General features: G+C 49.0%; 5 protein-coding genes, 3 long non-coding RNA genes and 1 pseudogene across 8 annotated transcripts in view; 8 read left to right on the forward strand and 1 right to left on the reverse strand.

The window, feature by feature from the left end:
* Nucleotides 1–10,716, forward strand: part of LOC120373427 — a 19,594-nt pseudogene extending 8,878 nt beyond the window's left edge.
* Nucleotides 10,717–18,656: 7,940 nt separating this feature from the next.
* On the forward strand, nt 18,657–47,918 carry LOC120373429 (maestro heat-like repeat-containing protein family member 2B). The gene is made up of 25 exons (XM_039491830.1): nt 18,657–18,791; nt 19,513–19,655; nt 23,230–23,352; nt 24,231–24,393; nt 24,943–25,041; nt 26,329–26,480; nt 27,021–27,155; nt 30,137–30,229; nt 30,701–30,770; nt 30,888–31,001; nt 32,047–32,120; nt 32,387–32,509; nt 33,782–33,865; nt 34,526–34,670; nt 35,136–35,176; nt 35,500–35,641; nt 36,959–37,011; nt 43,323–43,427; nt 43,780–43,899; nt 44,135–44,257; nt 45,379–45,531; nt 46,239–46,265; nt 46,592–46,714; nt 47,121–47,174; nt 47,868–47,918. The coding sequence occupies exons 1-25, from the start codon at nt 18,752–18,754 to the stop codon at nt 47,916–47,918; spliced, it is 2,550 nt and encodes an 849-aa protein (XP_039347764.1). The 5' UTR covers nt 18,657–18,751.
* Nucleotides 47,919–48,299: 381 nt separating this feature from the next.
* LOC120373430 (maestro heat-like repeat-containing protein family member 2B) lies at nt 48,300–59,768 on the forward strand. The gene is made up of 5 exons (XM_039491831.1): nt 48,300–48,343; nt 49,221–49,325; nt 52,625–52,748; nt 54,511–54,558; nt 59,749–59,768. The coding sequence occupies exons 1-5, from the start codon at nt 48,335–48,337 to the stop codon at nt 59,766–59,768; spliced, it is 306 nt and encodes a 101-aa protein (XP_039347765.1). The 5' UTR covers nt 48,300–48,334.
* Nucleotides 54,600–69,997, forward strand: LOC120373731 (maestro heat-like repeat-containing protein family member 2B; the record flags this gene model as incomplete). The annotated part of the gene is made up of 11 exons (XM_039492542.1): nt 54,600–54,623; nt 55,433–55,585; nt 57,590–57,744; nt 59,135–59,297; nt 59,749–59,942; nt 64,550–64,687; nt 64,896–65,007; nt 66,720–66,866; nt 68,036–68,218; nt 69,287–69,442; nt 69,944–69,997. Coding segments are annotated over exons 5-11 (864 nt in total), but the record flags the coding sequence as incomplete, so codon positions are not given.
* A 23-nt stretch (nt 69,998–70,020) lies between these two features.
* LOC120373733 lies at nt 70,021–72,652 on the forward strand. Its single transcript, XR_005585672.1, has 4 exons — nt 70,021–70,078; nt 70,279–70,381; nt 71,486–71,551; nt 72,377–72,652. It is a non-coding gene; the product is annotated as an uncharacterized LOC120373733 (long non-coding RNA).
* Nucleotides 72,653–73,115: 463 nt separating this feature from the next.
* Nucleotides 73,116–73,756, forward strand: LOC120372922. Its single transcript, XR_005585271.1, has 2 exons — nt 73,116–73,386; nt 73,520–73,756. It is a non-coding gene; the product is annotated as an uncharacterized LOC120372922 (long non-coding RNA).
* A 7,268-nt stretch (nt 73,757–81,024) lies between these two features.
* LOC120372923 lies at nt 81,025–82,827 on the forward strand. Its single transcript, XR_005585272.1, has 2 exons — nt 81,025–81,317; nt 82,718–82,827. It is a non-coding gene; the product is annotated as an uncharacterized LOC120372923 (long non-coding RNA).
* Nucleotides 82,828–99,760: 16,933 nt separating this feature from the next.
* LOC120373432 (adhesion G protein-coupled receptor E3-like) lies at nt 99,761–128,041 on the forward strand. The gene is made up of 19 exons (XM_039491832.1): nt 99,761–99,791; nt 101,371–101,427; nt 102,540–102,677; nt 103,265–103,420; nt 108,204–108,335; nt 109,431–109,498; nt 112,290–112,385; nt 113,091–113,268; nt 113,807–113,926; nt 114,621–114,820; nt 115,464–115,655; nt 115,806–115,997; nt 116,530–116,765; nt 117,941–118,007; nt 118,778–118,869; nt 119,136–119,304; nt 119,421–119,528; nt 126,892–126,974; nt 127,981–128,041. The coding sequence occupies exons 1-19, from the start codon at nt 99,761–99,763 to the stop codon at nt 128,039–128,041; spliced, it is 2,376 nt and encodes a 791-aa protein (XP_039347766.1).
* Nucleotides 128,042–128,545: 504 nt separating this feature from the next.
* The window catches only part of LOC120373693 (adhesion G protein-coupled receptor E5-like), a 15,395-nt gene continuing 2,817 nt past the window's right edge, over nt 128,546–141,123 (reverse strand). The window contains exons 4-10 of the mRNA XM_039492441.1: nt 140,663–140,764; nt 140,121–140,292; nt 139,621–139,737; nt 139,085–139,317; nt 138,644–138,808; nt 134,206–134,403; nt 128,546–128,899 (exon numbers count right to left, since the gene is read on the reverse strand). Coding sequence (XP_039348375.1) covers nt 138,695–138,808; nt 139,085–139,317; nt 139,621–139,737; nt 140,121–140,292; nt 140,663–140,764 — 738 coding nt within the window. The 3' untranslated portion in view covers nt 128,546–128,899; nt 134,206–134,403; nt 138,644–138,694. The remainder of the gene's footprint in view (nt 128,900–134,205; nt 134,404–138,643; nt 138,809–139,084; nt 139,318–139,620; nt 139,738–140,120; nt 140,293–140,662; nt 140,765–141,123) is intronic.

The raw sequence follows: 141,123 nt of genomic DNA on the forward strand, positions 1-141,123 counted from the left end.
ACTCATGGGAACAAAGATTCCTGGCCATAGGCGAGTGGGGGCAGCCCAGTGGGTCTGATAGCATCTAGCCAGCTCAGGGACACACACACACACCCCTGCCCTTCATCAGCTCAGTCCATGGTCCTGAAGGGGGTGCAGCAGGGCTGTGGGGTGAAGGGGACAATCAGGGAGGTGGTGCAGGGGAGGTCTCATAAGGACTAAATGCCCAATGTTCTTGGGGGACAGAGAGTGTGGGGGGTGCATGACCGTGAGACGTCAGGGGAAATCTGGAGAATGGTTCAGAGAGGGGGGTGGAAGAGATGGGAATAGAACCCAGGATTCCTGGCTCTTGCCCTCTTCAGGCCCTCCTGTAGCCACAGGATCACCACCCTGCTCCCAGAGCCGGGGATTACAACTAATAAATAGGGAGCTTTGAAGATGCCAAGCTCTGTACTGTGAAGGCCCCATGTGACTGCCGAGCTCCCGCGGTCTGTGACTGCCCAGGTGGTGTGTCTGTCGCTCTGCAGGCCTGGCCCAGGCTGCAGATGCTGCTTGCGCCCTGTGTCTTGCCTGTCCGGTGACTCGCTCGGAGCAGAGCCTGCTCTGCGTGAGGGGCCTGGTGGCTCAGCGCCTGGTCCCTGTTGTGTGGCTCCTTCACCCTGTTCACTGAGCCTGTCCTGCTGCCCCAGCAGCCGCCCTCCTGGCTGCTAGGGAGGAGCCTGGAGCAGGGTGTCCAGCAGGGCTCTGCCTTCTCTGACGGGGGCTCCTTTCACAGAGGGATGCTCCAACGCTCCTTAGGAAACAGCCAATGGAGCAGGCGGGTGCTGGACAGACCCACGTTCCTGTGGCTGCCCCTTTCCAGACTAATAGGTCCTGCAGCTCCAGCCGGGGCTCCAATACCAGTAGCCCTGCACTCCTTCCCTGTGTCCTGGTCCGTGTATGTGTGTGTGAGCGCTAGCACCGGGGTGCACCCCAATACCGCCCCCCATTCTGTGTGTCTGAGCGGTAACGCCGGGGTGTGCCCCATTACAGCCCCCCATGCCGTGTGTATCTGAGTGCTAGCGCCGGGGTCTGCCCCATTACCGTCCCCCATGCTGTGCTGTGTGTGTCTGAGCGTTAGCGCTGGGGTCTGCCCCATTATCGCTCCCTGTGCTGTGTGTGTCTGAGCGCTAGCGCCGGGGTCTGCCCCATTACCACCCTCCTTGCCGTGTGTGTCTGAGCGCTAGTGCTGGGGTGCACCCCATTACTGCCCCCCGTGCCGTGTGTGTGTCTCAGCACTAACTCCCGGGCCTGCCCCGTCTCTGGTCTCCCCCACAGCTGCCATCGCGCCCAAGGACTACATGTTCTATGGCTTCCTGAAGCCCTAGCTGGGTGAGTGCGCTTTCTTCTGGGCTTGGATCTTGTGCTTGGTGTCATGGGGCCCAGACCCCAGGGGACGGGCTTGTGGGGAAAGGAGGATGTGATGTTCCCCTCTGGTGTTATCTAGACCGGTGATCTGCTAGGTCACGCCAATCCTTGACTCTGGGAGCCAGCCTTAGCCTGCTCTGCTGTGACAACCCCCACTCCTGGGCTGTTCACGCACAGCCTCTGGCATGTAACTGCTCCTTGGACAGTGCAACCGAATGACACTAGCCAATATCTCTGGTCCCAGACACAACCCCAGGAACCTCCATCTTGCAGTGTCCAGTTATGCCTGCTGGTGTCTGCAAGTTTATATAAGTTCATCAGTGTAACAAAGAAATTGATATGTACCAGGCTTGTTATCCCAAGGAGAGTCTCTGCCACCCTTGAAACCAAGTTGTGGGAGGGAGGAATAGCTCAGTGGTTTGAGCATCAGCCTGCTAAACCCAGGGTTGTGAGTTCAATCCTTGAGAGGGCCACCTAGGAATCTGGGGCAAAAATCAGTACTTGGTCCTGCTAGTGAAGGCAGAGGGCTAGACTCAATGACCTTTCAAGGTCCCTTCCAGTTCTAGGAGATAGTTATATCTCCTATTATTATTACCAAACACACTGCTTCACATAGAATAAACAAACAGATTTATTAGCTACAATGATTGGTCCAATGAAATAAAAGCAAAACACATTCTAAGCTGATCTTAGCACTTTCAATGCCCTTACAAACTTAGATGCTCCTCATCACAGGCTGGCTGGTTGCTCTTCAGCCAGGCTCTCCTCTTTGATCAGCGCTTCAGTCACTTGGTGGTGGTATTTGTAGATGGAGGTGGACAAGAGAGGAAGAGCCTGGCAAACGTCTCTCCCTTTTATCATGTTCTTTCTTCCCTCTTGGCTATGCTCCCCCCCACCCCAGGGTCAGGTGAGCATTACCTCATCGTGGTCCCTGACTAACCAAGGGAAGGGGGGTGACTCACCAAAGTTCCCTCACCAAAGGCTCTTGAGCAAAGTCAGCTGTCATGGGATAAGAGGGAAGGTCCTTTCTGGATCAGTAACTGGTTAAAAGACAGGAAACAAAGGGTAGGAATAAATGGTCAGTTTTCAGAATGGAGAGAGGTAAATAGTGGTGCCCCCCAGGGGTCTGTCCTGGGACCAGTGCTATTCAACATATTCATAAATGATCTGGAAAAGGGGGTACACAGGTGACAAAATTTGCAGATGATACAAAACTGCCCAAGATAAACCCAAAGCAGACTGCAAAGAGTTTCCAAAGGATCTCTCCAAACTGGGTGACTGGGCAACAAAATGGCAGATGAAATTCAATGCTGATAAATGCCAAGTAACGCACATTGGGAAACATAATCCCAACTACACATACAAATGGATGGGGCCTAAATTAGCTGTTACCACACAAGAAAGATCTTGGCGTCATTGTGGATAGTTCTCTGAAAACATTCACTCAATGTGCAGCATTTGCCAAAGAAGCGAACAGAATGTTGGGAACCGTTAGAAAAGGGATAAATAATAAGACAGAAAATATCCTATTGTCTCTGTATAAATCCATGGTTCACCCACATCCTGAATCCTGCTGGAAGGTGTGGTCGCCCCATCTCACAAAAGATATATTGGAATTGGGGTTTGGAACAGTTTCCGTATGAGAAAAGATTAAAAAGACTGGGAGTTTTCAGCTTGGAAAAGAGGTGACTAAGGGGGTATGGCCACTGTCAGCAGACAGGACATGGGGCTGGATGGAGCATTGGGCTGACCCAGCCTGTCTGTCCTTATGTTGGTGTGGAGCTGGAGCTACTCATGCCATAGCCGTAAGCACCAGCACATGGGTGTGCACAGGATCACGCACAGACCTTGACATGCGCATATACCTCTCTGCACATACCACCACGCACCTGCACATACACACACATGCACCTGCATGTTCATGCCCACATGTGTCCCCACAAACACACGTATTTCACTCACACCCCTCCCACGCTCCATGCACTCATTGCACACACGTGCACACTCTCGTGCCTGCCCAACATGCACCAGGGAGGTTGGTTCTCGTTGAGCACCCCAGCTGGCTGTGACCCAGGGGCTGGAGGCCTGGGCTACGGGATGTCTGCCATGGCTACCAGGCTCTGAGCTGAGTGCCTGTCATCTCAGGGGACGGTTTGCTGCTGAGCAACGGTGCAAAATGGGTGCGGCACCGGCGCATGCTGACGCCAGCCTTCCACTTCGACATCCTGAAGCCCTACGTGAAGATCTTCAACCAGATCACTGACATCATGCATGTGAGTACCTCCCCTCCCCCCACGGCACCAAATCCATGCCTGTGCCTCTGGCCCCTCCCACGGCACATGCTGCCCTGGCACCCTGCTACCCCCAGCCTGCCCGTGACCCTGCCCTCCTCCCGTGGCATATGCTGCACCATCACTACACTGTGCCCCTGGCCCCGCACCCCCCCCTCACTCCAGGGCATATACTGCACCGATACTCTGCCCACCCGCCCGCCTGCCCACTGCTCTTGCACCTGTCCCAAGCGTATGCCCAGCCCTGTCACTGCACCAGTCCACTAACCTATGCCCCTGTCTGCTTGCCTGTCTCTGACGCTGGCCCACCCGCACTGCATGGGCACCGGGCTCTGCAGTGCTGTCCCTGCGGGCAGCTGCTCGGATACGGCTCTCACGGGCACTGTTCTCCCACAGGCCAAGTGGCGCAGGCTGGTGGCGTCAGGCTCCACCTCCCTGGACATGTTTGAACAGGTCAGCCTCGTGACCCTGGACAGTCTGCAGAAATGCGTCTTCAGCTACAACAGAGACTGCCAGGAGTGAGTGACACGGGGGCAGCTGTCCCAGCAGGGCCCTGCACTGACCCGAGGGTGGGAGCCCCCTCATTGTGGGAGGTCAGAATTGGGAGAATGGGCTGCAGGGTCCCTCCCTTCCTGGCCTGGCCCCAGCGAGCCCATCCGGATTCATGGAATGGGTCCCTGAACTGGTGGGTATTACTGCCGGCCTGGGCAGGAGCAGGGGGCCTTCCGGGGAAGGTGTCTGGAGGTGTTGGGGGGTTTCTGTAGTGGCTGAACCAGGCTTTGGTCAGCACTGGGGGTGGAGCTCCTCAGCTTACTGGGCAGAGGCTGGTGCTTGGTTCTTCCACTCGCTGGTCTGTCTGCGAATGCCTGTGGGGTCGGCCTGGCTGTGCTCAGGGCCGGCTCTACTGTTTTTGCCTCCAAGCAACGCGCCGAATTGCCGCCATGGAAGGCAGGGGCAGTCCGTGTGCCGTTAGGGCAGCACACGTGTTTCTGCGGCGGCGGCAATTCGGCAGCAGCTTCTGTCTTCAGCTGGAAGACAGAAGCTGCGCCGCTGCGGACAGCTGAACATAGAAGCTGCTGCCCAACTGCGGCTGCCGCGGAAACGCGCGTGCCACTCTAATGGCACACGGACTGCCCCCGCCGTCCGTGGCAGCAATTTGGCGTGCTGCTTGGGGGCAAAAACACACGGACTGCTGCCCCTTGCAGATTGCCGCCCCAAGCACCTGCTTGGGATGCTGCTGCCTGGAACCGGCCCTGGCTGTGCTGTGCTTCTCATGGGGGATGATCCTGCTGTCACATCTCGCTGCCAGGAAGCTCCTCACCTCATTCTTGTCACCTCAGAACCCTCCTGCCCCCAGTTTATACATGTACTGCAGGGCCCTCGTCTGCAGCTTGTACCTGTTTTACTGCACCGGTGCATGTTGGCTCCCTGTCATAGGACACTGCCAGCTGGCTGCGGGACCTGCCGGTACAGGGGGACCCCGGGGTGGCTGCGGGACCTGCTGGTGCAGGGGGGCCCCGGGCTGGCGGAGGGATGTGCTGGGAGCCCAGCATTTCTGCCCACAGTGTGCGAGTTCAGAGCGGACCCCATTGCCAGAAACAGGACTGAGGGCTGGGCTGGAGTCACCTGGCAGCGACGGGGGAAGTGGCTGGTTTCCTGGCAGGCAGGGAGTCAGTTCCCACCTCTACCGCAGTGAGGTGACCCATGACCCTGGGGAGCCCGGGCTGGACTTGCTCACACCAGGATGCCCCAACCCATCAGCCTGCTCTGGGGAGGAGTCCGAGATCTGCTCCTGCCAAACCCACGTCCGTTCTGTCCAGCTGTTGGGGAGGGGCACTTCTCCATCCCTGCCAACCACACCCGTCCCCTGCAGGCACCTGCTGACCGACCACTCCCCCATGCCCTGCTGCCATCGCTGCCCTATGGGGATGGGGCCCCCTGACACCCCAGAGTCTGTGGTGCACCCAGGGAACAGGCTGTGTTAGCGTGGGGGCTCCTTGGAGCCTGCCTGGGTCATGCAGCCCCCACACTCACCGTGTCTGGGACTGTTTATGGTCCCTGTGACTGGGGTCCCAGGGAAGCCAACTGAGGTCTCAATTAGGGTGACCTGCAACGAATGGGCAGGCAAACCCCCAGCTGGTGGATATTCCAATACTTAGATTTACCAAGTCAGCACAAAACAGCTTCTGTTATACCTCACTGGTTACTCAGAAGTCAACAACACAGTTCCCTTAAAGCAGCCCAGCCTCAAGCCTCCACCTAGACACCCAAGTCAAATATGATGAGGATCAATGAAAATCTTATTTATCATATAAAACAAAAGGTTCTACCAATCCCAAAGAATCAGACACGTTACCTCCCAGGTTAATGAATATTCCAGATCTTACCCAAATCCACGTTTACAGCTGATTCTTATTAACTAAATTAAAATTTATTAAAATAGAAAAGAGAGAGAGAATGGGTTTAAAGAACAGTATACATACAGACATGAGTATAATTCTTGAGGTTCAGATTTATAGCTTTGTAGATGCAAAGAGTTCTTTCAGAAATAGTCCACAGGTTATAGTCCAATGTTTATATTCAGGGAGGTCCTGTCGGAACTAGGATCTCAGTCCTTGTGACTTAGGTTTCCCCTGAATGAAGCCTCAAGCAGATCTGAGATAAACAGGCTCAGAACCCAAGGGTCTTTTATACAACTCCAGGCCTTCTTGGATAGCTCGGAGTCCCTAGGCCAACAGTAGGCAATCGGGGTGACTTTGAAGTAGTCCATCTCTAGTAATTAGCTACACGAATTAACATAAGGCAGTTGCCTGTTTTTCCACCATTCGCAGGTGATTGGCTGTACATTTCAAAGAGAGAGGAATACAGCGATATCCTGCATTTACAATTCATTTAAATGCTAAGATGTTCGTTTGATCTCTGAATTAACAGGATACAGCCTAGACAGGGACTGTTTGATTACACTGTTGACCTCTACCAACATATCTGTAAATAGAAAAAAACATTTTAAGGGCTGAATTTGAGTCATTTATCCTGCAGGATGCTTAACCCTTTCCGGTCATGTGTCACAGTCCCACACTGGCTGAGCCACAGCAGCAGCCAGAGACACCCGAGAGATCCCGTGGCCAGCCTGGAGATCCCGTGACTGGGAGATCACACAATCACTCTGTTGCAAGGCCCAGCCCCCTGGGATTCCCCAGCTCTGATCAGGGCAGTGGCGCCACCAGGCCCTGAACCACCTGGGCAGGGATGCCTGGCCCAAATCCAAGCAGGGCAAGATGGTGGACTTCATAGACATCCTGCTCCTGGCCAAGGTAACATGGTGGGGGCCTGCCCCATGGTGATGGGGAGGAGGTCACTGATGTCCTGCTATTGGCCAAGGTAGCACAGTGGGAGGCTGTGCCCTAGGGAGCTGGGGGGTTCGTTGACGTCCGGGCAGGGCATTGCCAGGTGGAAGGTGCTGTGTGGTGTCTGTCACACCAGGAATCGCCCCCCAGCCCAGCTATCTGGAGCGGCCCAGCCAGAGCTACCTTCCCAGCATGCTCAGCGTGGAGCAATATAAACTGCACTTGGCAACATGGGACCAGCACCTCTGGGGAGTTCGAACACCAGAGCCAGGCTGGGCATGCGGGGAGGGGAGCCCACCTTGGGGCCTGGGGCTGTGGGGCAGGGCAGAGGCTTCCTCTTTCCTTGGGCTGGGGTGGAGGGGAGATGGCCTAGTTCACTCCATCCCGAGATGTCCCATCCTCCCAGGCTCTGAGATGGGGCAGGTGTGGGCTGGGCCCCATGGGGATCCAGGTTACCCGTCCAGCAGTGTGAGGATGACCAGGACCTGTCAGAGGAGGACATCGCAGCCGAGGCCAACACCTTCATGTTTGAGGGTGAGAAGCCACCCTGGGGAGGGGATGGGGGGCCCTCCTGCTGACCTCACAGCCTCATGTGGGGGGGATGGGTTTCAGAGTGTGGGGGAGTCAGGGCCCTGCACCCCCCACTTCCTGCGATTCACCATTGACTCTCAGCCAGCCAGTAAAACAGAAGGTTTATTAGACCACAGGAACACAGTCTCAAGCAGGGCTTGTGGGTAGAACCAGGGCCTCTCAACCAGGTCCCCCTTTGGGGCAGGGATGTTAGACCCCAGACTTGGGGTTCCCTGCCTGTTCCCAGCCAGCCCAAAACTGAAACCAAAAACCCCTCCAGCAGGCTCTCTCCCTGAGCAAAGGTGTCGACTCCCTACCCACTTCCTGGCTCAGGTTACAGGTTCAGGTACCGTCCCTCACCACCTAAAGTCATCCCCTGCTCTCCCATCCCCCATGCAGACAGCCCCAGTAAAACTAAACGACATTCCCAGGTCAATCCACCCTGCTCCCTACTGCGTCACAATGGGGTCTTGGCAGATGACATGGCTCTGGTGGGGAGGCCAGGAGAGCTGGGTTCAGTCCCTGGCTCTGAGTGACCTGAGTGTGCCTTTCTGTGAAATGGGGCTAAGACAGATCTGCCCCTGGGCACTGCCAGACAGTCCCAGCAATGGAGGCGGGGTGCTAGAGGGGGCAGATGCTCAGAGTCACCCCACTCGCCTCCCATGCACAAGGGGCCTGGAGTTCCCAGCTGGCACTGCCAGAGAGTCACAAGAAGTGAAGCCTCAGTAGAGGTGCTGGCAGAAGCTGAGCCGGGCAGGGTCCCTCCAGCCCCGGACTCTCCATGTTCCCTCTCTGCCCCCTGGCGTGGCGGCTCTCATGCTGCGCTGGCCTCTCTCTGCAGGCCACAACACCACAGCCAGTGGCCTCTCCTGGGTGCTGTATAACCTGGCCTGTCACCCCGAGTACCAGGAGCGCTGCCGCGAGGAGATCAAGGACTTAATGCGGGACAAGGAGTCAGAGGAGATTGAATGGTGAGATGGCTGCTCCGGCTGCAGTGCTGGCTCTGTCCAGTGCAGTGCGGACCCCCAGCACCACCACTTCCAGGGCCTGTGGGGCCTCCCCCACCCTTTAGTCCCAGCACAGCCCCCGCCTCACCTGTGAGGGTTAGCACAGCTGCTGCCCTCCCCTCCCCACTGGGGTCCCTTCACCTCTGCCAACCCCACAAGCTAGAGGGCTTCCCCTGCAAGATGGGCCTAGGCTGCTCCCCAGTGCCCGAGGGCCCTGCCGCTCTGGGTTTTGCCTGCCCCTCCGGATGCCCAAGGGCGCTGCCACTCAGGTGTGCTCGCCCCTCCCCCACCACTAACGATGTCATACGTCCCCTCAGTGCCAGCTCCATGCAGATGTGAATCTGTCCCAACCCTGGTGCCTGGCTCATGGGTTCACACTGGGCCTCTCATGCATCCACCTCTGGGGCCAGCGCTAAGCTCTGCTCTCTGCAGGGAGGACCTGTCCCAGATGCCCTTCTCCACCATATGCATCAAGGAGAGTCTGTGCCTGCACCCACCCGTCATGGCCGTGTCCCGGCGCTGCACCGAGGACATCAAACTGCCCGATGGACGTGTCCTACCCAAAGGTAGCAGCCTCCTTCCCTGCCCCCCAGCGAGGGGCATGGCACCAGAGCTGGGCCCCATAACCCCTGAGGTGCTCAACCCCTCCCCTCCTTCTCCCTTTCCTCTCTAAAGAGGCAGTTTCCTCTCTGGCAGGGAACATCTGTCTGATCAGTATCTACGGGACACATCACAATCCTGCTGTCTGGCCGGAGCCCCAGGTATCGCTGGTCACTCTGTTCTGCCCCTTTGGCTCTACTCCACCCTACGGCCACCTCCAGCATCGCACTAGGGGGCGCTGTGCTGCAGGGGTGGGATTGGGGGGCTCAGTAGGAGGGGAGCCTGGTGTCCATGCTGTACTGGGGGCGGGGGCTGCCTTTGCTCCCTCCTTGGCTCAGGGACCCCAGCCCCCCCCAGCCCCCCTCACCATGCCCTGTGCTTGCTGCTCCAGGCCTATAACCCGCACCGCTTCGACCCAGAGAACCTCAAGAACAAGCCCCCACTGGCCTTCATGTCCTTCTCTGCTGGACCCAGGTAACCTGCCTGCCAGGCTCAGAGCCCCTCGCCGCACGAACTGCCCCCTCCTCCTTTCTCCTCCCCTCCCCCCCCCCGGCTGCCCACCAGCGAGCGGCTCCCTGTTGGTGCCCTGGCTGCAGTGAAGCATGGTGGGATACACAGGAGTTGGCCTCTGATCAGTGCTGGGGTCAGCTGTTATATTGCTGAGGATCAGTTCCTTCTCCCAGAGGAGGTTGGGCTCCCCCCAGCGTCTGTCTGTCCCTGCGGGCAGTGGGTTCTGGGGTGTCTGTCCCTGCTCCTCCATCCCTGCTCTCACATGGCGTGTGGTTTCTGGGTGAAGAGCACCGGCTGACACACCTGGCTCTCTCACAGGAACTGCATCGAGCAGAACTTCGCCATGGCAGAGATGAAGGTGGTGCTGGCGCTGACGCTGCTGCGCTTCGCCATGCGGCTGGATGAGAGCAGGCCTGTGCGGCGCAAGCCCGAGCTGATCCTGCGCACCGAGAACGGGCTGTGGCTGCACCTGGAGCCGCTGGGGCCCAGCCATGAGAGCCGGTCCCCCGCACCGTGCTCCTAGGGCCATCCACTGCCACCCGCTGCGGAGGATCCAGCCTGCTCCACACAGCTCAGGGGCCTGCCGAGTGGCAGACCAGGTGGGGATCATGGTGGGGCCAGAGGTTAGCAGACACCTGGGAGTCAGCTCTCTCCTCTAATCTAGACCAGCCCTCTGTACCAAAGCAGGCGCTGTGGGGTCCAGGCATGGGGCCCCGAAGGTGCTGCAGGCTCCTTTCAGACACCAGCTACTTAGCCCTCTCCCACCTGCCCCTGGGAGCGAGGGTGACAAATGCCTTTCCCCAGCCCCGCTGGATGTCCACGGCCACCTGGTGACTCAATGTCAGAGCTAGAAATGGAGCCCAGCAGCCTGGCTCCCGGCTCAGCCCACTCACAGCCTAGGCGACCCCCGTGGCCTGCGTTCCCTGCCCCCACTGGCCAGAGTCAGGGTGCCCGGCAGTTCGACTGCTAGCCTAGGATGTGGGAGACCCGTGTTCACTTCCCTGCTCGGCCACATAAGGAGCCTGCGGCATTGGGCAAGTCACTCTGCCTCTGGCCCTCAACTCCCATCAGTGCAATGGGGCTAATGGCCCTGCCCACGGGGGCTGAGGGTAAATGCAGTCAGGGGGTGAAGTGCCACATAATTATGTTGGGCATCTAAGACCACGTGGTCAATAACCCTAAATGCTATGGGCTCGTTAGTGGATCAACCCCTGTGTTTCCGCCAGCCCCCCCCCGTGTCCTGATGCTGCCTGGAGCTGAGGGCCTGGTCTCTCTCTCACTCCCTTTCCCTGGAGGGTAGGAATTTTCCCTCCCGCCCACTCCCCCTCTGTCCTGCTCCCCCCACTTCTGCACTCAGCAATCCACCCATCTGGTCTGAGGCAGGAACGCTGAGGGTTCTGTGGACAGGTGGCTCAGTGCTCTGGCCGATCTTCCTGAGCGGCCCCCAGGAGCCTGGGTGAGAGCTTCTGCCTTGGGCTGCTGTGGATGGCTTTGAGGTGGGGCAGCAATCCAGGGGGCAGCTGCCTAGCAATCACAACCTGCTGGCTGCAGTCACCCAGAGGAGTTGGGGCAGGGAACCTGTAAGTGTGTGTGTTTTTTCTCTCTCTCTCTGTAGTGCCCAGGGGGGCTGGCTGCAGACCCAGCAGGGACCTACTCTCTGCCACAGGGAACTCATGGTTTAATGGGACAAACAGTGGTTGAGGGCAGGGAGGAGGGGGCCGGGTGTGGCCCCTGGGGCGGCTAGACCTGGAACTGGGGGACAGTTGGTTTCATGATATTTCTAAGTTCGTTCCCGAGCACGGTGAAGTCCAGGGCCCCTGCTGCAGGGACGAGGCCATGGGGCTTTGGGATCCAGCCTGAGGGTTTCAGGATCTGGCCCTCGAATCTGGTTACTGAGCTTTGGGTTCTGTCCCTCGTCCACATGGTGGCAGGCTCCAGCCCTGGGCTCATCCCCCTCCCTCCCATCTCTCTGGTCCCCGCTGCCTCCTCAGGCCCAAGACTTCAACCGCATGCTCCATTCCTTGGCCGCAGGGCTCCAGGGCCCAGGATCTGGCCAAGAGTCTTCTGGCTCTGGTCCCTAGCTGTGAGGCAGCGGGTGCCGGCCCCAGGCTCACCCACCCTGCATTGTCCCCGCCCACTCTGCCTCCTCCGGCCCTGGGCTTTGTCCACATGCTCAATCCCCAGCCACGGGGCTTCAAGCTCAGGCCACGGGATCCGGCTGCAGGGTGTTCTGCTCTCTGGCTCTGGCTCTTGGCCATGCACTGGCAGGTGCAGGCCCCTATCTCACCCCCCCACCCCCATTAACTTTGGTCCCTGCTGCCACTCCCACTCCCCCCATTGTCCATGGGACCCACTGCCTCCTCCAGCTCCCTGTCTGTTCCCCGCACTGCCCTGGGGCTCCACTGCCTCCATACCCACCTCCCCATCCAGGGCTTAATTTGTCTGTTTGGTAATGTCACTTTTCACAGCAGACCGAGAAGCGAGCTGGGAGGCTGTGAAAAGCGACATTAACATACAAGTGTCACTTTTCACAGCAGCAGATTTACTAGCTCGCAAGGCTAAAAATAACCAATGCAACCAAAAAAGCAAAAGAAACAACAACAAAAAAGACAAGAACGTGCAGAGCCCCTTGTTTGCGTTTCTATTCTGCTTAGGGCCAGTGAAGAATAAAGACAACTGGACTTTATTTTTACTATTCAGTCTGCAAAAAAACCCCAAATCCTCCATAAATAAATGACACTGCTTTGGACATGCGTATGTGCACATTTGTTTGTTTTTCCTAATATTAAGTATTTTAGGAACAAGGGTCAGAGCGGCCACCAGCAAGAGTCGCCGCCGCTGGTGCGGGGCCCCTGCGGAATGGTCGGGGTTAAGAAAATTGGGGGAGATGAAAGAACTGAGTGTTGACCTGTGAGCGACTGGTTCTTGGAACACCAGGGTTGGGCAGAGTCGCAGTGAACACCATTGTGTGGTGCTATCGAGCCGGATTCATTTGCTACGTGGAAAAATGGAGCAGGTTATTACACACCATGAACTGGTTTGCTTCATTACTAATGCGTCGTGTAACCAGTGACTGGAGTCTTTGTATTCGCACATTTGTGTCTGAACAGGGTGGGGGCCCCAATGTTCTTTGTGCCCAGGCCCTCAATACATTTGAACCAGCTCTGCCTGCTGTGACCCAGAGGCTGGCGCCCAGTCACTGGCAGGGAGACTCTGGGCAGCTGAGGGGGGCGAGGGGCAGCAAAGACCCAGGTCTCATTGCCCAGTTGTTTGTGTTATACTCCCCCACCCCCGTCTTCTCTGCCTGCGGGGTGTGACAGCAGCACCCACATGGGTAATGCCACCTGCAGCAGGGAATCTTGGGCCGGGTTCCCCAGCACACCAGGCCCAGCAGCTCCAGGAGTTTGAACCTGGCAGAAAGGCTGATGTTCAAACAACCCAGCGGCTGAAAAATAAAACCAGAATAACAGAAATCCTGTAGGTAGCTGCTTCTATACCACATAGGCAGGAGCCCAGCCCCAGCTGTGCTGCCTGGGCAAAAGGGCCAGGGGTTAACCCCCCCACCCCCGACCCTGTCCTGTGAGACTGCTGGGGTGGGGGACACTCACTTTGACAGTGGGTTACACAGCTGTTTACTAGATGGCAGCAGGACATTGGGGCTCAGGGGTCTTGGGTTTTGCATCTGTCTTGCGGAGGAGAGACAGGAATCACAGCCAGTAGCTGGTGGGCAGGACTCCCGGAGTCTATTTCTGGCTCTAGGAGGGGAGTGGGATTTAATTGATTATAGTGTCAGAGATTTCAAGGCCAGAAGGAACCACTGTGCTCAGCCAGTCTGCCCTCCTGCAGAGAGATCTGTTAGCAAGAGACCTTCAAGCTTTATTTAAGAACTCCGAGTGATGGAGAATCTGCCCTCCCCTTTGAGTCAGCTGTTCCTAGGGCTAAGTCCCCTCCCTGTTAACCATTGTCACCATATTTCCAATCTGACTTTGTCTCACTTCCGCCATTGGCAGCCATAGGTGTTAGCCTGGTAAGGCATAGGCATACGGGAAGGCAGAAATGCAATGAGCCTACGCTTCCCAAGGCCTGGAAGATAGTAGCTTAATTAGGGTGTAAGGCCCAAAAGCCTTAGAGTCAGGGCCGGCTCTAGCTTTTTTGCCATCCCAAGCAAAAAACAAAAGGGCGGCCGGAATGTGCCGCCCCAAGATTGGCTGGAACGTGCCACCCCTTAAAATGTGCCGCCCCAAGCACGTGCTTCCTCTGCTGGTGCCTAGAGCCGGCCCTGTTTGGTACCTCGGTGCGGTGAGAGTCTGGTGTCTCCTCGGGATACACCACCAATGGTAACCCCAGGGAGGCCACACCTCTGTGCTACACAGCACTACAAATTTGTGTCAACCTAAATTACGTTAGCATACAACCATCACAGTTATTACATTGCTTGTGCGTGTGCACACTGCACTCCTTGAGTCAGTGGTGCGTGGTCTCACCAGGAGTGCTTGTATCAATGCAGAGTGCACCATGAGTAGCTATCCCACTGTGCAACTCACTGCCATTCCAGCCCAGAGTGATTAGAGAAGTTTTTGAAATGCCTCACGAGGCTGAAACGTGTCACACTGCGCAAATCCTGCAGGCTCAGGCGCCCTGTGCTCACAATACTCAGGAGAGTAGTGCAGAGCTGTATATGCTCCATGCTTCTGCCAGAGATAGCAGACACTGAGAAGGGACGCACAGGTTTTGGGGGATTTTGAAAAGAGGTGTGAAATATTATGGGATGCAGAACACTGCATTATAGGAAGTTGAACACATGTTCCCAGTCACCCCTGTGCGTCCTCACTATGAGCGCTTGTGTCAATTCAGAGTGCAGTGCATGTCTGAAGTGGCTCACGACCGTGAGTGCCTAACTCAGAGCAAACTGCCAATATCAGGGCAGACCCCCAAGCTGGTGGTGTGTTCTACAATTAGATTTCACCGAGCCAGTAACAACTGTGAACTCCTGGATCACTATATGAGCCTTACCATGGAGTCACACGCAGTCCCTTTAACTCTCCAGTCTATCCTGCCATCGAGACAAACTGGGCTTAGTGATAAATGGTCACTAACACCAAAAATGACACCACATTCAGGTTGCTTCCAGTCCCAAGAGACCAGTCACCTATCCCAGATCACTTGGTACTTTCAATCCTGCATCAAAGTGATGCCTGTAGCCAATCCTGTAAGAAACTAGTGAAAGGTTTATTAATTAGGGGAAAGGACTAAGAGCGTCATTTACAGGTCAAAGCAAGCGAACATGTACAACCAATGAGTTACCATCTGACTCCTGAGAGTGACAGAATTGTCCTGATCTGTCAATTCAAAGCGTCTTTCAGGGCACCCCAGGAGGCAGCCCCTGGGGATCTATGGCTTCAGTTTCAAGTCTCTGGCCCTTCAGAGTTCAAACAGCCAGAAAGGTGCCGTTTCTTCTTGTCAGGGATTTTTATTCCATTTCCCCACCGTTCAAGGTGATGGCAGGAGTCCATGTGCACATCCCTCCTCTGGAGGTAGGGAGAGCAATCAAAAAAGTCTTTTGTCTTCTGATGTTCCACAAGGGTTTGTCTGGTGTCTATGGGCCTTCTTGTGTTGGCCAGACGATGACAGCTCCTGCGGCAAACTAGTATTTCACACCTGGTGATGTTTCTCTCCTCTCTTTGAGGGCTTCCAGTTTCAGAGCAAACACTGAAACTTACCTTATGAATTGGGATACAGATATTACCAGTAAGATTGATGCAGCAGCAACAAACAAGCATTTCACAGAGTCTAAACGCTGAACACATTCTGATAAGACGAATCCTTATTTTGGGCAAAACTAACCTGGTCTGGTCTCCAGCTCTGATGATGCCATTTGTTCTTAGCTAATGCCTGCAGCCTGGACAAGAGCTGGCTCTTGGCTTGTCAGCCTCACACTCAGTGCCTAGGAAATCACTTAGGAGTCCTGCACTTAGGACGGAAGAATCCCATGCACTGCTACAGGCTGGGGACTGACTGGCTAAGCAGCAGTTCTGCAGAAAAGGACCGAGGGGTTACAGTGGATGAGAAGCTGGATATGAGTCAGCAGTGTGCCCTTGTTGCTTGGCTAGCTCCCAGTCCCAAAAGAAAGGGGAAGGGTCGATGGGAAATCAGGACCCTGAGACTGACAGTCCCCAGGGGCAATGGGGAGAGGCCAGTGCTCCAGGTCAGCCTGATTGACAAGGCAGGGCAGGCTAATGTGGGTGTCAGGAGGCCAGGGGGGTCCTTTCCATGTGAGCTGAAATTGCCTGGAACAGAGTGGGGCTGAGCTAAGGAAAGAGCAGGAGCCTGAGCTGAGCTGGGGAGCAGAGCTGCACCAGCCAGAGCCAGAGAGAACCAGAGAAGCAACCCAGAGAGCAGATCCGTGCTGGGAGCAGGGCCACAGAAGCAGTCCAAGGAGCAGACCTGTGCTGGGAGCAGAGCTGCAGCAACCAGAGCCAGAGGGGCCAGAAAAGCAGCCCAGGGAGCTGGAGGCAGAGCAGCATCAGTGCTGGCGCTGGAGCTGGAGCAGTGAGCACTGTGAGGAGCGAGGGGGAACCTGGGCAGCAGGCACAGCGCAGGGAGATGCCCCCAGCCAAGAGGCCTTGCAGGCCAGACTTGGAGGGGGATCATAACCCTGATGGGGGGACTAACCCTGGGAAGAAGGATCCTGCCACCTAGAGCCAGAGGGCATGTGGCCACTGCCAGAGCAAGCGTCCGATCCACAGCATCCCTGCAGCACAGCCAGGGATTGGGCAGGAGACCTGGGAGGGTGAGGCACAGACTGTGAACTGCCCTCACATTCCCTAAATATGTAGCATTCTATTAGTTATATGCTGGTACCTGGTCAAAGGGGGCTTTTTTGCTTGCTTTATTATCCTCTTGTCCGTTTGTTGTGCTGTTAATGTGTGTCAATTAATTACAGTTAAGGACCAACTTGTTCTATGTCTGTACAGGTCCTAGCGCAATGGGATCCTGGTCTGTGACTGGGACTATGAGGCAGTGCTGCAATACAAATAATCACATGCTGATCTACAGAAATACTTTTGTACCATGGCCATCCCCACTGGCTTAAGAGATTAGTCACTGAAAATGGAAGTATGTGAACTTGACATCTGTAGTTTAACTCAGTCCCCTTGTCTCCTGCACTGAGTGTTCTTGCTGCTCAATACACACTCAACGGTAGGCATATCCACATAACAGGGTTATGAAGATGGGTCTATGGGAGGGTTTGACTTCCTCTACCATGGGCTGCTATTGCAGGAAGGAAATTTGCTGGGAAGAGATGGGGTCCCTCTGATCAAGAAGGAGAAGAACATCTTCATGCGTTGACTCACCAACCTTATGAGAAGAGCTTAAAATTAAGTTCAGAGGGGGCAGGTGAAAAGAGCCACCAGGTAAAAAAAAGTGACTTTATTAGAGGACTAGATATTTGGGGAGAAGTAGATGTGGAAAATTGCAGTAGAATTATAGGAGAAACAAGAGGGAAATCCATGGGGGCATCTGCTTAAAATCTTAGATGTCTATAGGTTGGATATTAGGAAAAACTTTTTCACTCAGAGTAGTGAAGCACTGGAATGGGTTACCTAGGCAGGTGGTGGAATCTCCTTCCTTAGAGGTTTTTAAGGTCAGGCTTGACAAAGCCCTGGCTGCGATGATTTAGTTGGGAATTGGTCCTGCTTTGAGCAGGGGGTTGGACTAGATGACCTCCTGAGGTCCCTCCCAACCCTGATATTCTATGATTCTATGAGGAGTAATAATAATGGGGAATAAACAGTAAGAACTGGGAGTTTTAGTACATAAGTCATAACTGAGCTTAACTGGCATCACAGATACTTCATGGGCTAAATCTCATGACAGGAATATTGGTATAGAGGACTATAGCTTGGTCAGGAAGGACAAGCAGGAAAAAAAGAGAGGAAGTATTGCATTGTAGACTTATTCTGAGGTCCAGAAGGAGGTGAGAAGCAGACCAGTTGAAAGTCTCTGAGTAAAGATAAAAGAGGGAAAAACAGCAGTGATGTCCTGGTAGGGGTCTATTACAGACCACCAAATCAGGAAGGGGAGGGAGATGAGGCATTTCTAGAACAAATAACAGAAATATCCAAAACACAAATCCTGATCATAATGGGGGACTTTCCCTACCCAGACATCTGTTGAAAAGGGAATATGGCAAAACACAAAATTATCCAGTAATTTCCTGGAATGTACTGGTGACAATGCTTCCTTTCAGAAAATGGAGGTAGTAATCCGAGGGACAACCATTTTAGACTTGATTCTGACCAACAGGGAGGAGCTGGTTGTGAATGTGAGGGTGAAGGGTGATTTGGGTGAAAGTGATCATGAATGATAGATTTAATGATTCTAAGGAAACAAAGGAGTGAGAATGATAGAAGGACTAGAAAAAGCAGACTTTCACATACTCAGAGAATTGGTAGGTAGCCACCCATAAGGAAAATATTTGTAATACAGTTCAATAAGGTTTCATCAGGCTTTTTGATCAACCAAATTAAAAAGCAAAGGAAACCAACCAACCACACTCAAGGGTCACTGTGCATTCTCCAAGGCAGTTTCTTCTCTTTCTTTGGTGCTTTTATTTTATATAAATTCAACCAGGAGCAGATTTTCAGGTAAAACCAATACTGGAAAGTGTGGTAAACTGAGAGAGGGACCAAACCAAAATTCAAAATGATGTTGAGAGAATGAGAAATTCTACACTGGAGCAAATGTAGCCACCTATTGAACTGCTTACATGTATGGGCCCAGATATTGAAATGTAGGTTCCTAAAAGCTACTGATTTCAGTGCGAGTTAGGAGCCTAAATACCTTTGAGGATCTTGTCCATGTAATTACAGCACATACCAGCAGCAGATTGTGAGGTATGCTACAGTCACATCGATGTCATAATAGTGCTTGCATAATCTGAACTGGCTATCCTGGCCATGACAGACTGAGAGGCCAGCTGCCTATCAGGAGCTCTTTGGAGAAAGGACTGGAGGAAGTGGTGAGAAAAGACTAAAACATGAATAATCTTGTGAGTGAACAGGAGGTAACTGAGAGAGGTAAGGGTCAGCATTGTATTTTCTAGATCCAGTCTATATTCACACACACATTCAGAAAACATAGGCATACAGATAGATTAGTTGTAATGTTCTCCATTTGTATGACCAGAACCTCAGCTGCTGTAAATCAGTGTTGCTCTGTTGTCTTCCTTGTAGCTGTGTTGATTTACACCAGTTGAGGACTTGGCCTACAGCCTCTGGACCTGGAAACTTTCCTGAGAATCTCAGTTTCTATTGAATGTTATCGGGGAGGTCTGACTAAGCAAAACTCTTAAAGCATGTGCTTAACTTTAGGTCTCTTTGTTGGCTTAGAGTTAAGCATGTGATTAGGATGCTGAATCAGGGTGTAGGTGCCTTAATATGGATTTAGGAGCTTAAGTTTATGCACCCAGTTTTGAAAATTTGTGCCATAAATTATTATTATGTATGCTATCAAACCTCATCAATTGATAGTAAAGAGGGAAAGGAAGATTATTTTACATGGGGATCTACTTGAAAGGAGCAAATTTTCTTCATTATGATTTCCCCCCAAACACACTGGGTCCTTCAGTACACAAACCTGGTCATCAGGAGGAAGGAAGAGGATTTACTTGATTCCCAGGTGGTCTTCTCCTCACAGTGTTTAGGCACCTGCAGAATCTTTACTGGATAGTGAATTAAAGAGGCCAGCACCAATTCTACTATCAATGGTAACCAGCCGAATCCTTTTATTTAATTTCAGGTGTTTATAATGAGGTTCTTTCCCTCCTGGCGCATATGGCTGACCAAGATAAGGACAGAATTGCCCTCAGGATTGCCTCTATAGCTAAGACCAAGCTGGCTAGTGTTGTGAGAGTTCTACTGGAGAAACTGCAACAGGATGAGGTAGGGCAATTTCATGAAATTAAATCTGCTTTCCATGTGTCCACACCAAATTCTGTCTGACTTCCTGGGGGAATGCATGGGGGTAATTCAGTATAGAACTTGGCCTGGTGCACCAGCAGCATAATCTGTATTCACCCTTCTATTCTCATCATGCAAAATGCTGTTATTATAGATCAGGCTGATATAATGCTCTATAAAAATTTCATTGTCCGTTTACACACAGTGGTGTACATGGGCTGTATATAGTAAAAGTACACTATAGGACCTGCAGTAATTTCTTCCAATAATACTTTGCCCTTCTTTAGCATCTTCATCCAAAAATCTCAAAGCACTTACCTAATACTAATGAATTAAGAATCACAGCACCCTTGTGAGAACGGTAAGCATGATCCCCATTTACAGATGATTTGTCACAGGGAATTAAGTTACTTGCTCAACACCACTTAGCAAGTTAGTAAAAGAATGTGAATAAAACCCAAGTGAACTGACTCCCTGCTCTTATTCCTAACCAATACTCATGTCATCATAAGAAAGATTATTGAGATTATAGCACTGAAGGGACCTTATCTATATATTTTCTAGTGGGGGGATTCTACAACAAAAAAATAAAAATGATGCACACAGTATTTTAACGTTTCTGCAAATATACAATATAATTGCACCAGTTCAAATTATTTATTTCAAAATCCCTGTCAGCAAGTATGTCTGTATCAATACAGACAACAAAAAGGATTGAGGAAATCTTTTTTGACAAATAGATTCCTTACTATGCATATTAATACAGAAGTCTGAGTAACAATTCATTTCAACTCACTACAGAGCCATATTTCTTGCACCCCTCAGATGCAGTGCAAAGGCTTGGTGGAGTCAGGGGTAATGGAGGAGCTGAGGGAGAGGGAGGTAAATTGCTGGGAAGGAGCCTGGGTGTGAACTTGGAGGGTTGCTGGGTATGGATGGGAAAGGTATGGAACAGTTTTTTTGGGAGGGGTGGGGAGGAATTGTTAGGGAGCTCTCCCCATGCATACCCTGGCTGACTCCTAACCTCTCCTATTCAGTAAGGCATCTGCCCCTGTCTCCATGTGTTCCTGTACCCTCATGGGTCCTTGCACCCCTTGTCCACATGTGTTCCTCCACCCCCACTCAGACACCCACTCCCCCCGTCCCAATGTGGCTCTATGCCCCACCCAACCACCCCCTGTCCCTGTGTAGCTCTGCACCTCCTCCCCCATCACTATGTGGCTCTGAACCTCCCTCCCCCCTGTAACCCTGGGTCTCCACTCCCATTCAGCCCCTGCCCCAGTCTGTCTTCCCCCACTAGCCCTTATGAGCAGAACGGAACTGCTTGTCTTGGCCTCCTAGTACTTTAATTATTTGAATTACTTGCATCCGAAAAAGTGGGTATTCACCCATGAAAGCTCATGCTGCAAAACGTCTGTTAGTCTATAAGGTGCCACAGGATTCTTTGATTAATTATGAATCTTTTGGTTTTAAAGAATAAAATTGTTGCCTAATCCAGAGCTACTTGTATTACGTAGTGCTTATGTATTCATAAATTATCAGTGACAATTTTCAATTAAACAAATCCTCCTTACATTTAAAAATTAATGGAAGGAGCTTCTCCCCAGTGGAGCTGTGTGTTCTGATTGCTGTTTGCAGAAGCCTCCTTTTCAAGCAGCACCACTGGAATGTTTAGCCAATCGAGAGATCTGATTGGCTCTGAACGTTCCAAAGGGCTTTATGACCTTGGCATGCAGGTCACCTAGATTTAGAGACTCCCAGGAGACAGAGATGGAAAAGACCTATTGGATCATCCAGTCCATGTCCCTGCGAATGCAGAACCATTCGAAATGGCCATTTCCCACTGGTCTGGCAAAACTAATTTTAAAAGCCCCTAATGACTGAACTTCCACTATTTTTCTAGGAAGACTATGTCATAACCTCTTTGATCCATCTCACAGGTGAGGCATTTTTCCTGTTGTTAAAGTCTAAATTGTATGTCTTTTTTTTTTTTTTTTTAGTTTAATCCCATTACTCCTACTTTTACCTAAATGTATTATACTAAAAAATTCCTCTCCCTCCTTGATGTTCACACGCTTCACGTAGTTGTATGGTATTATCATGTCTCCCTCATAGTCATCCTTTGGCTGCATCTGCTGTAGATAGTTCTTTCAGTCTGTCTTCAGAAGTAGAGGTCTGCTCAGGCCCAGTTTTGAAGCCCAACCTGAACTGGCCCCAAGCCCACTCACCTCACCTTAAGAGGGTTGAATCATTTTCCATCCTGGTCCCAACCCTTCCCCCCCAAACCGGATATTGCCACTGCATCCTGCTCATGGAGCCAGCGCAGCGGCAACAATGTGCAGCAATGGCTTCATCCTCTGACACTGCCCCCTGTTGGGCCAATCCCATGAGCTAAAGGAGGAGAGCCGACCTGACCTGAGCCCAAGAGTCGGTTGTTTTTTCATCCAACCTGACCCTGATGCCTGTAGTCAGGTCCCATAGGATTTGGGTCAGGTTGCAGGGCTCTATTCAGAAGTCAATTCTGTCACCCCCCTGCATTCTTTTTTGCTCTCCCATGAATTACTTCTAATTTGTTGCTCTCTCTGGGAATGTGGTGCTAGAAAATGCAATAATCCAGATGCAGTCACACCTTAGATGAACAGAGAGGAACTGTCATCTTCCTGCTTTGTGCCATGATCCCTGTGTGGAAAAGACCCAACCCACATGGCTCTTTGTGGGAGCCGTCACCCCTTGCATATACACGTTGACTTGGTTTTTCACTGTCACCCCCACGGCACTTGTTGCTTCCCACTTTTCTCCCTCCCATTATGTCAGTTACTTCTACCTCCTTTCCAGATGTGCTAGTTTGCAGTTTTCTGAAAGGAATCTTGTTCTCTGCTCAGGTTTTTAATTTCTCTGTGTCCCTCTTTATTTTTTTTCTGTCCCAGCTGATACTAAACTCCCCCATATTTAGTATCATCTGTGAATTTCTACCTCATAAAAGACACCTTTAACTGTGCGACTGTCAATGTAGATCTAACTGCTGAGCTAATTTCCCCTAGGAGCTGTTGAGGACTTACTGCGGGAGTTGGGTATTTTGTAATTACACATTTACCAATTCTGTCTGGAGTGGCTAGAGCAAGGCCAAGGGGCTTCTTTTTATTGTTTGTTTTCAATAAATGAAACTCGAGAAGGGGGCAGTGAAGGAGGCTTCTTCTGGCTTTTTTCTCTGCAGGTAGATTAAAATATGTCAATTGTTCGGCTGTTTCTGAAATGCTAATGCGGTGATTGTGGAGGGCATGGCATGTTTGACACCAATTAAGTCAATGGAGTAGTTGTGTGAGCATGCTGGCTGAGGAGTCAGTGTGGCCAAGTGGATAGGACTCTGGATAATGACTCAGGAGACATGGATTCTCTTCCTGGCCACGGACCTGCTCTGTTATGATAAGACTTGGGCTAATCATTTCATGTTTGGATTGGAAGCTCTTTAGGGCAGGGGCTTATTTGTCAAATTACTGTGTGGTCATCAAGAAAAACTTTTCCCAATTGTTCGTTCACTTTTCTGGTTTGTCCCTAGCAAAACAGAGTAGCCATTTACTATATCCTGGAGGAGGTGTTACAGCAGGACACCGGGGACCTAGAGATAAGGCTAGTGAAAAAAATTATAAGCCTAGCCTCAGACCAGATGAGAGACACTCAGGTAAGTTAGTTCTCCTGAGCTACTAATCAAAGGATCCAAAGCTTTAACTAATTAAAACTCTCTTTTGGGGGGTGGGGGGTGGGGTGGGTAAACTATATACTGAAACGAAAATGTATTCTTCTGTTAGAGGCCCACACCTTCCTCCAGACCAAAGCCCAGGTCCTAGACAGCACTTGTGCACATGCATAAGATGGGAAAACTCACATGTGAAAGTTACACATGTGTTTAAGTGCTTTGCAGGATCAGGACCCGAGACACATGATATCAGACACAGAGACAGGCCTATGGTTTCTTAATGAGCACGTCTTTCCCAAAGTCTACTAGGGATTTCATTTTTTATACTGATGTTATGTGGAAGGCGCTCTGATACTATAGGGATAAGTGGCAGTATAAAGCCCTAAGACAGACAGAATCTGAGTTATCTCCAAAAGCAGCAGCACTGGATTTAGAATCTAGTTTGGCAGCAGGAAAACCCATGGAAAAATCTCTCTTGTTCCAAAGGAAGTCAGCCTCCTTTTGGGGGCCAGTTTATTCCAGGAAAGCTCTCTGGATATTTTGAAGCTGCCCAGTCTGTCTCTCACTGCCTCCTTAGGGAAGGGCGGGGCAAAATATCATGTGACTATGGTGACCAGTCATCCACCACAAGATGCTAATAGTGAATAGTCTAACTAAGCAGCTTGCAAGCAACTCAAAGGCTGAAAATTGTTTAGCCAAACGACTCAATGAATATTTATGACTGACTGTATCTGCAGAAAGTTGGGTGAGTTCATTCGGAACTTATGCACAGAAATAAGAACTTGACTCATATAAACAACTCTGGCTAGTGCAACTGGCTTCAGTTACTTCAGTCTTTCTCTTTTTTTTTTTTTTTTTTTTAGGAAGCAACAAATGAAGTAAAAGTGGCAGCTAGCAACACGTTAGTGACTCTGGCAAGCTGTTATTTTGATCATGTCATGTATGAGCTGCACTGTCATCTGAAACCACCGAAGCTGCCTGACGAGTTTATTTTAGTTACGCTGGGCAACCTGTCATCAGCCCATGGTATGGTAACTTCCATCTTTTGTTTCAAAGTTATCATCTTTCATTTAAGGACAGGGGATTACTCTCCCTACCTAAAAATGTTGCAGCTAAACAGAGCTCTGCTTGAGTGTGCGTGTGTGTGTGTGCAGAGACACAGGATTAACTGCTCTTGCTAGTTCTGGCTTCCAGATCATGAGCTATCCAGACGGCGGTGCAAGCTCTAACTTCTGCCCCCAACTGAAGTTCCTTAAGGATGGGAATGAGTGGAAGATCAGGTCTAGTGGAGCTCTTCTCCACCCCACTTCCCATCTGGCCCCAGTGCTCTCTCCCCTTACGCTGGGAGTGAGTTGGGCATCAGGCACAGCTGTGCACTGGTGCAGGATTCCTCTCTTCAGGGTGAATCCCCCACTGGCTTTCAATGGCTCCTTTAAAGCCAGTCTGCTCTGCTTACACAGTGCAAACTGGCCCAGGAGCCCATAGCATCCTGCCCCACAATGTTTCTAAGTGTGTTCTAAGAAGGCGGAGAGCAGCCGATTATCTGTCTTCCTTCTCTTCTGCCTTTCTCTGCAGCACTTAAGTGTATCCCTTTTGTGAGAGTGACCCTGAATGCCATGTTCTCTATGCTGGAGTTAGTCAAGGACGGCAGGCTGAGACAAGCATTTTGCGGTGGTAAGTGCCAGCACTTACTGCAGGTGCCCCAAATGGATATTTAGGGGGTCTCGGTACAGATTGGCGTGACTGACCAAGTTTGCAAACTCGCCCTGCACTGTGCTCCCTGCCCTGGATTGCACCAGGTGCTGCGTTCCTTGGCTCCCGCGGCACTCAGTGAAGTTGAGAGTGCTCCTCACTTTGCAGGAGGCAGTGAGCATTTGTAAGTTCAGGCCCTTTATGACTCATGGATATAATTTAAAATAAACAGACACAAAGGCTGAAGCTGCCCATCTGCCAGCAGTCTCCTGGGGGAGGAGGTGAAGGGAGCAGATTTCAATACTGTACATTTAAAAATCCCATTTCCCACTCCTTCACCCATTCTCTCCTCTTAGTTTCTTTATCATCATTTCCTTTCACCCTCTTTCTCTGTCTTCTCTTCCTCTCCACTTCTCTCTTCCTTTGCTTTTCGGGTGATGCTCAGTAAGGGGTTAATCCTGTGCCTTTGAGGTAAATGGGAATTTTGCCATTGACTTCATAGACAACAGGATTGGACCCTAATTCTTCTTAGCAAGGACACTAGATACACCTACCTTTAGGGCAAAGTGCTCCCCACTACCTTCAAATCCCAGTAAAGCCAATGGCAGTTAGGGGCACTGAACATCTTTCAGACAAACTGTAACTCAAGATAAAATCATCCAGTGTTAGAGTTAAACACTGCAATAACTGCAGAGGACACGAGTCGTTCAGAGGCGAGCTTGCTGAAATATTTTGATTTTTAATTATATTTTCCTTAATTTTTTCCCCAAATTTGATGAAAAACAAACGTGAAAAATGTCAATGACAAGTCTGATCAGGAAGTGTGCATCCAGTGTTTCTGAGTATCTAAAGAGGTGGCTGAACTTATTTATATTTTTCAAAAATCAAAAAGATTTTTAAACTTTGCAATTTTGAAAGAAAAAAACACTATCAGTAAAGATTTGTAATTTAATTTAAACTGCTTTTTCAAGCAGCTCTAATTAAGAGGTAACAAGGAAGGGAGAAAAAATTGTCTTCAGATGCTGGTAATTGAAAAAAGATTGAGAGATCTGCAAATTAAAAAGCCTTTTGAGAAACAAGACACGGAATGGGGGGAAGAGAAATAGCTCAAAATTCATCTGGGATTTCAGCGTCTAGTCCTGAACTGAGCAGTAGCTGCCATGAAATTGTAGTAAACTTTAGGCCTGGGTGTGTTCATGGATAAAAGCAACTTCTCCTCGTTACTAATGTGTCCTTTTCACGTTGCCTGTCTTCTCTCCATCCATGCAGTTCTGGAACAATGGTCAAGGGCAGTACGTCTCTTTTTGGCTAACTGGGAAAAGTGCTCATTCCCCAGAGTGCACAAATTGCGACTCTGCAATCATTTTCTTCCCATCTACTCTCATGTGACCAGCAACTGGCTGACCTGTGAGGAGCTGGAGGTGAGAATTGCTGGTTCTCTAAACCTTTAGCAGAAATTGTAACGTTAAATTCTATGTGTCTGACACTCATTGTGATGATGGCATTTAATGGTAGGTTCTTTTGGATGGAACAGTGTGTCATGTAAAACATCTAAAACCCAAACATTTATAATGTCACCACATCATGGAAATTCTGCCTGTACGCAGTGTACATGGATTCTAGTTTTATGCACCTAACGTGCAGATAAACACGGGATAGTGGCCTAAATTAATTCCTCCATTCAGCCCCAGTGGAGTTCCAGCAGGGATGAGTTGGCCTAGAATGCATACTAATCTGGGGAATATTTTACCTGGTATAGTTGTGAGGTGCATTAGGATATAATCCTGAAACCAACCCTACGAGTCCCAGTTCTTTACCAGGAAATATTGAGATAGGCCCATTCCCACAGTGGAACAAGGGAAGTTGCAGGCATTAGAAGTAGAAAAGGTGTACCCATTGGATGATACTGAATGAATTAGTAGGAACATAAATTCTGTGTCTCATCTATGCAACTCAAGCAGGCTATCATCAAAGCCCTTGGTCCCATGATGAGCCTCCTGCTACACAAAGAGGAGTATCAAGATCATCTATTTGAACAGATCTCATGGCTCCTTGAGCAATATAAGGAGGACACTGATGTTTTTCACGTCACCAAGGTGACGTACCACTCCTTAAGGTAACTGTCTATGTGTCTGCATGTATGAACTGCACGAGGAATTTGCTGCTAGTGGGGTTTCCTGGTTGAGACAGTGACTTGTTAGAAAATAAATATCCACACAAGCTCTGGGTTTGTACACGTGGTGAGCCAGGCAACAAGATTTGTAGGTAAATGCCTCTTATGAAAAGCATCCTCTGTTTCCTGGGGAGGATGATAAGGAGATAAAAAACAAAACACCTGCCCCCTCTCCCCAACAAGATCCTCCCTCCTTGTGATTTCCCAGTACATCCTGTCAACTCTGCGTCTCTCTTTTAGTTCATAAGCTCCTCAGAGCAGGGGCTGCCATATGTTGTCTCTGGTCAGTACCAAGCCAATGGTCAATGGTTGAAAATTAATACTAAGGAGGCTTGAGGGTGATTGCTTTGGATTATGTAACTAGATGGATCTAAAAGCATTGCCTGTCTATTTCATCTCCTGTTCTATGCAGTGCTGTTGTAGCCATGTTGGTCCCAAGATATTAGAGCACCAAGGTGGATAAGATAATCTAATTAAAGATATTGTCTCACCCCCCTTCTCTCTCTATTTCATCTACCCTGAGTACCACATGAGCAAGAATTAAGGGGGCCATATTCTGTCTTCAGTGGAGCTACACAGTTGTAAATGAACTCAGGAGACAGCTATAACTTCTTGGTAGTGATATTTACTCACCATCTCTGTTGGTTGAAGCTTTCTGGTACAGAGTATGTGGTCACTTTTGGGGTTGAAATACCCATGATTTGGAGGGAACCCACGCATCATGGACTTGTTTGATAGCATCAGGGCACTACAGAAGTGCTTCAATATAGTAAAATCTGTAGATGGCATCAGAGACATTCTGGAAGCTTGAAGCAGCAAAGGAGAAAAGTGTTTAGATGCAGGAAGGAATTTGGTTTTCACCTTTTTAATCAATAACCTGGCAGAGGACATAAAAACATCTCTGATAAAGTTGGCAGATGAGATAAAAATTGGGAAGTGGTAAAAAATGGAGAGGATAGATTCAGAGAGATCTAGATCACTTGGTAAACTGGGTGCAAACAAAGATGCATTTAAATATGGCTGAATGTAAATGTGAGCATCTAGGCACAAAGAATTTAGGCCATACATACATGATGGGGGATGCTGTCCTGGGAAGCAGTGACTCTGAAAAAGATTGTGGGGATCATGATGAGTAATCAGCTGAACACAAGCTCATGCTGTGGCCAAAAAAGCTGAAAAGCATAAAAAGGGGAATCTCAAGGAGGAATACAGTGGTGATTTTATCTCTAAATCTGGCACTTGTGTGACTACTGTTGGAATACGGTGTCCAGTTCTAGTGCCCACAACTCAAAAAGACTGTTGATAAATTGGAGAGGAGATTGACAGAAGAGCCACAGTGATTAAAGGATTAGAAAACATGCCTTACAGTGGTAGAATCAAGGAACTCAATCTATTTAGTTTAACAAACAAAGTAAAAGGGTGCGTGATTGGGTTTACCTACCCCACATTGGTTCAACACGGGTTAATCGTACTTTATGGGTCGAGGAGGCCGTGGCCCCTCATCTCTGCTGGGCATGCTTCAGCTGGAACCAGGATATAAAAGAGAGCCACTCAGCTCAGTCTGGGATGGCTGCCGAAGAGAGCAGAGGTGCATTCAGGAGCAGTGCCAGGGTTTTTGGCACCCTAGGCACAGGGCCGGCTCTACCCATTTCGCCGCTGGTCCCGCGGCTCCAGTGGACCTGCCGCAGGCATGCCTGCGGATGCTCCACCAGAGCCGCAGGACCAGCGGACCCTCCGCAGGCACACCTGTGGGAGGTCCACCGGAGCCGCCTCCCGGCAAAATGCCACCACCCCCAAATCCTGGCGCCTTAGGCGACTGCCTAGCTCGCCTAAATGGAAGCACCGGCCCTGGGTGCATTTCAGGGTCCTGCAGAGAGACTGCCAGTGCTCCAGGATTCAGAGGCCAGCCAGACTGTGGCTGCAACCAACCCCCAGCTGCCCAATGCCAGAGATGGAGGAGAGACCACAGAATCCCTGAGTGGGAAGTAGCCTAGGTAGACTAAGCATTGATCCAGTTGAGGCACCGGGCTTTGACTTGGCATGTTTTGGAAGGATTCCCGCTGATTTGGTGGCAGATACCTCTGCGGCAAGACTGGGCCCTGGGCTGGGACCTGTGGAATACGTAGGACCCAATGGAGAAGGGCTGGCCACTAGGCAACACTTCCCTGCTGCAAAAGGCGGTTCTAATGACTCTGGCCACTAGGCCGCATTGCTCTGCTGCCAAGGGTGGTTCCATTGACTTTGGCCACTAGGCCACACTGCCATACCTAGAAGGGGAGCCCTACAGACTCAGGCTGTTGGGCCGTGGACCCTCACTGAAGGGCTGCTGCGCTGATCCTAACCATTAGGCTATGCTGCCCTAGGAGCCAGGACAGCTGCAGTGTCTAGGGAGACTAGGCCAGCTGGGTTGCCCGAGATCTACTTCAGTTCCTCCACAACCTGGTACTACCCTGACGGGGTGGACCTATCCTGTGACAGGGTGACTTCATGACAGTCTATAATATCTTACATGAGGGACTCATGTTTTATAACGGGCTCTTCAGTCTAGCAGAGAAAGGTGTAACTTGATCCAATGGCTAGAAACTGAAGCAAGACACATTCAGACTGGAAATTCGGCGTCCATTTTTAATGGTGAGATAATTAACCATTAGAACCATTTACCAAGGGCCAAGGCAGATTCTCTCTCACTGACAGTTTTTAAATCAAGAATGGGATGTTTTTCTAAAAGCTCTTCTCTGGGAATTATTCTGGGCAAGGTCTGTGGCCTGTGTTATACCAGAGGTCAGACTAGATGATGGCAATAATCCGTTCCGGCCTTGGAATCCACGAATCCCCTGAATCTGCTTCAGTCACTACATATTGCTCCTGTGTGTGCCACCATCTGACTTTCACCCTCTGTTGCAGAGTCTGAGCCAGTTCTTGGAGGTCTCTGGTGAATATAAGATCCCTCTCCCTAACAGGAAGTTTCAAGCCATCTGCAGTGCTCTGCATAACCAGGTGAGGGGTGGTTTTGCTTGGATCCCCTGAGCTTAGGCACAGCAGATCTGAAGCATATTAACAATCAAAATCTATGGAATGATAGTGCAGAGCCTGGGGACCGCCTCATGCCTTACTGATTTCTGCAGGCTCAAGAGTAAGCAGGTAGTGGTCTCATTTTCTTGGCTAATATCCAGCTCAGTTTGTAAAGCAATTTTACCATAAGCCGATGATCAGGGGGAGTCAGAGTTGTACAGTAAACACTGTGGCTGTGTCTTGATTCGATGAGCTCTGCTGTTCAAAACACTTTAGCTTCTCTCATCTAATATATTGGACATTGTGTTTGATTCTTGCTGTGCATTCAGTACCATCCACCTGGGGTTCAGACCTCTAGTTGGACAAGTAGGAAGTGGAAGCTTAGAAATTAATTGAACATTTTCTTTTCAATTGCTTCTGATTAGTTTTTTTTGACCATTTCCCTTCTTCCCACAGATCTGTTCTCAAGCTAAGCCGCTCAGCATGGAAAATCACACAGAGCTGGTCCATTGTATAGTTCAGCTAGGTAAGGGGAAGAGACTCTGAGTTACACATTAGTTTCCTTGTAACTTCCTTACCTTTGTAAGGTATGGTAAGAATAAGAGTTCTGTCGTCAGTGAGGACGTGATTTCTTGCCTTGCAGCCCGTTCTTCTCCTGATGATCTGATAGCCTTTCTGCACTCGCAGCTGGAGCTTGAGAATGAGGCTGTTCGTGTGGCATCTCTGAAGCTGCTCAGAGCTATTGTTGGTGCTGACTGTAAGTAACACAGGAGCAACTGTGCCAGCTGCCCTCTTGGCCGACATGCTGAGGGTTGAGTTGGGGACATCCAGGGCAGGGCCGGCTTTAGGAAGTGCGGGGCCTGATTTGTGGGGCTTGTACTCACCGGGCGGTGCCCTGAGACTTCGGCTGCACTTCGGCGGCAGGTCCTTCACTCGCTCCAAGTCTTCGGTGGAACTTCAGCAGTGGGTCCTTCACGTGCTGCCGAAGACCCAGAACGAGTGAAGGACCTGCCGCTGAAGTGCCGCCGAAGACCCAGAGCGCCGCCGGGTGAGTAAAAATTAAAAAGGCCACTGGGCGCGGGGTCCTGTTATGTGCGCGGCCCTGTCAGGCACGGGGCCTGATTTGGGAGAATCAGGGGAATCGGCCTAAAGCCAGCTCTGATCCAGAGCTAAAAGCATGAGCTACTATAGATTGAGCTAAAGAACCAAGGCTTTGTAGGCCCGGCAGGGCTGTAACAGACTCATGGCCTCTGCAAATGGGGCACAGAATCTCTATAACACAGTCACCAGTGGTCTGGATATCCACTAAGGGGCAAAATGCTGCCCTAAGTTACCCCCCTATGGCCACACTGAAATCAACAGGTTCAACTAAGTGCTGAATGTAGCCCAAGGTATTTTTCAACTTCAGATACAGAAGTTGACTTGGGGCTAATGCACATTAACAATAATCAAAAATATAATAAAACCCCTGACTCGATAATCGTCAGTATTAGACACTATAGGCTAGATTCTGAGTTCTGTTATACTGTGTAAACACAGATTGACCTCAGTCTATCTAATTCTTTTATACTATTTCCATCATGGCAGTATGATGGCACCATTTATAGAAATGGAATTACTTTAGATTTACACTAGTGTAACTGAGACCAGAATCTGGTCCTATGTTTTCCCCATTGATTCTGTGTATGAGAGAAGCTTGGGACTATTCTTAAATAGGGCCTTTTGAAATCCAGGATTCATTCCAATGTGGAAAGTGAGTGTGTGGAACAAAGAAGTACTATACACCTCTCCTTATCTTTCAGTGCCCGAGACAAGACTGAAAAAGTGTCTGATTGTGAAGGCAGTGAAATCCACTTTCAGTGATCAGAATGCTACGGTAAGATTGTGTGTGGAGCAGTGAAATATTTCAATTTTTTTTTCAATGATATGGGATGAATGGACATCTGGGTGGAGCTTTCATTCAGATCCAGAGGAGAGACTGCAGACTAGAAAAGGCATGTCATTCTCCTGCCCTGTGTTAAATGGATCCATGTTTATAAGCCAAGGAGATCAAATCAAAAGCATAAGGACTCTCATATCCTATCTCCTATTTCAGGCAGAAGGGATAACAATAACTCATGTGTGTCATCTCTACCCTTGCAGGTGAGGAAGGCAGTTCTTCATTTCATCCAGAGGCTGCTCAGCTCAGAAAGTGTGGAGAACTGTGCAGCATGGGATATGGTAGCACATGTTTTCAGGGAGTTCAGTGTGTCCACTAGCAAACTGGTAAGGAAGTTCTTAACACTTAGGACTCGGTCCTACCATTCTTGCATGCTGACTGCTTCCCTTGCCTTCAGTGGGAGTTTTGACTCAAGGACAACTGGACTAAATGATTAGAGCCAGAATCTGATCAGTTATATTAGTGTAAAGTCAAGGTAACTCCACTGACTTTAGTGGCGTTACTCTGGATTTATACTGGTGTAACAGATCAGACTCTCACACTGGGTATTTACATCTAACAGAGTCATCTAGGTTACTCAACCCTCTGAGTCATTGAAAATTCGGAAAACACCTTTTTCAGTGAAATGTTCTTGTACAAGGAAGCACATCTCTTTGTTTTCAATAAACTCTCTAGAGACCATAATGACGCCCAATTCTGTGGCTGATGAAGCAAACATAAACTATCAGCAAAACACCAAGGTTATGCAGGCTGCATCACAGACTGTCAGGAGCCTGGAAAAGCTTGCTGCATATTTCCCTCACTACATGCTCTAATCTACATGTACTAGATTAAAAATATCTTCAATCCTTATTTCTGCCCATGGACACAGCCAGGGGCTCCAGACACTTTGTGCTCCATGATTGGATCCATGATCTGTATTAACATAAACAGTTCAACTTTACAGTAAGTTGTTGAAGATCTTAGCTCTGCCTGGCCCCTTTTCTACAAAGTTGGAGCTTGTGGCAATACTCTCCAAGGGCCTTTTTTTCCACACACACCCCCATCTTAAGGAAGGCTGCTTTTTCTCCTTGGGCCAGTTTTGCTCTCCTTTACACTGAAATCAGTAGAGTCAATCAATATTTAGTCCGGTGTAAGTAAGAGCAGAATTAGGCCCGTTGATAGAATCACACTCACTACACCCAGAATGACCAAGCTGGTTGGGGCATCAGAAAAAACAGAGTGGATCCCCCTGGTTCTGCATATTGATTTCCACAGGGCGGAGTCTGAATGTTTTTCCTCTGAGATAAAAAGATGAAACAGTTTTTCAAATGTAAAGAAAATTAACTCTGTTGGGGAAACTCTTCTGTGTTCAGTGAATCATTCCCTTCACTTTAGGGTTTTCCTAAGCCTGGGATCTGACCCACCAGTTAGGAGTTTCCATTATTCTCTTCCCTTCAGATGGCTGTGCACTTCCAGTGCAATATAAAAGCAGGCATAGGTCAATGTTCAAGATGGCTTTGTAGGAGAAGGACACTGATTCTCTAGCCAGTGTCTTGCTACTAGCTAATAAGTTCTATAGAGCTGTCTCACAGCAGGGTACAACACTTCTCACCCAGGCTATTCAGGAAGAAAGCACTATCCAAACCCTGTGCACTGACATCCTGCAATGTCTGGACACCTCAGTCACTGGAATGACCCAAGTAAGTGACCTGTTGCTACTGCTTCTGGAAATAGTGATGTTCTTCCTTACCTTCCTTGTACCTCCCCACAAGTAAGCTTTTTGCACAGTCAGCATAATGGAGGAACAGCATGTCAAATTCATGTCAGGGATGTGACCCCTTCATCATGGAGTAAGTGGCTCACATTAGAGAAAAGATAGAAAGCAACTGAACTGGAAGGAATCATGTTGCAGAGATCGTCTCTTCATTCTTTCCACTCTCTGAGTGCAACTGCCCCTTAGGTCCCCCATGAATACTTCTGACATTTAGATTTGGTGATCCTGGATTTGAACAGATGCTGGGGCTGGGACTGTGCCTTATATAAGTCTGTAAAGTTCTGGGTGAGTTGATGGTGCCATCTAAATAGCTCCATAATGCTCTAATGCAGGAAAAGAGGATTCATCTCTGGGTGAGAGCCAAATTGCTCACCAAAGAAGGCAGTGTATTTAAAAGACAGAGTGAGGGGGCACCGGACAGGTAGAGTGAGATGATGGGGAGAGAGAGATGAGTTGATAGGTAAGGGAAGGGTCAATGATGAATAAAAGGGGAAGCTACATGAGAGGGAGGGATTCCGACAGCAGGATACTGGAGGTGGGGGAATGGAAATAGCTGCGTACTGAACAGTCTTGCTTTTCTCTGCAGGTGTTATGGCCAAGGCTTCTCGAATATGTGGTGCCAGCTCAGTACACTGGTACTTTGAAGCCTCTCTGCAGATGCCTTAGGGAGCTGGCTGAGAAAAAGCAGGAGGAAGGAGAAGAAACTGCTTGCCTCGACTATGGTGGACCAGGTTTATAACAGAAACTCTTTCATTTATTCTCTCCAGGCACACTATGCAATGAACAGGTTCAGTCTGCTCCAGTTCTCTCATCTGCAATGAGAAGGCTAAAATGAGGGATGATCTTGTGATTACAACATGGCCATGGGAGGGAGCTAGGAAATGTGGGTTCTGTTTCCAGATTGCCACCAAAATTCTGATGTGACCTTGGGGAAATCACCTGATCTTTCTCTCTGTTTCCCCACTTGTGAAATGAAGGAGTAATTAATGCCAACCTCATAGAGGTGCTGTGAGACGGAATTCATTCATGGCTGTAAAGCATTTTGAGAAGCTCAGACTGAAAGCACTATGGAAATGCAAATTATGATCAGCTGCATTCAACATTGGTGGGCACGTTGGAAATGGCTAGGTGAATAACATCAGCAGGACCCTCTGCAAAGCCTGGCAGAATTAATGATATTCTGTTTCCTTCCCTAGTGAAACTCCCTACACCCCAGGGGCTGCTGGCACGACTCCTGGTGAGTAAACCATGAGAATAGGTTTTCTGCGGAATGTGAAGTGGGACAGTTAACTATAAAAATGGATTTTCTAGCTAGATGCTTGTGGACAGGCTGATGAATGTGTATGATTGGATCTCTCTATCTCTGCCCTCTCCTGAGACACACTGTCCTGCATCCTCGTACTAGCTAGAATGCTTTCTTCTTCAGGAAGACACTGCAGTAGAATCAACAACTCTATTGTATGGTCTCCACAATGAGAGAGTCTGAACTATTCCCTCCTTCAGGAACACACTGGTATTGTGCTGACCAAACTGAGCCTGTTCTTTCTCTCTCACTGACAGGTAGTAGCCTCATCCCCTTATGCAGGAGAAGGACACGGATGTGCTGCCTTGCAGTTACTACAGGCCCTGCACCAAAATATCCATGCAGCAGTAGGTGAGATGTGGGTAGTAAAGATCCCATCTCTGCTGCAGTACATTGAAGGTAAAGTGCTAGTTAGGAGGAGTGCAGTCCATGGAGCATAGAAGGGAAGCCAGAAAATGCAGCTTCCTATCGACATGTGTTGTGCCATTCCTGTTGCAGTATGTGGGAACAGTGGGGAATTGAAATTGGGCTTCTAGGCACTCACTTTTCCTTCATCTGGATAACTGTGAACCACTGCGGTAAATCTAGAGTTAAATCACTGAAGCCAATTCAATCCGGGCAGAATCAGGCCAGGAAGGTTTCAGCTGAATGGAAATTTTACAGCAGTTCCCCCCACACCTTTGCTAGGTTAATGTTTGGGAAGGTGAATTACGCGTGAAGCTGGAGGTTAGTGAAGTATTTTGGGGTTCCATATATAGTCTGATTTTGCAAACTGAATGTTTCTGAAAATTAAACCCCATGTTTACTTTCAAGGGTGATTCAATTAAAAAACCCAGAGTTTTTCTTTCTGTAAGGAAACCTGAGCCATAAAAGCTAGGTTGGCCAAGTGGGTGCCCTATGTAGACTCTAGGTATTGTGGGCCTAATAATGTCTTTCAGCAATTTTACAGTGGTATGAATCTACTGACCTCCTCAGTCAGTGTAGGCTGCGTCTACGCTATGGGGTTATGCCAGCAGAGCTCCAATGACGTGGCTGTGCCAGTGTAATCTCTGTGGAGTATGACAGACCCTACATGGAGCACAAACCCCATATGTTTCTGATGAAGGTCGGACCCCACAATGTTCAAGTGGGTTTGATAGTCAAAAAAAGATTTAAAAAATGAGCTGTATCTTCCCTAGTGGTTGTTGCTGTACAGAGTCCCCAGTACTGCCTTGTGCCGACATTAAAGAAGGGTAGGTTAGAGCTGGACATTCAGAAACAGGGCCAGATTCTCAGCTGATGTAAATCAGTATAATTCCATTGACTTCAGTGAAGCTACACCAATTTACATCAAGTTAGGATCAAGTCCAGAATCTCTTATTATGCAGGAAAAGTTTGTATTCACATTAAACCCAGTCTTCTGATGTGCTGAACAGTTTTCTGAGATGCTAAGTACCCTCAGCTCCCATTAAAGCCAAAAGGAATTGGGAGTGCTCAGCATCTCACTCCTGGTGGGTTGACTGACCCTGAATAAAAATGCCAGCAGGGTACATAATATGATACTTTCTGTTGGTCTAACAAAGAACGTTGGCGTAGGTCCCATTTAGCCTTGAAAGCCCAGGTATGTTACAGCTTGGCAGAGCGGGGGTTTTCGAAGGACTGATTGCAAAGGAGATTCCTGGGACGACTCTTCTTGCTAACCTAGCTGACATTATTGTTTTGCCTCCTGCTTCATAGGAAACACAGAGAATTCCCTGGACCACGCACGGTGGGAGCACATGCTGCTTCAGGTACAAGATGGCTTTCAGCTGTATTGTCACAGCCCTCCCTCCCCACTCCAAATGTATCAGCTGGGGGAAATATTAATGATAAACTATTCATTATAAGCAGAGCTGGTCAAACCATTTCATTTGCAACTTTTGTTCAGTGAAAACTGGCCTTTTTTATTTTCATGGAACATTTTCAATTTTTTTTTTTTTTTACACAAAACAAAACAACCCAACCCAACCCAAATGGAAAATGTTCAGTTTTTTGAAACTGAAGTTGATTTTTTGGGTTTTTTTTTCATTTGCTTTCCTGTTTGTCTCCTTCCCCCTGCCCCCCGTCCCCCTCCGGCTTTTTCAGTCACAAAGTGGAAGAGGGGAGGAAAGGGGGAAAGCAAAGAATTGAATAATGGTCATTTTTTATTTTGAAAAGCAAAATATTTTTGTTTCTTTCACTTTTCATGTGTGTGTTTGAAAAATCAAGAAAACAAAAAAGTCCCACTTGTTTTGTGAAATGGACTTACCATTGTTCAACCTGATCTAGTTATAAATAACTCTGCATTAGCACTGGGAACAACACAAAACTTAACCAGAAAACCGGCATGCTCATAGTGCTAATGCATCACTGAGGGACATCGAAAGGATTCTTTTTTTTCTCTTTGCCACTCAAAAGAAAATTTGCTGTGAGAAACCCCAAAAGGAAAAGAGACAAGACAGGGTTTGGTGACTGTATCTCAGGGAGAAGCCTTTCTGGTCAGAAAGAGCTCTTTGCAGCCTCGTGTAAATCCAGACAAGGAACATTTTGATGGCGAGTGCTGAAAATGAAAGGAAGGGACCTGTTATATCCTTGGGGGCAGCCAGTTTAGGAAGAAATCACTTGAGGCCAGAGAGCAGACAGCTAACAAAACCACCATTTTATTTACAGACCATAATACTCTAACTCAGTTGCCATAGCAACAGAAACCATGACAACCAAATACACAACATACTCCTCCCCCCCTAATAAGAACATCCCCTAAATAAAAAAAAACAAACACACACTAGACTAGAGAAGGAGGGTAGACTGCCTCCATTCCCGGCTAAACCCTGGGGATTATTTTGCCCCATAACCGTGGGTTCGCCCTAGCTAGAGATCCAGCCGATGAGAAGGCCTTCTGTCTCTAGGTGGATTACGGCGAACTTCTGGTGTTATTGCACCTGAAAGCACTAGGGGCTCAGGGTCCGCAGCACGAACGGGTGAGGAGGTGGTATCAGCTCGTGCTGGGCAAAGGGGTATCTCAGCCGCCGGCAGTAATGGAGGAGAACAGTCAGGAACAGGTGACTCGTGATTCGGTGCCTCACCAGAAGAGGTGAAGTTAGACCCCTCAACTGCAGATGGGTCCTGAGGACTGGCATGACCTGGCAACAGCTGATCTACATGTCGCCTCCAGGTAACATTCTCTGCAGTCCGGACTGTGTAGGAAACAGGTCCTGTTTGAGTGATGACTGTGGCTGGGACCCATTTAGCTCTGGAAGTATAATTCCGAGCCAAAACTGGCTGTCCCGGGCTAAAGGTTCGGTCTTTTGCTCTGGGTGCCCGTCTGATGACTTGATATTGCTGCTGATGTTGCACAGTTTGTCGGGGTTCAGAAGGTTTCAGCAGATCAAAGCAAGTGCGCAGCTGTCGTCCCAACATTAGAAAGGCTGGGGATGCCTGGGTCGTAGCATGAGGGGTGTTTCTGTAGGAAAGTAAGAAGATATCAAGACGCTTTTGAATGGAGTGTTGTCCCTTGCTGATTTCAAAGCGTTTTTCATTGTCTGCACAAATCTTTCAGCTAATCCGTTGGTGGACAGATGATATGGTGCTGACGTGATGTGGTGTATCCCATTTGCCTTCATAAAATTTTGAAACTCCTGAGAAACGAACTGCGGTCCGTTGTCGCTCACAAGTTGTTCTGGCAGACCAAAACGACTAAAGAGTCCTCGTAGTTTTTGGATAGTACTCTCTGCAGAAGTGGACTGCATTATAGAGACTTCTGGCCATTTAGAATGGGCATCTATTGCCACCAAGAACATGCTTCCTTCAAGGGGGCCAGCAAAGTCAACGTGAATATGTTGCCACGGGTTTTCAGGCCAGTCCCATGGGTGTAGGGGTGCCCACTGGGGTGCATTCCTCACACCCTGACATGACATACAAGCTTTTGCCTTCTCTTCAATAGCGCTGTCCAATCCAGGCCACCAAAAATAGCTTCGTGCAATTTCCTTCATGCGCACTATTCCACAGTGACCGGAATGTAGCTGTTCTAACATCTGTGATCTCAGTGGTGGTGGAATAATGACACGTCTCCCCCACAACAAACAACCAGATTGGACCGATAACTCCATCCGTTTGGACATGTAGGGAACAAGGTCGGATGAGACCGGAGAGGTTTGTCGAGATTTTCCATAATAGTTCAGTAGCCCTAGAAACGAGCGCAGCTGGCTTACATTTCGTGGTGGGGGAGCCTCCACAATAGCTTTAACTTTTGCAGGGGCCTTATGAAGACCTGCAGAATCGATGATGTGTCCCAAATATTCAACAGAGGGCTTGAAGAATTCACACTTGTCTTTGCGAACTCGTAGGCCATACTCTTCCAATCTTTGTAGGGTAGCCTCTAAATTCTTTAAGTGATCCTCTTCATTTCTTCCAGTGACCAGGATGTCATCCAGATAGCACTGAACTCCTGACAAGCCACACAAGATCTGGTCCATAGCTCTCTGGAACAGGGCGGGAGCCGATGTTATTCCGAAGGGTAGGCGACAGTATCGATAAAGCCCCTTATGAGTCACAATAGTCAACAGCTCTTGGGACATTTCATCGACGTGCATCTGTAAATATGCTTGACTCAGATCAATCTTACTGAACTTTTGTCCCCCAGCCAGGCCTGCGAAGAGGTCATCGATGCGGGGAAGCGGGTATTGCTCTGCACCCAACACTGGGTTGACAGTGACTTTAAAATCACCGCAAATCCGGAGAGAGCCATCTTTCTTCACTATTGGAACGATAGGAGTGGCCCATGAGCTATGGGTAACTGGTATTAGGACTCCATTGGTGACCAGGCGCTCCAGGTCTGCTTCAACCTTTGGCCTGATGGCATATGGCACAGTTCGGGCTTTCAGATATTTTGGTGGACTGCCAGGTTTAATGTTCAATGTCACAGTGATTCCCTTCATACTTCCCAAATCATCTCCAAAAACAGCAGCATGTTTCCTTAGTATAGGGGTTAGACTGGTTTCTTCTTTAGTCATCCGGTGCACTTCTGCCCAGTTCAGTTGAATCTTCCCAAGCCAAGACCTACCCATTAAGGCTGGGTAGTTACCTCTCACCACAAACAGTGGCAATCTAGCGGCCTGTCCATTGAGCTCCACCTTAACATCAATAGTGCCGACCATGGGCACAGCTTCTCCCGTATACGTCTTCAGAACAGTTTTTGTTGCCTTAAGCGGAAGATGCTGTAGCTTTTCTTTATACACAGTCTCAGAGACCAGCGAGACAGCTGCACCGGTGTCCAGTTCCATGCGTATAGGTTTGCCCTCCAATAAGGGGGTTACCCAGTATTCATGTGAGCCCGCTGCCAAAGACAAAACATGCAGTGGCACTTCCTCTTGTGATGAGGTGTCTCCTTGATCATCCTGGGTCTGCTCTAGAGTATGCAAGGTTCCTCTTTTTGTCGGCCAGACCACAGGCCTCTTTTTCTTTTGTTTACAGGCACACTCAATGTGTCCCTTTTTGCCACAGTGTCGACACACCAGGTCCTTACACCAGCATTCTGATGCCTGGTGTCCTGGCTTACCACAGCGGTAACATTCTTGACTCTGCACAGTTTTGTGGGTCGGTTCTTGTGACACTTTTGGCACCCTAGGGGGTGCACCAATGTATTGTGCCTCCCTTGTAGCCAGTTCCATGGAGACAGCAATATCAACAGCCTTCTGTAAGGTAAGCTGAGCCTCTGTCAGTAGGCGCTTCCGTATAGCTTCACTGTACAGGCCACACACTAACCTGTCACGCAGGGCATCATGTAACATTTCTTTAAATTCACAGTGTTCTGCTAGCTTTTTTAGAATGGCTACAAATTGTACAACTGTTTCATCTTCCTTTTGGTCTCTTTTGTGGAACCTATATCTTTCAGCAATTACCAGTGGTTTTGGGGAAAAATGGGACCCCAGGATTTCCACAATGTCACTGTAAGGTTTAGTTGCTGGCTTAACAGGGTGTAGTAAGCTGTGTAGCAGGGAGTAGGTTCTAGCTCCTACAACACTTAAGAATATTGGCACCTTCTTTGCTTCTGTAATGTCATTTGCAATAAAAAAAAGCTCAAAACGCTCAGTATACACATGCCACTGCTCTGTATTCTCATCAAAAGGCTCCAGAGGCCTGGTCAGAGTAGCCATGATTTTAGTTTCACTTTCACAGTCAGTGCAAAGAAGCAGCTTTTTTGTTTGTTTGTTCTTTACCTTGACTTCTACTTCCTTCTGTTACTGGAGCAGCACTGGAGTCTCACCCTCGTCACCACTTGTTATATCCTTGGGGGCAGCTAGTTTAGGAAGAAATCACTTGAGGCCAGAGAGCAGACAGCTAACAAAACCACCATTTTATTTACAGACCATAATACTCTAACTCAGTTGCCATAGCAACAGAAACCATGACAACCAAATACACAACAGGACCTAGTGACAAATACGCCCCAGAAGGTTTGCAGTTCCATTTGGGGTTGGATTACACTCTAGAGTTCCCCATTCCAGATCCAGCCTCCTTTGAAATTCTTTGGGCTAAAAAATCAAATAAGATTAGGTTTTCTTGTGAGGTTTCTGATATTTCCTGGCTGCTGTTCAAAATTCGGGCCTGAAACAGCAAAGTGCTGAGAGTTACTAACCTCTGGCTGACTTCAGTGGGAGTTGAGGGTGTGACCCTGGGTCCTTTGCGTGCCCACTGGCTGAGGCCACAGGATTCCCTGGATCTGATCTCTATATAATCAAAGGGTGTCATGTAAAGCCTTTACTGGATACCTGTGCCACACGGCTCATCATAATCATTGCACAGTGACTGGATGGATAATATATAAGGTGTTATGGTTCCATTCTGAAATTGATGCTTTTAAGGTCTGTGAGTTGGGGCTGGTCACCACAAAGTGATAAACAAGTTTCTTTCAGGCAGAAGACACTTATCTGCCTGTGAGTAATTATTCACAGTGGATGCTAATCAATAGAGGAAGATTCTTATCAAGTGATTGTGAAGTCTCCAGAGGAGATTTGATACAAGAAAAGCAAGCAAACAATAGGGGGTGCCCTGTTTTCAAATGAAGACAATGGATGCGTGGAACTATATCTGGAGGTCCAGAGGTATCCGGCCCCAGGTATCCTTCGTATTAGACGAACTGCCAGCTGGTTTGTCTTATGAATGGAGGATCACCTTTGGTCTGGGTGTTTCATGCTGGGAGAGAGATTTGGGGGAGCTATCCTTTGTGAGACAGGGGAATGTTTGGTTATCTAAGTTTAAGCTCTAGAAGTGTGTTATGATTTTATTTTTACGTAACCATTTGTTTACATTAATTTTACTTGCTGCTTCTCAACTCTCTGATCTTTGTCAATTGAACTCTGCTTGTTTTCACTATAAATGTATCTAAGTGTGTTAAATGGAGCAGTGACGCTGAGGTGAAACTGGTAAGGTGGTGTGTAGCAAACCTATGAATTCTGTGAGTGTCCAGTGGAACAGGGGCTGGACATTGTGGGGCTGCAGAGAAGGCTCGGCGGTTGGACTGTACCGATTGCTTATCTGTAGAAGGACAGTGGAACCTGAATGGGGTGAGAAGAGGGTGCTTGTATTTCCTGTGGCCGGCAGAGCACGGAGAAGTCTTCCTCATGCTAAGGGCAGGTGGTAGTGAGGTACCTCACAACCCTGGAGACCCTCAGGAGGTGGCATAAAGGGTCCATAGCACTTCGGAGAAGGTGCCTGGTCCTTTGTAGTCCAGGGCCCTTTGTTTAAAGTTTACTAGGCCCATCCTCCATCCACTATAAAATCACTCCTCAATGGTCAGATTTCTTGACTCCATCTCATTCTCCAATTCACTGTCCATCTGGGTTTGGGGACTGAGAGGAATCATCAGGCAAAGATTAAAGAACAACAGCAGAGGAAGTCTGGGTTGTCAATGTTTATAGTTCTCAATAGGGAAATAACCTTCCCATGACACCTGAATATTGGAAAGTTTACAAGAGAGAACAAGGAAGAAAAAAAAACACCAAACAAATAAACAAACAAACCCCATAACAACCCTCAAATTCTTGCAATTAACCATCTGCTTTAACTCTTCTTTTACACTCAGTTCCTAAGAACATTTCTGGTGATGATAGACAGTGCCTGGAACAGCCAGATAAGCCTTGAGTTGAACCAGCAGATGGCCAGCTATACCAGCCCCTCCCATGAGAAGGTTTGTTCTCTGTTAAGGCTTAGTTTCTAGTTAATTTCCCTTGAAATTCTGATTCAGGGGCTGCATAAGGCTTCTCTCAAGGCTTCATTACTTTATATTTTATTCTGCATATAAAATTTGTTTTTACTTGTTCCCTGCTCTCTTGCCCCCCTGCCCTTCCAATATTTGCTTGGACAGGCTGCTTGTCTGTGCTGTATTGTTGGTTCTCTGGCTGGGCTAGATGATGGGATGTTTCTGCAGTATGGGTGCTTGGACTTGGCTATCTTGTTCTTTCCTGAGTGTTGCTGAGCTGGGTCTGTACTGACTGGCACGGTTTGTTACTGGTATCTCAGTGCTGGTCTCTTTCTTTCAGAGTTTCCTGTATAAGGCGCTAGGAACGTCCTTAGCAGTTTGTCAGGACCTGGTCCACGTTAAATCACAGCGTCATAAATTTTTGACAGCAACAGATTATATGGAAGCCCCTGAGAGACAGGTGAGGACTCTGTCCCTCTCCCCACTTTACCCAGTAATCTCTGAATGCTCCCTGTGGGGCTCAGCTCTGAGCTGGCCTGGGACAGATGCCATTTCGCTTCATATCCTCTTCATTGCTGTTTCACTCAGCCCCTGCTGCCCATGTGTCTGACGCCTGACTGGCGCTTTACACCGCTTCAGCTGAAAGGAAGGGACTCGTGGGTTAGATCCTAACCACTATTTTTCTTGGGTGACAGGGAGTCATTTCCATCCTCGCGTTCTCTGCTGAGAGCCATTTGGACCTCACCCTGAACGCACTTCAGGAGTTTGGGGCTGCAATGAGCAAGGTTAAGATTTCTGGGTTCATCAGCCGCCTGAAGGTAAAGGAGCCAGGGGGTTCTCTCCAACTTCCTCTCCCTCTAAAGCAGGGGCAGCAGCCCGGGGTAGTGTCTGCTCTGCTCAGCTAGCATTGTTCCCCGGTGTATGCGTTCTACGTGACGCCTGCAGTTAAGCAGAGAGGAGCAGACTCTGGAGCTGGGGTTCTCGCAAATGATTTTTATCATCTGATGTCTCATGGCTTGAGCACCCCTCCCATGCACAATGTGTGGGAACTACCTCAGTGTCCTTGCATAGAAAAGCATTTAAGGTATTTTTAGCATTGTTTTTTTTTAATCCCAGTTAGTAGCTGGAAATGAGGAGGTGTTGCAAGCAACGTGTGGCCAACCAACCTGCTTTAGGTAGACCACCAGTGGTCTACGGATGACAATTATGGAACCTGTGGTTTAGAGCAGTGGTTCTCAACCTGTCCAGATTAGTGTACTACTTTCAGGAGTCTGATTTGTCTTGTGTACCCCAAATTTCACCTCACTTGCTTACAAAATCAGGCATAAAATTATTAAAAAGTGTCATAGCACATTATTACTGAAATTTGCTTATTTTCTCATTTTTACCATATAATTATAAAAATAAATCAACTGGAATATAAATATTGTACTTGCATTCTTTGTAGTCTGCTGTAAAACTAGGCAAATAGCTAGATGAGTTGATAAACCCCCTGGAAGACCTCTGCAGACCCTCAGAGGTACACAAGTAGCTCTGGTTGAAAACCACTGATCTAAAGGCTAGAGCAGGAGACTAGGCCTCTGAGATTCCACTGCTGGCTCTGCCATTTACTCACTGTGCAGCCTTAGGCAAGACATTTAGCGCCTGATCTTGTACCTACCAGTGTCAATGACTAAGCTCCCATGTACATCACTGCTGTAGGTTCAGCATTTTAGGCTCTCTGTGTCAGAGTTACCTAGTGGGAATGATGGAGATACTAATATCTCCACACCTCACAGTTGTTATATTGCTTAAATACTTTTTGTAAGTGGTTTGAGATCTTTGGCTGAAAAGAGCTTTGCAAGTGCAAGCTGCTGGTGCTGCTGTGAGGAATTCCTCAGTCAGCAGCAGATCAGAATTCCAAAGCAAAAGGAATCAGAAGAACTTTCTGATTGTCTAGGACTACCACCATGGGAGAAGAGGCAAGACTCGCAGCACCCTGATGCTGACCTACAGCAGTGTGGCTATCCATGCTCCAAAAGACCAGCTTCTCTCCCGAGTAGAGGCAGACATCACAGGGAACATCCTTCTCCATTACAGAGCCAGTTGTCAGGTAAGAGCTTTTGCGTGATAAGTGTCACATAACTCAAATTTAAAACTTTAATGGATGGAGTGTGAGCTGTCACATGTTGTATCATTTTTGTTGCTCTTCTTTGTATTTTCTCTAGTTTTTCTATATTCTTCTTCTGAAATTCTGTAGACCCCAGCTACACAGTAATTCAGATGCAGTGACACTCAGGCTATTCAGAATAACACTCTAACTCCCCTCATATGGATGTGTATCTAGCTCTATCTTTTGCTACCCAAGAGAGTCTAGTGCTAGCCTGTATTTAGCTGATTTGCTGTCACGCTGTTTCTTGGACTCACTACTCCCCTTACCTCTTATCTGTCCTCTTGTTTGTCTATGTGCTCATTATTTCTGTTCCCCAGGTGCCTGACTGCTGGTCCTGACTCCCATCTCAGTGCAACTTCTCCACATCACTTTGCCATTCAATTCTGCCTTGTCTAACTGAGACTCTCACTTAGGCATTGCCAAAAACAGTTGAACCAAACTGAGATCTTCCAGTAGTTCACAAATGCAAATATTACGGAGGATGGCCCCTGATACTGACCTCTGCAAAACACCCCCTCTGGATACATTTCCTGCCTTTTGGAAGATTTAACAATAGTGATTTCTCTCTGCTCCATAGACATTTTGAGATTGTGTGTTATGTGGGACTATCTACATTGCTAATGGCTGTTTTGCATTTCGTTTTTCAGGTGCTGGGCATCACTGTTGAGAACAAGGTACATTCTAAATAATCTGCCCTCAGTTTTTGTGTTTTCTATACATAAGTTGCTTGTTTAAATTGCACAGAGCTTGGTTTTCTTGCTACATCAAGCAGGAGTCCTGGCTGCTCTGGTGTAAGTGGACCTGGATTTATTTGATGAACCTGGGTTTTCTCTTCTTCTGAGGTGGGTGCAGAGCCCAGGGTCCTCTACCTTCTGGGGTCTGGGGACACCTCTCTCCTCTCCCGAGGCTAGATTTAATTCCTGATCTTTATCTTCTGGACTCTGGTTCTTCTCTCAGTTTCTCATCCACATCCTCTTGTTTCTCCTTCTGGATTATGTAGGACATGAACCTAAAATTAACCCTCATCCACAATGTCATGGAGATTAGCTGTGCTATCTTGGAGACCAGAGACTCCCAAGAGTTCGAATTCTCTTACAAACTGGAGCTCCTTGGCTACATGTTGGTGAGTGATTAGGAGCTTTGAGGACTGAAGTACAAGAGAGTTTGTTGTAATGTATTGAGACTGGTTTTCCAGGGAGATGATATTTTATCCATTGGCTGTGACTGTACTACTGAAGTCTCATGAGCTACCTGCATGGCACCCAGAATGCTGGGTCCACTCTGATCTTGGCAGGGATGCTGACATATTGTGGGCTGTAACTGGAAGGAATGGCTTGTGAGTTCTCTTTCTGTCCTCTGTATAGCCTGCAGATGGCCCTACAGTCCATTTCTGAGGCAGAGAGCCTGCTGGGCACAGTGTCTGTTTATTCCAGGTCTGGCACATGGCCCTGTTTCAGGGTGTGAGAGGAAGGCCTCTCTGCCTTTCAAATCCATTTCCCATTTTTGATGTCCCTATTCATGCATTTCAGGACTTCATTAAAAAGGAACCACTGGATTCCCTGGCATCTCCAGTTCGCTACCAGGCAATTCTTGCCATTGGACATCTGAGGTAGGCTATTTTCTGCCATATTTCCTGGCACTGTGATCCCTTCTTATTTGTTAATTCATGAGTGTCAAGTTGGGAGCAGTCTAATGCCTGCAGGGTTTGGCTCACCAGGGCCGCCCGGGGGGAGCAAATGTGGCAATTTGCCCCAGGTCCCGGACCCTGCAGGGGCCCCCACGAGAGTTTTTCAGGGTCCCTGGAGTGGGGTCCTTCACTCCAGGGGCCCTGGAAAACTCTCACGGGGGCCCAGGTCTTCGGCGGCAATTCGGCGGCGGGGGGAACTTCCGCCCCGGGACCCACTGCCGAAGTGCTGGGCCTTCGGCGGCAATTCCCTGTCGCCGAAGACCCCAGGCCTCCTGAATCCTCTGGGTGGCCCTGTGGCTCACATGCTGCTCACCAGCAGGACTTTAATTCTTAAGGATTTGAATGTGTCCATTTGGGGGTTTGTGCTTGAAAGACACAAGATTGGAGGTTGTGGGACATGCAGTACAATGGAGCAGAGTTCAGATGGGGAGGGAGGTGTCTGGCTAGCTGGCAAGGGGGAGGAAGCTTGTGGGTTTCTCTAAAAGGGGATTTGAAGTTTTAGCTTTACTTCTAGAGGAGCCAATACTTAATAGAGGTGCAAAGTGAAGGGTTGTTTGCACTTGGGGTTCTAGATTGGGACAATCGCTAGTCATCGGACCCATTTCTTTTATTTGGAGGTGGTACTGAGTCTAATGCATGACTTGTCTCTCTATTTCTTCTGCCAGCAAGCTCAAACCATCTCTGACCATGGAGGAAAACCGTGAGCTCCTTGATCAGTGCTTCAAAAGTTTATTTCCCCTTCCTCCCTTGGAGAAGATGAAAGAGGAATGCGAGACAGCAAAGGATGCTCTGCATATACAAGTACGTGACGACAATTCTCCTCTGGCACCATCCACTGTATTTCTGCCCAGCAGGCACTGGGTGATGGCAGTCACACATGGCCTCCCTGGCACGGTTATGGTTAGCTTTCCCCGGCCCACACACACAAATGATCTGTGCTGAGCTTCACTCCTTCTCTTCTGGTTTCAGTCACTCTACGTGAGGTCCTTGGAAGCCCTTGGCAAGCTAACGGAGACTTTGCTGGAGGAAGAACCAAGCGCAGACTGGTTCCAGGAAATGTTTGAAGTGAGTAGACCATTGAACCGTGGTGGAGATTGTTTCTTGTGTTACAGCAGGGAAGAGTCAGAGATTTAGGGGGTCAATCTTCAGTTGTGGAGGAATTTTCCACAACGGAGTGAATTTTAGGGAGAAAGCACCAAATTCTTCCTGGGATAAGCGGGCATGTGCCCCATTGAAATCCCCAGAAGCTATGCCATTTTATGCCAGGGCTGGATTGGGACCAAGTTCTTACAATGTCGTTGACACTACTTAGAGCAGCAAGAAAATCACCACTGCAGTAGCCAAATCGAAGAGAACCAGTTGAAACTGATCACTTCTTCTAAGAGGAATTCATGAATATTGAGTTAAGCCCTGTGTATGGAAACTCATTCAGAGGAGACTTCCTGTTCCTCAGACATGAACAGAATATTGTGAAGGGCTGAGGGGTGGGGAGTTTGATGCACTTTCAGTATAAAAATGAAGTTATAAAAGGAGCTGGGCTGGGGGGACTTCTCTGCTCTTATTCAATTAATAAAAAGAAATGCTCCTCTCTGTCATTTTGCCAATCAATGTGGGAGAAGTTGCCCAGGAAACAGAACACAGCGGCAGACATCAAACAGCATGCAATGTGCTAGACAGTTCCCATCAGTCTACAGCAGACATCACATACACGGGCCCAGATTCATCTCTCATGTAACTCCTTTGGCTTCAATCACCAGAGGTGAATCTGGCCCCTGGGACTTGTATATCTAAGGGGATCTTCCATTAGACATGTAATTCCTTTGCTACATGGAGGTCAGATGCTTTGGAGAGGGATTTTAGTGACAATTAAACCTGTTTAAGAGGAACTTTTGGGAGGGATTTTCTGGTACTAACTCTGTCCTTTCCCCTGCTCTACCAACAGCTCCTAAGGACATGGTTCAGTTCAGGGAAGGAGTGGGAGAGAGAAAGGGCCTTGCAGGCCAGCACCCAGCTGCTGACTGCCTATCAAGAGACAGTTCATAGTACAGTGAGTATAGCTTTACTCTTCCTTGAGTTGACTTCCCTGCTTACATCAGATCTGACACTCAACGCAAATGCATGGAAAAACTCTTCCAGGACAGCAGCTGGGATCTCAAGGTGACTAACATCCCTCTGCTTCTATAAGAGAGAGGTTTACACAACAATGCTGTGACCACACTGCGGGCAGACTGCAAGAAGTAGAGGGAGACCACCCCCAAACTGATGGCTTATTCTATCATTAGATTCACCAAGTCAACAACAAAAGAGCTTCCACTCTAGTTAACAAGATGCCAAACATGGTCCCTTTTTGGCATTCCAGACCTTGGCTCCCATCTAAACATCCACATCTTGGAAGAGGGCTAGCTCAGTGGTTTGAGCATTGGCCTGCTAAATCCCAGGTTGTGAGTTCAATACTTGAGGGGGGCCATTTAGGGAACTGGGGTAAAAATCTGTTTGGGGATTGGTCCTACTTTGGGTTGGACTAGATACCTCCTGAGGTCCTTTCCAACCCTGATGTTCTATGTGTAATAGAGTGAGGGGTTACTGCAAACCTGATTCACCATATGTGGGGTTCACTGATCATAAAGACCCAGATGTTTATCCCCAGGTCAATGTGAATCTCGGGTCTTCCCCAAATATCACACTGTCAGCCAATCCTTAATAACTAAATCTAAGATTTATTGTTAAAAGAAAGAAGAGTTACAAATGGTTAAAAGATCAATATCCAGACAAGTGACTTTCTATGTTCATAGTTCAGGATCACAACAGTGATGGAATAAACTGCTGGTTTGTAAAAGCCTCTCTGGAATCATCCCAACAGATCAGAATCCAAAGGCAGCTTAGATGTAAAGTCTGTTAGTTTTTCCAGGCATTTTCCAGGTTATTCCAAATGATTATTTGGAAGATCTCTGTCCTATGGCTTACGCTGTCCCTGTTCAATGTTTAAGCAGACTAGAGATGATAGGATCAGGCCTGAGCCTTCTCTTTTATAGCTATTCTACCAGGCTGACAAGCCTACCTCACAGAAATTGTCACAGAAGGACCTTCCCCCAATGCAGATGGGCTGTTGTACTTTGCTTTGAAGATAATCTTCTATTTCCTGTGAATACACAGTAAACTAGTTACATTCATTCACATAAGGTAATTAGCCATTCTTCCATTATAACACAGATAGTTAAGCTGAAGATAATGTAGAAATGATTGGTTTCCTGGAGTGTCTTACATCTTAAAATCAAAGGTTAACTGAACACCTTGCATACATAAGTAAGGCAATTAAGTCATGAAAGGGAATTAGCATCTACAAGCTAATTTGGTTACATTGTGAAACTTCTAACCGGGTATAGATAACCACAGACAAATACACTTAGCATCTATTGTTCATTTTTGAATGAGTTGATTGCTAGTCTAATACATCTCTTTGAAATTCACATGCAAGTGAACTGTCTTGATACAGGAGAAGTGCCTCTTGTTAAGTTATTATGGGTCATACACAGGTTGACTGGTCTGCCAGTGTCACAAATGCATTCTTGGTTCTTATGTTCCCAGGATGCTAAAGCTGAATTTCTATGTAATCAGCTAAGAACATAAAACATAAGAGTGGCTATCCTGGATCCCCCAGAAAAATGGTTCATCTAGCCCAGTATCCTGTCTTCTGACAATGGTGGGTGCCAGATGCATCAGAGGGAATGAACAGAACAAGGCAATTGTCAAGTGAACCATCCCCTGTTGGACAGTCCCAGCCCCAGCATCTGGCAGTCAGAGGTTTAGAGACAGCCAAATCATGGGGTTGCATCCCTGACCATGTTAGCTAAGAACCAGTGATGGACCTATCCTCCGTGAACTCATCTAATTCTTTTTTGAACCCAGTTATACTTTTGGCCTTCACAACATCTCCCTGGCAATGAGTTCCACAGGTTGACTGCATTGTGTGAAGAAATGCTTCCTTTGTTTGTTTTAAATCTGCTTCCTATTAATTTCATTGGGTAACCCTTTGTTCCTGAGTTATGTGAAGGGCTAAATAACACTTCCTTATTGACTTTCTCTACACCAGTCATGATTTTATAGATCTCTATCATATTCCCTCTTAGTCGTCTCTTTTCCTACCTGAAAAGTGCCTGTCTTTTTAATCTCTCCTTGTACGAGAAGTTGTCCCATAGGCCTAATAATTTTTGTTGCTCTTCTCTGTACTTCTTCCAATTCTAACATATATTTTTTGAGATGAGATGAGCAAAACTGCATGCAGTATTCAAGGTATTCAAGTAAAGTAAATGGGGGAAGCTAAAAACACAAGAGTAAAATTCAGAGAGAGAGAGAGAGAAGCAACCAGCTGAACCATAACAGTTATTTATTGAATCATAGTGATAACCACATGAGGAGGGCTAAACAAACATAACAGTTACATTTTAAAGGTTAATACCTGAGGTAGAAAAGAAAACAGAGAGAGAGAGAGATCTCACCCACTCCATGAGGCTTGAACTGGTCGGGGTTCCCAGGTGATGATGGTAGCTCAGGGTCCTGAGTGCTGGAGACAGGCAGAGCCCCCAGCACGATCAGTCAGGAGATGGAATCCCAGTGGAACTGATGCATAGTTAGGTTCTGATGTACAGACCCATACTTGGGCATAGGTAGGGGGTTTTGTAGAGAAAATACAATGGTTGAAGAGCGAACACTAGATTTGTTTATGGGTAAACTGGTGGTTCAAGGGTTTCCTTTAGGCTAGACAATAGGAGCTGATCACTCTTGGCTATGGGTGTTGTTTTCTTCCAGGGAGCTCACAAGGCAACTAGGCTGCTTCAGTATTTTGGGATATGAGTCAAAGATTTATTACTAGAATTGGTCTGATAATTGCTGAGCTGAGTGTGTGCAGGCGTAGGTTCATTAGCATCTGGAGCAGGGATTCCCATGATTCAATGCGTCCCTGCTTTTCTGGTCCCAGAGTTCAGTACAGTTCTCTGTTCTTCATTCTTTATGCTAATCCCTATTCCATCTTTCATGCAGATGAGGCTAGGAGAGTTGTCTCTGTTCTTCATTCTGTATGCAAATGGAGATGTCTTAATCTTGTCACCCTTGTCAGGAGGGGTCTAGGTGTGTCTCCCCCAATCCTTCGTTGTTTTCTGCAAGCCTTTTCTCTGATTGGTTTTGGTTCAAACAGAGACGGGGGTTGGGGGTGTCCTTCATGAGTCACACAGGCTAGATACTGTGCCCTGGTTCCCCAAAAACTCAGAGCTGACTGGCATCAACAATAAAGATGGCAAGTGAAGTCTAGTACAGCTGGAGAACGTTCATTCTTCATTCTTTTTTAATTAGACTCAGGAAACTTTTAATCAGTTTGGATCTCTGATTGGAGCAATAGCACCATACAGCTGTGATTCACTGGCCATGTCTCATCAGTGGGTGGTTGACTGTATCAGCTGCCTTCTCTGTATACAAGGTGAGGATACCATTAGCAGGTATAAGTAATTCTTCCCCATTAGCAGGTATAAGTAACTCTTCACCTTCTTTCACTGTTGTAATGTCCATTTTTCTGCCTGTCTAGTTCTTTCTGTCCTGTCTGTTGGCACTTAGATAACAGAGTGGTGGGCATCTTCTAAATACCACATTAGAAGAGAAGATTATGATGTGTAAAGAGCGTGGCACACTTTTGGGAACTGTACAAATAATAAATGGTCTGCACCAGGTAGATAACTGCTCAGTTCCTTAGGGCTTCTCTACACAGGGACACTAAGGAGAGTTAATCCAAATGAACTAAAGGTGTAAATTTAAAGTGGCATTAAACACATGTGGATGCTCTGATTCTGAATTAAAATGGCCCTTCTTAATTTTAGTGAATTACATGAATTAAACTAACCTGAAAAAGGCCCCTTTAATTCTAAATAAGTATGTCCCCAGAGGTGTTTAATGAAGTTTAACTAATGCAGTTTGAAAATGAATTTGGATTAGCTTTCTCGACTACCTCCATGTAGACAAGCCCTTGGTACTAAACATTTTCCTTCTCTTTACCCTGCTACTGGCTGTATTGGAGGGGTTTCCTGGAATAATTCTTTTTGTTTAAAGTTCTTGCAGCAGCCCTCTGTCATGAGCATTCAAAGCTATTGGAGTAAGTGTAGGCCATTTTCCCCTTTGTGAAAGAGTGGGACGGGGTAGGCAATCTATGGCACGGGTACCGAAGGCGGCACTCAAGCTGATTTTCAGTGGCACTCACACTGCCCAGGTCCTGGCCACCAGTCCGGGGGGCTCTGCATTTTAATTTAATTTTAAATGAAGCTTCTGAAACATTTTAAAAGCCTTATTTACTTTACATACAACAATAGTTTAGTTATATATTATAGACTTATAGAAAGAGACCTTCTCAAAACGTTAATGTCTTACTAGCACGCTTAACCTTAAATTCGAGTGAATAAATGAAGACTCGGCACAGCACTTCTGAAAGGTTGCCGACCCCTGGAGTAGGATATTCTTTTCCCCTAATGGGATAGATCTTGGTTATCATTTAAGGCCATTTCCAATTAGGGTGACCAGACAGCAAATGTGAAACTCATGCAGGACGGGAGTGGGGGGTAATATGAGTCTATATAAGAAAAAGACCCCAAAATTGGGACTGTCCCTATAAAATCGGAACATCTGGTCACCCTATTTCTAATTATTATTAATCAGTCCTAAAAAAGTGTTGGTGATTCAGAAACAGAATAAGGGACTCCAGTCTTTGAGTGTACAACATAGAAATCCCAGCATTGTTTAGAAGTGACGGATGAGCCTGGGTTTCCTGCCAAAGGTTTTGTCCAGCCCCATCTCTTTTACAATCAGAATTTGGTGGAGGGATTCACCTCTACATTGGAAGCTCACATCTACCTGCATGAGTTGTACTTGAATGTGAGATTAGATGTAAATACTGAGAGCAGAGAGGCTACTGAAACCAGACACCCCCAGAAAGCTGCTCCAAGCTGAATACGGTGCTTGTTCAATCCTGTATCAGTCACAATAACATACCACTACTGTTAACTTTCAGACATTTAGGGTGTAATCCCGACTTCATTATGGTCAACAGGAGTTTTGCCATTGACTTTGATGGGGCCAAGATTTTACACTATGCTGATAACAGCCTAGCACATGGATCCTCCTGTATGAATGTCCATGCAGTAGAGGTTCCATTTCATTAGTCATTACAGTACTTTTTTTCCTTTTCTCCACTCCAGGCCAGCCCATGAACCTGGGGTCAGCGGAGGAGGAGCTGAGATGTCTCCGTGAAGAACTAACAGCAGCTCCGGACCCCGAGGCTCTGTTTCAGGCATCTTCCAAAATGGCCAGGGTAACTGACTCAAAAAAACTTGTGCGGATGTTCTAGTGACCAGGCACCGTTCATTTTACATTTACGCTTTCATGATGCCTTTCCGTACTTGGAGCGAGCTGTGGGAGCGGGGCATTCGTTGCTAGTAACCAGCAAGATGCTTTTCATAGATGTGTGCTATGAATGCCATGTAAAATCCAGATTCCACAGAATGTTGCACGCCCATGAAAATGCGCACACACATGTACCTATCCAGCTATCCATGAGAAAAAACTGTATTAGTGGAACATCAAGCTGAGAACCCATCCAGTCTTCATTCTGTCACCTTGTGGGTTTGCCTTAGCCTATATTTGTGTGCATGCCTCTCTTGACTTAATTTTATATGTTGTAAAAAGATGCAGTGTATCTAAGAGAATACAAACTGGAAACTTACCTCCTGCATATCCAGTACAATGTTGTGCTAACTGTGCGACAGAGGCTTTGCCTCGAACCTGATCTCATTAGTGTAGAATACAAAAATGTAGTACATAGACTATGGAGAGAATTTTAATCCTAAATGGCTAGCTGGACATGAGGCTAATTAACAAATTGTTAATTAATCAGAGGGGTAGCTGTGTTAGTCTGGATCTGTAAAAGCAGCAAAGAGTCCTGTGGCACCTTATAGACTAACAGATGTATTGGAGCATGAGCTTTCATGGGTGAATACCCACTTCGTCGGATGCAATTTGCTAATGCATAGATCTTTTTCCATAGAGATATTAGGCCTCCATTTTTACAAGTGCTGGAGACAAACATCATTGCAGTCTCTCCTGTTTTTGATTTGTTCCCAGGTTGTTAGTGAGTACTTTTCCCCAGAACAGGCCACAGACTTTATTGAGGCCACAGTGGAAGGTATGCTGTCTGCCAGCCCCACCTGTGCCACGGCAGCTGGACTGTGGATGAAGGTTATACTGAAGGAGTGTGGAGATGCCATGCTGGACCAGGTAAAACGGGAAACTGGAGAGGTTTTCTGCCTAAACTCGAGGCTTTTAGATCTTTGCCCTTGTGTGTAATGAACAAAAAACTTGCTGTTTCTCCCCCTTGGACATAGAGTCGACTCCATCTCTGTTCCCACCCTAAACTAGGCAATGGCAGACTCAATAGCAGTAGACAGAGAGAATCCAAGGGAAAAGGAAGATGGTTGGTTATTTGTCTGGCTTGTTGCCACAGTATTCAGCCAAGAAAGGCTTGAAAAAAGAGACTCTGGGGAAAATACAAGAAGACAGAATGACTGGCACTTGGAGGCATCCAGTTCTTAGGAGGCCTATGGCTAAGGCTACCTGGATAAAAATAGCCCTGTAGTCATTCCCAGTGAGTCTGGAGCCTGGGCTCTGAGACCCACCCTCTTGCCAGGTTTCAGAGCCTGGGCTGCAGCCCGAGCAGGAACAGCTACACTTTTAGCCACATAGTGCAAGCCCCTCAGGCCCAGCTTGACCTGAGCTCTGAAACTCACTGCTGTGGGATTTTTTTGGTGTGTAGACGTACCCTTTAAGAATAGGAGGAGGGAGGGAGAAAACTATAGTGTCTTTGGGATCCACTATTTATATGCCTTATTCTGGAGCCCAGTGCGTTAGGGCTAGATGAAAGGAGCACTCCATAAATCTTCTATCAAGGCTGGTGAAAGGCCTCAGGACAGGGAACCCTCGCAGCAGAACTGCCACGTTTGCACAGTGTTTTGAAGATGTGAAGGGCTAGGAATGAATATGAGAGGTCGTCACCTGTTCATAGTCCCAGGCATTTGCACACTGTGTTTAAAGCACTTGCATATTTTGTGCTTGTGGTTGTTTATGAATTGTGCATCCTTCGAGGCAAATGGTCGCATTTGGCTGCTTAAATCACAGCTGCAAAATCTGGGCAAGCAAAGCCTTCTTTTGTGCATGCCAGCTGGTTTATTTATGCATAGCTGGGCACCACCCCATTAAATTACCTGGTATGTACAGGGAAACCCCGCTCAGGGGCGGCTCCAGGCCCCAGCACGCCAAGCGCATGCTTGGGGCAGCATGCCACGGGAGGCGCTCTGCTGGTCGCCTGCGGGATGTCCACTGGAGCCACGGGACCGGCAACTGGCAGAGCGCCCCCCGCTGCATGCCACCGTGCTTGGGGTGGTGAAATGGCTAGAGCCGCCCCTGACCCCGCTATAATGCGCCCCGCAATAACGCAAATTCGGCTATAACGCGATTGTAAGGTGGCTCCGGATGCCCCAGGCCAAAAAAAAAAAAGCGGCTGGAGCGCCATGGAAGTGCAAAATAAATAAAGCGGCCAGAGTGCCGCGGAAGCGCAAAAGAGGAAAAAAAACAAAGAGAGAGAGAGAGAGAGAGGCTTTGTGAAGGGAGAGAGGCTGGAGCACCCCCGAAGAAAAAAAAAAAAAAAGGCAAAAAATGGAGGCAGTGCCCCCGGGTAAGCGGGGGCACTGCCTCTTCCCACCTGCCCCCGCTTACCCTTTTGGTGAGAAGAGCCACTCTCTCCCCAGCTGCTCCTCACTCTTCCTCTGCCTGTTGCACGTCTCCCCTGCTCTCCCCAAGTGTTTCCCTCTCTCACTGCATGGCTGAGAGCCCCCGCTGCTGGAGCTCCACCCTTTCAGTTACTGCTGTGGGCAGTTCGCAAATGAAAGTAGTTTTCTGCCCAAGAGAAATCGACCGGCTTGAAACTGACCAGCTTGAAATGGTAAACCCCACTATACCGCGACCCCGCATTTAGCGCGATCCAATTTTTTGGACCCCGATCATCGTGTTATAGTGGGGTTTTGCTGTATGTGTGTGTGTCAGTGTTAATTTTTACAGCCAAGTGTGGGCAATTGTTGTGGGTTAAAGTTACACAGACATATTTGAACTTTTGTTTCTTGAGGAATTTCTAAAAAAGCAGCAAATGTCTAAATAAAGGTTTTGATTCTGTAGAATGAATGGAGAGAAAGAAAAAGGGACATTTCTTTCTGGTTTTGTTCCTTCCAGGTGCCAGCTATTCTGGATATAATATATAGCCACATGGCTACTATCCAGGAGGGCAGCTTGAGGCAATTCCTGCTGGAGGCAGTGTCCATTCTAGCTCACGATCACCTAGAAGCAGTGATCTCCAGCCTCCTCAGCAACCATCTGCCGATGGACAGGTATATACCACTACCTATTGCATTCATCTTGGTAAAACATGGTTCCCACAGCTTTACTGGGAGATGTAGGGCTTTATTTAAGCAGCAGACATTTTGGGATAATTTCTGATGGTTAATAGCCTGGGTCTTTCTCCAGGAAGGTCCAAGAGCATGTTAAGGTGGGGTGTGGAGAGAAATTAAGTGTCATTCTGTTTCCATTAATTCATAACTGCTTTGACATCCTAAAGACCTAACTTTACTGGTATAACTGGAGTGTATTGTTGGAAACATCTACTTCTCTAGCAGGGCTGGCTCCAGCGCTTTTGCTGCCCCAAGCAGCAAAAATCGGGGGGGGGAACCCTGAGATCGCAATGTGCAGCTCTACCACCGCCGCTTCAGTCTTCGGCGGCAATTCGGCAGCTGGTCCTTCGCTCCGAGAAGGAGTGAGGGACCAGCTGCCGAATTGCCACCGAAGACCCAGACGTGCTGCCCCTCACCATTGGCCGCCCCAAGCAGCTGCTTGCTGGGCTGGTGCCTGGAACCGGCCTGGCTCTCTAGACACCTGAATTGACCTTACTTTGGAAATTAGCAGTTGCTGTTGATTTCCTGGTAGCATGACAGCTTCAAGTCCAATCCCTGGCTGATTACAAAGAATAGGGCCAATATTGTCATCAGACCGCCACTTGGTATCGGTGAGGGTGTGGCTGCTAGAATAGAGTTACCGTCCTTGGGACTTAAAACTGGACTGGAAGCAGATCCATCATTTCATTTAAAGATCCCTAACTGAGTTATCAGTTATCAGTGCTGGAATCTAAGACCATAAGAACGGCCATAGTGGGTCAGACCAAAGGTCCATCTAGCCCAGTATCCTGTCTTCCAACAGTGGCCAGTACCAGGTGCCCCAGAGGGAATGAACAGAGCAGGTAAATGTCAAATGATCCATCCCTTCTTGCCCAGTCCCAGCTTCTGGCAAACAGAGGGTAGGGACACCCTTTGTGAAGGGAACCTAGGATGGCCATGAATATTTGTTCTCATAATTGTATGTCCAGTTAGTAGGAATGTGGCTTTTCTTTCATCAACTTGCCTTCCAAACCCTGGATCTTTGGGAGCCACTTGCTCATGATTCCATATTTCCTGGGAAGTGGGAAAAGAAGGAACTGAGGTTGGCGCTCTGTGTCCTGTCCTTCGGAAGTCTAGTATTAATGGTTAGGCTGCAGTAAGACTAGGTCACTTAACCTAGTTCTGTAACTGGAAACTCAATATTTAAACAGGAGGAGCGTTAGAGGAGGACAGTGCTCCTAACTTTCTCCTCATAGGCAAGGAGAAAAGTTGGTCTTTACTTAAATAGGACACATTCAGTCTGAGCCACAAAAGTGTCCAGGGGTCACATGTAACTTGTATTTAATTGCAGTGACAGCAGTGAGCTGTGGAGATCTCTGGGGGGAGACCCCTTGCTTGCCATTCAAGTCCTACAGGTCCTAATAGAAAAAATAAAGACTTCAACAAGCCAAGAAGGAAGCGTCACCTCAGAGACTGAAACTGACAGGCATTTGGCAGCTGCTGAACCTCTCTAAGTAAGTTAGATGACAGACACGCCTTTCAGGCTTTCCTCTGCCCTGTGACAATTCTGCTGATGGAAAGCTAGAAGTGTGGTAGAATATTGCTGTACGGGCACTTCTCCTCTGATGTACTGTTTCCCTGAGTCCAGCTCTGCTGTCTGTGGAACAAATATGGCAGTTTTAGAGTACGTGGCTGATTTACTTAATAACATCTGGCAATTAGAAAGTCTTTGAACCAGGTTTCTCACAGTGCTTTGCAAATATTCCTTAGGACTCACAACATGCCTTGGTAGGTCATACACATTTTTATAGATGTGGGAAACTGAGCCATGAGTTTAAGGGAGTTGCTCGCAGTCATTCAAGTTACTGGCAGAAGTGAAAATTCAGAACAGCAGATATCAGAAGGGGAGAGAGGGTGTGATGGTGTTGGGAGGAGATCTCATTTTTTACCATGCTCTCCTTTCAGGCAACATGTGCCATCTTTGAGGTGGTGTCATCACTGCAGTCGAGCAAAGCTGTGCAGGAGCTGCTCCCAGAGTTGTTTCCTGTTCTCCTGCAGCAGGTCAGCCAAACCTTAGGACAAAAGATGCCTTTGCCAGTGATAAGCAGCCAGAGGCTATTCCGAAAAGACCAACAACATACTGAGGACAACCCTTGCCGGTAATTAGAAGGAAGGGAGAGAAACAAAGAGAATTCCAATAGAGTTGTGTGACACTCCCCAGGAGTTCCCAAGGTTATGAGGCACTTTACCATTGCCTGCCCTTAGAGTGAAGAAATCTTGTCTGTGTCTGCTGTGGGTTAGTTCCCTAAAATGACCATGCTCTGGCAAAACAAGCAGTGCCATCCAGGCCTCCTCAGACCCCAGTCTCTTTGTACAGGTTAGTGATAGGCAAACACCAACCCCCAAGTCTTCTGACCATTCCGTATAGTGTCCAGACCTTTATCCACTGAACACTCACAGAATTACCAGGCCTGCTGTTCCCAATGGAACAGTACACACCAGTTTATTACTTATACTTTAGACTCTATACTTTATACTTTATTACTTATACTCTATACTGCAAAACACACAGCACTTAGATATATTTATAGTGCAAACAAGAACAGAGATGATCAAAGAACAGAGATTCCAGTGACAGTGAGTAAGAATGCAAGCCAAAAATGGTTACATGTAAAATGAAATCATAACATGCTCCTAGAGACTAAACTTAACCAACAGGTTAACCTCCTGTCTAAAGATGTTTCTCACCCAATGTTCTCAACCAAGCCTGATAGCAACCCCGCTGTCCGTCTTGCTGTCCATCTACTTCCTAAGTGAAAGATGCCAGGGTGTCGTCTTTGTCCCCCAAATATACTAGAGCAAACCTTTGAGGGTGTACCCCAAAATTGGTTCCCCCCGCCCCGTCTACTTCCTGGTACTTTTTCTTTCTTTGAAGTTCTCACAGTCCTTCTGAACTGAATGTGAATCCTACATGCTTAATTTACATGTAAACAAACAGATGGAGAAACATTTCTTGCCTTAAAGAAAACCATTTTTTCACCTTTCCTGGTGACTAGTCCCTAGACACAGATCATAAGAATGTAATTTTCAATGCATAGACATGACTCTTTACACAGCATCTGTAGATGTGTTTCACAATGATATTGGTGACATGAGCTTTTATTTGAGACTCATATGGCAATCTTTTAGTGAACTAGAATGTACATACCAGACCCCCTCGGCACCCACTCTGTGCCCCTCCCCAGTTAACACTAAGAGATTCCTGAGTTATCAGTGGACTTCAGCTCTGGTAGCCCATTAATGCACATTTCCCACCAATCTCACAACAGTTTCTATTGTTGTTGTTGTTGTTGTATTATTGTTGTGTTTCTTTATTCCGTGCCAACAAGGTGCTCAAATTACAGACTTCCTGGTTTTATAATGTCTCTGACTTTTCCTAGGAAACCAGGATCTAAACTCTGTTCATGGATGGGCAGCAGGTATAAAATAAACATAAGGAAGTACAACTTCACACAACACATGGTCAACCTGTGGAACTCATTGCCAAGGGATGGTGTGAAGGCCAAAAGTATAACTGGGTTAAAAAAAGAATTAGATAAGTTCATGGAGGACAGGTCCATTAGTGGCTATTAGGCAAGATGGTCAGGGATGCAACCCCAAGCTCTGGGTGTCCCTAGGCTTCTGACCACCAGAAGCTGAGACTGGACAACAGAGATTGGATCACTTCATGATTGCCCTGTTCTGTGCATTTCTTCTGAAGAAGCTGGCATTGACCACTGTTGGAAGACAGTATACTGGACTAGATGGACTGACCCAGTAAGGCTGATCTTATGCAGTGGTCACAGTGAGTCAGGTTTTCAAGCATGGGTGCCTAAGTTTTGTCCACAAAACTTGAATTTGTTCCCATGGATGGGTACCTAGCTATGTGATTGCTGGCGCTGCAGACACAAGTGTATATTCTGCTCATGCTGTTGGCCTATGTGCAGGTCAGTTTTAGGTACCTCTATGTGATGGGGTGGTATGCTGTGCCCTAGCCTCTTCCATGAACACAGACTGCTCTGAGTCCCTCCAAAGTGTTTTAGGGATGCCTGCTCCTGAGATCCTGGTGGTAAGGGCTCTGATGACTGTTTGACCCCAATGGATGATCTTAAGTCACCTTTACTCTTGACTTTTTTGTTTTCTTTCTCCTCCCTCTTGTTTCTCAGGGGACTTCTCCATCCTCACCTTCTCTGTGGCTTGTACTTTCGTGTCTAGGTTCCTCCAGGCCCTTTACAATATATTTCCTCTTTACTTGGCCCTGCAGGTTTTACTTCCACCCTCCTGGGCCTCCACACATGCCTTGGTGTCCCTGTTAGAAAGGGATCCCAGTCCATGCCCAGGAGAAGGCAGTGGGGCAATCCATCCACTACCCCTACATGTTTCTGCTTAAACTTCCCCTTGATTTCCAGAGTCACCTCTGTCATTGGGCAGAATGTATTGTCCCCATGTACATATTCAGTTTTGATCCTACCTCTGGGAAGTGTCCAGTGGGGTTTCATTAACTCCTGCCTGATCAGCAAACAGGATGAAGCTGTGTCCATTAGTCCCTTTGGTGGCTCCTCCCTACCCATACCGGTATGGTAGGTACTTTCCTTTTTCTTCCCTGCCTGGGAGTCTTGTCCCAGCCACAAAACTGTGCAAACCCACAGCCCATTTTAGGACAGTCTCTTTTTAGCTGTCCTTCACGTCCATGTCGGAAGCACACTGTAGGCCCAGCTCCCACTACGGTTCCTTGAGGCTCCTTCCTCTTCTTCTTGCTGCCCTTCCCAGCTGGAGGCACTCTGGGCCTTCTCAAATCTAGTCCCTTAAACCACTGACTCACTCTGGGAATGTCCGCCTCTGCAAATTCCTCTGTAACTTTAACTGCAGGGTCCAGATTAACTGGCTGATGAGTGGCCCAGTCTTTCAATTTCTATGCAAATGCACAGAGGCATAATCCCTCAATCCATCTTTCAACTCTCCATTTCTGGCAGTACTTTTCTGTGGACAGGCCCCACCTCGTCCAGCATGGCTGCCTTAATCATGTCCTAATCTCTTGCCCGCTAATCACTAAGAGCCATATATGTGCTTCCCCATTTAAATGGGGTGTCAGTTGAAAGGCCCACATTGTTCTCTCCCTATGAGGTCTCACCGCTGCTCCTTTAATAGTAACCAAAACCAGATCAGGACTGTTCACAGGTCCCATTTTACAGAGTCTGATCTCCTGTGCCTGGTTTCCATTTCCTGTCACAGGACTCGCCAGACTTTGGAGGAGTTGTTGCCAGACCTGGGCTTGCTCCCGTATAAATTCCTGAAGGCTCTTTTGCTGTTAAACCTACCAGGCAAGCAAAGGCTGTTTTTCTGCCTGGTGGGATTGTTGGAAGGTCTGTGGGGTCTTCTACACCAGCAGTTCTCAACCAGGCCGGTTTTAGGGGTTCTGCCAAGCAGGGATGGCAGTAGACTAGCTGGGGCTTAGGGCAGAAAGCTGAATCTCTGAGCCCAGCCAGGCTGGAGCCCTGAGGCCCAGCACCTGCACTAAAGCCCCGAGCCCCTGCACCCTGTGGAGTTAAAATCTAGAGCCAGGAGCCCCAAACTCTGATGCCTGGCAGGGCAGAAGCCTAGGACTGGGCCATGGAGTATTTATAGCTTGTTGAGGTGAAAGGAGGCTCAGAAACAGAAAGGTTGAGAACCCCTGTTCTATACTTCTTTGCTGCTTCACCACCCATTTCAGTGTGTTCCCGCCATCACCCAGACTGCCAAACCTCTACCCCGGCTTCTCCAGCAGGCTCTCCATTTGCATAGATAACAGGGAAATCCCTGATGAGCCCCCAGCTGTGACAGAGAGGGGTGTTGCACCCCCACACCTTCTACAAACACAGACCGCGTTGAGACTTTCTTGCTTGTAAACACCAACGTGTAGTCTATTTTATCCCCCTACCAATACATAGCACCTTTATCTTGTATCTCAACTTTCTAAACTCTTCTCCAAAATGGGGAGGTAAGGTGTTTCCACTCAGAGAGCTCACTTTGTCAGGCTCTCCCAGCTTTTTGTCTTTGTTTCTCTTTGGGTGACCAGACAGCAAGTGTGAAAAATCAGGACAGGGGGTGGGTAGTAATAGGCACCTGTATAAGATAAAGCCCCAAATATCAGGATATCTGGTCACCCAAGTTTCTTTCTCTGTCTGTTCCCCTCAAAGGGCTCCTGCCCATGTCCTTTTATAGTTTCGCTGTTAATGGAATGATTGGTTCCTTGACTCACTAGCCCCAATCTGACCTCTAATCAGCTACACCTCTGTCCAATTAGGCTTTCTGTAAGGAACTGAATTAGTACTAATAGTGACCAGAGTGCTGACTCAAGTGCAAACCCTCAGCACTCTGTCACATCATATCTGGAGATACAACCCCAAAATATCCACTAGTGATCACCACATTCTATGCCCCCCCAGTTTTTGGGTCCTGATCATGTATCTTTTTTTATATCCTTGTACTCTGCTAGTGCCCATACTCCTTGCAGAACGTGAAAAATGACTGCAAAATTTTGTCCCTAGCAAAACTAGTTATATGAGATGTATGAGACGGAAACTTACCTCCTGACATCAAGTCCTTCCAGGGACACTGGTGTCCAGGATATTGCCAATGGATGAACTGTCGATGAACAGCAGACCTGACAAGTAACCTGGGCTTCCTGACTCTGTTCAGGCTGCACCTTCCTACTGATTGCTGCAGTTCTGTGCCTCTCTTTCCCCAGGTTTTCTGTCCAAGCGTTAGAATCTGTGCTTTTCAAAGTTGGGAATGAGAGACTGGTGAGAGTGCTTGGGACGCAGAAAACATGGATTCTGCTTGAAAACCCCCAGACTCACCATGAGGGAGTGTGTCTGCTGGTGAGGTAAGAGATCTAAGAGGCATGATTTTATCCTTGGGAATCAGTAGCAAATAGAGTGGCTGAGAGGGAACCTCCAGTTTATAGCTTTGTGGGGGGTGCCCTGGGTGGAAACACACAGCTCCCACTCATAGATATCAGAGCTGTCTGCTTAGAGCAGCTGAGTTTTTGAAGTGTGCAATTGACCCCATAAGCGGTTTCTTTTGCCTTCCAGAGTTCTGCTAAGATCTGGACTAATAACACCTGAGATCATACAGCGCCTCCTCCCCTGGGTGAATTCCCCAACGGAAAACTTCCGAGTCACCGGCACAGCTTTCCTTGCCCAGGTAAGACACAGGGTTCTGAAGAGCAGTTTCACCATTAGACCATTGTCTGTTTGCCTTTCTTTTAAGGAGTTGTACAGTTCAGTTCATATGAGTAACTGTCATTTTAGATAGTAGACTGGGTACCCCTCTATATGGAAACCTGACAAGGAACTTCATTCTACCTTTCCGAGTCATTCTCTCGCTGATATTTGTATTGCTGTCATTGCCTATACTAGCTACACAACCACAGGTGCTGGCTGAGAGAGATACAGACAGAGTTTGAATTCCTGGACCTCTTCTGCCAAGTCCTAGTGCTGATACTAACCAACAGCTCCTGATTTTGGTTTCACTCAGCAGATCTTCGGAATGAACCTAGTGTCCTAATACTATAAAACAAGCAACATACAAATACATTCACAACTATCGTAGGTTCTCATGACTATTGTATCTGAGTACCTCAAAACTCTAACGTATGTATGTATCCCCACAACACTCCTGGGAGGTAGGGAAGCACTATTATTCCTATTTTACAGGCAGGGACCTGATGCACAGAAGGGCTAAGTGATTTGCCCAAGATCAGCCAGGAAGTCTTTGAGGGAAGCAGGGAATTGAACCTGGGTCTCCTAAGTCCTAAGCAAGTGTGTTAACTGCTGGACCATCCTCCCTTTCTACCGCCCTCCTCTAACATCTGCATCATATTTCCACTTACGCTAAGTAACTATCTTAGGGGCTCATCTGGTTCTAAGGAAAACAGTCGATCTGTGCCTGGGATGGGCTGTTCCTGGGCTTTGAGGCTCCTTACAAGAGGCCCCATGGTCCTACTGCCCCCTGCCCCAGGAAAAGAGCCACAAATCTGGGTCTGTCTAGAGAGGCCTCATGAAAGCAGCCAGTCAGAGCCCATCAAGCTCAGCTTAAAGGAGCTGCAGGGCTTTAGCAGGTCAGTTCCTGCCAGGAACTGGAGGGGCAAGAAAGGATGCTGCTCTCTGGCCACAGAAATTCAGGGGATAGCCAGAGTTTGATTCTGGCAGCATTTGCTTAAGTTGGGTTTGCAGGAAGAGAGTCCTTAAGAACTTGAACCTTGAGGTGAGGGTGAAGCTAAAAGTGGCCAGTAGGAAAAAGCAACAATGAACTGAAATCAAGCGATGCCTAACTACTGTTTACAGGGTCCATGGTTTGGAACTCAGAGTTATGGGCAGGCTCTGGTTCCCCTACCACTTACAGTGGCATAAGCCCCAGGAAGGGGACAATGCTTACGGAGAGCTTGAACAAAGGGCAGAATTTCAAGGACCCAGAGTTGGGGCTGGAGACCTTAGTGAGGGCAATGGGACTGTTCTTGACTAGCCCAGAAGGGGTTCATTTGGACTTTGGAACTTAGCCAGAGGCCTGAGCCACAGAAGACTCACTGAGATCAGCTGGCAGGGTGCACCAAGGGTGAGAAAAGGACTGTGGTACCAGACCCAGCCACTAAGAGGCTCTCAAGAGGTGAGTGGATCCCTATTATAGTGCCCAAAAGGAAAGCTGCATGTTTTTAAGACATTTCTCATTTGTGTGGAATGATAAAGTTACAGAGTGTTATGTGCCAAGTATCAGAGGGGTAGCCATATTAGTCTGTATCCACAAGACTGTGGCTATAGGAGGACTCCTTGTTTTTAGTGTATTCCATGTCGGCTCAAATTCTATTCCCAATCTTAAGGATCATATTGGGGCTAATGGACACGTTGATTTTATTTCAGCTAATGAGTGATCCCATGCTCAGGGAGAAGAAGTTGCTTAAGAATGTCTTGCGCATCTTGGAAGAAAGGTCACAGGATAGGAACAGCATTGTCCGTCAGATGGCTGTAAGAGGCCTGGGAAATATAGTCGATGGGGCGCCTGTGAAGGTATGAGAGAATACTGAATAGGATGCAACATAACTAGAGAAACCAAGGGAAATAATTGTTCAGAGTTTACAGAGGCTGCACACAATGCACTAGGCCAAATTCTGCTCTCCCATACCCTAGTAACCTTTTTGCAGTCAATACAGAGCAAGCTGGATCCTTTGGTAAACTAGGCATAAGTAAACAATGTGCACTTTAATGTATACATTTACATATGGTTACATCTAGGAACAAAAAATGCAGGCCATACTTACAGGACAGGAGACTCTATCCCAGGAAACAATGATGCTGAGAAAAAACTTGAGCCATGGCAGATAATCAATTGAACATAAGCTCCCAATGTGAAGTTGTGGCCAAAAGGACTGAAATGATCCTTGGAGGCGTAAACAGAGGAATCTTGAAGAAGAGTAAAGAAGTTATTTTCCCTCTGAATATGGCATTCATGTGAGTGCTGCTGGAATGCTGTGTCCAGATCAGGTGTCCACAATTCAAGAAGGATGCTGATCAATTAGAGAGAATTCAGAGAAGTCACAAGAATTATCAAAGGATTGGAAAATATACCTTTAGTGATAGACTCAAGGAGCTCAATCTATTTAGCTTTACGAAGAGAAGGTTAAGGAGTGACTTGAGGACAGTCTATAACTACTCACATGGGGAACAAATTTTGATAATGGGTTCTTCACATTAGCAAACAATGGTATAACAAGATTCAATGGAGAAAAAGGAAGCTAGATTAATTCCGACTGGTAATAAGGCATACATTTTTAATAGTAATTTTAATTAACCATTGGAACAATTTACCAAAATTTGTGGTGGATTTTCGGTCACTAGCAATTTTAAAATCAAGATTGGATGTTTTTCTAGAAGATATACTCTAGTTCAGAGACTATTTCGGAGAAGTTCTATGTTATGCAGGAGGTCAGACCGGATAATCACAATGATCCCTTTTGGCCTTGGAATCTAAGTAACTAGAAATCTAATAATAGGATTACACAGGTGTATTATGGCACTGAGTTTGGCTCATTGTAGCTAGCACCTGGTCTGAAATATAGCTATAGATCTCTGGAGGGAGAGAGGGTTGTTGAAATTCCCACAGCTTCATAACTGCTAAAGAAAACTCCTTAGAAGTGTGATCAGTGATAAGTATTCTTTAATGTCGTATGTTTGTACAGGTGAAAAAGTACAAGAAGTTTCTTCTGGACATACTGATTGGGGCCTTACATGACATTTTCAGTTCTGAAGTGATTGGTGAGAGCATGAAAGCACTGGCCAAAGTCCTGAAGGAGCTGAAAGAGAAGGACATTGGTTCTTCCTTCAGAGACCTCACCCAACAGATCCGGACCTACTTTGATGATGTATGTGAACAGAACTCTCCAACCCCAGTTCAACCGATCTTGATTATACTCGATTTATGATGTGTGATGTGGACTCCCTGGGCATTGCTCATGTCAGAGTGAAGAGATTTTAAGTCCCAGGGAAGGAAGGTGTTTTATGGAGGAGGAGAACATTAGGAGGATGGGGATGACATCCCTGCTCCCACAGTCTCACCCTTCTGTTCTTCTTGATTGCCACTGAGAACCTCAAAGAAAGTCTGAATACTAGATTAGGTAGCTAGATAACCATGAAAAGGGGGTTACAGAGTGCAATAGAGAGTGTTGGGCCTGCTCTATACTGTTTTTATGTGAGAGGGTTGGAATGATTCTGTTTTGCAGAGAATTTTGAGATTTCAAATTTTGGTTTTGTTCCTATTTGTGGGAACCCCTCCCCCCAAACTTCAGAACTCCTTGTGAAACAGAATTACTATTCTCAACCTAGCTCTGTTGGAAGCCTTGGCCCAGGGCAGTCTGCTCTCAGACTATCCTGGTGCTGGGAACCCAGGAAACTCTGGGAGCTAGAGGTGCCAGGGAGTTGCAAATTTGAGAGCTAGGACTCCCAGGGTCATAGAATTGGAAGGGACCTCAGGAGGTCATCTAGTCCAACCCTCTGCTCAAAGCAGGACCAATCCCCAGCTTTTTATCCCAGTTCCCAAAATGCCCCCCCCCAGGGACTGAACTCACAACCCTGGGTTCAGCAGGCCAATGCTCAAACCACTGAGCTATCCTTCCCCCCAAAGCTGAGAGTCTGGAAGCCTATGATCTCAGTCAGCCTGCTAAATTGGCTGCCAAGGAGCTGGATGGGTGTACTGGCAAGACACCAGGCAGGTTTCTAAGGACCCTGCCTGGCTTCTGGAGGAATTTATCAAAATTGAACTGTCTCTAAAATATTTTCATGAATCAGAAAATTCGAACAAAAAATTGGTTAATTAAAGTTTCTGACTAGCTGTAGTTGCAATCACTCTACTTTAGCGTAGAAGAGACGGCTGTGTGAGGTGCGTGATGGGATTGTCCCTTACTTACCAAGTTGTGGGGCTTTCTTGGCTTTAGGAGGATGATGGTCTTCGCTCAGTGGCCTTTGTCCTATTTGGCATCCTGGCTCAGTTGACAAAGAAAAAATGGAAGGCCTATTTTGCCGAGCAGGTTCGAAAGAGCTGGGTCACACTTCTGCTGCACCTGCAAGACCCAAGCCCCAAGGTTTCAATGGTAAGACCAACAGTGACTTATTTACTAAGCCAAAGGAATCTTCCTCCCAATGCCAGGGGAGCACTGCTATTCCTGCTTGTTGTGGAGGCCCAAATTCTCCCCTCAGTTCATTGCCCTCCTGCTGAGTCAGTTCCAGCCAGGTTAGTCCATGGCTGCCTCACCAGAATCCAGGATAGGTCATGGGTCTGACCCCTACAGGTCTCTGTTCCTGTCTGCCTCTGCACCCCAGGCCCCTGCCTCCCCAGAACAGAGGAGAGACCACAGCTGTGCCTGGTGAAGCAGCTTTCATCGGTATATCTGTTCCCAAAAGACATTGATGCTACCTCCAGGTTTCAGTGGAAGCTCTCCCCTCTATTAGTCATTCCTGCATGTTTCTGCCAGTCACATCCAGATGAATCCCTTTTTGTCCTGGAATAGATGAGCAGTCACATAGATGAGTTCCCTTTGATTGAACACAGCACTTGGTAGGGAACAATTCAATGGTGTGACGCTCTTTTTCAGGAATGCAGAGCTACCTTTCACCTCTGTTTCCCGTTTTTGGGACTGAAGAGACTCCAACATGCGATCAATAAGCACCTTGGTGGCAGAGCCGAGCTGAAGCCTGAAGAGCTCCATGTGGACATTTGCAGACACCTTGTGAGTGAGCTGTTGAATTGTATGAGATTATTGACTGGAGGGTGATGGGAAATGTAAATCTGCCCCAGATTCCCATTTTTCCCACTTCTACCCAGCCACCTGTTCTTTCTCTTATTTACCTGTGGTTCATAAAAGCATGTGCTGGCAGTCAAAGGACACTTCTAGCCAGAGAGAGCTCATGTGTCTCTGATTTCCTCTAGGCCAAAGAGAATGCAGAGCTGCTGGAGAACTTGTACAGCACCACCACCATGTACTTCAGTAGCAGCTGGGAAGGGATCCGGGCAGTTGCCGCCAAGTTAGCTGGTGAGAGATGATGCCCAGTGTCCCTTTTGATATTTCCATTGAGGGAGACAGAAAAAATCCCACTGTGCAGCACTGAGCTGCCATTAATCTCTCTGTGCCTCAGCTTCCCACCCATAGATGGAGATGTTAATGTCCCTACCTCTCCAGGATGGTGGTCGGAGGAATTCATTAGTTGCTCTAAAGTGCTTCGGGATTGTTGCAGGGGAAGCACGGTGCAGTCATTTCGTAGTAGCGGCTGGGACACTGTCATGTAGGGCATGGTTACACTTTGAGCTGGGGGTATAATTCCCAGCTTGATGAGACACACCCGCACTAGCCCTGTGTGCTAAAAATAGAGAGTAGCTGTGATGGCAGGAGCAGCAGGAGGTTTAACCACCCCAAGTATGATCCCATCCAAACCCCAAAGTCTATTCTCACAGTGGCTGCTCCTCCCACGGCTTGTGCTGCCTTAGCTACATTCTAATGTTAGCATGCTAGCACTGTCAGAGCTAGTGTGGGCCTGTCCCATTGAACTGGGAGTGATACCCCTAGCTCAAAGTGCAGACCTACCCAGTGTTGTTCAGCGCTCCTCACTGCGACTTCATCACTGGGAGGCATGCAGCCCACCTCCCCATAGCGCCTGCTGTTTCACCTTCCTGGCCACAGCACCTTGTCAAGGAAGCATTAGGTTCCTCCTCTTTGACCCAGTGCCCTCTTCTCCCTAGCACACCCATGTGAGACAGGCAGGCATTGGGGTTCACCTATCAGTCACCCTGTGAGATCCCTGCTTAGAACTCGCTTATTCCTGGCCCCAGTCCTTTGCTCAGACCACGAGACCAAGACACTATCTTAGTATGTCTCCAATAACTGACAGCAGTGGCAAGCGGAGCACCGACTGTTTCAAGCAAATGGGTTTTATGTAAACATTCTTTTTAAAAAAATGTCTCTCTCATTCTCTTCAGTGTGGACTCTAAACTGCTCTAGCATCCTCTTGCCCACAGCTCACCCTTAGGCCCACAGTAGGAGACCCCAAAGACCTGTCTAGGGGCTGCTAATATCACTTTGCACTCAACAAGGGAAGGTTTTATTATTGTTGATGTTATTTATTTGACATTGTGTATTTAGGCATCATCCTGGAACACACAGACACTCAGCGTATGAAATGGCTGGACCTGGAACATCTGCTGATGTGTAAGTGATAAATACAGCTGAAGTCCTGCTCATTAGTGAGTTATAAAGGAGTTTAGCTCACAAGCAGCAGTAACCGATACCACTGGTGCAAAGTGCATCAGCCACACATCAAAGGATAAATTCACTCTTGCCCAGTAGAAAGTCAGCCTTAATTTCCCCTGAAGGAGGAAGCTGCAGAAGGTGTGATATGAGTCAGTGCATCTCCTGGTTGTCCTGGCAATGCCCCCTCCCCAGCCAGTGCTATCCACACTTTGGGCTTTATTGGCTCTCTGTGGACTCCCCAAGTGAGAAGTAGCCACTTTCTGCTACCCCAAATTTCCCACCAGCAATTTTGCTTCCAGTAGGTGCCCTGTATCATGCACAAACCAGCTTGGACCTGGCCTGTGTTAAATTCCAGGTTTAGTTGAGCTCAGGCAGTGGCTCCTGAATAGAACTGGAAAATAACTTAAAAGTGGAAGCTATTGAAACAACGGACCTTCTTACATTTGCAGCAGAGTGGATGGCTTTCTGGTAGAGTCAGTGTCTCCCCACAGTTGGGAGCATGGAAGGGACCCAATGGGGGACCCTAAAGCTTTGTTTGTATTGGAGAGCTGCTGTAGTGTGGTATTCAGAAGTAATAAGTCTCCAGCTATTTCAGGCACAGGTGACTATATGAAAAGTGAGGCCTATTCATCTCTCATGTATTTTCCACCCCAATAGAAGGACTGAGCCCAGTTTCACATTTTTCCATGTGATCATTCTGCTCAGGTACTTCAAGGTTCTGTGATCACGCTTAGCTGTGATTTGACAGTCTGTTCACTAACGTGATGTCCTCTGTAATTTCAGCTCTCCAGGTCCTAGAGAAAGACCCAAGTCCCACTGTCCAGCTGGTGGCAACGGAGATCATAAGTGACATCTGTCCTGGCCGAGCGCTTGGCGAATGAAGCAGAACGGAGACAAACAGACCAAGGCGCTCCTGTAGTATAAGGGCCCTACCATCAATCAAATGTTAACCCCACTCCTTGACACCGGCAGCAAGATGTGTCATGTGACCCCTCTAAGAACTCCTCCCACTGTCCTCTACCAATCAGGATGGGTTTTGCCCCAATAGGAATGCCCCGAGAGAAGACTTGACCAATCAGGGGGAGTTCCGGGGCAGGTGACCTGTCCTTTGTGTGACCCCTCTAAGAACTCCTCCCACCGCCATCTACTGATCAGGATGGGTTTCAGCCACTGGGGATCACTCCAAGAGGAGATTTGACCAACTGGGGGGAATTCTGGGGTGGGGTGACCCATCCGGAAGTGCTTCATGTGACCCCCTCTAGGAACTCCTCTCACCACCCTTTACCAATTGCGATGGGTTTCAGCTGCAGAGGACTGCCCCAAGAGGAGAGTTGACCAAAACAGGGTAGGTTCTCGGAAGGGGTGAACCTCCCAGAAGAGGGTCGTGTGACCCCTCTAAGAACTCCTTCCAATGCCCTCTGCCAATCAGAGTGCAGCACATCACCTCATAAGTCCCAGCGCTGGGCAGAGGAGGCCATCTCTTACCAAGAAGACATGTTTTATGAATTGTGGAAAGGCTGAGAGGAGACATGGACTCCTTTACCACTCCCCTGAGAACTTCAGACTTTGTTTTAGCCCCGAGGACCTTTGGGCTTGTATGGATAAAGTGCTATAGCAGTTACAGTTCCGAGGAGGGCCCTTTGACTCGACCATTGATAGATACCTTGGGACCCGACCCCAAAACCTCGTGAAGAACCCCGATGAGTGTTACGACCCCTCCCCCAAAGTTGGAAGATGATCATGGCTTGGGGGAGTCACTGGTGGACAAGGTGAACGGGAAAGACGTTGCTCAGGTAAATGAATGATTAAGAAGCGATGGTCGATCATGGGGGTATAATGGGGTTAGGAATCGACTTGGCATTGCATAAATCTAAGAACAAGGAGGGGGTTGCTTACACTGTTTTTTGTCTGAAAATCTCTCAACAGCTCGACGATGTCTTTCAAGAGGCCTTTGAGAACTTACACATCGGTAGCCCTGTCGTGCATCAGCTGTTTTTGCTCCTGTCTGAGATGCAGCTTTCAAGAGGAAAATCCGGAAAAGGACAAAATAGAAGAATGAACCAGCTCAGAGTCTTTCGTTGTAGGGGTCATGGCGTCCATTTTTACAGGTGGCTGTCAAAGGTTGTGTTAAACCACGCAATTAATTAAACTTATTTAACTGTGTCCCTATGACTGTATCCCCCTCCATACTTGTGTTAGTAAAAGATGGTACCAGGAACAGTCCTGTCTCCACAGACAGCTCTGTTAATGAAAATATATTACATCCCCAGGGAAGTTGGGAGCTTTGGTGGGGGAATCCTCTTTTTCGAGTGGCCAAAAAGCACAGTAAAACTTTAAACAGAAGACAGGTAACAGCTTGGCTTTCAGATCAGATGCTTACACTTTACACAAACTGGCTCAAATACATTTTAAAAGAAACAAGACCATTGTTTCAGATGTGGACGCGCAATGGCAGGCAGATCTGGTAGATGTGCACCGGTTCTCCAAACACAACAGAGGCTTTGAGACGTGTTATCTGACTTTATAAAGAGTGACAACTGGAGCTTTCACAGAACTATACGTACCAGACCTGCTGATGTTAATCCTTCACATTCTCTGAAGATATGGAAAACAGTTTATAGAGATGGCTTTAAAATAAAACCAGTTGTTGCCCCTTTTAGAAAAGGCGACCACGTGAGACTATCTAAAATCAAAGGAGCCTTTGAAAAAGGTTATGAACAGACGTTTACTGATGAGCTATTTATAGTGGATGAAGCCTTAACCAGGAGCCAGAGACCTATATACTGATTAAAAGATTACAAGGGTGAGACAGTTACTGGATCTTTTTACCCTGAAGAATTACAAAAAGTAAACCCCAAACAAGACAGGATTTACAGGATGGAAAAAGTTTGAGGATGAAGGAAAAGGGAGAAAAAAGCAGCTACTGGTGAAATGGTTTGGGGGGGGCGATAAGTTTAACAGCTGGGTGGACGCTTCTCAACTCTGTGACATTTAGACACAAACAAAACAAACAAACAAAAAGATTCCTCCTGCAAAGACAGAGAGAGAGAGAAAAATGAGCGACAGCGGGTTCTACATTACATTGCCCAGAAATGCCAGCTCTGCAGTTTTTCCTCAGAACACCAGCTTGAACTTTACAATATGGCTAATTAAGCCCTGGGATCTCCGGAGAGCCTGGGAGGTAGGTTAGTGGAAATACAATACCCGCACAGCTGGAACACTATCAACGAAGACACCCCTTTTGAAATCACCTTTGCAGGTGTGGCATGGAGTTTATCCTACAATGAGGTTATTACTCGTCCACACCCGAATTATTGGATCATATGAACAGTACTGTGGCTCGTCATCCCACACCGCCTGAGGTGGTCATGAACTACGACCCTGGGGGTAGAAAAGTTAGTCTTAAATCCGCCGATTTTACTTATGTTTTCTATCAGCGGGGAGCTAGCTAACATTCTAGGTTTGGGCCCCAAGCACAGCGTCCAAAAATTCCCCTTCTCAGCAGACATCACAGGGCTTTTAATTTCTTGCGTCTGTTCACAGATATTGTAGAACACGAGTTTGTGAGGGACTTTTCTGTTCCCCTGTTACGTTGTGTCCCTGTCCGAGGAAGGAACAACGAGTTTGTCGCCATCACCTACGATAAACCTCATTACGTTCCTGTCAGAAAACACCACATCGATACCATTACCATTGAAATAAAGACAGATCACAACAGACACGTCTTGTTTTGCTTTGGCAAGGTGATCATCAAGGTGCACCTGTGTCCCCAGAGAGAGCGAGGTTTCTAAAAAGCAAAACATTATGGCGATCCTAAAAAATTACAGCGACCCCACCATCTACAGGAACTATTACAAAGCCCAGGTGGGATATGCCCTTCCTGGATGTACGAGGCTGGCATAGGTGGAATATTCCGTAACCAAGCCTCTGCAACCAGACTCCGAGGCAGAACACTGCGTGAGAGAATACATGAATCTGGTACAGACAGCTGGTAAACACGTAAAAGATCATTCTCTGTTAATCAACCATGAGGAGTTTGCACGGGGTTATACCTTGTTTGCCTTTGACCTGTCTCCCAACCAGGAATGCCCCAATCACTGTTCCCTGTTTAAAACTGGGAACCTGAGAGCAGAAATACGTTTTGGGATGGCTCTAACCATCACCGTCAATATGATCGTGTATGGGGGGTTTTTGACAACATCATAGTGATAAATCAGAGGAGAAATGTTCTGCTTGACTATATGTGAACATGGACACCGTGCAGCTCTCACGTGTCTCATCAATGACCCCTTACACAAAAAAGAATTCCCTTATGATTGGCTCCCTGGCAGCAAGCTGTCTCAGAGACCCTTAGGTTTGGTGGTCAACATGCATCCACATAACCAACCTGGTGAACATTGGCTCACCTTGTATCTGGTGAAGTGTAACCTTGGAGAGTTTTTTGACTCATACATACACCCCCCACCCCCGAATAGCATGTTGTTTCCTAAAAGCATTATGAAATTTTTAAACAAAAATGCCACAGATAATGTGTTTCACAATAGACAATTACAAGACCCCCACTCTGTCGCCTGCAGCTATCACTGCATGTTTTTCTTACATCATCGTAGCAAGGGTTTATCTTTTGACTGGATTTTAAAATTGTATTCTAACGACTTAGTGCAAAACGACCGGATGGTGATGAATTTTGTAAAAACTTGTTGGGCATATCTAGCCTTGCTTAAAACATGTTTCAACAAGCCCAGACGTGTATCTTGCAATGATTTTTATAGCCATGTTATCCAATACTCTCAGGCATAAAGGACAATGTTTGTTTGGCATTATCCAACACATTTTTTATAAAGTAACTTTTCCTACAGTTGCTAGGCCCTGCAAGAATTGCAGAAAACGGGTGTTTCCAACTCTGCCATTTTTAAAGCCATAGGGCAGGGTTTTAAACCCTTCTCCTAGGACCTTCTTGGTGGAAATGACTTTCTGTGTTTTCTTAAGGATTTTTAACTTTATTTGCCACTGATTTTTGTTCCTTATGATAGAGGGCTGCTGAATCTCTATCTTTTTGGAGGTGTTTTCTCACAGGCCCGTGCAATAGTCCAGAACTAGATCTTTCAAACTGTCCAAGTTGATCTTTTCACAATTTGCTACGTTCAGGGTAATACCTTTTGACTTTCATGCAGGCCTTTCTTCCCGACAGCTTTTTACCCGTATGTTTTCAGGCCTGCCGGCACAAACTCAGTGATGTGTTGATCTGGCAGGATCTTTCCTAAATAAACCCTCAGAGGAGGATTCCAGTCACCCTCCCTTTTCACACATATCACCAAGTCAGTGTCATGGTACAGGCACTGCTCTTGCAACCTGTCTAGCAGGTTGTATAGTTCTATGCGGGCATAAGCAGTGGTGAAACAGGCTATGAAAACACTGGTATTTCCAGAGACAGAGTACTGGTCTTTTGGGTCCTTCCAAGACACTCATGCTGTTTCATCGTCGATAAACTTGCAGGATGAAACCTTTATAGTTGGGGGAAAACAGGTACTGAAAGAGTTCGTCAGGGTCTCTCACACTGCTGGTATTGGGTAGGTTTGTGGAGCAGACGATATTATTATTATTATTTTATTATTATTATAAATCACATGAAACTGTCTTGTAAACTTAAAAATAAAATATTCATTAGGATATTTTTCTACTTAAAAAGTCATAGCTTTAAAACAAAATAATCCATTTCAGGCTGTATAACAAACAGGAGTTTCGAGTTTGTTTCTACCATTTTAAAACAACAAACAACAAACCCCCAAACTTTTTAAAATACACCTCATTTTGCAAAATAAAAACCAAACTGCTTTTAAAATCAACTTTTAAAATCCAGTTTAAAACACATTTTGCACACTTAAAAACACCACCGTTAGTTTGAAACACACCATTACCATCAGTTTGCAGCCATATACTTAAAAAAAAAATCCCACCTGTGTTTTACAGAGAGAGAGAGAGTTTAAAACCCACACACATTTAAAAGCCAATTTCAGAAAGTTACCTTCTACTACAGGATAAAGTGTTGCAGGCACATGCTTGTTCTGTCCCCCTCAATGTGTGTTTGGGCCTTTGGATTAAAGAACAAGCAAAAACTGTTAGTATTAGCCCCACATCCCTATACAACCTGTGTAGTACCTGAAGTTATTAAGCTAAAGTACAGTTAAAATGGTTTTTACCTTGGCCTGGTGATGAAATGCAATTTAAAGTTACTAGTTCCATGCTAAACAGTTCACACTGCAATAAACATAGGCACCATTATTTACTAAGACAGCATGGCCAACGAGTGATATTATACAATATATATTTTCAGAGTTTAAAACAGGAAGCATACCTCCTCTTGCAGTCCAGCAGCCATTCAAGAGTTTCTGTTGAAAAAAAAAAAAAAAAAAAGTCTCCAAAATACCTGAGGTTTCATACCATCCTAACCCTTTGTTTCAAAAGGACTTCAAAATAGTAGCTAGCAGGTTGATTTGATCACTACAGCTCTGAAATACTAGAGACTTAAGGACTTTAGGCCCCTTCCTAACATTCCCTTTTGTGAGCTGGGGTGGGGGAATTAAGCTGTCTGCACAACTGAGCTGCTTTTGGCTACATTTTTTCTTTTAGTTAAAATACATTTTTCTGTTGGGCCTTCTTACAGTATTAAACAGTAAATCCCCAATCCTTAATGTAACTGTCCCCCCATTCCCAAGTGGGGACCTTTTGCAGATATCAATACATCTCTTTGGGGCTTGTTTTTTAAAACATGTTTCTTTCATGCATAAAGTTTGGGGTAGGGGTTGAAATAAAATGGTTGTATCACAACCATAATAAGCCCCCCAGAGCTTTTAAATGTTTGATTATCTTTGGAACAAATGCTTGTTCTAAAGCATGGTGAAGGTTTGTGACCCCTTGAAACATTTCAGTTTTGGTTTAGACCCTTGGGGGGGGGGTTGGTTTGTTTGTTGTAAATATATTAATTTAAACTTTTAATGGCTTTGAATTGACCCATAGCATCCAACCAACTCCCGGGTCATATTTAAACTGTCCAATAGCATCTGCAAATTCCTGAGGTTTTATTTCATTTCATATTAATCAAAACTCACCCACCCACCTCCCTTACTATGGGTGCACACCAATCAAATTTATCCCTATGGCAACAATGATAAGTAATCACAGTTACCTTCACTATTCAGTGGGGGTGTAGTTAAAACCATTCAGGTCAACAGGATGAGTCAACTCTATTGTACTCAAACACATGTCTAAACCATCCCTGTTTGTTTTACTGTTGTAAGCAGAGTTTGGTTGTGAGTTGTGGAAAAGAACATCAGGGGTTGATCTCATTTGCACAGGCACACCCACCCCGCCTAGCATGAGCCCACAGTAGCCCAAATGGTCACTTTGGCTGCTGTGGGATCCCCAGTTTCTCTGTTATTGAGGCAGGAAGAATAAAGTGTTGTTATCCTGATTATGTGAATCAAGGACAGTGGAACTGTACTTGGCCTTTTATGACGGAGGGACTCACCATCAACTAAGTAGCACTCGCTAGGCAAGGGACATGGGTTCCAAAACTCAGCAAATTGAGAGAGGCTGGGGATAGGTATTTGTACCTGGTGGGCCCCAGACACTAATTCCATCTCTTCTTCCTGTCTCCACTTTGAAATGTTAGTGCTAATTTTGATTCCATGAAGAGTCTGATTACAGACTGCAAAGCTGAATTCACTTTGGGCTAATGGTGAACCAGCACTGAGTCCTCCCTACTACTTAACACAGTAAGTGGTGATTTTAGCTTGTAATAGGGGAGCCTCAGTGCCCCACTGGCTGAGGGCTTGAGCTAGTTTTGCATTGTGTTATTGGAATGGAGTTCCTAGCAACTGAACGCAGCTCTTGTTGCTGCCAACTCTGATGGGCAGAATGGTTACACTGTAAACACATTTTTAGGATTTTTCTCCTCCCACAACATACATTTCAGCTTTTTGCTGTAAATGGGTCTTTTTTTACACAAAAACACAAAAGTTAGATTCTCACAAACCATTTTTTTTTATTTAAAAGACATACAGCTTCTTGAAAACAAACCAAGAGGCTCCATTAAAACTTTTAGCTCACTTAAGGGCCAGAGACCTTCTAACAAATGCATATAATCACAAAGCCCTTTTCAATAGATGTTTTTAATTTACATATTTAAATTTACAAATTTACATATAAAGTTGAAGTCCAAATCACACAGTCATGGTGCTGTTGGGCTGGGGCATCTATGACATAGCCCTCACAATCTTCAAAAAGCTTTTCCCTAAGACAGTTATTAAGAACAGCATGAATAGCAATGTATACAATAGTCCACATAAATTTTTACGCTCACAATGTGGCACTGGCTCAGCGAGTTCCATGCCAAACCTTCTCCTAAACTCCTTATAACCTCCATCCTCGAAGTCCTCTTCAACAATTTTTAGCGGCGTTCAGCAAAAACAAGGCGGGCCCGGTTCATCTTTGCTGCTTGATGCAACGTTGTCCAGGGCCTCTGGGTCCTCTACAAAGACATCATCAAGCTGTCTCAGACAAGAAACAAGTGTAAGTTCTCACTGCTTGTTATTTAGATTTACACAACCCCAGGTTCCTAACCTCATTACACCTCATCATCAACTGTCGCTTCTTAATCATTCATTTACCTGAGCGACGTCTTTTCCATTCAGCTTGTCCGCTGGTAACTCCCCCAAGCAATGATCGCCTTCCTCCTCCAGGGTGGTGGATGAGAGGCCACCATGCTCATTGGTGTGTCGCATGAATGGTTGGGCTTTGGGTTCAGGTTCTGGCATATCCATCAATGGCTGGGCCAAAGGAATCCCCTCGTCTGTTCCCTCATCCTCTTTCGAACTGTTGCTGCTGTAGCACTTTCTCCATACAAGTCCAAAGGTCCGCAGGGCTAAAATAAAGTCTGAAGCTCTTAGGGGGGTGGTAAAGGAGTCCACGTTTCCTCTCAGCCTTTCCACAATTTCTGAAACATGTCTTCTTGGTAAGAGATCGCCTTCTCTGTCCAGCTCTGGGACTTGTGGGGTGATGGTGATGCACTCTGATTGGCAGAGGGCATTGGGAGGAGTTCTTAGAGGGGTCACACAACCCTCTTCTGGGTGGTCACCCCATCCCAGAACCTGCTCTGTTTTGGTCAAATCTCCTTTCGGGGCAGTCCTCTGCAGCCGAAACCCATCGCGACTGGTAGAGGGTGGTGGGATGAGTTCCTAGAGGGGTCACACGAACCACTTCTGGATGGTCACCCAGCCCCAGAATTCCCCCCAATTGGTCTAATCTCCTCTCAGGGTGCTCTCTAGTGGCTGAAGCCCCTCCTGATTGGTAGAGGGCAGTGGGAGGAGTTCTTAGAGGGGTCACACAAACCCCAGAACTCCCCCTGATTGGTTAAATCTTCTCTCGGGGCGTTCCTATCGGGGCAAAACCTATCCTGATTGGTATAGTGGAAGGAGTTCTTAGAGGGGTCATATGACACACCTTGCTTCCGGTCACGTGTCCGCCTTGACCCCAGAAGTAAAACCCCCATGGGGTGGGGCTTCTGATGACCAGCAGGCAGGGCTTATTGGGTCAAGGGGTGGGGTTAAGTTTTGATTGACAGTAGGGCCTTTATACTCCTCGCTCCCGCTACCCAAAACTGGAACAAGACAGAGGCAACTATAATACTGGGCAGTATTCACCGTTGTCCTACTGCTCAGATGCTGTAAGTGAGAGAAGGATCAGGACCTGTAAAATAGCCTGGGTTGATTTTTATTACTCAAAGCGTTTTTATTACACATCAGGACATCTAGTCATTCTGATGGACATGCAGCCTCTGGACAAGCTCAGTGAGAAGCATGTACATTATACTGCTTGCTCAGGGGTCATTACTATAGTAACAGCCAAGGACTGGGCCAGATCCTCAAATACAGCTGAGCTCTAGGCTCTGGGTTGTTCTAAATTACGCTGTCTTGTAACAGCCATTGCTGCACTGGAGATAGTGGTAGCACAACGCACACTGTGTGTGCCATCTTCTGTTCCCAGCTCACACCCCATATACTTGGGTGGGAAGCTAGGAGTTGGTGACATACAGCCAGCTACACTGGCTGTACACTCTATATGCTGGTTCTCTGGGTGTTAGGGATTTGCACATGCTGGAGAATTCCTAGCTGCCTCTTAGGGCAGCTTTATGGGTACTTTGCCCTGCTCCACTGCAACATAGGGCAGCAAAAAGGTGACTTTACAACTAACCCCACCCCTATTGATGCACCTACCCATGGTTGTTAGGAGTCTGAGTTCAGGTATCCGGGTTTGGAAAACCCACTCACCTGGCGTAAAGGTGTCTGTCAACCAAAAGCCAAATATGCCTTTAAACATCAGTCCCCTTGTTTTTCAAATATCTATTTGAAACACCACAAAGCTGATAGAGATTTAAATGCCCTAATCAGCACCTCTGCAGGTGGCTATAATGGGTATTTAGGCTTCTACCTGCAGATTTTAGTGCTTAACTTTAGTCGTCCAAGGCCTTTGTATTTGTCTTGCCCAAGCCTATGAGTTGCTGAGTGTTCTCAAACTCCCACTGATGTTATTGGGAGATAAGGATGCTCTGCCCTTCAGAGAAGGCGCTCAGCAGATATAACTCATCCTCCAAAGTTAGCTACTATGATCCTTCACCTCATATCAAAAGGTCATTGAATGGTCAGGTTTCTAGTCTCCATCACCACCTCATTCTTCAGTTTACTGTCCCCCTGTGTTCAGGGCCTGTGAGGATTCACCAGGCAGCAGTTAGCAGAGGAGGGCGAAAGGCAGAGGGAGTCTGGGATGTTATTGCTTATAGTTCTCAATGGGGAGACAATGTTCCTGTAACAGTTGAATATTGGAAGGAAATCAATAGAGACCCCTGTTGAATTGACACATTCTAATTCAAAAGTGACTATATTAAGTAATATGGGTTTCCCTAATCTTGTAGTGTTTCCTGTTTTGGTGATTGTTTTCTATACGGTATCCAGCAGCTTATTCCCAGTCCATGTTCTCATATTGTTATTCCCTGGTATTCTGCATTCTGTTTATGTGTATTAAGGGGCACTGGACAAATACTGATGACTCTTCACATTTCTTTTTCAGGTGCTGGCCATGTATCTCACAAACAAGATCATATGTAAATAACCCAGCTCTGGATTTTGTATATACTGTGCACACATTTCCTATTAAACTGTTTGAAGTATCTGTTTCAATTGCTCAGAGGCCTGATTTCGTCTTTCAGAGAAATTGGGGCTTCTTCAATGTCCACTGTAACCATGATGTGGGGGCTTCCTCCCTTGCCCTTTCTCCATGGAGCTGGACGAAGACCTCAGCTCAGCGCCTCTCTAGGGTCTCTAACCACTCTTCCGCAGTCCCCACAAAGCTAGATCTAATCCCTGTAGTCAGTGGCCGGGGGTCTGGTTCTTAATCATATTCTCATCTTTGTTTTTCTGGGAATTCAGTGTTGCTGATGAATTCTGGGTTGTAAGTGGGATGGACTGTGTTCTGGTGAGTTATCCTCCCTCCTGTCTAGCCTATTTGTGGGTCAGAAGGCTATCTGTGAACTGCGTCTGTTTACTTACAGACTTAGGATAGGTGCCTGTAATAGCGTGTGAGGGAAGGCATCTCTGCTTTCCTAAACCAAGTCCCTGTTTGTGTACTGCAAGACTTTAGCCGAGAGGAACCATTGGATTCCCTAGCTTCCCCCCCTGCACTACAAGGGAACGACTGTCATTGGGTATCTCTGACAGGGTATGTCCTGCTGTGCTCACTGGTCTTGTGGCTTCTCAGGGACCAGCTCATTTTGTTAATAATTCACATTGGACTAGAGGTAGGTGAAGGCTGATGGGGCAGTTCACTGAGGGGCTCACCAGTTAAACTCCACAGTTCAGAGAATCCTAGAAATGAAGGGCTGGGAGGGTCCTAGAAATATAATTCCATCCAGCACTATACTTAGACTGTCCCTGACAGCTCTTTGTCCAATGGGTTCTTGAAAACCTCCAATCATGGGGATTCCACAAACTCCCTTTGAAGCCTATTCCAGAATTTAACTATCTTTATAGTGAGAAAGTTTTTCCTAATATCTAACCTAAATCTCCCTTGCTGCAGATTAAGCTGATTCCTACTTCTCCTACGTCCAGTGCACCTGGAGAACAGTTGATCGGGGTCCTCTTTATAACAGTCCGTAACATATTTGAACATGGTTTGAACATATTTGAGGGTTGGCTAAGATAAAGAGGCCCCTGGAGGAGGGAAAGCAGGTTACAGGGGTATGTGTGCAGCTTTCTTGGGGTGCCCAGGCTCTGAGTCACTTTGTTACCCATCCGGCGAGAGGAAGATTTTCTCAGGGAGCTGATATCTAGTCAAGCATAACACCACCGGTCTGTTAGCCAGCCTACCAATCTCCACAGGGCTCTGCCAGCCCTTGCTCCGCCTTGCACCGCAGCCCCCAAGCCCCTCTGAAAGTGTCCCCCAGTAGCATCAGGTTACTGTCACAGGCCACTCACAGAAATTACCAGGGAACAGAATCTAAACAGCTTGATTGGTACAGCTCAGGATCAGCTCTTTATAACCTCACAGCACTGAGACATATGTATAGTGGAATAATCCTAAATTCACTATCAAAGATTAAAATTTAAGAGGTACCGAGTCAAGATCATGGAAACAGAACTGCTTACATATAAAATGAAAATCATAACATACTTCTTAGAGTCTAAAATCAATTATTACAGCAGTTTTTCACCTAAAGCAATCTCCCAGCAGTATTAACCAACATGCCTGGGATCCAACTTTCCTGAGGAAGGAAAAGGGCTTTTTGCATGCTGTTCCCAGATGTGCCCGTTACTTTGGGGGTAGGCTCATTTATCAGGGTTACTCTTCTTGGGGAGGAGGTTCTGTAATTCTATTAACGTGCTGTGAAAGTCACTTGTGTGTTCATATGGAGCTCTACTCCTTCCTTCTGCAAGTCCCCTCCCAATGGAGCTCTCCTGCAGGACCTAGGTTCCCCAGGGCTGGGTTCCTCCAGCCCTAGAACTAGATGAACATGTGCACACACACACTAGCAGAGCAAGTCTGAGAGGACCAGGTCAATCAGCACTCTCCATCTGATCCCCTCATGTGTTCCTGTACTAAATGGGCTGGGTTAAGCAGCACTTTCAAGCTGGTACCCTTATGTGCTCCTGGTCTCAATAGGCTGGGTTGAGCAGCACTTTCAGCTGCCCCCCCCCCCGCACCTATGTTCCCCAAGTTTAACACATCCCTATCACACATTCACATTACAATTGTACTGGTAGTAACCCACCTGATGAGCAAACCCCACAGTATTTTGGGGAACTACAGGGATCTTTAGCTTAGGTACAAGAAGCATCGCTGCAGAGTAAATGGGGGAAGCTAAAACACAAAAGAGTAAAATTCAGAGAGAGAGAGAGAAAGAGAAGCAACCAGCTGAACCATAAAAGCTATTTATTGAATCATAGTGATAACCACACAAGGAGGGCTAAACATACATAAGTTACATTTTAAAGGTTAATACCTGAGGTAGGAAAGAAAACAGAGAGAGAGAGATGGATCTCACCCACTCCATGAGGCTTGAACTGGTCGGGATTCCCAGGTGATGGTGGTAGCTCAGGGTCCTGAGTGCTGGAGACAGGCAGAGCCCCCAGCACGATCAGTCAGGAGATGGAATCCCAGTGGAACTCATGCAGAGTCGGTGCTGGGGCCGGTTTTATTCAATATCTTCATTAACGATCTGGAGGATGGTGTGGACTGCACCCTTAGCAAGTTTGCAGATGACACTAAACTGGGAGGAGTGGTTGATACTCTGGAGGGTAGGGATAGGATACAGAGGGACCTAGACAAATTAGAGGATTGGGCCAAAAGAAATATGATGAGGTTCAACAAGGACAAGTGCAGAGTCCTGCACTTAGGACGGAAGAATCCCATGCACTGCTACAGACTAGGGACTGAATGGCTGGGCAGCAGTTCTGCAGAAAAGGACCTAGGGGGTTACGGTGGACGAAAAGCTGAATAAGAGTCAACAGTGTGCCCTTGTTGCCAAGAAGGCTAATGGCATTTTGGGTTGTATAAGTAGGGGCATTTCCAGCAGATCGAGGGATGTGATCATTCCTTTCTACTCAGCACTGGTGAGGCCTCATTTGGAGTACTGTGTCCAGTTTTGGGCCCCACACTACAAGAAGGACATGGACAAATTGGAGAGAGTCCAGTGGAGGGCAACAAAAATGATTAGGGGGCTGGAGCACATGGCTTATGAGGAGAGGCTGAGGGAACTGGGATTGTTTAGTCTGCAGAAGAGAAGAATGAGGGGGGATTTGATAGCTGCTTTCAACTACCTGAAAGGGGGTTCCAAAGAGGATGGATCTAGACTGTTCTCAGTGGTAGAAGATGACAGAACAAGGAGTAATGGTCTCAAGTTGCAGAGGGGGAGGTTTAGGTTGGACATTATGTGGCAAAGTTCCTCCTCTCCTCTAGTAGGTCCTGCGCTTATTGGCGGATTTCTTCCCCTCAGTGGTTTTCCCTTTGGATGAAACCCATAGTCTGGATCAACTACTCCTATGTCTGATTAGGAGTAGCGGGGCTAGGGTGGAACCCGGGCCCACCCCCTACTCCGGGTTCCAGCCCAGGGCCCTGTGAATTGCAGCAGTATCTATAGTGCTGCGTGTAACCACTGCTTGACCGCTAGAGCTCCCTGGGCTACTTCCCCATAGCCTCCTTCAAACACCTTCTTTATCCTCACCACAGGATCCTCCTGGTGTCTGATGCTGCTTGATTGTATGGTGTTTTCCTCAGTCCTCCAATAGTACCCCCTCTCAGTTCTTAGTTCCTTGTGTCTCTTGCTCCCAGCTCCTCCTCATGCACACTTCTTTCCTCTGGCTCCTCCTCCCTAGACTGGAGTGAGCTCCCCTTTTTATACCAGGTGCCTTGATTAGCCTGTCCTGATTGGCTGCAGGTGATCCAATCAATGTAGCTCTCTCCGGTGCCTTCTAGAAAGTTCTTAATTGGCCCCAGGTGCCTTGATTAGCCTGGAGCAACTGCCATTTTGGTTCCCATGGTACTAGGGATTTGCTTAGCCTGGAGCTAACATACCTGCTCCTCAATACTTTCCTGTAGCCATCCGGCCTTGCTCCATCACAATTAGGAAAAACTTTTTCACTAGTAGGGTGGTGAAGAACTGGAATGGGTTACCTAGGGAGGTAGTGGAATCTCCTTCCTTAGAGGTTTTTAAGGTCAGGCTTGACAAAGCCCTGGCTGGGATGATTTAGTTGGGTTTGGTCCTGCTTTGAGCAGGGGGTTGGACTAGATGACCTCCTGAGGTCCCTTCCAACCCTGAGATTCTATGATTTGGGTCTATACATCAGAACCTTACTTGGGCATAGGTAGGTGGTTTTCTAGAGAAAATACAATGGTTGAAGGGAGAACACTAGATTTTTTTTATGGGTAAACTGATGGCTCAAGGGTTTTCTTCTTTGCCTTCTTTCCTGAACAGCACATACCCTTCAATCCCTGGACTCCAGCCATGCCTATTCCACCAGGTTTCTGGTATCCCTACAGTGTCTGGTTTCACTTCCTGCAGCAGTAGCTCTAGTTCCTCCATTTTGTTACCCAGCCTCCTTTCCTTGGTGTACAGGCATCTTAATTGCTGCTGCTTGGCTTCACCCACATTCCTCACCCAATTGGGTACAGTCATTCAGCTTCCAGAATTGCCTTCCTGAATGGAGGGAGGGGAGAATCCCTCCTCTCCTCAAGCCAGACATGCTGGTGGCGGTGGCTCTGAGACAACCGGAAAGACCCCAGTGGATGGACAGGCTGGGCTGGAGGGAGGTGAGGGCCTTGAGCATGAGCCCTCCCCGGCCAGGGCTGAGACCCAGAGGGACCCCATCCATGGGTGGCAGGGGGGCTGACGCAACATCCCAGACCAGTTCCCACCTCCCTGCCCCCTCGGGCAAGACCTCTGCCTGTGCAGCCTCAGACTCTGCTCAGCCCCCCCAGCTGCACCCTCCATGCCCCCCGCAGCAGGACCCACCTTAGCCCAGGGGCGTGTTCCTGTTGGAGGGGATGTAGCCAGCCCGGCACTTACACCAGTAGCTCCCGATGGTGTTGATACACATGATCTTGGGGCTGCAGATATCTAGGGTCTTGCGGCACTCGTCGAGGTCTGGGAAGGGATAGCGGAGTGGGAGGGGGTCACACACAGCAGGGCAGGGGGCTAACTGGGGGCGAATGATGATGGAGACACCCCCCACCCATTGCAGAGGGGCGTGGTCTGTCAGTTTGTCTGCTCCATCTAACCCCCCCCATTCTATTCTCCTTTCTTCCCTGCTATGTGCAGTGCCCCAATCCCTGCAGCACAACCCCTCCCTCCCCATCCCAGACTGGGGACCAAATCTTATCCAGACCAGGCCCCTGCGATCCCCTCCCTGCACCAGCCCTGACAGAGCGGGGTTAAGGGGGGGCCGATCAGCCAGATAAGCTGCAAAGGGGAAGTGACACAGGCTGTGTGCAGGGCGCTGGCTAGAAGGAAGCTCGCCTGGGAGGGGACAGGTGGGGCTTCTCTACAGCCCGAGGGCTGGGCCCAGTGGTGGGGGCCTGAGGCGAGGGGGCTAGGAAGCCCTGAGGGGGGGCTGGGAGCCTGGAGGAAGGGTTTCGCTATCAGGCATAGGACAGCGGGGTCTGGCTTTGAAAGGCTCCACCAGAATGGGGATCACAGCGTGACCTGGCTGGACGGCTGAGACACGGGGCAGCCGCGACTCCGCGTGCCGCAATGGTGGAGGAGAAGAAAGGGGGCACTGAACTGGAGGTAGTCGCCAGAAGGGGGCACCATGCTCAGCGTTACAGACCCCAGCCCCATGGGTCCCCTCCCTGTTCGGGATACACCCAGCCCCTCCCCTCCCATGGAGCACTAGGAGAAGGCTGGGTGGGCTCTGCCCAGGGGAGTGCAGGGAATTGGGTGGTGTTCCTTTAAACTAGTTTGTTTGCTCTCTGGTGGCTCTCACGGGGGTCTATGGCAGAAGCCCTCAGACCCCTGACATGCGGCCAGTGCACCCACCTGTACTGACCTGCGCAACGGGAGTCCCCGGACCCAGGTGACCGGTGTCCTGAGTATTAAACAGTCAAAGGTCGGATTCACAGCTACACTGAGGCCCTGCTGGGCCACTCTGGCAGCGTAATGGTCTCTGACAATCTCCCCATCCTGTGCAGGGGCCTCCCCAGCCAGCCTGGAGCTGGTGTAAGGGCCCTTCACCCACCCTGCCACCACCTGTTGTAGGGGGTGGTTCGGGGCATGGCAAAAGACTAAATGGACACAAATCTGACATCAGGAATTATAAGCGTCAAAAACCAATAGGAGAACACTTCAATCTCCCTGGTCACTCAATAACAGTCCTAAAAGTGGCAATTCTTTAACCAAAAAACTTCAAAAACAGACTCCAACGTGAATCTGCAAAACTAGAATTAATTTGCAAACTGGACACCATCAAATTAGGCCTGAATAAAGACTGGGAATGGTTGGGTCATTACAAAACCTAATTTCCCCCATACTAATTTGCCCCTACTGTTACTCACACCTTCTTGTCAATTGTTTGAAAGGGGCCACTCTCATTACCACTGATTTTTCCTCCCTTGGTATCCTATTGTTAATTGAATTGACTGGCCTCCCACTTGGTAAGGCAACTCCCAGCTTTTCATGTGCTGTGTATTTATACCTGCTACTGTATTTTCCACTCCATGCATCCGGTGAAGTGGGTTCTACCCCACGAAAGCTTATGCCCCAATCAATTTGTTAGTCTCTAAGCTGCCACAAGGATTCCTCGTTATTTTTTGCTGATACAGACTAACACAGCTACCACTCTGAAACCTTTCCAGTTCTGAAGATCCTGGGTTTCCTTTCTGTTGGTAAACCGTATGGTGAATTACTTGACCACACTTTGGTTCGTTATGCAATATGCCCAAGAGACCAAATAACCAATATCGGTCCGGTTTATTGCTAATACTCAGTAACAGCATATTACAGGAACAAAGGTTCAATACAACTCCAATTTTCAGGAATATCTCCTGCAGCAGTGCTGAATTCACCTTACAAAGAAGGCTTGTGTCCAGAGTCACACCCCTAAAGCTGTCCTTTTTATACCCAACCTGTTTACAAGGAAAGAGGTACTGTATGCAGCCTGTAAAGCTATTCTTAACCGATCATCTTTCTACCTTGTTTTTCCTGGTACCACACGGTACCCCTTAGCTCTTTGTTCTGGACTCAGGCATTCCAGGTACCGAGAGCATGATGCACCTCCTAGGCTTGTCCCGTATATATTGTCCTTATCTTTGGGACACTCCAGTGAGAGTAACTCTCTGCCTGTTACTACAGTAGAACACCCACATGTGCTGATCCTGACAGTTTTCCTGGCTAATGCAAGGTATTATGGGATACTTAGCACAAGTGAACATAGGAAGATACAGGCCACCATTCCAGGCCATGTAACTGCTAGAGGTGTATATACAATAGGATGTTATATGTGTTGTTAGAGAGCTTATTCCTTCACTCTCCCACTTCCCTGGTCCTTCTCGCATGAACAGAGAGCAACAATACCCAAAGTCCGAAGGTGCAAACAATTCTATGTTTATTGGGGTGAACTTCCAGCCAGCTTAAATTCAAGTTCATTTTTCCTTATTTTCAAATCCAAACTTAGTTCCTGTTTGCCTTTAATTTATATAGTAATATTCACAGAACCAGAGAGAGACCATGCAAATAAACATACAAAACAATACAGAAGCGAGGATTTCACAACTACATCTATACAGACATAAGGGTTCTCCAGCTGTGTCTATTAATAAGTAAGTTCTTACCAGACAGAAAACTATCAAACTAAATTTCCGTTCATATCTTCTCGGCTCTTCCCTTTCTCTGGAGGTGATGGATTGGATCACCTCCTAACAGCCCCAGATTGCCTTATTTCCATATGACTAAACAGGGCCTCTGACTGTCCCAGTGGGAGAAGGCCCTTACACAGATAGACAATGATTTTAATTCTTTCTTTTATACCACTATAACTAGCTAAGTGATAAGAATACACCTGCATTCTTAAAGTATAGGCCTTTGCAGACAGGCTTGAATATCTATATCCTAACATGTGTTAAGCACATACTGTCCATATTAATATATGTAATTTGAATCATACCTATTGATCATGTAATATATTGGCCCAGCATATATGGGTGAACACTTCAGAAATAGATTTTAACCAGACCGATCCATAGTTATTCCCTGTGATTCAGAACATAAGAACATAAGAACATAAGAAAGGCCGTACCGGGTCAGACCAAAGGTCCATCTAGCCCAGTATCTGTCTACCGACAGTGGCCAATGCCAGGTGCCCCTGAGGGAGTGAACCTAACAGGCAATGATCAAGTGATCTCTCTCCTGCCATCCATCTCCATCCTCTGACGAACAGAGGCTAGGGACACCATTCTTACCCATCCTGGCTAATAGCCATTTATGGACTTAGCCACCATGAATTTATCCAGTCCCCTTTTAAACATTGTTATAGTCCTAGCCTTCACAACCTCCTCAGGTAAGGAGTTCCACAAGTTGATTGTGCGCTGCGTGAAGAAGAACTTCCTTTTATTTGTTTTAAACCTGCTGCCTATTAATTTCATTTGGTGACCCCTAGTTCTTGTATTATGGGAATAAGTAAATAACTTTTCCTTATCCACTTTCTCAACATCACTCATGATTTTATATACCTCTATCATGTCCCCCGTTAGTCTCCTCTTTTCCAAACTGAAGAGTCCTAGCCTCTTTAATCTTTCCTCATATGGGACCCTCTCTAAACCCCTAATCATTTTAGTTGCTCTTTTCTGAACCTTTTCTAGTGCTAGAATATCTTTTTTGAGGTGAGGAGACCACATCTGTACACAGTATTCGAGATGTGGGCGTACCATGGATTTATATAAGGGCAATAATATATTCTCAGTCTTATTCTCTATCCCCTTTTTAATGATTCCTAACATCCTGTTTGCTTTTTTGATCGCCTCTGCACACTGCGTGGACATCTTCAGAGAACTATCCACGATAACTCCAAGATCTTTTTCCTGACTCGTTGTAGCTAAATTAGCCCCCATCATGTTGTATGTATAGTTGGGGTTATTTTTTCCAATGTGCATTACTTTACATTTATCCACATTAAATTTCATTTGCCATTTTGTTGCCCAATCACTTAGTTTTGTGAGATCTTTTTGAAGTTCTTCACAATCTGCTTGGGTCTTAACTATCTTGAGTAGTTTAGTATCATCTGCAAACTTTGCCACCTCACTGTTTACCCCTTTCTCCAGATCATTTATGAATAAATTGAATAGGATTGGTCCGAGGACTGACCCTTGGGGAACACCACTAGTTACCCCTCTCCATTCTGAGAATTTACCATTAATTCCTACCCTTTGTTCCCTGTCTTTTAACCAGTTCTCAATCCATGAAAGGACCTTTCCTTTTATCCCATGACAGCTTAATTTACGTAAGAGCCTTTGGTGAGGGACCTTGTCAAAGGCTTTCTGGAAATCTAAGTACACTATGTCCACCGGATCCCCCTTGTCCATATGTTTGTTGACCCCTTCAAAGAACTCTAATAGATTAGTAAGACACAATTTCCCTTTACAGAAACCATGTTGACTATTGCTCAAGAGTTTATGTTTTTCTATGTGTCTGACAATTTTATTCTTTACTAGTAGCTGTGAAAGTGGTGAAAAGCCATCTGGGACCCCTCCACGCTCTGGTCTGATAGCGAGCCCATCTCAGCCAGCCCCAGGAATCTGGCTCAGTAAATCTAAGGGTGTTTCAGAGAAGTTGCCTTGAGTCTCAGTTGGTGCAACGTGAGCACTGGAGGGAGCAGAGGAAAGCGCACATTACACCAATGTAGCGTATGCCTAGGTGTAAATTCTAGCTCGAGGAGACATACCCAGCTGGCATCTGACCCAGCTGGCATGCCAAAAATTGATGTGTGGCTGCGGTTGACCAGGTAACGAGAGAGGCTACCTGCCCCGACTACGATTCTGTCCAAAACCACAGGTATGGACTCAGGGCAGCCAGTCCCTCCTGCTTCCACGGTGACACTTATATTTCTAGCTAGATGAGAGCTAGCGTGACTATGTCTTCTTGAGATGGAACATTCACCTTCCAGCCCCGGTGAAGACAGACCCGTAGGCCCGCTGGACTCTCCTAGCCCCACCCGAGTTCAGCCCATGGACTTTGTTCCACTCACCCAGTGGATACACATCACCTCAGGTTCCCATGGTGACTCAGATGCTATCAGGGCAGTAGGTCAAATTCTGAGGATTTTGAGCTTTGCAGCCTTCTAATCTTCAATAATTTAGACAGGAAGCCAAGTTGACTCATGTCCTGTTGCATTATATCGTATCAACCAACAGTACTGCACACAGGAAAGCACCGTCTTCCCAGCATGCCCTGCTCTCCTTCCTTCTGCCCTACCACTTCTCCCTGCCCCAAAAGCATTTACCTTGCTGAGTACCTGATACCCTATGGGGGGAAATGACCACAGTGCAGAGGGCCTATCACCACTTCACACAATCACTGAAATGTGGAGTTGAAGGGACCTCAGGAGGTCAAACAATCACCCCCATGCACTGAGGCAGGACCAAGTGCACCTAGACCATCCCTGGCAGGTGTTTGTCCAGCCTGTTCTTCAAACCCCCCCTCCCCAATAACAGGGGTTCCACAGCCTCCCTAGGTCACCTGTTCCTGTGCTGAACCATCCTTAGACTTAGAAAGTTTTTCCTAATATCTAACCTAAATCTCCCTGGCTGCTCACTAAGCCAATTCTTTCTTGTCCTGCCCTTGGACATGGGCACCAATTGATCACAGTCCTCTTTATAACAACCTTTTGCATATTTGCAGATTGTTATCATGTCCCCACTCAGCTGTCTCGTCTCTGGACAAAACATGCCCAATTCTTTCAACCTTTCCTCACAGGTCATGTTGTCTAAACCTCTGATCGTTTCTGTTGCTCTCCTCTGGACTCTGTACAATTTGTCCTCATCCTTCTTGAAGCGCAGCACCCAAACCTGGACATGGTTCTCCTGCGCTGAGGAGAGTAGAACAGTCACCTCCCATCTCTGACCCACCCCACTCCTGGTCATGGTGATCCAGGTGTAGCAGGAGCCGGAGATTGCTGCCAGCACAGCCATGAATGTGGTCCACTGGCCCAAGCAGGCGCAGAACCTGGAGACCAAGGACCCCTATGCCAGCCTCTGGGCCCTGAAGCTGGGGGAGCCAGAGATGCTTGGTGGTGAAGACAGCCTTCCCTGTCCACACCACTGTGCTCCACGCTGCCCCCTTCCATGGCATCAAGAAGATCAGCATTGTGGCCGAGCCCTGCGGGCCTGGGCATTGGAGCCTCTCCAGGTAGGGCCCAGTGCACATGTTGGGGGGGGGGGCACTCCATGGCCTTCCTCCCCCATCAGGCTAGGGAGCTCCCTGCCCCCTGGTCAGTTCTGGGGTTGGGATTATTGGGGGACAGAGCTAATTGGAGGGGAAAGGCCTCATATCCGTGACCTCCATGACATAATTGTAGCCTTAACCATGAGAAAACTCTTACCCCAGAATATATTGGACAGTGTCCTTTGCCTCAGTTTCTCCCCTTGCACTGTGAAAGTCCAACAAATGCTCCTTTAACCTGCCTTTGCCCTTTCCCTCCCCTGCACCCCACTCACCAAAACTTCCACTTTTTAAAGGATCCCTTTTTGCCTCTCACTGCTTCATTTACTTTCTTGTTAGCCAGGGTGGTAATTTTGGTTCTCTTAGTATATTTTTTAATTTGAGGTATGCGTTTAAATTGAGCCTCTATTAAAGTGTCTTTAAAAAGTTTCCACGCAGCTTGTAGAGATTTCAGTTTCAGCACTGTACCGTTTAATTTCTCTTTAACTAACTTCCTCATTTTTGTGTAGTTCCCCTTTCTGAAATTAAATGCTCCTGTGGTGGGCTGCTGTGACGTTCCCCCCACTCAGGGATGTTAAATTTAATTATTTTATGGTCACTATTACCTGGCGTTCAGCTATATTCACCTCTTGGACCAGATCCTGTGCTCCACTTAGGACTAAATCAAGAATTGCCTCTTCTCTTGTGGGTTTCAGGACTAGCTGCTCCAAGAAACAGTCATTTACGGTGTCAAGAAACTTTATCTCTGTATCCCGTCCTGAAGTGACATGTACCCAGTCAATATGGGGCTAGGTGAAATCCCCCATTATTACTGAATTTTTGATTGTTATAGACTCTCTAATCTCCCTGAGCATTTCACAGTCACTATTGCCATCCTGGTCAGGTGGTCGGTCGAATATCTCTACTGCTACATTATTATTTCAGCATGGAATTACTATCCATAGAGATTCCATCGTACAGTTTGGTTCATTTAAGATTTTTACTTCATTTGACTCAATGCTTTCTACTGCCACTCCCCCACCAGCATTTCCTGTTCTGTGCTTCCAATATATTTTGTACCCTGGTATTACTGTGTCCCATTGATTATCCTCATTCTACCAAGTTTCTCTGATGCCTATTATATCCATATCCTCATGTAATATGACACACTCTAGTTCACCTATTGTATTATTTAGACTTCTAGCATTGGTATATGAGCACTTTAAAAACTTGTCACTTTTTAGCTGTCTGCCATTACATGATGTAATTGAATGGGACTCTTTTTCATTTGACTGTTTCTCATCAGAGCCTACCTGTATTTTCTCATCTTCCATCCTCTCCTTAGCCACCTCCTTACTAGGACATAGCGAATCTCCATTAATAGGTCCTCCCTTAAGGGATGTCTCTGTCCGAACCACGTGCTCCTCCGCACATGTTGGCTTTCCCTCAGCCCTTAGTTTAAAAACTGCTCTATGGCCTCTTTAATTTTATGTACCAGCAATGTGGTTCCATTTTGGTGTAGGTGGAGCCCATCCTTCCTGAATAGACTCCCCCATTACTAAAAGGTTCCCCAGTTCTGAATAAATCTAACACCCTTGTCCCTAAGCCATCGTCTCATCTATGCATTGAGACCCTGCAGTTCTGCCTGTCTAACTGGCCATACGTGTGGAACTGGAAGCATTTCAAAAAATGCTACCATGGAGGTCCTAGACGTCAATCTCTTACCTAGCAGCCTAAATTTGGCCTCCAGGATCTCTCTCCCATCCTTCCCTATGTTGTTACCCAGGGGGATTCTATGACAGACTCCACTGGCCAATGGCAAAGAGGAGAGCAAAGAAATTTCTTTAGCCACAGGGAATGTGTTGTTCTAAAGCAAACAGAGGAAGAAATAAGGCAGGTGAACCACACCCCACTGCTCACCACAATCCAGACAGGACAGGGGTAACCACCAGGAAACACCTGAGAAAGGGGAAGTCACTGAGCAGAAATTGACTTTATATGGGCAAAACCCACATGCGTGTGCAGTGTTTTTCCTCAGTGGAACGTTGATCTATTTGGAAGAAGCACGTTTGTGACACTGATTGGACCAGAGCTGTTCCTCTAGGAGGGGCCACAAGAAAAGATCCACACATGAGAGTGATCATAGGAGGAGGAGCTTGAGTGTATTTCTTTGCCTCTCTTCACCTTGAGCTCATGGACACCTGGATGGGAGGACTGGAGAGCCCCAAGTCCTGAGGAGTCACTCCCTTGAGGACCCTGCTATATGGGACCATCGACAAGGACCATCTGTCGGGAAACAGGGCCTGCAGCAGAGCCAGTCTCCAGGCAACTTAACGAGCAGAGCTGGCCTGTACAAAGCTGAGTGATTGGTGGGAAGGGTCAGCTGAGAGATTTTAAGCCCACCAGTAGCAGTTCAGTAGCTGCTCAAAGCTTTTGCCCACAGCTATGATCGCTCCAGCCTTGGTCCAGCCCTGCTCCTGCCTTGTCTCTTTCCAGGTAACCTGGTGTGACGAGGCAGTTTTGGCGGGACCCAACTGAGAGTGCCAATTCAGGACCAATTGCTCAAACAGGGCAGTTACAGCCCTAAGCTGGGGTTTTTCCACCTCTAAGGCAAACCAAACCAGCCAGACAAAAAGGACTTTGGTTTCACCCCACTGGCTAACCACAAGTCACACAAGCAATTTCCTTAGACACTCCAGTCTCCCAGTATCACCACCAGTGCCACTCATCCTGGGGATGAATGGTTATGAAAACCAACACCCCAGTAAAAGAAAACGGTTCTCTTGATCCCAAAGAATCAAGCCCCAGACCCAGGTCAATATACACATCAGATCTTACCCACAAATCACGCTGTTGCCAATCCTTTAGAATCTAAAATCTAAAGGTTTAATCATAAGGGGAAAAGGTAGAGATGAGAGGTAGAATTGGTTAAATGGAATCAATTACATACAGTAATGGCAAAGTTCTTAGTTCAGGCTTGTAGCAGTGATGGCATAAACTGCAGGTTCAAATCAAGTCTCTGGAGTACATCCCCCGCTGGGATGGGTCATCAGTCCCTTGTGCAGAGCTTCAGCTTGTAACAAAGTCCCTCCAGAGGTAAGAAGCAGGACTGAAGACAAGATGGAGATGAGGCATCAGCCTTATATAGGCTTTTCCAGGTGTAGGAACCTCTTTGTCCTTACTGTGGAAAATTACAGCAAAATGGAGTCTGGAGTCACATGGGCCAGTCCCTGCATACTTTGCTGAGTCACAAGGCGTGTCTGCCTTCTCTCCATGGGTCAATTGTGTAGCTGATGGTCCTTAATGGGCCATCAAGCAGGCTAGGCAGAGCTAACACCAACTTGTCTGGGATGTTTCCCAGAAGCACAGCACCAACTTGAAATACAGACAGTATAGAGCCAATATTCATAACTTCAACTAAAAATGATACAGGCACACAGATAGCATAATCATAACCAGCAACCCATAACCTGGTCTTAGACACCTTATATGACCCCCTTTACCTAAGATTTGGTGCCACTACAGGACCTTGGTTTCAACCCATGTTCTATATGGTCCCAATTTATATCAATAACGTCACACCTGGTTCTGACTCTCAGCTCCAATTCCTCATCTCCAACTTCGGCTCCAACCCTGGTTCTGATCCTGGGTTCTGACTCCTGGCTCCTGCCTCTGGCTCTGACCCTTGGCGCTGGCATTTGGCCCCTGGCTCTGACCCGCGGATCCGGTTCTTGGCTGCCAGGTCCTGCTCTGACCACTAGACCTGACCACACACATCCCGCTCTCTGACACCATCAAGCATGGATAGTCATTAGCTGCCTCTTCCATCTTCTTCCTGTGTTAACCCTGTTACTACGGCACCACCTGGAACGGGACTGATGTTCTGTCTGCATCTCCAAAACGAGAGCTGCAGACAAGAGCTACAATCACAGCTGAGATTTGGACAGCACCATCTCATGCATAGGGAGCCACACTGTGAGCTGGATGAAGATCTGTTCTTCGGTTTCTTTCTGTTAAGAAGAGCTACTGCTCAGAAAGTGACTTCGGCATTACAGCTGCACCACCTTAGATGACTGCTTACAGCAAGACTCATTAACAACCCCAGGCCACTGGCATCTCTGACCATTATGTCAGCAACCAGCCACTCAGTATGGGCACCTCTTCAGTTTTACTGAATGCAGGATTAAAAAGGTTAGTTGTGACCTGATACTTCACACCAATTAATGTTAAGGCGAGGGAAGGAACAGTGGCCAGAATAGGGAAATAACAGATAAAGACTATTTAGCTAAGTTAGATCTATGCCACTCGGCAAGACCTGATGAAATTCACCCTAGAGTGCTTAAGAAACTCGCTGAAGCAATCTCTGAACCATTAGCGATTATCTTCCAGAGCTCATGGAGGATAACAAGGGCAAACTTCAAAAAAAAGGTGCTCTCAGGGAAGTGCAGACCAGACAGCCTAACTTCAATACCCAGAAAGATACTGGGAAAAAATGATTAATCTACCGATTTATTAAAACCTAGAGGATAATAGGTGATAAGTAATAACCAACATGGATTTGTCAAGAACAACTCATGCCAAACAAACATAATTTCCTTCGATTGGGTACCACGTCTAGTGGATGTGGGGAAGAGGTTGACATGATATATCTTGAATTTAGTAAGTCTTTCAACACAGTCCCACGTGACATTTTCCTACTCAAACTAAGGACATATGGACTAAATGAAACTACCACAAGGAGGGTGCAAAGCTAGTTGGAAGTCGTTACTCACAGGGGAAGGATGGGGACTCACTGGCTTGGCAGAAACACTGCAGAAAAGGGTGTGAGGTTTCTAGTGAACCACAAATGGAATGTGAGTCTACAGTGTGATTCTGTTGAAAAAAGGCAAATGTCAGGTGACTGTTCTCCTCTACTCAGTGCGGGAGAGCCATGTCCAGTTTTGGGTGCTGCACTTCAAGAAAGATGAGGACAAATTGTACAGAGTCCAGAGGAGAGCAACAGAAATGATCAGAGGTTTAGAAAACATGACCTGTGAGGAAAGATTGAAAGAATTGGGCATGTTTTGTCCAGAGACAAGACGGCTGAGAGGGGACATGATAACAATCTGCAAATATGCAAAAGGTTGTTATAAAGAGGACTGTGATCAATTGGTGCCCATGTCCAAGGGTAGGACAAGAAGGAATTGGCTTAGTTAGCAGCCAGGGAGATTTAGGTTAGATATTAGGAAAAACTTTCTAAGTCTAAGGATGGTTCAGCACAGGAACAGGTGACCTAGGGAGGCTGTGGAACCCCTGTTATTGGGGGGGGGTTGAAGAACAGTCTGGACAAACACCTGCCAGGGATGGTCTAGGTGCACTTGGCCCTGCCTCAGCTCAAGGGGATGGATTGTTTGACCTCCTGGGGTCCCTTGCAACTCCACATTTCAGTGATTGTGTGAAGTGATGCTAGGCCTTCTGCACTGTGGTTAGTTTCCCCCATAGGTACTCAGCAAGGTAAATGCTTTTGGGGCTGGGAGAAGTGGAAGGGCAGAGGGAAGGAGAACAGGGCATGCTGAGAAGACAGTGCTTTCCTGTGTCCAGTGCTGTTGGTTGATACGATATAATGCAACAGGACATGAATCGACTTGGCTTCCGGTCTAATTTCTCAAAGATAAGGAGGCTGCAAAGCTCAGAATCCTCAGATCTCGACCTGCCCTGACAGCGTCTGAGCCACCATGGGAACCCGCGGTGACATGTATCCACTGGGTGAGTGGAACAAAGTCCTTGGGCTGAACTTGGGTGGGGCTAAGAAAGTCCAAAGGGGCCCATGGGTCTGTCTGCACTGGGGCTGGAAGGTGAATATTCCAGCTGAAGAAGACAGTCACGCTAGCTCTCATCTAGCTAGAAATAGAAATGTCACCATGGAGGCAGGAGGGACTGGCCACCCTGAGGGCGTATCTGTGGTCTTGGACTGGATCGTAGTCGGGGCAGGGAGCCTCTCCTGTTACTTGCCCAAGCACGGCCATGCTTCAATTTTTTGCATGCCAGCTGGGTCAGAGCAAGCCTGGGTATGTCTCCTTGAGTTAGAGTTTACACCTAGGCATATGCTACATTGGTGTAACATACAATTTCCTCTGCTCCCTCCAGTGCTCATGTTGCACCAACTGAGACTCCATCCAGACTCACTGAAACACCCTTAGATTTACTGGGCCAGATTCCTGGGGCTGGCTGAGATGGGCTCATCTGAGATGGGCTCACTATGAGACCAGAGCGTCGAGAGGTCAAAGATGGGGTCAGGGCTGAATCCCCACTCTGGCACCTCAAGTGCAGAAGTGGGACCTGCAAGGATTTAAAAAATTAATACTTGCCACTCCAGGCTTGTATTACACCCTCCAGGTTACAGGTTTTCTCTGACCTTGGCTTAGTAAATGCTGCCACTACCCAAATGCAAAAAAAACCCTTTGAACTCAGGAAGGAGCACTTGGGAATTCCTCCCTGTGGGGTACCCTCAAGCCCTTTCACCCACCTTTGGGGAAGAGCTTGTGGGCTCTGGGCACATCCCGGCACAATGGGCAGGGCCGCATTTCCAATTAGGCACAGGAGGTACTAGGGATGCCGCATTCTATGGGGCACCTAAAAATTCAAATGTTGCTGCTCCTGGGTCCCAGCAAGGGGCGGGGCTGGCTGAGGGGGAGACGGCCCCACACACCCCTACTTCTGGAGTGCTCCTCCCTCTACCCGGCAGACAGCATCACCTCCCGGGGGGCCAGTGAGTGCGGGCCGGGGGCAGGGGTTGGGAGAGTGGGTCTCAGGGGGAGTTCATGGGGCAGCTCTGGGCAGAAGGGGTGGAGGGCACAGGGCGGAGGGGCACTGGGTCGCAGGGCACCTAAAAGTAAAATGTGGCGGTGTCCTACCATCGCCTGTGGTGGTTAAGAGCTTACGGGCAGCAGGGGAACCCTTCAGCTCCCAGCTGCTTCCAGGTGGGAGGGACCCCGGAGCTCCAAGCCAGGGGGGACGACCACTGAGCCCCTGTGCCTAGGGGCGCCCTAAGTATAAATCCAGCCCTGACAATGGGGGTTCCTGGTCTTTGTTGCTCATACACACAATAAAAGACCCAGTTACCCTGGCCAAAAGTCCAGTTCCCAACTGGAACCAGTTAAAAATATGACCAGGGATCCCAGCTGGGGCTGATTTCCCAGCGCACCAGGTTTCTGCATTTTTAATTCCACCATCGGCAGGGCCCTGACTGGCCCGGGATTGGCAGGACAGGGGCAGCTGTGGGTGTGTGCAGCTGCGTGGCGGTTACCATCTGCCCACGGTGCCTCACCCTGTCTCTGCCTTCCAGGGCTCTGCATCGCCCTGTGCCTGTGGGACACCGTGGCCCAGAATCATGGGGTACAAGGTAAGGCTGACTCCTCCTGGCTAACCTTCCCCAGCACTCCCGGCTGCCCAGGGTCTCCAACCTCCGCCCCCTTTCCCTTGTGGGAGGAGAGCAGAGTCAGGGGTCTGTTGAGCTGGGAGCAGCCCCTTGGTGTGGGTGTCTTGGGGTGGGTTTATAGAGCACGGAGGGCGCATGCAGGGGAGAGGAGAAGGCTCCTGTGTAGCCCTCCCCTTCCCTTCCCAGTCCCGTGGCCAGCAGAGAATAGACCCTGGTGCCCAGGGCTCTACACTGGGGGCTGGAGTGAGGGGCAGATCTCCTTTGTAGCCAAGGGCCGGGTTACTGACCAGCCCGAATCAAACCTCTGATGGCTCAGACGTTAGAAGTGGCATTTGTAGGTGCCCCCCTCCCCCACTCCCAAAATCGGGCTGGCCTGAAACCTGGGACCCACGTGCCCAGCTGGGGAGTGTTTGGGATCCGGACTCTGTGCCTCGAGCCCAGATCTACTGTGAATCCCAAGATGGGATTCGGGCAAATTTCCATTGACCCACTGGGGTCCCCCAGTGCTGCACCCACCCTGCTCTGTCTGTTCCCATCCCAAGCCCTGCAGCCGGCTAAGCTGCGCTGGGATCCTTCCCCTCATGCTGGTCAGAGGGACGGATCCCACGGAGCCCCAAACACTGGGCAGCTAAAGGATCCAGGAGCCCCCGTAGGCAGGTCACTATCTGGGTCATGGATCCAAACTGGCCTCGCACCCGATTCCGCTCTCAGTCAATCCAGAGCAGAGCCGGGCAGGAATTTCCCAAGGAACCATTTTTTGCCAGAAAATGCTGATTTGGTTTAGAGGAATATTTGGATTTAGTCGGGGGAAAAAATTGCGTGGGGGGAGATGAAATAATTTTCAAAACCAAAAATTCCCATTTTCCAGTTCGAAGCGGGGTTTCAGTTTGAAATTGACGCGAATGAGAGTAAAGACGATGGTGACTGGCAGTGGATGGCGTCGGAGCTGTTTGCCAGGTGCCCAGGGATGAGAATCAGCGAATGGGGCGTGTGAAAGGAGTCGATCCCACTAGGGGGGGGGGGGGTGGAGCCGCTCTGCACTGGCTGACCCTGCCCAGCTGTTCCCACCCCTGCAGGTACCACTGGGGACTGCAACAGCCATATTCTGTGCCCAGCAAACGCCAAGTGTGTGAACAGCACCCACTGCACCTGCCTGGATGGATACCAGCCAAGGGGGAATCACTTCTTCACCGACACAACGGAGACCTGTGACGGTAACGGAGCTCCCACATTGTCTGGGGGGGAGGGGCTGGGACAGAGCTGGGCATTAAGGGCCAGGGCCTGTTGGGGCTGCTCAGTCCGGCTGGGAAATGGAGAGGGGGGCAGCAGCACAGGTAAGGGCCGCCCTCCTGGGCCCTAATCAGCCAGTGAGTGTCCAGGGGCAGAGGGGCCCTACGGTAGCAGAATGGGGCAGCCCTGACAATACTCCCCCCCGCCCTCCTGCCATGCAGGGATCTGAGGAGGGAGGGGGGCAGAGGAGAGGCAGCTTGTCACCCCTCCCCCAACACACAGGGAGCCTGAAGCCGCAGGGGGACATCTCCCCCCGTCCCCTCACATGGGTGATCTGGGTGTTTGTGGGGCCGAACCCCCCGTACCTGGGACAGGAGGCTCGGGGTGGGGGCGCTGTTTCTGACATTGCAGCAGCAGAAACGGGTAACTGAGAATCAGGCCCTTAATCACTAACCGCTCAGGGCCCCGGTTGCCTGGGTCCTGTCACCCAGCTCAGTGCGAGGGGCTGGGGAGTGATACGGGAAACGTCTCCCTGCCAGGACTGTACAGAGCGTCCCCTCTTGCATTACAGATATTAACGAGTGTCTGGGGCTGAGCCAGGCAGACTGCGGACACAATGCAAACTGCAAAGACGTGCCTGGGAGTTACTACTGCACCTGCATCGATGGCTACGAGCCCAGCTCTGGGAAAGCCAAGTTCACGCACGCGAGTGAGAACAGCTGCCAGGGTGAGCTTCCCCCCAGCCCCCACCTACTGAACTCCCCCTCGCACACACAAATGCTCGTTCCAGGCCTGGGGCTGCACCGGGGCTGCTGCCAGCTTTGGCAGTGGCCGGAGGCCGTCAGCGAGGCTGTGATGAGACGTGACCCTCGCCTGCTCCCACAGAGCTTGGGGCCGGGCTCACCCCTCTGCCCGGCGCTTGGATGGGGAATAAACCCTCGGGGTTAGAAACAGACCCACGGAGCAAACTCCTTGTGCTGCAGAGATGTGCTGGGGAGAGGGGAGGGGACCCTCGCTGGCCCCAGCACGCAGCATCTGGGCTGCTAGTGCCCCTGAGCCTGGGAAGGGGCCTCGTGTATGGTCCACGTACAGCACAGTGCGCTCTGCCCCCTATGGGCCTGGGGGGAAGGGAATAACCCCAGCGCAGGGCACCCCGGCCACACCCCCAATCTGCCCCCTCCCTCAGGGCTGGGAGCAGAGCCTTTTCCGACCCCACACTGACAGGGAGCCCCCTGGGTGGGAGGGTGTTTCCTAGGGGGGCCATTATGCCCCCTTAGGCAGCCAGGGCGTCCTGACTGGAGAAGGGGCCGGGGCGTTCCAGGCCCTTGTTTGCAACGTTCAACCAGTAGTTCGAGCTTGTGTCAAGTCCCAGACGGCCGCTCCCATGGAAACTGCCCTTTACACCCCCGTTTGGGGGGGCGCAGAGCACCGGACCCGTAGCACTGGGAGAACTCAGGGGCCCATTGGTTCAAACGCTTCCCCTGGCAGAGACCTCGCCCAGCCATTCCTGCGCCAGCCCCAGGCCGCGTGGGATAACTGGTATCGGGAGCCGTGTGGAGAATCCCTAGGGCTTGGCCCCGGGGGGGATTGATGGCGATCACTGTTCTCTTTGGAAGCGCACTGATTATTCCAGACCATAGTGTCCGAATGGGGAGCGATTCCACAGGAGCTGTTACCCTCAATTTCCCCGTGTACTTAAGCCCCTAGAGACACCCAATCTCAGAGCTCCCTGCAACTCGGAGTGAGTTTGGAGGCCTCGGGACACCCGTGTGCCTGACGGAGGGGAGAGCTCTGGCCGCACCACTGAGAACCCAGCGCATGGCGCCCCTTCTCCAGCAGACAGAGCGTTGGAGCTGGGGAAAGCACTTTGGAGCAGTGGCTGTGCTGTGGCTGGATGTGTGTACAGCACCTAGCACCACAGGGCCCCGGCTGCGGCGCTACCCACTATAAACATCCCAATGGCACCAGGACGGGATGGATAAGGACACTGGAAGCTCCATTCCCATCCCCCATGGACTCTGGGAAGCCTTCGGGGGCGGGACCCAATTGTACGTCGTTTCCGGAATAAAGCAGGTTCTGGAAACACACAGCTGCCTTGGTGCTGTCAGGAGAAACCGCGAGTGTCGCAGGGTCGAAGGGCGGAGGAGGCAGCCGGTAGGTTCTGACAGGGTTCAGTCTGCCCCAGGAGCAGCTCAGCCTCTGAAGAGACAAAACCGTGGCACCAGCCAGGCTGAGACACAAGTAACGCTGGCACCTGCACAGTACAGACGGGATCAGAGCTGAGGCTCATCTAGCCTGGTATCCCGGCTCCAACAGACCAAAGCCAGATGCTGCAGATGACAGTGGAAGAGCTCTGCAGTGGCAGCCGAGGGATAATCTGCCCTCACTTCCTGGTCTCTAATACTCAGCTGGGCTGAAGCCACACAGCAGGAGGTTTTCTCTCTCTTCCCAAACGTTTGTGCCCTTTAACTATGATCCCTCTCGCTGTTCTCATCATCCGTAGGAATGTCCAGTTGCTCCTGAAATCTTGCTAAATTCTTGGCCTCAGTGACTCCTGTGGTGGGGAGTTCCACCGGCTAAACGCATATTGCGTGAAACAGCTTTTTCTTGGCTCCGTTCCGAATTTCCCCTCTTCTCACTTCCCTGACTGGCCCTTGCTCTCGTGTTATGAGGTGGGGAGAACAGAAGCTCCCCATCTCCCTTTTCTGTCCCCGTCAATCATTTATAGACTCTTAACCCGTCCCCTCTTACGTTCACTCTAAGGTGACAGTCTCAGTCTTTTCAATCTCTCTCCCTAGAGGTTTTTCCAGGCCCCTGATCATTCTCATTGCCTGTCTCTGAACCCCTCTGGGTCTACACTGTCCTGTGTGCAAGGGGGAGCCCAGGGCAGCTCGTGGGTTGCAGAGGAGGTCACCCCAATGACTGATATCCAGGCATTAGACCAGCCCTCATGTTATTCTCTATCCCCGTCCTCCAAAGCAGCTCCCCATTTGTCCCCTCCAGGGGTGGACGGCTCATTCAGGCATTGCTGTCTGCACTGATATTGCGGCACTGGGCATTGCCAGATCCGCTTGGGAGCTTTAGCAAGCAGCAGGCGCGTGTCCCGGCAGGGCTGCGTTTCCCTTCCCAGCTGGAGCAGCTCATTCTGGACAATAGCCACTTAATCCCATTCGCTGGCCCAGTCACTGAACTCCTGGCTCTAACCAGCCCCATCTCCCCAGCGCACGGTGCATGTCGGACGCCTGGATTATCCCCCAGCAGCGTCCCCCAGTGCCCAAGGTCCAGCTCCTAGATCAGCCTGGCCTAGCGCTTTCTGTCTCCTTGCAGACATTGACGAGTGCCAGTGAAACGCCACAATCTGTGAGCCTCACGGCAACTGCATCAACATGCCAGGGCGTTACATATGTAAATGCAGTTGGGGATTTGGGAAGAGTCAAAAGGATACATCTCAGATCTGCACAGGTACAACAGGAGCTGGACACAGTCATGGCAAAGGCATGATGTTTCTGGCTTTTCTGCAGTGTTGTTAACGCATGGCATTGCCTTAAAGCCCCACCTTCTGGAGTCACGTGATTCCACATTTGTCTAAAATCAAAATCAGGGCCTGGATCTCATGGTGGAGGAAAAACTGCCAAACTTTACGCTGGGGTGACTTATAAAACAAAGCCAAAATGGCTTTAAAAAAAATCTTGTGATTTTTAAACCAAGCTCGTGACTTTTTTGCAGCCTGGCTCACGGTTTGGGCTTTATTGATTGCTTGGCGTTGGCGATGCTGCTAATGCACCGTCACTGAGCTGACCAGGATCTCTGACACTAACCAGCATTCATGGATGGTGAAACTAACCAGGTTGCCCTGAGGTCTCGCTCTTTCTCTGCACCACAGCCTGGCAAAGTGTCTGTTCTGACTCCCATCCTGTCTTGCAAATTGGAAACTGAGCCCTGGGACTGAAGGTCGACATGTCTCTTGCCAGGCTGCCTAATTCCACCAAGGCACAAGTGTAAGGCATTGGAGATGTCATTTGAAGCTGCAACATCCCCCTAAACTGCAGCTGCAGTCAGAGATCGTCCCAGCTCTGCTTCTCCATCTCTCATTGCCCCCAGACAGGACTGCAGGCTCCTCAGGGGCTGGCTGGCCGGAACGGGTGCATCTCTGCATGTACAGGCCAGGTCCCTAGATAGAAAACCCCACTCCCTGCACGGGGTGAGTGACCCTGCTGCACCATGGAGCCTCGACATCCCCCGTGTAGCCCCCTCTGCCCAGCAGCTGGCGCTACCCACGTTGGCAGCCTGGCAGGTCCCCGGCCCTCCAGCGTTTGGCTAGATCACGGCAGGGCTCTCTGTGCCTGGGCAGGGCGGGGCCCGTCTGTCAGATCAGACTCTCCACAGCGGTGAAAGGCCCCAGGAGCCAGCAAGGGCAGTAAAGTCCCCTCCTTTTTGGGCCAGATTGGTGACCCGCTGGGTGGCGACTCCGACTGGGGCTATGCTGGGGGTCAGGCTGGGTGGGTCTCTTCCGGCTTCGGCTTCCACAGGCAGGGGGTCACAGCAGGATCCGGGAATGTGTTAGGAATAGGGGGATCCCCTGGATCCAGCTGGCTTCCACACAACCCATTTACGAGCCATGCAGGGCCGTGCTGCATGTCGGGGGTCTGCGGGCTTCTGCCATAGACCCCCGTGACAGCCACCAGAGAGCAAACAAACTAGTTTAAAGGGACATCACCCAATTCCCCTGCACTCCCCTGGGTGCAGCCCACCCACCCTTCTCCTAGTGCTCCATGGGAGGGGCGGGGCTGGGTATATCCCGAAAGGGGAGGGGACCCATCGGGCTGGGGTCTGTAACGCTGAGCATGGTGCCCCCTTCTGGTGACTACCTCCAGTTCAGCGCCCCCTTTCTTCTCCTCCACCATTGCGGCACCCGGAGTCGCGGCTGCCCCGTGTCTCAGCCGTCCGGCCAGGTCACGCTGTGATCCCCATTCTGGTGGAGCCTTTCAAAGCCAGACCCCGCTGTCCTATGCCTGATAGAGAAACCCTTCCTCCAGGCTCCCAGCCCCCCCTCAGGGCTTCCTAGCCCCCTCGCCTCAGGCCCCCACCACTGGGTCCAGCCCTCGGGCTGTAGAGAAGCCTCAACTGTCCCCTCCCAGGCGAGCTTCCTTCTAGCCAGCGCCCTGCACGCAGCCTGAGTCACTTCCCCTTTGCAGCTTAACTGGCTGATCGGCCCCCCCTTAACCCCGCTCTGTCAGGGCTGGTGCAGGGAGGGGATCGCAGGATCTTGGTCTGGAAAAGGTTGGGCCCCCGATCTGGGGGTGGGGGAGGGGTTGTGCCGCAGGGATTGGGGCCCTGCAAATAGCAGGGAAGAAAGGAGAATAGAATGGGGGGGTTAGATGGAGCAGACAGACTGACCAACACACCACGCCCCCTGCAATGGGTGGGAGGTGCCTCCATGGTCATTCGCCCCCGTGCGCCCCCAGCCGTGCTGTGTGTGACACCTCCCCACCCCCGCTTTCCCCTCTCAGACATCAACGAGTGCAACAAGACCCGAGCTGTCTGTGGCCCCAACGCCATGTGTATCAACACCATCGGGAGCTACCGGTGTGAGTGCTGGGCCGGCTACGTCCCCTCCACCAGGAACACAACCCTGTGCCAAGGTGGGTCCTGCCACGGGGGGCATGGAGGGGGCACCTGGGGGGCTGGGCAGGGCCTGGGGTTACACAGGCAGAGGTCTTGGCCGAGGGGGCAGGAAGCTGGGAACTGGTCTGGGATGTTGCGCCAGCCCCCTGCCCGCCATGGACGGGGTCCCTCTGGGTCTCAGCCCTAGTCGGGGAGGGCTCAGCCTCCAGGCTCTCACCCGCCCCCAGCCCAGCCTGTCCGTCCACTGGGGTGTTTCTGGTTGTCTCAGCGCCACAGCCACCAGCGTGCCCAGGTCTGGCTTGGGGAGCGGAGCAGGGGCTGTGCCAGGGCCAGGCCAGGATTACACCAGAGCCAGGCCAGGAGTGGGTGAGCAGGGCTGCCAGGGGCCAGGTGTCTCTTCCCTGGGGTTGCCAACTGTCTATCACAGAAACCCAAGCCCCCTTGTCCTGCCCCTTCTCCGAGGCTCTGCCTCACCCATTGCATCCCTCTCCCTCCCTCGCTCACTCTCTCCCACCCTCACTCACTCTCCCCAGGCTGGGACAGGGGGTTGGGGTGCGGGAGGGGGTGCAGGCTCCAGGTCAAGCCTGGGGAATGGGGTTGGAGTGCGGGGGCGCTCTGGGATGGGGCTCAGAGCTCAGGCAGGAGGTTGGGGTGCAAGAGGGGGAGTGGGATGCAGGCTCTGGGAGGGAGTTTGGGTGCCAGAGGGGGCTCAGGTGGCGCTTACCTTGGGCAGCTCCTGGTCGGCAGCGCAGCAGGGCTAAGGCATGTGGAAAGGTGGGTTCCCCCCAGCGGGCAGAGGCGTCTGTACCCAGCAAGTCTCTCTGCAGAGTAGATGGAAACAAGTCAAGAAGCCTCAGAGACGGGAGCAGCAGGGACAGGCAAAGCAGAGTGTAAATGGAGGGGAGAGAGAGACAGAGTGAGACAGGGAGGAAGGGAGGGAGTTTTGTAGCAGCCACATGTTAAACTCTTGGCAGCGCAGGACTAGCATGTGTGCAGAGAGCAGCCAGTGGGGCTGGAAAGAGAAGGGGATTTTTCCCCAGGCAGGAGTGAGTTGAGATGAAAATCTGATATGAAAACTCTAATGTCTGCTCCTCTCTTCCCATCGCTCCAAGTCCCCAGCATTAACTCCAGCACTGAGTTCGAGGGAATCAAAGAGACGTGCAGGAATTTCTCTCTGCAGGTACGTTTGAACCCATCATTCATTTGTTGGGGATTTTGCCCTGTGTTTTTTACCACCAATACAGAAATTCCCAGACAAAAACCTTTGCTGTTAGTATAACAGTGACCCCTGTAAACCCCATCCAAGATCAGGGCAACTCTGTGTTTGTTTCTTTCATCGCTGGGACTTGATCCTCCTCATCCCTCCAGTAGAGCGGAAGAATTACTTCTTGTGTCTTCTTGGGCTAATACAGGGCTTCTCAAACTGGGGGTTGCTACCTCTCAGAAGGTCATGAGGGTATTACATGGGGGGTCGCAAACTGTCAGTCTCCACCCCAAACCCCGCTTTGCCTCCAGCATTTATAATGGTGTTAAATTTTTTTTAAAGTGTCTTTAATTTATGAGGTAGGTTGCACTCAGAGGCTTCCTATGTGAAAGGGGTCACCAGTAGAAAAGTTTGAGAACTACTGTGCAAATACATCCCAGAATGAGGTTTGGGTTTTTTTGCAACAGCATTACACTGTTGAATCTTATTTAGCTTGTGATCCATGGCTTCATGGTCTGGGATAATGCCTTGGGAGGGTTGGGAGGGTACTTCAGAGATCCTGGTTGTTGGGGAGAACGGAGAGCTGTGTGCTCTCCGCAAGCTCGTCATCGTCATCGTCCTCCTCCTCCTCCTCCTCATCTTCCCCATCCGCAGAATCCTGAGGCATGGCTGAGATTACCCCCTCCTCGGAATCCACGGTCAGGGGTGGGGTAGTGGTGGCGCCCCCCCCCCCCAGAATTGCATGCAGCTCAGCGTAGAAGTAGCATGTCTGTGGCTCTGCCCTGGACCTTCCATTTGCTTCTTTGGTTTTCTGGTAGGCTTGTCTGAGCTCCTTAACTTTCATGCGGTACTGTAGTGAGTCCCTATTGTGGCCTCTCTCCATCATGGCCTTGGAGATTTTTTCAAACGTTTTGGCATTTCGTCTTTTGGAATGGAGTTCTGCTAGCACGGAATCCTCTCCCCATATAGCGATCAGATCCAGTACCTCCCGTACTGTCCATGCTGGAGCTCTTTTTCAATTCTTAGACTGCATGGTTACCTGTGCTGATGAGCTCTGCATGGTCACCTGTGCTGATCAGCTCTCCATGCTGGGCAAACAGAAAATGAGATTCAAAAGTTCACGGGGCTTTTCCTGTCTACCTGGCCAGTGCATCCGAGTTCAGATTGCTGTCCAGAGCGGTCACAATGGTGCACTGTGGGATACCGCCCAGAGGCCAATACCGTCGAATTGCGGCCACACTAACCCTAATCCAAAATGGCAATACCGATTTCAGCGCTACTCCCCTCGTCGGGGAGGAGTACAGATATCGATATTAAGAGCCCTTTATATCGAAATAAAGAGCTTCGTTGTGTGGACGGGTGCAGCATTAATTCGGTTTAACGCTGCTAAATTTGAAATAAACTCGTAGTGTAGACCAGGCCTTATTTAGTTTGTGATCCATTATGACCCCCAGAGCCCTTTCCGCAGTGCTCCTTCCTAGGCAGTCAGTTCCCATTTGGTATGTGTGCAACTGATTGTTCCTTCCTAAATGGAGAACTTTGCATTTATCTGTCTTGAACTTCATCCTATTTACTTCAGACCATTTCTCCAGTTTGTCCAGATCATTTTGAATTTTAGTCCAATCCTCCAAAGCACTTACAAGCCCTCCCAGCTTGGTATCGTCTGCAAACTTTATAAGTGTTTTCTGTATGCCATTATCTAAATCATTGATGAAGATATTGAACAGAACCAGACTCAGCACTGATCCCAGTGGGACCCCACTTGATACGCCCTTCCAGCTTCACTGTGAACCACTGATAACTACTCTCTGGGAATGGTTTTCCAACTAGTTATGCACCTACCTTAAAGTGGCTCCATATAGGTTGTATTTCCCTAGTTTGTTTATGTCACGTGAGACAGTGTCAAAAACCTCACTAACGTCACATCTAATGCTTCCCCCCAGCCACAAGGCTTGTTACCCTGCCAAATAAAGCTATCAGGTTGATTTCACAGGATTTATTCTTGACAAATCCATGCTGACTGTTACTTATCACCTTATTATCTTCTAGGTGTTTGCAAATTGATATTGAACCTTCTAAAACTTCTGTAGCTTTGCTAGTGGCTGGTCCCCAGACTTACACACCCATTGTCTTCTTGCAGGAGAGCACTGAATCTACAGATCATGTACTCTGATTTCTTCTGCTGATTTTCATGCTGTTTCTTTCCAATATGCACCTGCATGTCTCTCTGCATCTTCTTTCACTTCCTCTTTCCTCTCCCCTACATGCACTACATCATCTGCAAAAGGCAGGTGCCAGGGGACTCCTCTCTGGCTGCTTTCTGTCAATGTATCCAGCACCGACGTGAACAAAAAGGGGCTTAGTCCCAAGCCTTGATGTAGCCCAGCTATTACTAGAAACTTTTCTCTTTCTCCACATGAACTTCTCACTGTGGTGGGAGGGATAGCTCAGTGGTTTGAGCATTGGCCTGCTAAACCCAGGGTTATAAGTTCAATCCTTGAGGGGGCCATTTAGAGAGCTGGGGTAAAAATCTAGGGATGGGTCCCCCTTTGAGCAGGGGGTTGGACTAGATGACCTCCTGAGGTCCCTTCCAACCCTGATATTCTATGAACAGCATCATCATATATGTCCTGGACACTTTTGATATAAAAGCTTTATTCACTCAATGAGGGGGTGTCAGGATCAGGCCCCTGCATAAGGCAAACACCAGTGTCGGTCGCCCTTCAGCACCTGCAGAACTCACCCTCTGCCCTGGGTCTCTCTGCAGGGAAAGTGGAGCAGCAGTTTTTGCTCTTTCTTTAATTCAACGTTAGACATTTTGATGTCCACGTGTGGAGACGGGAGTGTGACGTTATCACTGGAGGTGAGAGGCTCCACCCCTGGAATGTGCCCTGCAGACTAGTGCCCCTGTGTGTGCCCCAGAGCCCTGCGTGCTGCTGTGCCAGGTTAGGTGTCTCACTGGAGGGGAGGGAGACATGTAGATACTCCTCAGACAAGATCTGTGACCTCCACTGCCGTGGGGAGGGGGGGTGCACCCTCTAGTGGTGTTTGTGTGAGTGCAAGTTTGTGTTTGTCCACCCACATGTGCCCTCTAGTGTTCAGAACTGTTGTTGTTCATCAGAGGTGCTATACTGCTAACAGTTAATGGGGATTCTCCTTCAGCTCATCCGTCAGTGACCTGAGTGTTTCAGGCAGCAGGATCTGTGTCCTATCCCTGCCCTGCGAGACATTTCTAAGCAGCTGCCTGATGCAGCATAGAGACAGCCTAGGAAACCGTGGGCTTGTGACAATGTTGTTCCCTGGCATCTGTAATGGAAGGATGGAGGATGGGGGAGCAGGAGTGAAGAAGGAAGGACAAAGGGTTCTAGCCCCAGTTAGCTTCAGGTCCCAGTGGGGCCCTGAGTCAGCGTCAATGGACCCCTTCGTAAAGGGCTCCGCCTCTGAGAGCACTGCAGCCCCCTGAACTGGCATTGGCTGTGATGCCCGACACAACCCTGGGAACACAGGGGACGTGGCACCTGAACCCCCGGACTCCTCGCTCCCAGGGCTTTTTCTTTCCTGTCCCCAGAACGTGACTCTCCGTTTCAATGCCCTCCTGAACAGCACCTCCCTCTGGGATGGCGGAGACAAGTGGGAGGTGGGGTCGGCCGTGACGGTCCTGCTGCAGAGCGTGGAACTGGCCGCGCTGGCCACTGCGCTCCGGTCTCCGGAGAGGACAACACAGAACGTGACGACAGAGTCTCTGGGTAAGGGGGGACGTGTGGCTCTCAGCGCCACCTGCTGGCTGCCATGAGATACGGGTTACACACTATGCCCCAAATCCACTGGAAGTTAGAGCCTATATACCATTGTGATGTGAGCCTGTGTTCAGTACAGACACAGAATAGCATGGCCCCTGCACCAGGAAATATAACCCAGCCCCGCCAGTGCCCCCAGGAGCAACAGCAATGCCTAAGAGGGGTTTAAATGTAATATTTGGCATTTCACCACTAGTGGCTGCCACGCTGAGCCAGGCGCCTCCCCTCACCCCCACTACTTGCCCTGCTGGGGATGCAGCATCCCCAGGGAGACACAGCCAGAATCGGGGGAGGGGAGATGGGGGGTGATCAGTGGAACTCAGAGGGGGCACCAAACTTCCACCTCCCATAGTGCAAAAGAGCCCTGAAGCCCCCTGGCTCCAAACGGAGTGGGAGGGGGGTGGATCTGGCCCAGAATGGACAGATTCCCAGGGAAGTGGTTTCACAGCGAGGGGCTCTGTCATTCCTCACCCCCACCCCCCCGCAGCGATCCAGACGCGGCTCGTCACAGGGAACTGCAGCCAGCACAGCGAGGTCTTCACGCTGAGCGCTCACGAGGAGACGATGGACGTGCACTGTGCTACAGTCACCGGGGCAGCCACACAAGGTACCATCCTGGGGATGAAGACACCCAGGGACCAAACCATGGCACAGAGCGGTTCCCGGGCACCGAACCCCAGTCTGGGTTCCCCACTTCCTCCCTCCCTCCCCATGGATCCCCAGGCCAGCCCGGCCTCTGTCTCTAGCCCTGGAGTGCACCTTGCTGGCTGAGCCAGTGGTTCTCAGGCTGTGGCCATGGAGCTGACACCTTCGTTCCTGGCTGTCCCACAGCTTGAGCCCCGAGCAGTGAGGAGTTGGGGGTGCAGAGGGGAGACGGCTCATGAGAGGGTCTCTGGTATGAAGTGGGCCCAGAGAATGGAAAGGGCAGAGACGCACTAGTCTAGCTAGACCCCCAAACAGAGATGTGGGGGACCAGGGTATCGTGTACCCTCAGCTGCCATATTCAGGGCCCCGAATCCTCCAGCACCAGGGGAAGCTCATCCCTGGCCAGCCCCTCTCCTGGTCTCGCTGAGAAAATCCGTATCTTCATCTCTGATTCCTGCAGCTCAACGTTTCCAGCTGGACACTTTTCTGGCAGCTCCAAGGGAGGAGGTAGCACAGTCCAGTTCCATTCCCAGGATCCTGGGTTCCATTCCCAGATCTGCCACAGACTCACTGTGACCCCCTGGGCACCCGGCCGGCTCATTCTTTGCCATTGTGTCCCCAGCTCCCTAACGAGGGATCATCTCCTCTCCCAGCAGGTTTGGGGGCTGCTGCTTTTATTTCTTACTCCACTTTGGACTCCATCATCAGTGCGAAACGTCTCAGCGAGGGAAATCTACCAGCTGGTGGGAAGCTGGAGAAGAGTCACCTCAACTCCAGGGTGGTGAGTGGGGCCGTCAGAGACGGGAGCCCCGTTCACCTCTCCAGACCCGCAAACTTCACCCTGCGCCACAGACAGGTGTGTGATGGAAGAGCCTCTCGCTTTGCAGAGGGGCCTATAGAAGGCGCCATCTCCTGCTGGGCATTTGGACCGTGCTGCCTTTCTGGCTCCTGATGGTCCTGAGAAGAGGAGGCCTCCTTATTCCTGATGCATTGGGGCTGTGTTACTGGAGGAGGTTACCAGGTGTCGCACCGCGACACAGGGCTGTGCAAAGTGCTCTAGGAAAACAGCTCCGCCTAGCTCACCCCTGAGCCGGAATAACTGGAAAGCCACTTTCTCTAGAGCCTGTGGTTCAGGAAATCCGCATGAAACACTTTGATACAGTAATGAAGTGGTTAGGGTGCCTATGTGTATGTGTGCACACAGCACTGCCGTCTGCTGGATGCTGTCGGAACTGCTCAGCCATGTTCCAGGTTCCTCATAGCGCTAATGGCTAGCAAGGATTTGTTTCCCTTTTGATCCAATAGCAGGGCCTGGGCTTTTGGAGCAGCAGGATCTGTGTTCTCTCTCCGCTGTCACCGGTATGGCCCCAGTGGGCGCTGGGGGCTGCCTGGGGAGAGCCGTGGAGCTGTCATGGCCTCGGGTTTGCTATAGACATGTGATAGCAGAACCGACATTCTGTGGTCCTGTGAGGATGAGGATAATTCTGTTGTGTTTCCAGGCCAAAAAAGAGGAGGAAGAGGCTCTCTGCGTCTACTGGAAAGTGGTGGCCGAGAGCAGCAGCTGGTCTTCGGACGGCTGCACTGCCGTGCACACAAACAGCACTCACACCACCTGCAGCTGTGACCATCTCTCCAGCTTCGCCGTCCTAATGGCTCCCACCACAGTGATGGTATCTCACCGTGAGACTCGGGTCACAGGGCTGGACCCTGAGCTCCTCACTCAGCCGTGGGCAAAGCTCTCCCTGGAGCGACTGGAGGCTTTGCTGGGGAAAAGGCTGAGTTGGAGCCAAGAGGGCTGGGCTGGGGTCACTGGTGATTCTCCCTTTGCTGTGTTACAAAAGAGTTACTCACTGACCATCATCACCTACGTGGGACTGACCCTCTCCCTGCTGTGCCTTTTCCTGGCCATCCTCACCTTCCTCCTGTGCCGCTCCATCCGCAACATCAGCACCTCCCTCCACCTGCAGCTCTGCCTCTGCCTCTTCCTGGCCGACCTGCTCTTCCTCACCACGGTGACCCGCACTGGCAATCGGGTACGGCCTGATTCTCCCCTGCTCTGTTCCTCCACTCTCAGCAGGGCTGGGGTGTGTGGCTTTGAACCCCTTGTGCTTCCCGGATTCTGGGCTGTGCAGGACACAGGAGGGATTCCTGGGGGGATGTTTCCATCCCATTAGGCCCCTTCACACCGGGCACAGTGCTCTGAGTGTCCCCAAACCCTGGAGTTCAGCCAGTTCTATCCTTATGTCACAGTCTCCCTGTGTCTCGATTCCTCTCCTACGTGACTTGCCCATGGTCACCCAGGGACTCTGTTGCAGGGCTGGGAACAGAACCTGGATCCCCTGAGCCCTGCTCTAACCACTAATCTCTGCTCCCTTCCTGCATCAGCAATGTGCACCCGCAGGACCCTCCATAGCCCGAGGAACCTGCCGTCTCTGGGTCACGGAGCGCTATAACTGGAGAGCTGTGCTAACAAGAATCCCGGTGTGACCCCCGCCCTGGCAGGTCTCCCCATACTCAGCATTTCCCTTCCCCACCGCAGTGCCCTGGGCTCTCTGTTTCCCCCAGGTGGTGTGTGCTGTCATTGCTGGCCTCCTGCACTACCTCTTCCTGGCCTGCTTCAGCTGGATGTTCCTGGAGGGGCTGCACCTCTTCCTCACCGTCAGGAACCTGCAGGTCGTGAATTACACCAGCGCCAGCCGGTTCAAGAAGAGATTCATGTACCCGTTCGGCTACGGATTCCCAGCCCTGGTGGTGGCTATTTCTGCAGTGGTGAATCCTAGTGGCTACGGAACTTCCACACAGTACGTGCAGCACCCATCCCGAAGGCGAGCTGGGATGTGGCTTCCATGCAATTGTCCGGCTCACCCCAGGTCTGACTTGAACTTAGATTTCCTGGCTCGCCCTGCCTGGGAGCTGAATGTCCCCCTGGGACCCTTCCCATCCCCAGGGACACTAAGCTGCCTCAGCGCTGTAGTTGAGTTGCCCCCGTCAGCCATCTACACTCCTCACCCCACTGATGATGCGGAAGAACAAGCCAGAAAGATCCCAGCTTGACTCCAGGTCCCAGGCTGAGTTTGTGGGGCTGGTGGGTAGGGGGCTGGAGCACATGACTTATGAGGAGAGGCTGAGGGAACTGGGATTGTTTAGTCTGCAGAAGAGAAGAATGAGGGGGGATTTGATAGCTGCTTTCAACTACCTGAAAGGGGGTTCCAAAGAGGATGGATCTAGACTGTTCTCAGTGGTAGAAGATGCCAGAACAAGGAGTAATGGTCTCAAGTTGCAGAGGGGGAGGTTTAGGTTGGACATTAGGAAAAACTTTTTCACTAGTAGGGTGGTGAATAACTGGAATGGGTTACCTAGGGAGGTGGTGGAATCTCCTTCCTTAGAGGTTTTTAAGGTCAGGCTTGACAAAGCCCTGGCTGGGATGATTTAGTTGGGTTTGGTCCTGCTTTGAGCAGGGGGTTGGACTAGATGACCTCCTGAGATCCCTTCCAACCCTGAGATTCTATGATTCTATGATTCTATGAAACAAATGCACCTTCTTACTGTGTGAAAATCCCTGAGCATCCCCTCTCTAAAGTGAGCGACTCCACTAAAACAGGGTGTGGCGTGTTCTAGACACCCCAGGCGAGATCCTCAGCTGGTGTAAATCAGGGCAGCTCCACTTCCTTCAGTGCAGGTAGGCCAATGTCCCTCCGCTGCATGTCTGGCCCTCCATCAATACTGCACCCATCCACCAGAAAGGGTCATGTGAGGAGGTGGAAGAGGAAGTGGTGGTTGAAAGCAGGAGATGCTGAGGTAGATGGGAAGGGCCGTTAGCCTGCTACCTGCAAGAGAGTCGGACATGTCACAGGCAGGCTGAGATCCATCTCGCTTTTGAGAGCCAGCTGCCCTGTGACACCCCCTCTCTGCCCCCGGGGCTGAAAAACGGCAGTAATCCCATTAAAGTCACCTTCTTCTTCCTCCCTCCCTGTAGCTGCTGGCTTAGCCCGGAGAGAGGCTTTCATTGGAGCTTCCTGGGTCCAGTCTGTGCCATAATCATGGTGGGTACCTCACAGAACCACAGGGCCCCATTCTCCTCGCACCTCTGCAACCCCATTGATTTCAGTGAAGCAGGGAGGGGAACATGGCCCATAAAACACAAGGACAGACCCAGTTAGGTCCCACCTGGCTCATCTGCTGTGGTCAGTCCCGGGATGAGTCCCTGTGCTGTATCCCCAGGCCTGCAGCCGTTACTCGGGCCCAGCTCCCAGGAACGTCAGCAGGAGTTTTGCCAAGTGAAGACAGAAGAGTTTGGTCTAGTTGAGTTAATGACCCAAGGAATGAGGAAGGGAGAGGGCTCTACTCTGCAGTGGTTTTTGTAGGGGGGAAACAAATGTCCCTACATATTCCTTCCTACGCCCTGGGGAAGTTGCAGGGCGGAGGATTTGTTACAGCCTGGAAGTGGCAGGAAATATTCTAGAGGCAGGATCTGGAATCTCTGAGCCAGATCCTGCTCTCAGTTACACCAGTGTAAACCCAAAATAACTCCTGACTGCACTGGAGAGGCTCCATATTGAACTCTGAGCAGCATCTGGCCTCTGTGATACCATTGATCCATCTCAGCCCCGGTTGTGCTGTCAGCTCCATGCATGGGGAGGGACTGAGAGCTGCCAGGGGATATTACAGAAGAGGGGATAATTCCCACCAGAAATTAGCCTTCCCTGGTTCTGCAGTGTTTGGCTCGGTCCCCTGGGATCGTTCTCTGCCTTGGCTGGAGTCACCGGCCCCAGATGGGATGTTTTATGGGAAATATTTCCCACTCTTCCCACAGATAAATATAACGTTCTTTGCCCTGACCCTGTGGATCCTCAGAAACAAACTCTCCTCCCTCAATGCAGATGTGTCCACCCTCAGAGACTACAGGTGAGAAGGCAACAAAACAATCCTGGAGGGTCAGATGCCTTGGACTGGAGAGTCCTTGGCACCGGAGGGTGTGAGAGATTTCAGGAGGGGAACAGCTTATCTAGGGTCCATGGGAATGAATTCCCAGTGTGTTTGCATTGACAGTAACCCTGTCCCACATAGGAAAGCAGGGGTCAGTAGCTCCACCCCACTCTGCCTGGATCCTCCTGACCCAATTGCTCTCCATAGGGTTATTGTAATGGGATCTCTCCACTGCCTTTATCCAGGTTACTGACCTTTAAAGCCATTGCCCAGCTCTTCATTCTGGGTTGCTCATGGAGCCCGGGTCTCCTCCAATTCGGCCCAGCAGCCACTGTCATGGCATATTTATTCACCATCGTCAACAGCCTGCAGGGAGCCTTCATCTTCCTGGTGCACTGTCTCCTCAATCGCCAGGTAACGCCCACAGCCTGTGAGCGCCCACCCAGCACCTTCACCAGCCTCGCGGTGGCCATGTCTGATCTTCTCAGAGTTAGTTACATAGTGCAGTGACTGTGTCCCTCACTCTCCAGGTGAGAGAGGAGTACAGGAGATGGATCAAGGGATTCCGAATGTTCAGCACGAAATCTCAGACATCCGATCTGTCCATGTCTGCTGTCCCCACCACCAGCACCAACACGGTAAGCAGGGCCAGCTCCAGGCACCAGCCGAGCAAGCTGATGCTTGGGGTGGCAGATTCCAAGGGGCGGCATGGAGCCCTCCCAGCAGGCGGCGCGAGCACCCCGCTTAAGGAAGCCCTGGCCGCCCCCCTTCTCTCCACCCCCCGCGCTAGCTGGAGTGTGCACTCCGCTGCCTGGGGTCTGCAGGGTTTGGAGTCCCCCAGCACCCGCGCTCCCGTCGCCCCTCAGGTATTTTTTTTCTTTTTGGTTTTATATTTTTTCTTCCCTTCACTGCTCCGGCCGGCCGGCTGGGCGGTTTGTTTCGCCCCCCCCCCCCCTTCGCTGCTCCGACCGGCCAGCAGGTTTCCCGCTGCCCCCCGTTTGCTGCTCCGGCCGGCAGGTTTGTTCCCCCTCTTCACTGCTCCGGCCGGTAGGTTTGTTTCACGCCCCCCCCCCGCTTTTCGCTCCAACCGGCAGGTTTGTTTCGCGCCCCCCCTTCGCTGCTCCAGCCAGCAGGTTTGTTTCATCCCTTCCCCCCGCCCCCTTCGTCACTGACCAGCTGGCAGGTTCCCCCTCCCCTTTGCTGCTCCAGCCAGCAGGTTGGTTTCCCCCCCACACACCCTTTGCTGTTTCGGCTGGCTGGCAGGTTTGTTCCCTCCCCCCCCCGTTGCTCCGACCAGCCGGCAGGTTTCGCGCCATCCCCTTCGCTGCTCCGGTCGGCTGGTTTGTTTTGGGCCCCCATTGCTCCGACCGGCCGGCAGGTTTCCCGATCCCTCCTTTGATGCTCCAGCCTGCTGGCCGGTGGGTTGGTTTCCCCCCTTTGCTGTTTCCACTGGCTGGCAGGTTTGTTACCCCCGCTCGATTGCTGCTCCGGCCCCTGGGCAATTTTTTTTTTTTTGCTTGGGGTGGCAAAAAAGCCAGAGCCGGCCCTGATGGTAAGAGGTCCTCTGCTCTGCTCCAATACCAGCCTGTGACACAGTCATCTCTAGCTGGGTCTCATCACTGCTGTAAAGGTGCTTTGTCCTCCGAATGACTCAGGATTGGTTATGAGCCAGCTGGGAATGTCACTGCAAGTGTCAGTGACAGTCGGTCACTATCAAGGGGTATCCTAGATGTCTTAGGCACCAGAACAGAATGTCCTGTCCTGGCACCTCCGCGTTCCCTTCCCTTGGCTCTCCTGGGAGCTCCAGGGGTCACTCACTGTGGACTAGGCAGGCATTGGCTCTTGCAGTGTAATGAGCTGAATTTATCAGATTGTCCCCTGGGACTGAAACCTTGTCAGTGCAGACGGATCATCCCCAATGAGCAGTCAGCATTGTGAAGAATTTCTCTTGGCTCCATTATCCCAATGGGTCAGGATCCTGGGGCTTTGTGTGTCCCCTCCCAGAGACAACCCACCAGTTCGCACATTACACTCTCAGTGGCCTTGGAACCTATTGTCATTTTTCTGCTTTTCTTGCCAGGACTAACCCTTCTGCCAGGTGGAGTCGGCAGCAACCAGGGCTGGGGTCAACACCTAGGGGTTCCAGTACAAAACAGAACCAGCTGGAACCCCTGTGATGTTGCCCTCCATGTGCTTTATGGAAATATGCTTCTGTATAGGACATAACTGGAATATACTTTACGCTAAATACCCCTTGGATGGTGTCTTTAGACAGCTTGTAATCTGCTAAGTGTGTTCATCCTATTTGTTTGCATGTGTTATTTCTATATCTGGAGTTAGGAGACTAAGCTATAAACTTGTATCACTGATGGAAAAATATATTAAGTGGAGGCCATTAAGGGTGCTCCAGAAACAATCAGTTGTAAATGGCCTTAGTTACTTGAAAGCCTTCCTGTGTACATGTGGGCCAGCCCATGGGGAATGGAGATTAGGAGTCTTACAGTGACATGTGACCATGTCACCTGATAATGAAATCCATCTTAAACCTGGTACTTTTCCATTTAGAAGGAAGGATGAGCTATTATCAGCAGGATAAAAAAAAACTTGATATATGCCATCATGTGCCAGCGATGCCCCTCTGCCATGTACATTGGCCAAACCGGACAGTCTCTACGCAAAAGAATAAATGGACACCAATCAGACGTCAAGAATTATAACATTAAAAAACCAGTCGGAGAACACGTCAACCTCCTTGGTCACTCAATTACAGATCTCAAAGTCGCAATACTCCAAAAAAAAAAATTCAGAAACAGACTCCAACAAGAAACTGCAGAATTGGAATTAATTTGCAAACTAGACACCATTAAATTAGGCTTGAATAAGGACTGGGAGTGGATGGGTCATTATACAAAGTAAAAACTGTTTCCCCAGGCTCATTTTTCCCCTACTGTTACTCACACCTGCTTGTCAACTGTTGGAAATCGGCCCTCCTGATTATCAGTACAAAAGGTTTTTTTCTCCTGCTGATAATAGCTCACCTAATAGCTCACCTTAATTAATTACTCTCGTTACAGTTGGTATGGCAACACCCATTTTTTCATGTTCTCTGTGTATATATATCTTCCTACTGTATTTTTCACTGAATGCATCTGATGAAGTGGGTTTTAGCCCACGAAAGCTTATGCCCAAATAAACGTGTTAGTCTCTAAGGTGCCACAAGTATTCCTTATTCTCTTTGCTGACACAGACTAATACAGCTACTGCTCTGAAACCTGTTAAAAATGACGCTCCAGTGTGTCTGATCAGCTCTGCCTTTACACAGTGGGGTGGGAGAGGGTCAAATTGCGTATAGGACCAGGGCCGCCCAGAGGATTCCAGGGGCCCGGGGTCTTGGGTGGCGGGGGGCCCCGCTTCGGCGGTAAGTCGGCGGCGGGGGGTCTTTCCGTTCCGGGACCCGCCGCCAAAGTGCCCCCCGCCGCCGAATTACCGCCGAAGCGGGACCCGCTGCCAAAGTGCAGCCCCCACCGCGGGTCTTCGGGGCACTTCGGCGGTGGGTCCCGGAACGGAAGGACCCCGCCGCCGAATTACCGCCGAAGATCCGACTGCACTCCAGCGGCGGGTCCCGCTTCGGCGGTAATTCGGCGGTGGGGGGGGTGTCCTTCTGTCCCAGAGAGGAAGGACCCCCGCCAGCGAAGAAGCTCCGGGCCCCGAGAGAGTTTTCCGGGGCCCCCAGAGCAAGTGAAGGACCCTGCTCCAGGGCCCCAAAAAACTCTGCTTGCCCCCCCTCTGGGCGGCCCTGTCTAGGACTCTTTAGGCAGAGCCCACACCCCCGGATACAGACACCTGTCCCCACCCTCTTTCTCTCTCACTCTCAGGGGATTTGGTATCCCTACCCCCCTGCTTAGCAAGTGAGCATCACTCAGGGCAGGCTAAGCACAGTTCTGCTGCCCTTTCCTCACACAGTCAGAGTGTTATTTTGTTAGATATATTGTTAAATGTAGACAACTTTCTATTTGTAAATAAAATAAAGAACTCCTCCAAGTTGTCAGTGCAAGAGTGTTAGACCAGTTGGTTGGTTTTAATATTAAGCAAAATAAAAAAATGTGGATGTATTTACTATATGAATAGGATTTTCTGGAATGTACAGATTGTTCAAATAACTCTTAAAATTGGATTTTGTCTTGGTTAGAATCTTCTGTTTTCTTGTGAAAAATAAAGGGTGTTAATCCTGATGGGGCAAACATGAACTATAATGCCTACTTTAATGCTCAGCTTGGAGGTTACATGTAAACTTCTCTTCCTTCCCTTACGTGGAGACATGACTCCTTTCTCTCTGAAAAGTTAAAGACGGTTTGATCTCGATTATGGTACCAAAGCTAAATGATTGTGCGAATTTAGCCATGGCCTTGATCTCAAACAGGAACTATCAAAGAAGAAGCGAAGTGCTGTCTGGTGATTAGTATGAGACAGGCAGCTAAGATACCTAGGAGCACTCAGTCCACCTTATGGGATAGTACAAACTTTCTGATTCCCTGAATTCTGGGGTCGGCTGGAGCAATCCCCAGTATAAATTACAGAAGCCCAAAGGCTGTGTAAATTGTGCTAGCTTGTTAATGGCACTTGGAGATTGCTGGTGTTTAGGAATAACTAACCCATGCACTATATCTGCTGTCCTCAGGGACTGGGAGATGGTGTTGGATATACTAGTGGCATCCACATGAGGACCTTCCTTCCTCTGGAGTTTTAAGGTAGCTTTCCTCAAGCATACTTGAGAATTGTGCCTAAGGGCATCATCCTGTAACTGTGACTCTCATGTATAACCTCTCTCACATGTATTATTATTGGGTTCAATGGGGCTCTGCATGTGTTTGATGATGTAACCATTAAATTGGTTATGCAGCTCCCGTTGACTTCAATGGTGCAGGATCAGATATTTTATTTTTGTAATATGTTGTAATTAAGTATGTGCTGACTTAATTTTATGATGGATGCTGCATCAGCCCCCCAGCTTTTTAAATTGTTTTGTCTGCTCGTGGAGGGAGCTATTTTGTGTGTGTCTGAATTCTGCTGAACACTCTACTGGTGGTCATTGAACACCAGTATAATGAATTGAATTGAATAGCTAGTCCAAATAGATACTGCTTAGAATCATGAAGAATTATTTTTTTTAAAGTGACATAGCATGCATTCTATAATCTCAGTGAAATGGGGAAGATGACAAAGAAATACATGAAAACAGGATCCACAGTGGACAAGAAGCTGGATATGAGTCAACAGTGTGCCCTTGTTGCCAAGAAGGCTAACGGCATATTGGGCTGCCTTAGTAAGAGCATTGCCAGAAGATCGAGGGAAGTGATTATTCCCCTCTATTTGGCACTGGTGAGGCGACAGCTGGAGTACTGCGTCCAGTTTTGGGCCCCCCACTACATAAAGGATGTGGACAAATTAGACAAAGTTCAGCAGAGGGCAACAGAAATGATTAGGGGGCTGGGGCACATGACTTATGAGGAGAGGCTGAGGGAACTGGGGTTATTTAGTCTTCAGAAGAGAAGAGTGAGGGGGGATTTGATAGCAGCCTTCAACAACCTGCTTGTGTAGCCCAGAGCTATTTTGACTGAAACATTTTTCCTGGTTGAAATTTGCAAATGCTGACCATGTTTAGATAAATTCTTACGTGAAATTTATTTTTCTTTCTTCTTCTAATGCAGTCAGCATCAGTGTCCAAGGGGTATTTTGAAGACCTACTTTTTAAATGTACCCATCTAAAGGTGTCTCATGTTTCTAGGGATGGTTCAGAGACATTGCCCTTGAAAGAAAATTCTACTACTACTTAAGTGATTTGTAACCCGACACCCGCCAAAAGGGTCACTTTGGCAAAGCAGTTCCCTCTGCTGAGTTCCTAGGCACAGTAGGGTGCTTCCAGAAACACAGTCTGCTCCTGGAGTCTGTTCCCCCAGCTCATCACTCCACGTCAGAGGGGAGCTCAGTCCAACGCCACCTACACAACAATGAAGAATGTGGAAAGGAAGCGGCGCCTTGCATGTTTGAAACCCTTTCCTGCTCCCGTCCAGCTCTAGACACTGCAGCCTTCGCATGGGAGAGGAAGCTTCTGGTTCATTACAAACAGCTGATTGAGGTGGGGGAAGGGAACAGGCTCTGTTTTTCCTGGGTGTGGGAACCCTGTTGGAACCACCCCCTGCAGCTGGAATATTCCACAGAAAAATCCGGAGAAACTCCATTGATTTCAGTAGAGTTACTCCTGCCCTGCACCCGGGTAAATGGGAGCAGTAGCTGGCCCACCTCAGCACCACACTGGTGTCCCGCAGCTCTGACTCATCTCCCAATGCCCTGGGAAGTGGCCAGTCTCCAGTCTTAAGGGTGGATTCTCAGGAGAAGGAATAACCGATGTCCCGGTCAGGAACCCAGAGGGGAATCATCCCTAGGACATTACAAGGCCTTATGGTTGAGGAGATACAAAGAGCCTTTCATCTCCAGAGCAGCAGATGACCCCTTGTTGAGGAGAGGGGCCGGACCAGCCTGTGTTGGACCTGCACCCTAAGACTACCTACCTCTTCTGTAGCTCATTTCCTCAGAAGGTCTCAACGTCCTTTACAAAGGAGGCCATTATCAGGATCCCCATGTTACATAAGGTTGCTGGGAAGCAAGTGGCAAGTTTTTGAACTGAAGGGCCGGGAAGCGCAGTCCCTGGGAATTGTTAGATGGTGTTGGCAGACTCTCCACACCTGAGTCTGGTGACATAGAGCTGAGCTGCATCCACACTACAAAACGTTTGGGCTCTGACTTGCATCACAGTGAGATTTCAGCTCTGACCCCACAGACACTGAAAGCCTGAGTCAAACTAAGTTCTGTGTGGACAGAAGTGGGGCTTGGTCTTAAACCTGAGTCAGAACCCTGAGTTAGTATGCTGTGTAGACATACCATTGAGGTCTACCCTCGGGCGGGGCTGGATTTCCAAATAGGCATAGTAGGCACATGTCTAGGGGTGCCAGGCATTCTAGGGGCGCCTTACCTCTCTAAAACTGTGTGCAACATGAAGGTCAGCTGTAGGCAGTGGGGGCGCTGAAGATGCAGTGCCTAGGGGCACATGAGGTGTACATCCAGCTCTGCCCTCCGGGGCTTGAGATCAGCCATTTTAAATTTACAAACTGATGCGGAAACACCTCTCAGGCGCCTGAGTCACTTTGATTGTCCCTGCATTTTAAGTGAAAAGCTTGTACGTTTTTTCACTGCTGCTCCCATTGCTGTTGCTCAGTCTGTTGCTTTGGGCCAAGTTATGTCCCCTTCTGCCAGACATCGTCTTTGAATTCCCTCATTGGTTTGCGGTATCACTAATCTCCCCTGCAGCACATAGGACATTTCCAACCAATCGTTAGTCGGCTAATATTTTTAGCTCTTCCACATGCACAGCTACGGTTTCACCTTGCTCCTCAGTCTGCGATGACACTTGAAATGTTCTATGGTAACACTTGGCTGTGGTGTCTGTGCTTGCTCTGTTCAGATCTCTTGCAGATCTTCTGAAATTTTACCTCCTGCTTCCTGGGATTGCAACAAAGTCCTGAAGAGGGAGTAGGTTTTATTTAAGCAGCCCCTGAGGAATATCACTCTGTTTGTTTTTTAGTTATGTAACCCTTCTACCTGTCAGGCTTGGCAGCAACAAGAGCCGGGTTCAGTATCTAGGGGTTCTGTTTCAATAACACAATGCAAAACTGTCTCGAGCCCCCACCCAGTGACCTGGGACAATTACATACCCCCCTGGGCTCCTCTAAGAGGCAATACTTTCCCTCTCACTAGCACAGAGTCTGTGAGTAGGAAAAGCCTTGCAATAAAGGAGAGTAACAATGCAGCATTATGTGGGGAAACACCACAAACAGGATTCATAACACAAACTTTGAGCAAAAGATCCACCCCAGGTAAGTTGGGCAGTGTCCTTTTCCCCGCAGGGTCTTAAGTCCAGCAACTCAAGAGTCACCCAACTCACAGTTGCTGTCCTTGGTCAGTGAAGCCCCAAGGTTCAGAAGTTCATCTGCAGAGTTCACCTCCCAACCCGGGTGGAAGAGGGGGAGGTATGGAGGCACCTCACACTCTCCGCTGCTCTGGCCCTCAACAGCCAATTGCCACACCTCTCTGTGGGTTGTACCCTGCACAGTGCCCTGTGCACCCCAGCCACCCCACTGTGCTCCTGTCAGCGGGGGGACTGGGGAGGGGAGGGCTGTGTCCCCAACCCCCACATCAGCCCCATCCCACACATCACCCCTTCCCCTCGCTTCCCAGGAATGAAAATAAAAAAGAGGAAGAAAAGAACCAAAAATCCACTGTAAATGCAGAATCGTTTCCTCCCAGGGAGCACGTGACATCTTCCAATTGCACAACCCAGGGTCATGCTGGCTGGTCAGCAGGACTCCAGAGCTGAAATGCAGCGGGCTGGACATGTACCTCTGGGTCTAGGAAAGGCCTGGGGACAAGGCTGCTGACGGCACGACCTGGGATGTGTATGGGAGCCCTGCATGGGACTATTTTTTTAATCCCACTTAGTCCTGCCCTACAATACGCAGGCCCACCCACTCCCGCATTGCTTCTTGCGTTTTTATCCAGCTTCCACCCATAAAAACCTTAGATCCCGCAAATCCCACAGGAGACACTGATCCCCCCATGCTAATAAAAATAAAAACAAAAAAAACAGGTTTTTATATGTATATATAAAACAAATCTTGCTTAAACCATGTAAAAAAGACTTTAACTTCTGTAATAACAGAACTATTCCTTAACCTGATCATTCCCTAGTTTGGCTTGTGTTCCTTCCCCCTGGTTGTTAATATTAATTGTGCTGAGTACCTGGTCTCCGTTAACCATTAACCTGAAGCAAAATAGGCATTAAGCGCCATGTAAAAAAGACTTCAACTTCTGTTATAACAGACATCAAACCAGGCTGAGAGAGGAGGAGGATGACCCTGAAAAACAGCTCCCCGCAACACCTGTAGTTGTGCCCATCCCAGCCAACACCTGCAGCCAGACAGCCAGACTGGATGGTGATCAGACTGAACTCTTGGACGCTCTGTTTACCTTCCCCAGACCTGAACACGAGTTAGATGTAGCCAAGATGCCAGGGCTCAATGCAATTCAGCCTACCTAAGGAAGTAGCTGCTGAAGCAATCTCACAACCATTAGCAGAGGAATGGTCTCTGTTGCTTCCTTATTGCGCACTTCTGGTTCCAAATGAGGTGTGTGGTTAACCGCTCTGAGGTTCTGCTGTTGTGAAAACAAGAATAAGTTTATCATCAAACAGAGATTCCCATAATCGAGAGTGAGAATATTGGAAACAAATGGTCACTGTCACACTGTCTGGAGCCGCCCACAACCCTGAGTGCCAATCTCAGGGCAGAGACGCCAAACTGGTGCTATGTTGTTCTATGATTAGCTTTCACTAACCCAGTAAGAAGAGTGAATTCCTGAAGCACTATAACAGTCTTATTGTGGAGTCACAGTCCCTGTGGGCATTGCAGTCTATCTTGCCAGGCAAGCTGGACCTTAGATCACACACCAAAGACAACGCTCGCTGCCAATCCTGTAATAAACTAACTAAAAGTTTATTAACTAGGCAAATGAAACAAGAGAGTGAAAGCAGGCAGCATGCGTATGCAAATGAGTTACACTCTGTGGGTCCAAAAGGTGACAGAGTTGTAGTAACCTGTCAGCACTGAATGTCTTTTAGGGCTAACCCAGGTTGACCCAGGGGATCTCAGCTCCTGTTTCCCAGCTCCAGCCCTGTGAGACTCCAAACCGCAAAGAGAGTGAGAGAGAGAGAGGAGAAAGTTTCTTGTCATCTAGTTTTATTTCCTTCTTCCATAATTCAAGCTGATGGGTCGAGCCCTTTTGCAGGAGCCTCTCCATGGGTGCGATGGGATCATTAGCAAAGCCTTTGTGTTGTGATGTCCTGCAATGGCCCATTTGGATTCAATTGTCCTTCCTGATGGGCAGGCGGTGACACCTTCTGTAAGGATTCAGCATTTTACATTAGGTGAAGCTTTTTCCCTGGTTGGTGAGTTATTCAGAACAATCATTTTACAGTTACGAAGCAAACATGTAATATGACTTTGTAGCATGGCATAGGGACAGAAATAGGATTAATACATGCAGCAACTTACAAACATTTCATAAATTCTAAACACTAAACACATTGTCATAAGTCCAGTACCCATCTTAACCCTGCTAACACACAGGCAAGTGGGACTGGTTGTCAGCAATGAATTTGTCAGTGCTCGGCTGAGGCCTAAAGCCCTGGAAGAGCTGACATCTGGTTTGCCAGCGTCACAGTTACACATAGAGAACAAAATCCTAACACACTTTCTAGAGCCTAAGCTTCACTACCAAGCCATTCCCCTGTCTACTACAAGATTGCTTATCCCAGACTGTAAATAGGTGCCCCTTGTGAACCATCCAGTCCTTCATTCACACATGACAAACTCAAGTGAGATAAGTATCCCCCACCAGAATATCTCCCCCCCCCCTGCCCCATACCTGGAGTACGTGGATTACCATTTGGTGACTTGCCTTAACTCACAGACCTAGAGATGATAATTGCCAGGATCTGTACATACCTGTTCTCCTATTTTGCATACAGATGTCTCAACGATTATGGTGACCAGTGTGAGACAGTCTTTCATTAGCGCCCTCATGTGGCATGCTTCGATGGACTAGTATGTCCAAGGGGATCCCTGTACCTCTGAGATGCCTCTGTTCCCTCGACCAGTTGCCATCAGCAGGGACTTGGGTCATTGATAGATTTCTGGTTTACGTGGCAGCCTGCCAGAAAGATTTTTTCCCCCTTTCCCAATCTCGCTGTGCATAGGCTGTGAGCAGAACACCCTGTGCAGGGGCAGGGGGCCTCAGCCCAATGCTGGGCCCTAAGCAGAGCTGAGGGGTCAGTGGGGGGGGTTGTGCTGGGTCCTGCCTGGTGTGAGAGATCAGGGAGGGGCTTAAGTTGGCAGCTTTGGACTTGACCACCCTACCCGGGGAGGGGAGGGGAAGAACTTGGCCTTGTGGTGGGCCCAGGGAGGGAGGGGGAGGCCCTTGGTCTTGTAGTGAGACCTGTCCAGGTGGGAGAGGCTCAGAGGTGGAGGGGATCATAATGGGCCCTACCCAGAGGGAGAGGATCGGGGGGGAAGGGAACTGTGGTGGGCCCTGCCCAAGAGGGAGGGGATCGTGGTGGGCCCTGCCCGGGATGGGGGAGAGGATCGTGGTGAGACCTGTCTGGGGTGGAGAAGAGGATCGGGGGCGGGGGAGAACTTTGGGCCTGAAGTGAACCAAAGTTCTTACATGCTGTGAATTTTAACCAACCTGCATGCTAACAGCCTAAAAGCAGAATATGTGAGAGTCAGCTTTTTAGCAGACAGCTGCAGTCCCGCTGAAACTAGCAAAAGTAGTGAGAAGGCGGGAGGAAAGGGGGGAGAAGGCTTCATGTGCCTAAGCTGACAAGGCCAACAGATAAAACATGCGGATGAGAACTTTTCTTACACGCTGAAATGTAATGCCTAATGTAGCTGCTGTTGGGAAGGGAGGGGTGAGGGGGAAAACCGAACAAAAGGCTTACACAAACAAGTGGGGTATAAATGCTGGGACCCCGCCTGCGAGCGGGTGTGCAGGATTTGAGATTGCTATGTCTCCCTGGCACCTTATTTGGGCTCAAATAAATGTGGTTTTGCTTCTCCACCCTGGTGTGTCAATTAGTGCTATGCACACCGGGCAACGAACCCTGCTGTTGCTCCGCCTCAGGCTCTTTGAGCCGGCAACAGTTTTGGCGTCCCTGGGTGGGCTCGAGGCAAAATTGTGCCTTGCCCGGACTCCTCCAATGGCCGGTGGACGATGGTCACAGCCGACGCCCAGAGCGCACCGGTGCCTTTACCGGGGGCCTCGGCAGAGACGCGTCAGACTGACCTTGGAGGACACAACGGTGCAACGCACTCAGATAGTGGAGAAGCTGTTGCAGGCGACGGTGAGGAACCGGTCCTGTGGATAAGGTAGGAACAGTCCAGTGGTGTGGACTTTTGCCCGAGGCTCAGGACGCCCAGCCGTTGTAATTCCCACTAGACGAGAGAGCGTCCTATAGTGGGTCAAGGGCAAGCCCATGGTATGGGGCAAGGACAGGGTACGGTTGGTAGGGCAAGATGTACGCCCTTAGAATGCATTCTAGCAAATTGGAAGGTATTTGGTTTGGATCCAATGAGTAAAAGTAAACTGAAAAGGTTCTGTACAGTAGACTGGCCTCAGTATCTGTTAGAGAGCCAGGAAAGGTGGCCACCAGAAGGATCACTTAATTACAACATGATCCTTCAATTACTTCTGTTTTGTCAGTGAATGGGTAGCTTCTGAAGCTGTTTGTATAGAGAGCTCTTGTAAAAAATCCCTCATCATATGCCCCAGAGCTGCACTGAGAGGAGGACTGTCCGTGGGAATGTCTGTCTCTGTTGGGCTCATGCCAATCTGAACTTATTGACTGTGCAGCAAGATAAGATGCATCGTGGTAATAGGAAATAATGGCCTTGGTGTGTGTGTGTGTGTGTATACCAGTGTGAGTGTTCGTTACCGGAAGACGCCCAGACTACCCTGTGAAGTGATTGCTAATGATCAGGAGTATTCTAACGCAAGCCCGGTAACTAGTGGATCTTTAGGAGATCCGACCCACGGTGGGCTGACTCGGCCTGGCATCGTCCGGCGAGGAAGCTGCCTGGGTCTAGGAATGTGTGAACCCATCTTCCCTCCCCCCCCTTCCTTTCCGTGTGGGCTACTGACAGTCTGATCATCTCACTGGATGCAATCAGAGTAAGCGGCGCCGTCTCCCAGAGACTAGCCGACGCTCTTTGCTGAAGGGAGGTGTAGGAGAGTCATGGTCATCCTCGTTAGTCTCTCCTGTGTGAGTGTCCTGTAGGGAGAGATCCTTAGTTTATGAGCCGCTAGCGCGGACAGGGCACCCTCTCTGTGTGTGTACGTGGAAAATGGGTAAAGGACAGTCTAAAAATTCTACCTCATCCCCTAAGGGTACCCCAGCATAGTACATGTACGTACATTATGGTCCTGAAACCTGCAGGTATTTAGAGAATTGGAATCTTCACATGTGTAAAAATCCATCTAAACAGTGCCCATTAGAAGGTATCTTCAATCTAGATAAGATCATATATCTCAGAGGAGCTTTTAATCACCAAAGAAAAGCCTCTGACACAGTGTGAGCAATTTGTCTAGGAACGGGTTAATTTGAAATTCAGCTTGTCCCAGAGATGAAGGGAAAAGTTGCTTTATGTTCAAGGTCAAGAACCAGCACAGACTATGCTAAGTGCAAAGAAAAAAACTGCTTTCAGCCCCAGCTGGTTGTGGAAAAATAGAGACAGAGGCAAACCAAAGGCAATACAAGTTACAGAACTGAGATTGCATTTGGAAAGCTTAACGGTTCAGTGAGATCCAACAGTTTTTGCAACCCCGAAGCCGGACAGGCAGCTGACCTGAACTGGAATCTCTGAAAGAGACGCCGCAGGAGAGTCCAGGGTGTAAAAGAACAGCCATCCCAAGAGCAGAAGCATGTTGGAAATTCTGGACAAGCTGTATACAGGATAATCTCCCGTCCACCTATTTCCCTTCTCTGAACATTATACACAGACGTGGCCAGTCTGGATATGTGTAAGTATTAAAGTGGCTTAAGGCTTGGAGCATTCATATTTTTCCTGAGTGATGTGGGAGTGTTCCCAACACTCTCCATTGTTGTTTTATTATTTTTAATGAAGCTTTAAAATTTGGTTATATGGTGTGCTTTCTCTATCCACCCCCCCCCCCTGTCCTGCAGTGTCAGTTTGATCACCTGACATAAGGGATAAATTGGTAACAGAAATTTGTCACAGTTTGGTGAGCAACTAATAATGGGGGAGCCCTGCAGAATTTACACCATCTATCTGTTTTACCCTTGTTATTTTATGTTTGCTTTGTTTGGTATTGTTGGTGTTATATGATAAGGATTGTATGGTTAAAGGTGAGCCCTAATAGAATAAGGAAACACTATCTGGTTCTGGTTCTATTCTGTTTAACCGGTTACTGTTGTTTTTCTGCTCTGTTCATTTGGGCGTTAGGTGTGTGGGCGGAACTGAACTTCTCATTCGTAATTCCTCAGGGTGGAAGCCATGTGTGCGATGAAGCTCTGAGGTTGTATTGAGATCCTACTGTCCCGCCCCCTGTGACAGACAATGTAATAGAAGTGGAAAAATCTGGCTTAGACTGTAATTTTCTCTGCTCTCTGTGTAATTTTCTTTTCTGTTTAAGTGTCAGCAGATAAATGGGTGGGTCTCTGGGTAGACCCCTAAAGGGGTTTGGATTATGTGTTAAGTAAATGGCCTTTACCCAATGGCCATGTATTTTTGCCCAGGTGGCAAGCCTTACTAGGGAGGACTCGGGTAGTCTTGTAAGTAAAAATGTTTTAGGGAAAAGACCAGAAGGGTGGGGGCTAGTTGTGAAGCCCACCCTCCTAGCTAAACTGGTAGTGGAACAAGTTTGTGTCCAGGATAGGGACGATTCAGCGAGAAAAGCAGGATCGGGCCCAGGCAGGCAGGCAACAGACAGAGATATTGGAAAACAGGTTGGAAACTTTTGAGGGTGTAGTGGAAAGAAGTGAATATAAGCATGAGGATTTCAAATACTCAGAAGAATATTTGGAATGGCCATGTCCCCATAGTTGCAGACTTTAACTAAAAACAGTTCAGCAGGTTACCTGTCTCCAGCACCCAGACGCCCAGCTCCCAAAGGGATCCAAACCCCAAATACATCCGGTTTATTCTGTATAAAGCTTATACAGGTTAAATTCGTAAATTGTTCACCCTCTGTATCACTGATAGAGAGATATGCTCAGCTGGTTGCTCCCCCAGGTATTAATCACTTACTTTGGGTTTATTTATAAAATCATTTTTGTTTAATTATAAAGAGTAGGATTTAAAAAAGATTTATAAAGAGTAGTGATCTTGCATCCGAAGAAGTGGGTATTCACCCACGAAAGCTCATGCTGCAAAACGTCTGTTAGTCTATAAGGTGCCACAGGATTCTTTGCTGCTTTCATAGGGATAGAACTGGCTGAACTCCAGGGGTTGGGGACACTCAGAGCACTGTGCCCAGTGTGAAGGGGCCTAACGGGGTGGAAACAGCCCCCCGGGAATCCCCCCACTGTCTTGCACAGCCCAGAATCCAGGGAGCACAAAGGGGTTCAAAGCCACACACCCCAGCCCTGCTGCGCGTGGAGGAACAGAGCAGGGGAGAATCAGGCCGTACCCGACTGCCAGTGCGGGTCACCGTGGTGAGGAAGAGCAGGTCGGTCAGGAAGAGGCAGAGGCAGAGCTGCAGGTGGAGGGAGGTGCTGACGTTGCGGATGGAGCGGCACAGGAGGAAGGTGAGGATGGCGAGGAAGAGGCACAGCAGGGCGAGGGTCAGTCCCACGTAGGTGATGATGTTGAAACTGAGAGTAGCTTCCTGGGGACAGGAAAGGAAATTCCCTGGGAGCGAGGCGTCCAGGGGTTCAGGTGCCACGTCCTGTGTGTTCCCAGGGAGCATCGGGCATCACAGCCTCTCCCAGCCAATGGGGATGAAGTAGTCTCAGAGGGGGAGCCCTTTACAAAGGGGGTCCATTGAGGCTGACTTGGGGCCCCACTGAGACCTAAAGCTAACTGGGACTAGAATCCTTTGTCCTTCCTTCTTCACTCCTGCTCCCCCGTCCCTCCATTACAGATGCCAGGGAACAACATTGTCACAAGCTCTCTATGCTGCATCTGGCAGCTGCTCAGAAATGTCTGACAGGGCAGGGATAGAGCCCAGATCCTGCTGCCTGAGAAACTCAGGTCACTGACAGATGAGCTGAAGGAGAATCCCCATTAACTGTTAGCAGTATAGCACCTCTGATGAACAACAACAGTTCTGAACACTAGAGGGCGCATGTGGGTAGACAAACACAAACGTGCACTCACACCACTAGAGGGCATGTGCACATGGACACAGACAAACACCACTAGAGGGTGCAGGATGTTAGGGAGATTCCCAAACCTGAGCCATCTTTTGCTGGTGACAAATCTGAGGAACTGTCACAGATTGAAGTGTCACTAGAGGAGGTGTTGGAATTAATTGATAAACTTAACAGTAACAAGTCACCGGGACCAGATGGCATTCACCAGTTCTGAAAGAACTCAAATGTGAAATTGCAAAACTATTAACTATGGTTTGTAAACTGTCCATTAAATCAGCTACTGTACCCAATGACTGAAAGACAGCTAATGTTACACCAATATTTAAAAAGGGCTCTAGAGATGATCTCGGAAGTTACAGACCAGTAAGTCTAACGTCAGTGCCGGGCAAATTAGTTGAAACAATAGTAAAGAATAAAATTATCAGACACATAGAAGAACATAAATTGTTGGGCAAAAATCAACATGGCTTCTCGAAAGGGAAATTGTGTCTTACTAATCTATTATAGTTCTTTGAAGGGGTCAACAAACATGTGGACAAGGGGATCCAGTGGACATAGTGTACTTAGATTTCCAGAAAGCCCTCACCAAAGGCTCTTACATAAATTAAGTTGTCTTGGGATAAGAGGGAAGATCCTCTCATGGACTGAGAACTGGTTAAAAGACAGGGAACAAAGGGTAGGAATAAACGGTAAATTTTCAGAATGGAGAGGGGTAACTAGTGGTGTTTCCAAAGGGTCAGTCCTAGGACCAATTCTGTTCAACTTATTCATAAATGTTCTGGAGAAAGGGGTAAACAGTGAGGTGGCAAAGTTTGCAGATGGTACTAAACTGCTCAAGATAGTTAAGACCAAAGCAGACTGTGAAGAACTTCAAAAAGATCTCACAAAACTAAGTGATTGGACAACAAAATGGCAAATGAAATTTAATACGGGTAAATATAAAGTAATGCACATTGTAAAAAAAATAACTCCAACTACGCATACAATATGGTGGGGGCTAATTTAGCTACAACTAATCAGGAAAAAGATCTTGGAGTCATCATGGATAGTTCTCTGAAGACATTCACGCAGTGTGCAGAGGCGGTCAAAAAAGCAAACAGGATGTTAGGAATAATTAAAAAAGGGATAGAGAATAAGACAGAGAATATCTTATTGCCCTTATACAAATCTATGGTATGCCCACATCTCGAATACTGCATACAGATGTGGTCTCCTCATCTCAAAAAAGGTATAGTGACATGAGAAAAGGTTCAGAGAAGGGCAACTAAAATGATTAGGGGTTTGGAACGGGTCCCATATGAGGAGAGCTTAAAGAGGCTGGGACTCTCAGCTTGGAAAAGAGGAGACTAAGGGGCGATATGATAGAGGTATATAAAATCATGAGTGGTGTGGAGAAAGTGAAACATGCCCACATACACAGGAGCACATGCACCACACACACCCTCTGATTGCATCCCCCAGTGCAGCTCTCCCTTGACCCTCAGATCATTGGCCTGGATTTACCCCTAGCTCCAGATCTGGGTTTACCCCATAAGAACACAAGAACATAAGAATGGCCATACTGCGTCAGACCAAAGGTCCATCCAACCCAGTATCCTGTCTATCGACAGTGGCCAATGCCAGGTGCCCCAGAGGGAGTGAACCTAACAGGCAATGATCAAGTGATCTCTCTCCTGCCATACACCTCCACCCACTGACAAACAGAGGCTAGGGACACCATTCCTTACCCAACCTGGCTAATAGCCGCTAATGGACTTAACCTCCATGAATTTATCCAGTTCCCTTTTAAACGCTGTTATAGTCCTAGCTTCACAGCCTCCTCAGGCAAGGAGTTCCACAAGTTGATTTTCTTTTATTTGTTTTAAACCTACTGCCCATTAATTTAATTTGGTGGCCCCTAGTTCTTGTATTATGGGAACAACTGAATAACTTTTCCTTATTTACTTTCTCCACATCACTCATGATTATATACCTCTATCATATCCCCCTTTAGTCTCCTCTTTTATTTATTTAATTTATTTCTGCTGTTGTTTCTTGAGCAATTATCAATTTGTTAATTTACTGGCTTCCTACTGCTGCCTCTGACAGCTGCAATGCTTGTTGGAAAAACCTCATTTTCTCCCTGCCCTTCCTGGTACTTATGTTAAACTAGAAATCTCCACAAAGGGCCGAGATGGTCAAATTAAAAATAAATATATAAAATCGATTGCATCCCCTCCCCTTCTGGAAATAACAGATCGAGTTAAAGACCATGAGTGCAGCTTTTGCTTAATTTAATTTCTTTTAATAGGTAGGGGGAAAAAATAAGAAGAATTTTTAAAAATAAGAATCAGAGGGGTAGCCGTGTTAGTCTGGATCTGTAAAAGCAGCAAAGAGTTCTGTGGCACCTTATAGACTAACAGACGTATTGGAGCATGAGCTTTCGTGGGTGAATACCCACTTCCTCAGATGCCATGAAAGCTCATGCTCCAATACGTCTGTTAGTCTATAAGGTGCCACAGGACTCTTTGCTGCTTTTAAAAATAAGAAGAATCCAAACCCCAGATTTATTGGGAAAAAAAGAAATAAAAAAAGAATAAAAAGAAATAACATAAAATTCCATATTAAAGTGGTTAGTAAAAACAAACAAAAAACAAACAAACGTACCCAACAGATTGCTATTGCTAGTATTAAAAAGCTGGTTTCTATCTATCTAGTGTGTGTGTGTAGATTTAAATATATACATAAACAAATCGGGGTTGTGTTTTTTAGTTGTGCGTCGTCTCGTTAGCAGAGCACTCCAGGGGTTAACAGAGAGGACAAGTCTGGAGGAATGAGACAAAGTCAAAGGAAATGAAAGTGGGCACTTTAAACCGGGCTTTTACTAAAAGAACCCAAGAGGTTTAGGAGCTCCTGCTTGGGGTGTGGGAAAGAATTCTGAATTGGCACCATGGTAAAGCAGGTGCTGAACTTTAATGTTTGAAGTCCCCTTGTGTACTAATGATCATTAATGATAAATAAGATTATTTCATTAATAATAGGAAGGACCGTGAGGATGGTGAAAGGATTCGCAAACCTGCCCTGTAGTGACAGTCTCCAGGAGCTCAATGGGATTAGCAGAGAGACAGGGAAGGGGTGACTTGGTCAGTCTACAGGGACTTTGATAATGGGCTCCTCAGTCTAGCAGCCAAAGGGCTGGAAACGAGACCCTCACACTGGAAATGGGCAGGGAGGGTAAATTAACCCCGGAACAGCTTCCCCGGGGGCGTGGTGGATTCTCAGCCCTGGCCCTTTCCAAATGGAGCCGGGATGTTCTGCTCTCAATGGAGCAGGAATGAATCCAGGGAGGGTGAGGGCCTGATTTTTCTTCTCCCCCCGGCTCCAACATGGGCAGAACAGGCCCTCGCCCTCCCTGGATTAAACTGCCACACTCCCCTCTTGCTCCCCCTGCTCTGGCCCCTACAGCCAAACCCCACCCAGCAAGTTCACCTGATGGGGGGCGGGGAAGGGCTTCAGGGCAGAAGGCTCCTGAGCTGTTGTGGAGCACGGCCTGGCCCCACCCCTTACCCAACTTCCTGGCCAGGCACATTGGTCGCTGCTACTTGGGGAATCTCCCTGTGCCCTTTGGAGATGGCTGCTTGTGCCCCTGATCAGATCCAGGGCCCCGCCTGTTGGTGGGGAATGAATCTGGAGTGACTCCTGCTCCACAGGGGAGGATTGAGGGGAAGAGCAGAACCAGCCCAGCCCCGAGGCCCCAGCGAGGGCCGCGCCTACCTCCAGCTCTTAGAAGACCATGAGCACGGCGAAGCTGGTCAGGTGGTTGCACTAGCAGTAGGTGATGGTGGCGTTCAACTTCTGCAGGGTGCAGCCGTCGGTGGCCCAGCGCCTGCTGCCAGGCTCCCAGTAGGCGCAGAGGAGATGCAGGTCAGTCTTGTTCTCCTGGGGACAGAGAGACGCTTGGTGCATGGGGGGCAGGAGCAAGGTGGGGGGCTGGCTGGAGCTGCACAGGGGGCAGGACTCCCCAGGCCCCGAGAGGGCAGATTGGGGGAGTACGAGGGGCTGGGCTGCGTTGGGGGCACAGAGAATCAGTTTGTCCCTGGGTGGGAGGTGGATTCACCTGTCGCCTGGGGTGCAGGGTGTTACTAGAGATGGGCCCTGGCTCTGCCCCCCAGCGCCCCAGGCTCTCCTCCCCCCATGCCCAGCCCAGGGGCTCACTGGCACCGGGTGGCTGAAGTGGATGCTGACAGAGAGGCCAAGTGCCTGGGGGTTCGGGTCACTGATGAAGGCGGACACCACCGGAGACAGTACACGGTAGCTGGGCCGTCCCGGCTCCCGCGCCCACTTCCCCGTCCGGCCAATCTCATCCCACTCGGGCACCTCCACCCGCCCAGCACCGTCCAGGATGGGGCTCATCCCCTGGTATGTCAGCAGCCCGGCCAGCGTGAAGCCTGTGAGATACAGAGGAGATGGATGAAATGGGGGACAGAAGGGGCCTTGGGGCAGACTGGTGCCAGGGGCACTGTGCTGTGGGGGGTGCTACCCCCATGACCTGGCTTTGTCCCATCGCTATACACACCGCAGCCTGGCACTAGGAGGCACTGGACTGCTGGGGGTGCCGGCCCCAATGCCCTGGCCGTGCTCCGCCCCCCTTCACACCCCAGCCTGGCACCAGGGGGCGCTGTGCTGCTGCTCCCATTGCCCTGGCCGTGCCCATCGCTATACACACCCCAGCACAGGGGATGACCACATACCTTCATTTTTCTGCCCTGGGACTCCGGCCCACTTTAATTCCATCTGCATCTTGCTCTGCTGCAGCATCACGGTCTCTTGGCTCTGGTTCCCAGCCTGCCTGACCGCCAGCTCCAGCTCTGCAACCACAATGACAGCCAGGACTCACAACAGAGAACATGGAGAGGAAGCCTGTAGCTAGACAAGGTGCTTTCCTGGCTGTGGGGGGAGCTCCCAGCTACTCCAGTCCCAGCCTCTCCCAGCAGGGGGTGCTGTGGGGAGCACTGGCTGGGGACAGCGCTGCTGTCTCCCAGCAGGGGGTGCTGTGGGGAGCAGGGCAGGAGCACCAGCTGGGGCGGGGGAGCTCCCATCTCCCAGCAGGGGGCACTGTGAGGAGTGGGGCGGGAGCACTGGCTGTGGGGGGAGCTCCCATCTCCCAGCAGGGGGCACTGTGGGGAGTGGGGCGGGAGCATAGTCCGCAGGTGATGAAAGCCCAACTGGGACCATGTGGCCAGGTGCTGACCTGTGCCGTTGGGGGATGCGATGCTGATCCTATCACGCACAGTCAGGCCCAGCATTCTCAGCAGCTTCTCCACTAGGGCCATCAGCTCCGTTGCGATCTGGTGTCTCCACTCCACACTCTCGCTCTGCTGCCCGACCAGATTTATCTGCTTCTCCAGAATGTCCAGGAAGCCCTGGCCAAGCAAACGTGGGGGGTGTTGGTGTCACAGTGCCTGAGCCCCTGCCACGTCCCCCATTCCCAGACTGCTAGTCCTCCACTGCCTTCCCACAATCCCCCTGAAAGGAAAGACAAGTTCTCCGGCCATTGACATTGCTGTCTGGGAGGTCAGACTAGATGATCACAATGGTCCCGTCTAGCCTAGGAACCTAGGAGAGCCAGCTTCCTGGGCACAGAGCCCACTGGGGTGGCAGGCATGGGAATTTCTGGGCAGGGCTGCTGTTTATTTATCTCCTGTTCCGGGTGCTGAATCCCTATAGTAGGAGCAGCGATTCCTCCCCCTAACAGGAAAAAAACCAGCAAGGCCCCATATTTTGGCTTGGCACCTGCAGCTTTCCCTCAGCGTTCTGAGAGTTCATCTGCTTCAGCTCTTCCAGCGCCGCCTTGCAGAGACGTCCCACCTGTGCCTGGAAGCTGCCCAGGACGTTCTGAAAAACAAGGCCCAGGCCTGGCTCAGGAAAAGAGATCACAGAATCGCAGCCCACATCCCCCCGGCCCGAGAGGATCCCTCCGCTCAGAAGCCAGGCACCAGAGGAAGCACGGGCAATGCCCCGTCTGGCCCCTAGGGGGTGCACGGCGTTTGCAAGGGATGGTGGGGGATGGTGGTTGCAAGATGAAGCGTGTTGCCGCAGCCTGATGCTGCTGATCCTGGATGGTGAGAATCACCCCTGGGGCAAAGGCCTGGACCGTGGCTGGACTGCAGGGGCTACAGGGACTGGCCACTGGCTCTTTGCCCAGGGGCAAGTTTGGCCCCAGAATCCTCGTTGGGCGAGATCAGTGAAAAGCA

The sequence above is a fragment of the Mauremys reevesii genome, linkage group 10 (assembly GCF_016161935.1).
Source record: "Mauremys reevesii isolate NIE-2019 linkage group 10, ASM1616193v1, whole genome shotgun sequence".
Lineage (NCBI taxonomy): Eukaryota > Metazoa > Chordata > Testudines > Geoemydidae > Mauremys > Mauremys reevesii.

Bases quoted from the DNA above. Each gene is read 5' to 3' on its own strand.
- LOC120373429 (XM_039491830.1), top strand. From the start codon at position 18,752: ATGAATAATCTTGTGAGTGAACAGGAGGTAACTGAGAGAG. The intron at 26,481-27,020 runs GTGAGAATTGCT...CAACTCAAGCAG, and splicing joins TGACCTGTGAGGAGCTGGAG to GCTATCATCAAAGCCCTTGG. The intron at 34,671-35,135 runs GTTTATAACAGA...TTCCTTCCCTAG, and splicing joins CCTCGACTATGGTGGACCAG to TGAAACTCCCTACACCCCAG.
- LOC120373430 (XM_039491831.1), top strand. The intron at 49,326-52,624 runs GTGAGTATAGCT...TTTTTTAATTAG, and splicing joins AAGAGACAGTTCATAGTACA to ACTCAGGAAACTTTTAATCA. The intron at 54,559-59,748 runs GTGAAGAACTAA...CTCTCCTTTCAG, and splicing joins GGAGGAGCTGAGATGTCTCC to GCAACATGTGCCATCTTTGA.
- LOC120373432 (XM_039491832.1), top strand. From the start codon at position 99,761: ATGGGAACCCGCGGTGACATGTATCCACTGG. The intron at 103,421-108,203 runs GTGAGCTTCCCC...TTCCCCTCTCAG, and splicing joins GAGTGAGAACAGCTGCCAGG to ACATCAACGAGTGCAACAAG. The intron at 108,336-109,430 runs GTGGGTCCTGCC...CATCGCTCCAAG, and splicing joins GAACACAACCCTGTGCCAAG to TCCCCAGCATTAACTCCAGC.